Source organism: Lithobates pipiens, unplaced genomic scaffold (assembly GCF_037356315.1).
Source record: "Lithobates pipiens isolate NorthernLeopardFrog02 unplaced genomic scaffold, aLitPip1_a1.2 Scaffold_27, whole genome shotgun sequence".
Lineage (NCBI taxonomy): Eukaryota > Metazoa > Chordata > Amphibia > Anura > Ranidae > Lithobates > Lithobates pipiens.
The window spans coordinates 189,211,873-189,356,051 of record NW_027507788.1 but is presented as its reverse complement, the minus strand read 5'-3'; the positions used below and the strand labels follow the sequence as shown (position 1 = coordinate 189,356,051).

General features: G+C 44.5%; 1 protein-coding gene across 1 annotated transcript; it reads right to left on the bottom strand.

The window, feature by feature from the left end:
• Positions 1 to 52,252: 52,252 nt before the first annotated feature.
• LOC143934432 (tumor necrosis factor receptor superfamily member 14-like) lies at positions 52,253 to 139,622 on the bottom strand. The gene is made up of 7 exons (XM_077458045.1): positions 139,310 to 139,622; positions 106,225 to 106,306; positions 93,388 to 93,516; positions 75,186 to 75,335; positions 66,637 to 66,727; positions 63,338 to 63,489; positions 52,253 to 54,254 (listed from the first exon to the last, which is right to left on the bottom strand). The coding sequence occupies exons 1-7, from the start codon at positions 139,337 to 139,339 to the stop codon at positions 54,136 to 54,138; spliced, it is 753 nt and encodes a 250-aa protein (XP_077314171.1). The 5' UTR covers positions 139,340 to 139,622; the 3' UTR covers positions 52,253 to 54,135.
• Positions 139,623 to 144,179: the final 4,557 nt, after the last annotated feature.

The window sequence follows — 144,179 nt, the reverse complement described above, 5'->3', positions numbered from 1 at the left end:
AACATTACACAGATCTGCTCAACCGCTTCTTTGCTCTGGTTCTAGTGAATGCCTTTTAACCACTTGCTGACCAGCCGCCACAGTTTTACTGTGGCAGAATGGCGCGGCTGGGCGGAACGACGTAATGTTACGTTGTTTCGCACTGTAGCCACTAGGGGCGCGCACGCCTGCTGCTCGCCCCCCGGAGCCGATGCGAGTGACCAGCGGGCGCAATGACAGCTGGGGCTCCCGCGATCACTCGTGACACACCGAGAACCAGGATCTGTGTGTGTGTGTAAACACACAGATCCCGGTTCTTTGAGGGGAGAAGAGACTGATCGTGTGTTCATACAAAGTATGAACAGCGATCTGTCATCTCCCCTAGACAGTCCCCTCCCCCCTTCAGTTAGAACACAGAGAGGGAACACAATTAACCCCTTGATCGCTCCCTAGTGTTAATCCCTTCCCTGCAAGTGACATTTTTACAGAAATCAGTGCATTTTTATAGCGCTGATCGCTGTATAAATGCCAATGGTCCCAAAAATATGTCAAAAATGTCCGATGTGTCCGCCATAATGTTGGCAGTCCGCCATTACTAGTAAAAAAAAAAATAATAAAAAAAATATATAAATCTATCCCCTATTTTGTAGACGCTACTTTTGCGCAAACCAATCAATATACGCTTATTACCAAAAATAACTGAAAAAAAGTGTGCTTTTTTTTTTTTTTTTTAAATGGGGGTATTTATTATAGTAAAAAGTAAAAATGATTGCGTTTTTTTTCAAAATCGTCACTTTTTTTTGTTTATAGTGCAAAAAATAAAAACTGCAGAGGTGATCAAATACCACCAAAAGAAAGCTCTATTTGTGGGAAAAAAAAGGACGTCAATTTTGTTTGGGTACAACATCGTACGACCACTCAATTGTCAGTTAAAGCCACGCAAAAAAGTGCTCTGGTGAGGAAGAGCCCTGACCTCAACCCGATAAAACACCTTTGGGATGAATTAGACCGGAGACTGTGAGCCAGGCCTTCTCGTCCAACATTAGTGCCTGACCTCACAAATGCTCTTCTGGAAGAATGGTCAAATATTCCCATAGACACACTCCTAAACCTTGGGGACAGCCTTCCCAGAAGAGTCTAAGCTGTTATAGCTGCAAAAGGGTGGGCCCACTCAATATTGAACCTTACAGACTAAGACTGGGATGCCATTAAAGATCATGTGCGTGTAAATACTTTTGACAATATAATGTATGTCTACCAGTATTTGCGCTCCCAGATCAGAGACCGGACTCTTGCCAACAATCGCACTGGGACTCCCGATCACCTGATCTCTGTGATAGCCTCTAATTGGCTGTCACAGTGATCAATAACCCCTGTGTTTTTGTGAAAAAGAAAGAAAATTAAGAGGAAAAAGAAAGCTAGATCAAGGTTTGATCTAGGACAGTGTCAAGGTGTTCTTTGGTGGTAAGTTATGGTAGTAGCAAGAAATATACAGCTACATTAAAAAATAATTTTTTTTGTTTTTTCTAATACTATCTTGGGCTAGTTTTCCTTTGATATTAAACAACAATGAGGAGTTATAAGTTACCATTTACCACTAAATGAAAGCCCAATTTGTCCTGAGAAAAAAAACAAGGTATAATCCACCTAGATACACAAAATAGTTGTGATGATATGTACAGTTTTACTAACACTAACATGTTAAAGTTGCAAAATTGGATTCATGCATTAAGATTTGTTTTACCCTCCATCACGAAGGGTGTTAAACATGGGTTGTTACCATTGTTGTCCTTCTTCAAGTGTTGCTTGCCTGGTTGTTTGTACCTTTTTCTAAGCCACATACTAGATAACAACAAGCATGCAGTATGTAAAACTAGAACTTGTAATTGCCATTTTTGTTCTATGTTCATCAACTCAAAGTATAACAGCCGGGTAACTAGCAACAACTGGGTGGCCTCACATAAGTAAATAAAAATTATCAAATTTCAATGTGCACCCTCATCCCAATTAGGTAGGTTGAAAGTTTAATTGAGATCTCTGGTCTCCAATCAGAGATATCGGAGAGATGTGAGCTAGGGGACTATTACGAGGGGCACGTAGGTTTGTTACATCAAAATGAAAAAAAAAAACAATATTACATAAAAATATAATTTATTAAAATGAACAACATTACAACTTCAGATATATATCACAATTTCATAGGGGAAGGTAAAGTATTTCGACTAGTTTCACTTCTCAGCTTCTTCAGGAAATTACCTACATCTAAAAATACATCAATTATTCATAGATATGTAAATATACAAAATCATCATAACATAACAATTCATTTAGCTAATCAATAATTACAATACAACGTGAGAGCAAAGTCTTACCTATAACTAGCAAATTTAGAAAGGATAGTCAGCATTTTGCAATGTTAGCTGTGTATGTAAGCATTGTGTAGATATTATCTGGTATGTATGTAGTAGGGGTAAGGTAGGGGACATGTCCTCTGTGTTTTCCTCCTCGTTGGGAGTCAAGCAAGGGTCACATGAGAGGCCTACCCCTGGGTTGGGTTCTTCTGGGCTTTGCTAGGCACTTTGTACAGGGTTTACTTTCTCTTTAAAGAGGAAGTAAACCCTGATGAGTTTACTTCCTCTTTGATTCCCTGCAAAGGTAAAGCATAATGGATTACTATGCATAGCATAGTAGTCCATTATGTGTCACTTACCTGACACAGGAGCCAGCGAAGTCACCACTGTCCCCCGTAGTCCGGAGCATCCATCTTCTCGGTGGGTCTCGCTGCTCTGCCGCTGTCATTCGACGAAGCCGCGATGACGTCACTCCCGCGCATGCGCACGGGAGCCGCCACTCACGGCATATCGCCATTGACAGCGGCGCACTCAGTGCGCCTGTGTGCCGCTGTCTATGGCGCATGCGCCGTAGACAGCGGTGCCTGTATTTTGGCAAATATCTCCTAAACCGTGTAGGTTTAGGAGATATTTCTTGGACCTACAGGTAAGCCTTAATCTAGGCTTACCTGTAGGTCAAAGTGGTTTGTAAGGGTTTACAACCACTTTAAGGTAAGCAATATTTAGACTTTAGATCCACTTTTATGTGTAGCAATGTGGAGCAATTCCTACTCAAACTTCAAAGCAGAAGCACTGAAGTGTCCAAGTCCTTCTCCCAGGGCCGCTGATAGGCCAGTACAACTGGCCCTGTTGTACCGGGCCCGGGAAACCTGTCCACAGAACTAATTAAAGCGGGATTCCACCCTAAAGTGGAACCTCCGCTGATCGGATCCCTCCCCCCCTCCGGTGTCACAATTGACACCTTTCAGGGGGGAGGGGGTGGAGATACCTGTCAAAGACAGGTATTTACACCCACTTCCGGGCATAGACTCCCGTGGGAGTCTACGCCATTTCCTGCCCTGCCGCGCGGTCTGCTGGGACACACACCGGTCCCAGTGACAGCGCGGAGATTTCCTATTGCGCTGCGCGACTCACGCATGCGCAGTAGGGAACCGGGAAGTGAAGCCGATTCGCTTCACTTCCTGATTCCCTCACCTAGAATGGTGGCGGCAGCGGCCGAGAGCCGAGCGATCGATCGGCCTCGGCTGCCGGCATCGCTGGAACCCGGGACAGGTGAGTGTCCATTTATTAAAAGTCAGCAGCTGTAGTATTTATAGCTGCTGGCTTTTAATATTTTTTTTGTAGGTGGAATCCCTCTTTAATATGAAAAAAAATAAAAAATCCTCCAGCCACCATGACCAAACATCTGTCTGCTTCATCCTCCCCTTCCCCCGTTACCTTTTGAGTTTTTTTTTTTTTTTTTATTTTGAGCTCAGTATCTGCAGGTGGCGACAGGGGGAGGGACTATTTTTTCTATTTCGGGCGTGGAAGAATGTCTCTTCCGCGCCCGCTCCTCATGCTGGCTCAAGTCCCGGCCAGCATGTCGTTTCCTGGCGCCACGGCGTGATTCCTCTCCCTCTGCTCTGAAGCAGTTAAGCGAGCGGGGCCACCAGTGGCAGAAGAAAAAAAGAAGCAGCTGGCATGACTGGAGTAGTTTATGGACACCGGCACTCTAGGCAGCAGCAGGATCAGGGAAAAAGTGACTCCTGGGGCCAGGTGTGTGGATTCGAGATCTACTAATACTACTGCAGCAGCATATATATATATATATATATATATATGTATATATATATATATAAATATATATATGTGTGTGTGTGTGTGTGTGTGTGTGTGTGTGTGTGTGTGTGTGTGTGTGTGTGTATATATATATATATATATATATGTGTGTGTGTTTTTGTTTTTTTTTCAAAATAGTTTTTATTTTTTTTTATTTTTTAAAAGTAAAAACCGCAGAGGTGACCAAATACCACCACAAGAAAATAAATATCACTTGTAGACAAGCCTGCACTTTTTTTCAAGGCGAGGTCTGGGGAGGGGCCAGGGGTGGGGCTAAAGGAGGGACCAGGGGCAGGGCCAAGCGTGGAACTGAAGGGGGCCCCGTCAGGTAGGCTGTACGGGGCCCCATGATTTCTATCAGCGGCCCTGCCTTCTCCTGTGGCCTTTGAGGATGAATAAAGTTATTGGGCGTCAGACACTTCTTGAATGCAAAAGAGATGTTTATTTCCCTTACAAACTTTTTTGGGGGTTAGGGCCAGGACACCCTTGAGCAGTTGCAAGTTCAATTAGCAGACTCTGAGACTTCATTATGAGGCCAGCCATGCAGGAAAAGGCCTCCAGCAAGAAGCCACATCTGCACATGCAGGAATGCTGTGGCCTATGGCAACAGACTTTAACAGTTCCTAACACAAAGCGTAAGGCCGCGTACACACGCGGGGACTGTTCGCCCAACTTTGTCCGCTGAACAGTGTTTCAGCGGACAGTCCGCTCGTGTGTGGGCTTTCAGCGGACAGTTTCAGCGAACAGTCCGCTGAACAAGGTTTTTCGGAAATTCCGAAAAACTGTCCGCTGAAACTTTGTTTCAGCGAACAATCCCCTCGTGTGTAGGCTTGTTCGTCAAACTAAGTTCCGCGCATGCTCAGAAAGGATTTACACGCCGAAAGTTATAATGCAGTGTATAGGACGTCGTATTTTTCGTCCCGTCGTACGTGCCGTTCACGTCATCGCGCACGGTTTCAGCAAACTGTTCGTTCGTCGTGTGTGGCCATGTCCGTCCATGCTCATTTTGAGCGGACTGTTTGCTGAAACTGTTTGACGGACAAAGTTGAGCGAACAGTCCGCGCGTGTGTACGCGGCCTTAGAGTTCTTTCACCTTCACTACAACTTCTCCTTGTAGTTCTTCAGCACACTGAGCTCCCGGTCTCCCTCTAGACCCTCTGATTCACTGCCACTGAATCCCTTGAAAAATATATATAAACTAAATATAAACTCGCGCTGATGATATAAAAACAAAATCAATAATGTGAAAACAATTGCAGCTGCTATACACAAAGTGCTAATCACTTGAAAACCATAAAATATATAAATACAGCGCTTGCAAACATATATGTGAGAAAAAATTATATATAAGGTGAACCAACATAAAGTCCAAAAACAAATCACTGAAAGTGCTCCAATCCAAAGTGAATAAAAACTTCAGGTGCACAACACCCCCTTGAGAGTCCCCAATCACCAGATCCTCATGACCCCCAGCTTTTCAGTCTGGAGCAGCCTTTTTCAACCTTTTCAACACAGAGGAACCCTTGAAATAGTTCTCCGGTCTCGGGGAACCCCTGCTAAATATTAGAACTCTACAACTTATAATACATTAGTGTGATGGTCAGTGAGAGGAATGGTCCTTACACTTGTGGTCATTGGGAATAATTACCTCCTTACAGATAGCTAAAAAGATCAATGGTGTCAGTGGGAACTTATATGAGAGGCAGAAATTGCCCAATGCTGAACCCCTAGCAACCTCTGGAGGAACCCTAGGGTTTCACAGAACCCTGGTTGAGAATCACTGGTCTGGAGGGTCAATTCAATATTCCATGTCTGTTCTCACCAATTTCGGACAGTTCCAATAGTATACCGGAATTGACGTCAATGGTTTCTTTGGAAATTGTTTGATGTGATCAAACCAGAAACATTGCGTTTTTGTCTCTGCTATGTACATTTTTTTATCCATAGGAGCGACATTTTTATCCAACCAACAATATGGCCATCGTGCTCATGTTGATTGGGTATATGGAGGGGCGTTTACTCCTCTGCCCTCTATTTATGCTGGCACAGCCTACGGGAAACGAGGTCCTTGATGATGACCTGTGGGAGGGCGAAACATTGATGCTATTTCCGGGAACACTGACGTCAGTTCCGGCCGCCTGGAACGCACGCTAGCTACTAACAATGGTTTCATACACTCTGTTCCATGCTTGATGCTTGTTAATCCTTTAGTTTTGTAAGTACCCATCTTTTGTTCAAATAAATAGTTTTTTGATGGTACTTCACTATTAGTTCCCCTTTCTTTACTTCTGGGTACATGTCAATTTGGCTTAAATTCTTCATTGAGGAACCCTGGGTCTGCTGACCTGGCTTTCCGCATACCATCATAAAGACATCTATACCAAGTCTGAATTGACCCTCCAGACTGAAAAGCTGGGGGTCATGTGGATCTGGTGATTGGGGACTCTCAAGGGGGTGTTGTGCAACTGAAGTTTTTATTCACTTTGGATTGGAGCACTCTCAGTGATTTGTTTTTGGACTTTATGTTGGTTCACCTTATATATAATTTTTTCTCAAATATATTTATGTTTGTGAGCGCTGTATTTATATATTTTATACTGAATCCCTTGAGCTCCTTCAATCTTGACGGTGGTATCTTCCTCAAGCGTCACCCCCGCTTCTCTGCTGGGTCCCTAGCTTGGCACTCCAAATATGTCTTAACCAGTTCCCGACTGGCGCATGCCGATGTACATCGGCAGAATGGCATGGGCAGGCATATTGGCTTACAGGTACATCCATTTTAATATGCCGCCCTGCCGGTGGTGTGCGCGCCGCTGGCAGCGCGCTCGCGTGGCGGTCGGGACCCCCGTGAGTCCGGTCGTGGGTACGCGGACTCGATTGCCGTGGGGATACCCGCGATCGTCTCACGGGGCGGCTGAACCGTTGTAAACAGCATCTCCCCGTTCTGCCTAGCAACAAGTGACGCTGATCTCTGCTCCATGTGATTGGAGCAGAGATCAGTGTTCACTAACACAAAGCCCAGCCCCCCACAGTTGTTAATACGCCCCTAGGAACACTTAACCCCTACACTGCCACCCCCTGGTTAACCCCTTCACTGTCAGTGTCATTTACACAGGAATCAGTGCATTTGTATAGCACTGATTGCTGTATAATTGACAATGGTCCCAAAAATATGTCAAAAATTTCCGATGTGTCCGCCAAATATTGATAAAAATGCTATAAAACTATCCCCTATTTTGTAAACTCTATAACTTTTGCGCAAAGCAATCAATAATCGCTTATTGCGATTTTTTTACCAAAAATATGTAGAAGAATACATATCGGCCTAAACTGAGGGAAAAACTGTTTTTTATATATTTTTGGGCGAAATTTATTAGAGCAAAAAGTAAAAAATAATGCGTTTTTTTCAAAATTGTCGCTCTATTTTTGTTTATAGCGCAAAAAATAAAAACCGCAGATGTGATCAAATACCACCAAAAGAAATGTCTATTTGTGGGAAAAAAGGACGTCAATTTTGTTTGGGAGCCACGTCACACGACCATGCAATTGTCAGTTAAAGCAACGCAGTGCCGAATCGCAAAAAGTGGTCTGGTCTTAAGCCAGCAAAATGGTCCGGTTTGAAAGTGGTTAAGCTTCACCCCACTGGCCTGCTGGGTCCCCACTGCTCTGCAAGTGTCTCCTCCGCTGGCTGGGTCTCTGACTTGATCACTGCCCGAAGTTTCCAGATTCTCCGCTGTGCCCGTTTGGTGAGAATACTGCTCCGGTACTTGCTTCAGCTACTCACTGTGGTCCCTGGGAATAAGGTGAATGGTCCCTTAGTGGCGACAGCTTCCCTTCTACCCCAACCCTGCGCTGCTCTCATGCTTCTGGATAGGTCCTCAGACAGCCTTGCAGCCAGACACCCCCGGGATAGGCCCAATCTCCAGCCTAGCTGCCTGGGGCACATGACACATATCCATCCAGACAGCCATCCAGGTGGCACAGAACATAGATCACCTGACTCCACCTGACAATTCAGGCTCTCCCAGCAGAACAAGGGATTCAAGAAAACTTCTGCCCATTGGCTGAGATATCCCATATACCCATAACCTGACCTTGGGCTGCCCTTCTCATATCTAATACCTGACTACCTAGTGGTAGAAGAGAAAAGTGCAACAAGGCCAAACTTAGGGTGAAATCAATGGATCTCTAACAATCAACCATTATAACTACTCCTAGCATGTACATTTGTGAAGAGCATCACTATCTAAACTCCAGGGTGCTACATCTATATCAATTAAAGGGCATTTTTCTGAACGCAAGCAGTGTAAGTATGTGCATTTGTATGGACATCGACCTCTTGCTGTATATCAGGGCTCAGACTGGGGGAGGAGGAGGCAGCACAAGGAACCAACCAGTTGCGTTGCAGTTTAAGGAACATGCTGATAAGAGGAGAGGGCAGAGTGGCAGTAATGTAGGCTGACCAGTGTGCTGTTCTTGCTTTCCTATTCCAGGTCTAGGATGGGGGATATGACAACACCTGTAAATTGTATTGAACTGCAGCAGAGAAAAATCAGGTATTATGCCCTGATAGAATGGTCTGTCTGCCAGAACTGTCTAATTTTTTACGACTGGGTGGACAGGTATACAAGTTATTTGGCAGGTAAAACAGCGCTCATATACAGTATGTACTTTATCTGTGTGTTAAGCTGTTTGCCGGGATCTCAGTTTTAACTTGGTTCTAAAGCCTTAAAGGATAACTACACTTTTGTGGGGAAAAAAATAGCAAATAAAAATAATATAGCTTATGCAATTGCGACACAAGTCATATTGCAATTGGATGTTATTAAAAATTACCTTTCCTTTTCAATCTGCAGCCATGGGTGTCCGCAGGTAGGGACAAGGGGAGTCAAGTGTCCCCCCTGGAATCAGGGATCGGATCTTAAATTTAGCACAGTTGCATCGCTATTGGTGTGACACCCGTCAGTGGGGTGACACCATCAAGGTGCTGTCAAGCCCCCCTATCAGTGTAATTTGACTTCGACTCTTTTCCCTGCTCAATCCAGCAGAGAACTCAGTGGTGCTGTGACAGGAGAGAGGTGAGCTACGGGCTGCCAGAGGTTTCCCCCGCTCGCCCCTCCCTTTCTCCAGTCAGGGAGAAGAGACAGCGGCTTTTACCTGGTTCCCCGCCCAGCTTCCTGCCCGCTCCGTTCCTTCCCTATTGGTCATAACTGAGGCCCAATCAAAGGAGACTAGGAGAGGAAAGCATCATGGGACATGTAGTCCCAAAGATTGGTGGCCCTATCTTCCACAGGGAGGAGGCTACAGCTCAATCAAGAGAGAAATTGAGAGACTGCAGCCTGGAAAAAAGCTAAGAGAGAGGGTGCTACAGGACAAAGAATGAGGAGTGTGCTGGGCGTAAGCCAGAGAGACAGCCACGCTGCCAAGCAGCACCAGAAAGAACCACGCTGCCCAGTGCCACCAGAGAGAGCCACGCTGCCCAGCGCCACCAGAGAGAGAAAGACTGAGCCACTGCCAAGGTACAGACATGCTACACTATTGACCACTACTGACCACTGAGTCACCCCGGGAAACCCTAAGTGAGCGATCGTCCAGCCAGAGGGATCACTGCTGTAGTTTCGCTGGGTCTGGTAAGCTGACCACTATCCATTACTTATCCTAGGGAGTGTACTAAGTCTGCAGTCTCTTACCATGATAATGTGATAATGACATTGTGGAAAAGGGGTGGTGCATGGGTGACCCAAAAAAAAGTTCTGCGGATGCCCATGTCTGCAGCCCCTGTACATTTCTGTAAAATACAATGCAATATGGCTACCTGGAGGTGTTCTGTACACAGAATTACCCCATAAACATAATTTCTGCTTGTGTGATTGGTTTACTGATTTTCCCAGTCAGACCTCTTTCACACTAAGGATTTCAGGTGCTTTAGCACTCGTAATAGCCTCTGCTAAGCGCCTGAAACTGCCATTCATTCCAGTGTGACTTTTCACACTGGGGCGGTGCGCTTGTGGGACGTTACCAAAAGTCCTGAAAGCAGCATCTTCGGGGGAAGGCACAGTGCTCCCGCCCATTGGAATGAATAGGCAGCACTTTCAAAGCACCTTAAAAGCATTTTGAACGTGCTGTAAAACTGGATTTTTTATAACCCTTATTTAGGGGTTAAAACAGCCTCACTAGCGGCCAAAATGTGCCACAAAAAGCACAGCTAAAACAGTGCCACTAACATAAGTGGCGCTTTAGCGCTAATGGCGTCGCTCTCTGTGTGAAAGGGATCTAAAATACAATACAATCAACCATCCCCTGTAACAAATATTTAATTTGGTGACATACTCCCAATAGGAAATCGTGTCTAAAGGGATGCAGCCCCAGCAGCTTTCCTTATTTGTGCCCTGCAGGTGAAGCAGCTGGTTGATAATTAGGAAACCACTCCCATTAGATTACCTTACCACATGGATGTAGACAAACACACAGGAATTTCATCAGAATAACAAAAGATAGGAATCAGCAACAAAGTTTATTAAAATCCTTGTAACATACATAGATCACCCAGAGGAGAATGTTTTTTTTGTTATCAACAAAAGTGGAGTTATTCTTATCCTATGCATTAAAGTGAAAAACCTTCTGTGCTGCAGCTGCCCCCCCAGACCGCCCTTTTCCTTACCTGAGCTCTTACGATCCAGTAAAGTGCACAAGCACAGTTGCCCCCGGTGCTGTCTCTCTCCTCAGTGAACAAATTGATAGTAGCTGGAGAAATTGGCTTCCACTGCTGTGAATCCAATCTGGTGATGCAGGGGCAGGGCCGAGTCCTCGCTGTCTGTGTCAATGGATATAGCAGCTGGACTCGGGAGCGAGCATGCACGGGTGCCCCCAGGGAAAGCGGCTTTCCCTGGGAGCACCCGATGAAGAGGAGGAGCCTGGAGCACCAGCGGAGACCCCAGAAGAGAAGGATCTAGGCTGCTCTGTGCAAAACTATTGCACAGAGCAGGTAAGTATAACATGTTTGTTATTTTTATATATAAAAAAAAACCCTGAAGCTTTACAAACACTTTAAATCTCATCTACTACTTAAAGTGACACGAAACTGGATATGGGAATGTAGCCACTCTCTCATGGTCGCTCCTGAGATGGACTAGGACTATGGGATGTGCAGTGTGCATAGAGCAGTGCTCATGACCGTAAATAATGTGAATTGATCTTTCCAAACAAACTTAATTGTGAGGTCACATGCTCTGAGGTGAGCGGCTATTACCTAATGCCACGTACACATGACCAGACTTTTCGACAGCAAAGGTCCGACAAAGCGAATCCGTCAGACAATTCGATCGTGTGTGGGCTTCATCGGACCTTTGCTGTCCAAAAATCTGACGGACTTTAGAAATAGAACATGTTTCAAATTTTTTCGCCGGAACTCTGCCGGACCCAGTTCCTATCGAGAAATCTGCTTGTGTGTATGCTAGTCCGACGGACGAAAACCAACGCTAGGGCAGCTATTGGCTACTGGCTATCAATTACCTTATTCTAGTCCGGTTGTACGTCATCACGTTCGAATCCGTCGGACTTTGGTGTGATTATGTGTGGCCAAGTCCGTTCATTCGGAAAGTCCGTCGGAAAGACCGTTGGACCTAGTCCGTTGAAAAGTCTACTCGTGTGTATGCGGCATAAGAGTGGGGAGCACCTGAGTGAGATCACTGCAACAGATCTTTAGATCACGGTCACCAATCAAGTCACGTCTATTTTATTTTATACATTTATTTTAGATATTTTATATATTCATTAACCACTTGGGATCCGCGCTATTGCCAAATGACGGCATTAGCGCGGATCTACTTTTCCGGGACTACGTCTATTGACGTCGTCCCGGGTACGAGCGGCCTGCGCGCGCCCTGAGGGGCGCGAGCGGCGCGCTCTGTGATCGGCGAGTCCGTGAGACTCGCCTGATCACCGATCCGTGTAAGGGGTCGATCCCGACCCCTTATGACGTGATCAGCTGTCAGCCAATGACAGCTGATCATGTGATAGAACGGAGCCGGTAATCGGCTATTATTCCTCCTCGCGCTGACAGCGCGAGGAGAGAAAAAAAAAGCCGATCACCGGCGGCCGTGATCGGGACATCAGTCCCGATCACGGCCAGCAATACAGCTGACCACCTGCCCCCTGCCAGTGCCCACCTGCCCACCGCAGTGCCATCCTGAATAAAAGTAAGTGCCCCCCAGCAGTGCCACCCAGCAGTGCCCATAGTGCCCACAGTGCCACCCACAGTGCCACCCACAGTGCCATCCAGCAGTGCCACCAACAGTGCCACCCACAGTGCCCACAATGTGCCCACAATGTGCCTCAAAGGTGCTGCACCCCAGTGCCGCCCATCAGTGCCGCCCATCAGTGCCCAGCAGTGCCACCTATCAGAGCCACCTATCAGTGCCACCTATCAGTGCCACCTATCAGTGCCCATCAGTCCCATCTATCAGTGGTACCTATCAGTGCCCATCCGTGCCACCCATCCGTGCCACTTATCCGTGCCACCCATCCATGCCATCTTATCTGTGCCCATCTTTGCCCATCAGTGCCGCCTTATCTGTGCCCATCGGTGCCGCCTTATCTGTGCCTATTAGTGCCGCCTTAACTATGCCTATCAGTGCCCACCAGTGCAGCCTATCAGTGCCCACCAATGCAGCCTATCAGTGCCCACCAATGCAGCCCATCAGTGCCCACCAATGCAGCCATCAGTGCCGCCTAATCAGCGCACTTCAATGAAGGAGAAAAATTACCCGTTTGCAAAATTTTATAACAAACTATTAAAACATGATTTTTTATTTTATTTTTTTGCATCTTTTTTTGTTTGTTTAGCAAAAAATAAAACTCCGAGCTGTAACTAAATACCACCAAAAGAAAGCTCTATTTGTGGGAAAAAAATTATAAAAATTTAATTTGGGTACAGTGTTGTATGCCCGCGCAATTGTCATTCAAAGTGCATCAGCGCTGAAAGCTGAAAATTGGTCTGGGACTGAGGGGGGTTTAAGTGCCCAGTAAGCAAGTGGTTAAGGACTTTACATCACTTCTGAACTGATCCTTATGTGATCAGGTTGTCAAGGAATTATATGCACTTGAGCACTTTACGGATCACGCTTGTGACACAAGTCACTTATGTACCACTACAGCAATTATTTGTATATTATGTTATGTTGGCACTTTTAACCCTACTGCAGTTATAGCAGACCATTAGGGAGAAAGCGCAGCACAATATTTATTATTATTTCGTGTATGTTGACATTTGTGAAGTATACCTGCCACAGGAATGGACTAAGGATTTATATGGCCAACAACTTGCTGCCATCTTGTGATCATATTGTGGTATAACAACTACAGGCATACCACACGCAATTGGGTTTATTTACTAAAGCTAGAAAGTTCAAAATCAGGCTCACTGCTGCATAGAAACCAATGAGCTTCTAACCTCAGCTTGTTCGATTAAGCTTTGGTAATAAAACCTGGAAGCTCATTGGTTTCTATGCAGAAGTGAGCCTGATTTTGCACTTTCTAGCTTTAGTAAATAAACCCCATTGTGTACTTAAAAGTGGGGTATTCCTATACTAGTATCGAAATGACGAGGCTGGTTTACTAAAGGAGTTTATAATAATAAAAAAACAAATGTGGAAATAGTCACTTCAGTTATCCAATCATCCAAGAAAAGCCAATCCCTGTTTACTTGTGCAGATGTACTTCACATGACTGAATAATTGAAGCGAATATTCACACAATTTTATAACTTTAGTAAACCAGTGCAATAGCCTAAGCAGCATATCTGTAAAGAGAATATTCATCATTTTGTCACCAGGTATTTGCCATTCTTTCCATTCAGATCATTTATATTATTCAATTTACCTTAATAAATCCGCACCTTCTTTTTAATTTCAAGGGTTTTTATTATTAACCATGTCTGGAAGAAAACATTCCCCACTATTGAGGGGATACATTGCATTTCTGTACAGCCTGAATAAAAACCAGGGTGCCCCCCTCACTCACTGCTTTTAGGATACATATAAAACAACAAGCAGCATTCCCAGGGTATACACATGCACTTGATGATTTTTCTCAAGAGCAATAGGAACACATCCCATTTAGATGCTTTGCAAATTACATCTATAAAGGTTCACAATAATCAGAAACTGTTACATTATCAAATTCTTCACAATTTAAGTTCAGTGAATACACATTGTAGAAGTATGTATGAAAAAGGGCTTTCCCCCTGTTGCAAGTTTTTTCTTCTTCTTTAGCTTTGGCACAGGTTCTCCATACCATTTATTGACAATAAGACTTGCCTAATAGTCCTGACAATCATTTTTCTGACTCATTGACTCAAAAGGCAGTCTGATGCAAGTTTGGATGCACACAATTTTTTGCTGGATTAGTTGAACTCTGAGCGATTTCTTCCACCCACAGTATATCTTCTTTTTATTTATGTAGTTTATTATTATTATTATTATTATACAGGATTTATATAGCGTCGACAGTTTATGCAGCGCTTTACAACATTGGGGTAGACATTACAATACAATACAATTCAAGACAAGGGGAATCAGAGGGCCCTGCTCGTTAGAGCTTACAATCTAGTTTTATATATGTTTAAATATAGTATTGATATTTAATATGATGTTTGCAATTAGTATTTATTTTGTACCTGTCCCAGGTGCTATGAAACACTAGCAATGTCCACCAGTGTTCTGTATAGGTCATATGTCCTAGAAAGATAAACATCTGGGGTATCTCCATGCATAGCCAATGTGTGAGCCCCGAAGTACCCCTAATCCTCCACTGGGTGGAGGTGTTATTTCACTTCAAACTGAAACATTTAAAAGAAAAGTTTATTTAAAGTGGAGGGCCACCCTAAAAAAAAAAAAAAAAGCATTAATACTCTTCAAAAAATATAAAAAAAAAACATTTGAAAACAATTTTTTTTTTACCTGTCCAGAAATCCCCGTTGCTAGGCAGTCTTCCTAATCTGCCTTCTTGCTGCTCCTCGGTGATCTTCGGTCTTCTCTTCCTCTGCGCTGTCTTCTGGGTAATGGGGCGCACTGTGTTCTGGGAACTGTGTGTTCCCTAACACACTGCGTCACATTCACAAAGCGCTGCATGACTCACGCATGCGCAGTAGGAAACGGGCAGTGATTCCCTTAGTTGGAATGGCAGCGCTGGGACCCGACAGCCGAGGGACATGTCAGCCTCGGTGGCCGACATCGCGGGCGCCCTGGAAAGGTAAGTCTCCATATTAAAAGTCAGCAGCTACTTTTGTTTCAGCTGCTGACTTTTACATTTTTTTTTTTTTTAGGGCTGAAACACCGCTTTAACTTTGTAGTCATAGGCATTGGAGAAATTAAAGTAGAACTATAGGCAAAACTTTTTATTTTTTTAGTTTTGGAGTAAGGGAGGGTTATAACCCTTTCAGTTTATTTATTTTTTACCATCTGTTTCTCATTTGAGAGGTTTCACTTCCCTTCCTGTTCCATAGCCAAACAGGAAATGAGAGGAAATCCTGAAAATGAAAAGGGAATCCCTTGCGGACCCCCGGGTCACCAGAACTAGTGTCCCTATTGGGATATTTATCCTCTATTAATTTTCTGGAGACAATGATAATGGTAAACAGGACAAATAGAGAGGTGCACAGACAGCAATAAAAACTGACAGGACTTCTAATCCATCTGCACTCTGTCCAAAAAAAAAAAAAGTTTGTGTTCAGTTGTACTTTAATTTCAAAGTTCACAAAAGAGGCACTAAAAGGACACATCTTCTCTCCTTTTTTCCTCTATGAATAGCACCCTACAAGCTCTATGGATGAAGTTGCCTAGTGGGGACACAAGCAACAATAAATACCTGACAGAGGTTCTATTCTATTCCACACACCAAGAAGATTCTGGATTTAGGTACACTTCAAGTGTCTTGTAGTTGGCTTTATTAAAGTGACCCTGTCAGAGGGCCTACAAAATAACAAAGGCACTACCCTCTAAGTGAAGCATTATTATACATACCCATTCACCATCGCATTTTCTAAAACTTCACTCTGTAGCAGAGCTAGCAGCAGAAAAGGAGGAGTTAGCCGAGGAAGAGAGGGAGGAGGATGGAGTAGGAGGAGGAGGAGAAGAAGAGCCAGGCCTGCATGCAATCCGTGGTGGTAAAACTAAATCTACACGGGTGCCATGGGTTACATGCTTGACGGCCGTCAGAAGGTTCACCCAGTGGGCAGTAAAAGTGATATACCTTCCCTGCCCGTGTTTGCTAGACCACGTGCCTGTGGTCAGATGTATCTTGGCACCGACACTGTGTGCCAGAGATACATTTACTTGCCGCTGAACATGGCCATATAGCTCTGGGATGCCCTTCTGTGAGAAATACTTCCTTCCTGGGACCTTTCATTGTGGTGTTCCAATGGCCACAAATTTTCGAAAGGCCTCTGAGTCCACCAGTTTATATGGCAGTAGTTGACGGGCTATTAGTTCTGACAAGCCAGCCGTCAATCGTTGGGCAAGAGGGTTATCCGGTGTCATAATTTTTTTAAGCTTGAACATTTGGCCCTCGGAAGCCTGCATTTTTGCAGAAAAACGTGTGCTTGGCAGGATGGAAGGTGGAGTGGAGGACAATTGTATGGAGAGAGGAGAAGGAGAAGTAGAAGGCGAGGCTGGACGGTGAGAGCCTGGAGTGTGGCTTTGTGTGTTCCTTTGCTCCCACTGGGCTCTGTGATGGCAGCTCATGTGCCTTCTTAAGGCGGGCCGTCCCTAGGTGAGTGTTGGGCTTACCGTGACTTATGCGTTGACTGCAAAGATTGCAGATGGCAACGCTATTGTCAGCAGTGGACACGTTAAAAAAAAACCACACTGCGGAGCCATGTGCCGGTCGTCCTGGGAGTGCCAGATGTGACCGTACATGGTTGATGCCTCGCTCCTGATACATTCGCAGTCTGCTTTGTCCCTCCTGTGAAATGTATGTTCTTCCTGCTTCTCCTCCCTATCTGCTGGTCCATATCTCCCTCTGAACTCCCCTCCTCTTCCTCTCTTGTGGGCACCCACGTGCCATCACTAGACACGTCATCATAGACGTCACCTTCCCCACTGCTATAATTAGAGATCTCGGAGTAGGCAGCAACAGCGGGGACCAACCTCCTCCTTGGGCTGATCTGGGTACTGTCGTCAGACTGTTGAGTGGCGGTTGTTGCTACCTCCTCTTCCTGATCCAATGCCAAGAGTGGTTGCGCATTGGAAATGTCTTGATATGGATCGGAAAATAATTCCTGTGACTCAAGTGGAAGGTATATGGTGGTGGTGGTGTTGGTAGTAGTGTCTTTGGGGGGTGCACATAGCAGAGAGTGAAGAAGAGGGTGCAGATCGAGAGGATGAGGAGGGTGCAGAAGAGTAAGGCTGAGTGAGCCACTCAACCAAGTCTGGTGCGTCCTTTGACGTAATTGCACGCACCTTCTGCAGTTTGCCATTTTGGCTCAAGTCTGTTGCTCCTGCACTACCCCTACCACCCCTGCGGAAGGGCCTGCCTCTTCTTCTGCCTGTGATTTTTTAAATGACCCTGTGACAAAAGTCTCTAGAGAAGTGAAGTATGTATGTGGAAGAAGGTATATAACACCCCGCTTCAATCTGTTGTTTTTGGGGGTCACTGGTCTATCACACCAGCTATAATACTTTTTTTTTATTGCATTTGTCACTCTTTGTAGTATCGCTGCAAAACCGCTCAGCAGTCACAATGCTGCACAGGGGAAATGCACTATACTATGCTTTCTATATGTGCAAGTGTTTTATATGTGTGTTACATGTGCTGAAATGTCTCAATTGGCTGTCCTGTACCCCATGATGGATGTGTCATCATGGGTCAAAGTTCTTTCACACTGTAAACACATGTCTGCCGGGCGAACAGCAGCAATAGTCCGCCGATTGGGCGAAACGCGGACATGCAAAATTTGCCGCGAACCGACTGCCGGGCGAACAGTTCGGCCATCCCTAATGATAACTTTGCTTTGTTTTATTATTCCTTCCTCTCTCACAATACCTTCACCAGCTTTATAATTGCACTACCTATTTACTTGGTATTATTATTATTTTTTTTTGTGGTTGAACTGGATGAACTTGTGTCTTTTTTCAACCAGACTAACTATGTAACTATGTAACTTGGTCCCTAGGCATATTATAAAATCAGTGGGGTAAAAATTATAGGTAGGGTCTGATCCTTGTTTTCAGAAGAGATCATGTGACCAATTGCCTAGGCTGCATAGAGGCAGGTTCTTTTAGAAATTCTACATTTAAGACAGTATTGTAGACAGAAGGGTAGGGGCAGTGTTAGATTATAATTCTGGTGACTGGATTGGCTGCTCAGGGGCCACAGCTTCCACTGGGCCCAAGGCAGAGATTGTTTCCTAAAACCACTATATAGCGATCACTGAAAAACTGCAGGTCCAGCTGCCTATGGTTCTCATGGAACTGCTACACAATTGTGTTCTAACATGAGCTACATCTACATGTCTGTTAGACCTCAAGACCAGCATGCCTCTCAGGGAAGTCTGACGTCTGTTCAAACTTCCCTTGTGCAATGAGATGATCCACATGACACAGAGCCTAGTCAAAGTTTGAGAAGCCTTCCCTCTGCTCTGGGGGCTGTAGTAGTCTTGAGTTCTAAAAAGGGACAGCAGCTTCTCTTCCTCCTCAGAGCACTTCACTGACCAAGTAATGAAACACATTTCCATTAACCACCAATGTAAGGGGGGCATGTCTATATTGACCACCAATGTAAGGGGGCCCTTCACTAACCACCAATATGCAAGTAGACCTTTCATTGACTCCCAGTATAATGGTCTTTTTCTTTCTTCTCATCCTACTTTGCCTTCTCTTTTGCTCTCCTTCCATTGTCTCTTTTGCAACCCCTGTTTCTTTGCTTTTTTCCTTCTACATTGGGTCCATGTTTGGTTAACTGGTTCCAGACAGGCAGAGGCGGCTCTCTAATTAGGCAGTTTAAGCGTTTGCCTAAGGCCTCGCAATCCAAGAGGCCTCGCAAAAGCCTAATTTGCCCATAGCTCACGCAATTTGTACCATGTCCCAATCTGGAGTGCTGGCGAATCAGTGTCCCGGAATGCCCGCGGGATGCCTTGGTTCCTATGAGCAGCGCTTTGTATGACAGCCGCAAAGTGCCATCTCTCCCTGGCTGACATTCACATACGGAGCTCTGCGCGCTGACCCCGCCCCCTCCTCCACCTGCTGTGATGTTTTCCTGGACACAGAGGAGGAGGCGGGGAGGAAGGACAGCCACGCAGCTCTGCCGGGACAGCGCTGATCTGAGGTCTTTTTTAATAGACTAAAAGTGAGACTTACGGGGGGTAAACATACATTACACTTGGATTTGTTTGTATATCCACTTGGAGAGGATATATGGGCACTTTAGGATTGTAGAAGACTTGGTGCTACAAGGGGGGATGGATATGAAATCCATTCCCCTCACCCCCCAGCACAAGTCTTTCCCCTTCCCAAGGAACCACCCCCTGTAAGTGTTCGATGGATGCTGCAGCAAAGTGAGAGTTTGCTTGTCATTACCAATCTCTGACCATCTCCTGTTTGTATCTCTGCAACCTCTGACCATCTCCTAATTCTATGTCTGCAACCTCTGACCATCTCCTGATTCTATGTCTACAACCTCTGACCATCTCCTAATTCTATGTCTGCAACCTCTGACCATCTCCTGATTCTATGTCTACAACCTCTAACCATCTCCTGATTCTATGTCTGCAATCTCTGACCATCTCCCGTTTTTATCTCTGCAACCTCTGACCATCTACTGTTTTTATCTCTGCAACCTCTGACCATCTACTGTTGTTATCTATGCAACCTCTGACCATCTACTGTTTTTATCCCTGCAACCTCTGACCATCTACTGTTGTTATCTCTGCAACCTCTGACCATCTACTGTTTTTATCCCTGAAACCTCTGACCATCTCCTGTTTGTATCTCTGCAATCTCTGACCATCTCCCGTTTGTATCTCTGCAATCTCTGACCATCTCCCATTTTTATCTCTGCAATCTTTGACCATCTCCTGTTTGTATCTCTGCAATCTCTGACCATCTCCCGTTTGTATCTCTGCAATCTCTGACTGTCTCCTGTTTGTATCTCTGCAATCTCTGACCATCTCCTAATTCTATGTCTACAACCTCTGACCATCTCCTGATTCTATGTCTACAACCTCTGACCATCTCCTGATTCTATGTCTGCAATCTCTGACCATCTCCTGTTTTTATCTCTGCAACCTCTGACCATCTACTGTTTTTATCTCTGCAACCTCTGACCATCTAATGTTGTTATCTCTGCAACCTCTGACCATCTACTGTTTTTATCCCTGCAACCTCTGACCATCTCCTGTTTTTATCTCTGCTATCTCTGACCATCTCCTGTTTGTATCTCTGCAATCTCTGACCATCTCCCGTTTGTATCTCTGCAATCTCTGACCATCTCCCATTTTTATCTCTGCAATCTCTGACCATCTCCCGTTTTTATCTCTGCAATCTTTGACCATCTCCTGTTTGTAGCTCTGCAATCTCTGACCATCTCCCATTTGTATCTCTGCAATCTCTGACTGTCTCCTGTTTGTATCTCTGCAATCTCTGACCATCTCCTGTTTTTATCTCTGCAACCTTTGACCGTCTCCTGTTTTTATCTCTGCAACCTCTGACCATCTCCTGTTTTTATCTCTGCAATCTCTGACCATCTCCTGATTCTATGTCTGCAACCTCTGACCGTCTCCTGTTTTTACCTCTGCAATCTCTGACCATCTCCTGTTTTTATCTCTGCAATCTCTGACCATCTCCTGATTCTATGTCTGCAATCTCCGACCGTCTCCTGTTTGTATCTCTGCAATCTCTGACCATCTCCCGTTTGTATCTCTGCAATCTCTGACCATCTCCCGTTTGTATCTCTGCAATCTCTGACCCTCTCCCGTTTGTATCTCCTGCAATCTCTGACCATCTCCCGTTTGTATCTCCTGCAATCTCTGACCGTCTCCCGTTTGTATCTCTGCAATCTCTGGCCGTCTCCCGTTTGTATCTCTGCAATCTCTGACCGTCTCCTGTTTGTATCTCTGTGTGCAGTCTCTGACCATCTCTTGTATCATGTGTGCAGTCTCTGACCATCTCTTGTATCATGTCCGTAGTTTCTGACCATCTCTTGTATCATGTCCGCAGTTTCTGACCATCTATTGTATAATTTCTGCAGTCTCTGATCATCTCTTGTATCATGTCTGCAGTCTCTGACCATCTCTTGTATCATGTGTGCAGTCTCTGACCATCTCTTGTATCATGTGTGCAGTCTCTGACCATCTCTTGTATCATGTGTGCAGTCTCTGACCATCTCTTGTATCATGTGTGCAGTCTCTGACCATCTCTTGTATCATTGTGTGCAGTCTCTGACCATCTCTTGTATCATGTCCGCAGTCTCTTACCATCTCTTGTATCATGTCCGCAGTCTCTGACCATCTCTTGTATCATGTCCGCAGTTTCTGACCGTCTCTTGTATCATGTGTGCAGTCTCTGACCATCTCTTGTATCATGTGTGCAGTCTCTGACTGTCTCTTGTATCATGTGTGCAGTCTCTGACCATCTCTTGTATTATGTGTGCAGTCTCTGACCATCTCTTGTATCATGTCCGCAGTTTCTGACCATCTATTGTATCATTTCTGCAGTCTCTAACCATCTTTTGTATCATGTCTGCAGTCTCTGACCATCTCTTGTATCTTGTCCACAGTTTCTGAGCAACTATTGTATAATTTCCGCAGTCTCTGACCATCTCTTGTATCTTGTCCACAGTTTCTGAGCAACTATTGTATAATTTCCGCAGTCTCTGACCATCTCTTGAATCATGTCTGCACAGTCTCTGACCATCTTCTTTATTGTGCATTCTGCAGAGGAGTCAAGAGCTGGAGCGCTGCTAGGATGGGGGTCACAAGAGGAGTTTGACTTGTGTAGACTGTGTAGAGCATAATAGAGGATGAAACTAGAGCCACCAAGCCGGAGCCCAGAGAGGACCGTCTGGCTGAGCCCTGCATCGGTCAACCTGAGAGGACGTCAGTGACAGGATAGTCTGATGAGGCTCAGTGATGTAAAGTGGAGTGAATACAGTAAGGTAAGGAGGCACTGATATAAAGGTTCCCCCTTATATTAGTAACCCCCCCCTTCACCTTAGTGTATTAACTCTGTGGTCTGTGGTCACCAGCGTATCCCCCACATTGGCGTTCTCATTTTAAATGCAAGTTGGAACTCCAGGGACCCTGATAAAAAGGGGAACTCTGATGTAAATGGGAATGCTGTTCACTCTGATATAAGGTGATCTCTGGTCACCAGAGCCCACCGTACTTTAAAGTTCCCCCTTACTCCAGTCTGCAGCATTCCCCTTACATCAAATTTCCCCTTGCACTGTAAGGGGGAATCCCTTTGCAGACTCTGGTGTAAGGCGGAACTCTGTGCTGGGTTATATTAACCTGAGCTTCATGTGAATGAAGAAATATGATTTTTGACTTTTATTTTACTACTACACATTACTAGTAGCAGCTGCGCAAATTGTATTTATATTTGTGTGCATGTTTAATGATTTTGCTAGAGAAAATTCTAGAAACTGCGAAATTATAGTTCATAGTGTTTAAGGCTCTTATTATATACAATTTATACAGTTAATTTTTATTGCTTGAATTATTTTTCCCATTATGGGCGTGAGTGGGGCCTCAAGTCTAGGTTTTGCCTAAGGCCTCACAAAGCATAGAGCCGCTTCTGCAGACAGGTTATACCATAAAATACAAAAGAAACCACATCAATTCTCTTGTAGATGTCTTTATGAGACCAGCCAGTTACATAATATTGTTAAGCAGATGATTTGCCATTTTTTGCTCCATGGCAGTAATGCATAAGTTACATCGCTTTCCCTGTTCATGTTTTTTTAATATTAGTGCCATAGATTCTATACATGTCCAGCACCATGTACTGGAGAAAGAATGATTCACGTCTGTGGGGAAGCAAGGAATGCCAAGTGTCATCTATTTTGTATAGCCTAGAGCTACCTATATTAACTTGTAGAGGGGGGCAAACTCACAATGATACTGCATGTTTGCATCTCAAGGACTGTTAGTGCTACATAAACCCTAAAAACAAGATTTACAGAGTATTATTTCTATAAAAAAATACTTTCTCGCGTTGACTTGGGTACACACTATGAGAAAATTTGGCAAACGATCATCTGGTTTTCCTCAATATTTCATAGCAAGTTGGTAAATCATATGTGTAGGTTTTTCAACTCATTCGCCAATGGGTGCCCGATCCCACCCGAGGCCTTGTTGGCTCACATCATGGTGCTTCCAAAAGGAGGGTAAAGACCCTGCCCTCCCCCAAAGTTACCGTCCGATATCGCTACTCAGTGTAGATATTAAAATCTTTTCAAAATTTTGGTGAACCGTTTAAAACACCTTCTACCCGTCCATTATTCATCATGACCAGACAGGCTTCATATCAGGTCGGGAAGCTAGGGATAACATATTGGACACAGAGTATTCATTGGGCAAGTACTCGCTAAGACTCCCTACCCTACTTCATTATGTCTACCGATGCAAAAGGCATTTGACCGGGTTGACTGGTCATACCTCAGAGCGGTCTTAGATGCCCTGGGCTTAGACCTTCACATGCTAAAGTGGATCGTGGCCCTCTATACGACTCCAAGTGCGATAGTTCGGGTAAACGGCCTCTTCTCCACTTATGCTGATGACATTCTCTTCCACCTTACGAATCTCGTTGTCTCATTGCCAAACCTTATGCGGGAACTCCAAATTTTCGAGCAAATATTGAACTTTACCTTACCTGAAATGCTAGCTTCTAATTTGCGTGAATCTTTCCAGTTTAATTGGGCTAAATCCTCCATCAAGTATCTCGGGGTCCAACTCACTGACCATTTTGAAATGTTATACTCCACCAACTATCCTACACTTTTGGGCATGTTGTGTAGAGACTTGCAAAGCTGGACAAAGATAACCTTCACATGGCAAGGTCGGGTTAATATATTTAAAATTAATATCCTCCCTAGGGTACTTTTCCTGTTGCAGATGTTTCCTATCCCTCTTCCTAAAAGCTTCTTTACCCAACTTCAGAGTTTACTGGTTGGGTTCGTAGGGCACAATAAAAAAAACGTGGCTGGCCATGTCTCTACTTCAAAGATCTAAAGGGATGGGGAGGTCTAAGCAGACATATGCCACTACTATAGGGCCATAGTACTCCAATATATTCTAAATTGGTGCTTTCATACTCATTCCAATATGTGCGTTTCTCTGGAGAAGAGCCTGGCAGGCTGTAACCTATCGTATGCCCCCTGGCTGTCCTGGAAACGCAGAGAGTTCCCAGAGTCAGTCTCCCCGCTGACTATCCATGTCTTACGAGTTTGGGGCTGCACTAATGCCTAGTATTCCCTGGTCCTCTCTGGGTCCCCGCTGACACCACTGGGTGTATTCTTGTGGTTCCCTCCTGGGGAACACATGGCCTTTTTTGCGTCTTGGGTCGATGATGGTAACTCCAGTTGCATCAAGTTCTTGTAAAATGGCAGGCTGATCCCCCTAGGGACTCCCAGGGATATATTTTGGAGCTTCCCAATGGATTGGTGGAAATATAAACAGTTACACTATTTTTCTGAGACCCATAGAAGTTCTATTGGGGAGCTCACTACTCTTATTACATATGAACGGCTGTTCATTGAGAAGGAGCCTACCCCTCATATGATCTCTGAACTCTACCAGCTTCTAGGCTCTGCCCCCATCATGCCAAAGTCGGCCTTTATTCGTAAATGGGAGCGTGACTTGGAGCTGGAATTCTCAGCTGAACAAATAACACAGATGCTTAAACACACACACACACACTAGCTCTATATACTTCAAGACACAGGAGACCAAATACAAACTCCTGACATGCTGGTACCGGGTGCCTGCGGTCCTGTCACGTATTTACCCCTCGGTCACTGACCTTTGCTGGCGTGGATGCGGTCAGAGAGGCACACTGTGCCCTGTGATCTATCCATTCTGGCTCAACATCCAAACCCATATAAAAGATGGTCTTGGGGTTGACATCACGCTTTCCCCAACTCGCTTCCTCTTGAACATCCCTGCCCTCCCGCTGAGCCACTACAAGAGAAGTGTGCTACCGCACCTACTGAATGAAGCCAAACTACTTATACCTCTCTAGTTTCCCACTATAGCTGAGTGGCTTACGAAAGTAGATGAGATTAAGGAGGCAGAGAAGTGGGTGGCAACGTGTAAAGATAGATGCGAGTGGTTTACCAGTATCTGGGCACCTTGGCAGAAGTACACCACTGACCCAGACCCAGTGCCATCCAGCCTGGAGGTTGCATTGTTTGAGTTGGCAGAACCCTTACTGAGAGTTCCTTCTAACTGTGAATTGAACCCAATTTTTACAGCCCTTTTCCGCTGTTGGCGTTTTCTTTCCGTTTTCTGGTCCATGGGGCAACTAAACTAGACTAAATGATATTATTATATAAATTTTTCTCTTTTACGCTCATCCCCCTTTCTTTGTATACTATATGATGTGTTTTTCTTACAGTTCCTGTTCTTGTAATATATTATATGTTGCACTGGGTGAGGTATTTGATTTATAATCCTATTGCATTGGCAAGGCTCCCGCCCTGGGTGGTCCTGTAGGTGGCCTGGGTGGCTGTACCCCTGGATGGAGGCTTGTGGCCCCTTCCTCTGGGGGTGGAGCTGGTTGGGTCCTCTGCGACTGCCTCATGGGGGGGGGCTGGGGTGGTTTCGCCCTGGAGTCTATGGAGTTTAGCACGGATCTCGTAATTACTCAGGGGCACTTAGGGGATGCTCCCCTTAGAAATGTTGCTTTGTGTGCTTCCCCCCTTCCCAAGTTTCCTTACCCATTCCCCTTTGTGTTTTATGTTATTGCAGTCAGACATGCTGATGCATTTATTTCTGCTTCCCTATTTGCAAAACCTTATAAATTTGTTTAAAAAAAAACAAAAAACTCTTGGCCATGCATCTTGGTGAACACAACATAAAGGGATATGGGAAATGATTATCAACATTGACACACATACACCTACACAGGTTAAACTGGATGGACTAGCATCTTTATTCAATCTTACCAACTATGAAACTCTATACAGTATCTAGGGAGTGGGCTTTAATTCTGGGCACCACATATATGTGTTCCTGTGTTTGTGCTAGAAGTCAGATCCCAGCATCAAGACTGAGCCGTCAGTGCCAGCTACCAGTCTCTGCTAATTGTTGGTAAACTGCAAAACTGGATACTGATCATGTGATCACAGTGAGAAGAAATCCATACATAAAAGGTCTGTTGTAAAAAAAAATATATATAAAGATGAACTAGTTCAGTTCTTGATATAATTTAGCGAGTGCTAGTGCAGAGGCAGCTCTCTAATTAGGCAAATTAGGCGGTTGCCTTAGGCCCCGCAATCAGAGGGGCCTCGCTGCCGCGTAGTTTACCTTATAACAGAGTCGCCCCTCATAGCAGCAGAGATCCCTGACAACAGCACAGCGCCGAGTCCTCCCAGTGGCACAGAGAAAACTGGCCACGAGCGGGACAGATCAGCGGGTGATCGGAGCTCACTGAGAGCTCCAGATAGAGAGCTGGGCGTATCACAGCCAGCTCTGACACTCCTCCCCCTGCTGCCCGCCCAGCCAGTCAGAGGAGAGAGCTGCTTCTACTCCTTCCCCTGCTCCGTCCTCTCCTCCTCTGTCTGCCCCGTCCACTCTCTCCAACAGACACTGTTCTGCTGCCTAAGAGAAGGGGATGTGGGCGGGAAGATCAGGGGCATAACTAGAAATCACAGGGCCCCATAGCAAAATGTTGTATGGGCCCCCCCCCACAAAAAAATAATTAAAGTGGTTGTAAACCCTTACAAACCACTTTGACCTACAGGTAAGCCTAGATTAAGGCTTACCTGTAGGTCCAAGCAATATCTCCTAAACCTATATGGTTTAGGAGATATCTGCCCGAAAACGGGCACCGCTGTCTACGGCGCATGCGCCGTAGACAGCAGCGCGCAGGCGCACTGAGCGCGGCATTCTCAGCGACGGAGCTGCCGCGCGTGTCGGCTCCCATGCGCAGGCTTTGCCGAATGACAACGGCGGAGCTGCGAGACCTCACCAACAAGGTGGATGCGGCGGACTACAGGGGACAGCGGCGACTTCGCTGGCTCCTGTGTCAGGTAAGTGACACATAATGGGCTACTATGTGATGCATAGTAGTCCATTATGCTTTGCCTTTGCAGGGAATGAAAGAGGAAGTAAACTCATCAGGGTTTACTTCCTCTTTAACTAATGCCATTGAACAACAGACTACCACATCCATGTGGCACAGTACCCAGGCAACGGCTTATATTATTTTTTAACAACAAAGTATGCAGTATACTGTATGCAGCCCCTGAAGGGAACACATTGCTGACCTCCATGCCTTCTAACCAATTTCTGTTCTGTTATATAAAACAAAATAGTTCAACTCACCATAATGCAAAATCAGTGGGATCCCTGAGCGTGTCACTTGCCATCATCGCCTGCCACCAGATGCAGATTTTAACTTGTCACACGTTGCAGAATGTCACCTGCCACATGTTGCGGATTGTCCTCTTGCCACATCCCAGATTGTCACTTGCCACGTCACTTGCCACGCATTATGGATTGTCACTTGCCACGTCCTGGATTGTCACTTGCCACACATTAAGGATTGTCACTTGTCACATCACCTGCCACACGTTGCGGATTGTCCACATGCCACGTCGCCTGCCACCAGGTGCAGATTGTCACTTGTCACACGTTGCAGAATGTCACCTGCCACATGTTGCGGATTATCCACTTGCCACGTCCCGGATTTTCACTCGCTACACATTACGGATTGTCCCTTGCCACGTCCTAGATTGCCACTTGCCACGTCCTAGATTGCCACTCGCCACACATTATGGATTGTCACTTGCCACGTCCTAGATTGTCACTTGCCACACATTATGGATTGTCACTTGCCACATCCCGGGTTGTCACTTGCCACGTCACCTGCCACACATTACGGATTGTCACTTGCCACATCACCTGCCACACATTACGGATTGCCACTTGCCACGTCACCTGCCACACATTACGGATTGTTACTTGCCATGTCACGGACTTTCACTTGCCACGTCACCTGCCGCATATTACGGATTGTCACTTGCCACATCCAGGTTGTCACTTACCACATCACCTGCCACACATTACGGATTGTCACTTGCCATGTCCCAGGTTGTCACTTGCCACGTCACCTGCCACACATTATGGATTGTCACTTGCCACGTCACCTGCCACACATTACGGATTGTCACTTGCCACGTCACGGATTTTTACTTGCCACATCACCTGCCACACGTTACGGATTGTCACTTGCCATGTCATGGATTTTCACTTGCCACGTCACCTGCCACATATTACGGATTGTCACTTGCCACATCCAGGTTGTCACTTACCACATCACCTGCCACACATTACGGATTGTCACTTGCCATGTCCCAGGTTGTCACTTGCCACGTCACCTGCCACACATTATGGATTGTCACTTGCCACGTCACCTGCCACACATTACGGATTGTCACTTGCCACGTCACGGATTTTCACTTGCCACGTCACCTGCCACACGTTATGGATTGTCACTTGCCACGTCCTGGATTGTCACTTGCCACACATTAAGGATTGTCACTTGTCACATCACCTGCCACACATTGCGGATTGTCCACTTGCCACGTCGCCTGCCACCAGGTGCAGATTGTCACTTGTCACACGTTGCAGAATGTCACCTGCCACATGTTGCGGATTATCCACTTGCCACGTCCCGGATCGTCACTCGCCACACATTACGGATTGTCCCTTGCCATGTCCTAGATTGCCACTTGCCACACATTACAGATTGTCACTTGCCACGTCCTAGATTGCCACTCCCCACACATTATGGATTGTCACTTGCCACGTCCTAGATTGTCACTTGCCACACATTATGGATTGTCACTTGCCACGTCCTAGATTGTCACTTGCCACACATTATGGATTGTCACTTGCCACATCCCGGGTTGTCACTTGCCACGTCACCTGCCACACATTACGGATTGTCACTTGCCACGTCACCTGCCACACATTACGGATTGTCACTTGCCACGTCACCTGCCACACATTACGGATTGTCACTTGCCACACATTACGGATTGTCACTTGCCACATATTACGGATTGTCACTTGCCACATCCAGGTTGTCACTTACCACATCACCTGCCACACATTGCGGATTGTCACTTGCCATGTCCCAGGTTGTCACTTGCCACGTCACCTGCCACACATTATGGATTGTCACTTGCCACGTCACCTTGATTGCATTGATTGCTGTGTAAATGACCCTGGCAGTGAAGGGGTTAACCACTAGGGGACAGTGAAGGGGTTAAGTGTGTCCTAGGTAGTGATTCTAACTGTTAGGGGGCTGGGCTTTAACACAATGGACAGTGATCCCCGCTCTCGATGACAGAGAGCTGTGATCTCTGTCCTGTCACTAGGCATAACGGGGAATGCTTTGCTTACAAAAGCATCTCCCCCGTTATTCCTCTCCGTGACACGATCGCGGGCACCTGGCGGACATTGAGTCCGCAGGACCCACGGTAATGGTCACAGAGACAGCAGCGGGTGCATGCCAGTACCATCGATTCTTAAAGGGGAAGTACCTGTATACCCTTTTGCCTACCAGCGCCATTCTGCCGATGTACATCGGCGCGCACTGGTCGCCAAGCGGTTAAAGACCAAACCTTTTCTGAAATGTATTGCTTACAAGTAAAAATCATTATTTTTTTGCTCGAAAATTACTTGTAGCACCCAAACATGATATATATATTTTAGCAGAGACCCTAGAGAATAAAATGGTGGTTGTTGCAATATTTTATGTCACGCCGTATTTGCGCAGTGGTTTGTTCTAACGCAATTAAAAAAAAAAAATACACTTTAACTAATTTAAAAAAAACCTAAACAGTAAAGTTAGCCCAAATTTTTGTACAATGTGAAAGATGTTACACCGCGAGAGAATTGTGATCTTTATTCTAAGAAAAAAAGAGTGGGCTGCGCTACAAAAAATAAATGAACTAAAAAAATATACCCATGTGAAAACTCACAAAAAAGTTTGAACTTAGTGGTGTGTTTGTCGCAAACTAAAAGAAAAATTAGAATGCGACAAAAAAAAAATCTACAGATTTTAAGATTTCTAAAGATAGAAAATGCTATGTCAGTAAAAATAGCAAATACTTCATAGTGTAGTTATACAAAGAGTACACTTAATAGAAGTGAATAATCAAATGAATGTGAACAAATGCAAGCAAAGCTCTGCTAGCAAAGCCCAAACATATAAAAATAAATAGAACAAATATATTGCACCTAATGGTATCTGAAGATTAAAATTAGGTATCGGAAAATATGTGTAAAAACACCTTAAGTGATATTCATAATATAGAGTGAACCTGCAAAAAAGATCAAATAAAATAACAAAAAAAATTCTCTTATTTTAGAACAATCGTGAAACAATGTAACAACCAATAGTCCGTTAACTTATAACATTAGTGAAACGTGAATATGGGGATTGTTTAAGAATACAATGAGAATGGAGCAATGTTCAGAAAGTCCATATACAGTCTCTGTTTGTAAGGTTTCCCACAGTGAAGTAGTGACAGTAGAACTATCCAACACGAACGTGACTTGTGCTCAGCCTCCACCAATGATATTAATGCCGCTTACCAGAAACAGATGGTTCCTTATTACAGAGAACCATGTATAGCAGTTGACTGATTCCCCCAGTCCAGGGTCTACACGAATGAAATATAAGGGACTTCGGAGCCCGCTCGTCTCTCGATACAATCCCGTTCGTGGGTTTACATAAAAGGCAATGAGACTCACAATAGTGTAAAACCCAAATATAACTTTTAATCAAACGAAAAAGACAAATGCGCACTTACAGAAATGAAGATAAAAACGATCGTTACAGCAAAACCGAGCCGGCCGGTCTCAGTTAGCGCCCGTTACACCGAAAACATACAACACGAGATGGTGGCGTCAGGACGTCGCTCCTCCTCCCTACGCGTTTCGTCACTATAGGACGTGGTCACGGGGTACGGGCGGCGTCCTGACGCACCGCTTAAATAGAACAAATAATAAACCAAGCCTCGGTTTGACCCCGAGATCGAAACGAAAAATGCCATATTGGTTTAGGGAAATTGGCAATACTACTGCCAGAAAACAGCCTTCATATTGATTGAATAAGCCCAGCATATATAAACCTTAGAAAAATTATTAAAATATGAATGTAAATATCTATATACATCCACAGAGAATATACATTCAATAGAAAGGATAAATAAAAATAAAACAAAATTTATACTATTTGCCCATAGAGGTAAAAATAATATAAAACAAAAATAATATGGTTACCAATGTGGCCATCTTAAAGGGCCCCCCGGAAAAAATTCTGTTTTTTATTATAGGAAGATCAAACAGTGGGCACCATTTAAAACTGGGTGAGTAGAATAAACAATCTAAAAAGATTGACCACATGTATGATCCGCTCGGTTCCAGGGGTCAAACCATGCATGCATAGCACATATAGGGCAACTTTAAACTAAGAAAATATATCCATAATAAACATTTAAAACAATATATATAAGCATAATGCGACCTTCGTTTTAACCTAATGGTAGAACCGTAAATGTATATGCGGAAAATAAAAATATAAAAACATACACAACCTCCAAAGATTATGGAGACCTAAATGTACTCCTTAAACTGAATATAGCCACATATATATCCCTAACATTAAGTTCGAACTATAAATGTTCTGTTCAATAAATGACCACAGCAAAGTTAAGATGAAGTAACACTATAACGATAATTACATCGAGGGTCACAAAAAATGCCATACTGTGCCCAAAGGTTTGAACATGTATAGAGCATGAGGGCATAGGTGACTAAAAAACTATTACTAAATATAGAAAAAAATCTTTTTTAAAAGTGTAATACAAATATCGTATTAATATAAGAATATACAATAATCATGAGTTATCAATGAAACAATTGACGTCAACGTCAATATTCAACCCGAAAGGGGTGTAGCTTTTTAATTTGTGTACCCAGGCCATCTCCAACCTGGAGATACTACGGACCAAGCAACTACCTCTCCAGTTTGGCCTATATTTGTCTATGCCGAGAAAAAGGGTGTCCGAAGGGTCCCTATCGTGAACCGATAAGTAATGCTTGGAAACGGAATGTTTGGTAAAACCTTTCCTGATGTTGCTTATGTGCTCGTTGATCCGGACCTGAAGAGGTCTTTTTGTCCGGCCCACATATTGCAGGCCGCACGGACATTGGAGTAAATAAACAACACCTGTGGTGGAGCAAGTGATAAAAGAATCGATAGGAAAGGTTTTGGAAGTGCAGGTAGACGAAAAACTAGTAGTTCTTCTCGTAGTGCAACGATTAAGCTGGCACACCTGACATCTTCTACATTGATAATATCCCTTTAGTTCCGAGAACAGATTTGTTATCTCCCTAGGGGGATTCACAACATTGGGAGCCAATTTATCTCTGAGGTTGGGTACACCTTTAAAGACTACCTTAGGTTTGTCAGGTAGAATGGCACCTAAAACTCTATCATTCTTTAAGATGTGCCAATATTTATTCATAATGTTCTTCACATTAAAATGTTGGCGCGAAAAGGTGGTAGTAAAAGTGCATCTATAAGAACTGACCTCCCCCTCATTCTTCACTCTGGCCTTCAATAGATCCTCTCGATTGGTGCCAATAACCTGATCTAGGGCATCCTTAAGGAATTCAGGACTGTACCCCTTATCTAGGAACCTCTTGGTGAGGACATCCGCCTGTGTCAGGAAGGTACCATCCTCTGAACAATTGCGTTTAATCCTAAGGTATTGGCTCTTAGGAATTGAGTTCAGCCATGATTTGTGATGGCAGCTGTCTCGAGGTATGTAGGCGTTTTTATCTGTAGGTTTGAAGTAGGTGGAAGTAATAAACCTATCTTCCCTAACAGAAATAGCCAAGTCCAAAAAATGTATTTGTTCTAAACTCGCTTCATAACTAAAATGTATCCCTCTGTCATTAGTATTCAAAAAGTTCATATACTCAGAAAGAGCCGGTAGGTCGCCATCCCAAAGGAGGAAGACGTCATCTATATAACGGACCCAGAGGATGACCTCTGACCTGGGTTCCGCATAGATGACGTCCTCCTCCCACTTGGCCATGAAAAGATTGGCCAGGCTGGGGGCATATTTAGCCCCCATGGCGACCCCCCTATCCTGGCGGTAAAAAAGGCCGTCAAACCAAAAAAAATTATGTGTTGCTGCATAATTTAAAAGAACCATAATAAAGTCAATCTGCTCTTGTGGGAGATTAGACCCCCTCTCAAGAAAACAGCGAACGGCCTCCAGGCCCAAATTGTGAGGAATCACAGTATAGAGTGAGGTGACGTCGGCTGTTACCAGCCACATCCCGGTTTTTGGTTTATACTGGGACAGAAGGTTAATGACATCCCTTGTGTCTTTTAAATAGGAAGGAATAGAACGTACCAAAGGTTGAAGATAAAAATCAATGTACTTACCCACCCGGGACGTGACTGAATCTATTCCACTCACAATAGGACGACCCGGGGGGCAAGAAACATTTTTATGTATCTTTGGTAGGTAATACATAATCGGTACTCTAGGTGCTCGAGGTACCAAAAACGCTTTTTCCTTTCTATTCAAAATTGAATTAGCAAAGCCGATACTGACAATGTGTTCCAACTCCTTCTTGTATTTATCATTAGGATTGTAAAGTAGTGGAGTATAAGTGGAGGTATCAGCTAAGATACGGCGCATCTCCTTCATGTAATCGTCCTTGTTCAAAACAACGATCCCCCCTCCCTTGTCCGCTGGACGAATAACCAAATTATGATTGGTGCAGAGGGACTCTATGCCCTTATCTATGTTCTCTTTATTTTTCACCTGTCGGACCTGCATGGCCTCTAGGTCCTTAAGCGCCAATTCCCTAAACACTTTTAGGGATGGAGCTAATTGTCCTGGCGGGTTGAATAAAGAAGCGTTGGCTAAGCCAGAATGTGTGAAGGTAGATGACAAGGCTCTAGGTGGATTATACGAATTAGAGACCATGTACCGCTGTACATTGAGTTTGCGTACATATTTTTGCAAGTCCATGTAAGTTTGGAATTTGTTAATGTTATGAACAGGGGCAAATTTAAGGCCCCTATCCAGAACATCCACTTCCAAATCCGTTAGCACATGGGAGCTCAGATTAAAAATACCTGTGCCTGCTAAGTCCTTGCTCTTTTTGGACTTCCTACGCCTCCCCCCTCTAGTTCCTCTCGGAGCTCGACTATTCTTTTTATTCCTTGACCGGTTTTGGGAAAACCCCAATTTTGTTGTGGGTATACCATGGTGTTTCTTGGGTCCTGATGACCCATCTGTTCAAGGCTGGAATGACCACTATTCATATGGGCATTATTTTGTGGTCCCAGAGGAGGGTCACAGAAACTCTCATTGAGATCCATATGATCTCTCAATGGAAAGTACTGGTTGTATACTGGAATATTATAGTCCGGTGTCACATTACTATCATAATGCATCACCCGTTGGTCATTAAAGTGACCGGATGGGCCATAATTATAAGCAAAAGGCTGTGTTGGACCATAGCTTTGACTAAAGGGATAATTATACCCTGATGGAAAGTTATCCGCATGTCTCAGATTCGGGTTAGAGACCTGTCCTCTAGGGGTACCTTGACTACGCCCTCGACCTCGATTGTGCTGGGGACCTCTCGGTTGGCCCTGTCCAGAAGGTTTACCCTTCGAAGTCCCATTATGGGGGCCTGCTAATCCCCTATTCTGATTGTGATAAGGCAGGGGACCACCCCCTCCCCTACCAGCATTTGGAAAAGGAGGAGGGCGAGCACCCCTTCCCCTCTGATTGAATGGTCGTGTGGCACCGTTAGGGGAATGATTCAAACCCCCCCCCCGAAACGATTGGAAGGTAAGGTGGACCCAAATATTGATTAACTCCAAAATTGGAACCAGATGGTGCCACTTCCATGGCAACGTTGGTTCCATCCTCCTTTTCTGCCAATAGTTTCTTTTGCCATTCGAAAACCAATGAAGACTCGTAATCACCCAAATCTCTATTATATTTCTTTTTCTTTTTGATTTTTTGATCTTTTTCTTCCTTTTCTAAAATTTTGAGTAAATTTTTAGATCTCTCTAAATATTCATCTCCAGCACTAAATGGAGTCAGTTTGTCCTTAATAGACTTGATCTCATCGTCCAATCTAGTTAGTTTGAATTGTTTCCTATCCACCAGGAATTTGAGTAAGTTGATCCCTGCTTCATTAAAATATTTGTACCAACCCTCAAGGTCTACTTCCCCTTTTTGGGGGCTTACTTCCCAACGTAAACTACGTGGTACCATATGATTTTTTATATATGTCTCCAGAAAGACTATATCCCATTTGGTGTGTATTTCTGAGACAATCAGATTTTTTAGTCTCATAAATAAGCCACCTAAATCATTGTCACCATTTTTAAAAGGTTCAAAAACACCATCGGAGTCAAAGACTCTCGTGGCTCTAAATTCAAAAACATCCATGTGATCCCTTAGGGAAAACTCAGTCAGCAGCAGCTATCAGTATAAGAACAATAACGGAAAATAGAGGAACGCCGCGCTTGACAGAGAGAGTTAAACAAAAACCTGAAGAGAAAAGCAGCAACCCAAATGTTATACTACATTTGGCATAAAAGAAAAAAAGAGTGGGCTGCGCTACAAAAAATAAATGAACTAAAAAAATATACCCATGTGAAAACTCACAAAAAAGTTTGAACTTAGTGGTGTGTTTGTCGCAAACTAAAAGAAAAATTAGAATGCGACAAAAAAAAAATCTACAGATTTTAAGATTTCTAAAGATAGAAAATGCTATGTCAGTAAAAATAGCAAATACTTCATAGTGTAGTTATACAAAGAGTACACTTAATAGAAGTGAATAATCAAATGAATGTGAACAAATGCAAGCAAAGCTCTGCTAGCAAAGCCCAAACATATAAAAATAAATAGAACAAATATATTGCACCTAATGGTATCTGAAGATTAAAATTAGGTATCGGAAAATATGTGTAAAAACACCTTAAGTGATATTCATAATATAGAGTGAACCTGCAAAAAAGATCAAATAAAATAACAAAAAAAATTCTCTTATTTTAGAACAATCGTGAAACAATGTAACAACCAATAGTCTGTTAACTTATAACATTAGTGAAACGTGAATATGGGGATTGTTTAAGAATACAATGAGAATGGAGCAATGTTCAGAAAGTCCATATACAGTCTCTGTTTGTAAGGTTTCCCACAGTGAAGTAGTGACAGTAGAACTATCCAACACGAACGTGACTTGTGCTCAGCCTCCACCAATGATATTAATGCCGCTTACCAGAAACAGAAACAGATGGTTCCTTATTACAGAGACATCTTTATTCTAAGCAAACAAATCGTGATTCTCGTTTTAGCCAGAATCGTGCCGCTCTACTATTTACTGGAAGGGCCACGTTCCTTTCCTATAAGCAGTCAAGTTATTCTGAAACAGACCAGTTCTGTGAAATGTCATGTGGAAAGTAACAAATTAGAAACAGGAACAATATGTTTGTACACACTGTTGCTAAACTTTAATTTCTCTAATCATCGCATCGTTTTTCAGTGTTTTGTCAAAGAAATTGGTGATTGATTATACATAACATTATCAGAGTTATGTTTGCCTCAGAAAAGCCACAAACACTGCCAATGAAAGGATATTTTGCCCAATATGTGGAATTCTGCCTGATGTTTTATGAAAACTAGGCCAAAAAAAAAAAGAGAACTGGTGCTTGTTGATTTGACTTAAGAGAACTAGTATTACGAAATCACAAATCTTTCATTGGCTAGAAGCTTAGATTTGGGTACAATGTACTGTAAAACAGCTAAATACACAGGATATGTTTTACCTGCCAAAGCATGTGTATTTCCATCCATTTAGCCCTTTATGCAGGTCTGCCGCACAGTGAGCCCCTGTACACACGGTCGGAGATTTCCACAACCAAATCCGTCGGATTCTGCCCGTCGGATTTTGTCCGTTGGATCTTGTCCGAAACTGTTGCATACACACGGTCGGACAAAGTTGGCGAAAAATCTGATCTTTCAGAACGTGATGACGTAATTTCGTTACGATGGGACTACATTCAGGCTAGTAGCCAATAGCTTTGATGTAGGAATTTGATCTGAGCATGCGTGGCACTTGGTCCGAACAAAATTCTCTACACATGATCGGAGTATGTCCGACCGGCCCAATTGGTCGGGAAATATTTCCAACATGTTGGAAAATTGGGTCCGACGGAGATTCGGACGGAATCAGTCCAATGCATACCACACACAGTCGGATTATCAGACGACACAGTCCGATAGGACACATTCCGACGGATTCTCCGACCGTGTGTACAAGGCTTTAGAGGAGCAGCAGACTGATGAGGTCATCTCCCTGTCACTCTGCTGTCTCCTTCCATGAGAATGTTCCTTGTTAGCATACAAGCACTGCAGCACAACTGATTGGCTCCTTGTGTTGCTTCTACCTTTCCCAATCTGAGCTAATACATTTAATAATGTGCTAATACAAATCTACATGAATGTGTGCCTTTTATAATTGCCTAATTTTCAGCTTTAAAATAATGGTGAACTTAGTGCCAAAAACTTACCAGTGGCCCTCACTAGGGGAAGATGGTGTAAATATTAGATTGCAGATTTATGTAAACCAGAATTTCATCTAAAAATGATTATTCCATTATTTGTATTTATAATTTGACCCATTCCCTGCTAGGTCTTGTTAAATGTTGTATGAAAACCGATTCATAGACATGGATGTAGAGAGCAGCTCTCTTTCTTTATTTTGTTTCATTTTCTCATTCTTAATTCTAGTTTATTTCATTTTCTATTTTACTCTTTTCCTGTTTTATTTTTATTATGTCCCCCCTACTGAAGCAATCTCTCATATGCATATGCAATATATGTCTGGGGTATTGGTATTTGCTTCTTATAATATCATATCGGCCTTGAAATATTGCATAACTGTATAACTGATTACATTATGAATACTTAGCCAAATAAAACACTATAACACCGTTTTTTATTTTATTTTTTTTAAAGTTATTGTTTCACTTGAAAGAGGATACTTTCCCGTTTAGGCAAGGTTCACATTTGTGCAGACTTTTCGAGGGTCTAGGTCCGACGGTCTTTCCGACGGACTTTCGGCAGAGTTCCGACTGACTTTCTGAATGAATGGACTTGGCCACACACAATCACACCAAAGTCTGACGGATTCGTACATGATAACATACGACCGGACTAGAATAAGGAAGTTCATAGCCAGTAGCCAATAGCTGCCCTAGCGTCGGTTTTTGTCCGTCGGACTAGCATACACACGAACGGATTTCTCGGTCCGGCGGAGTTACGGTTGAAAAATGTAAAACATGTTCTATTTCTAAAGTCCCCTGGATTTTTGGCAAGCAAAGGTCCAATGGAGCCCACACACGATCAAATTGCTGTCAAAAAGTCCGGTCGTGTGTAGCCGGCATTGGAGTACTTCCTAAAGTTTGTATTTTTATTGCAGGGGATGACTGCCAACTTTTGGCCCACGAGGCAAGTACAATCCAGAGGCCCATGGGGCAGCGACTCAGCCCCCCTCCCACTTTACCTTTTCCCTGTCTCCTTCTGCAACAATCCCAAGCTGAAGCTCTAATCCAGTTGGCCTGCTGCACCAAGTCTGGGTGTTTATAATGGCCAGCAGGGGCAGTGGGGGTTGGCAGGGGGGAGCCGAGGAGGCTCAGTTGGGGCTGGCCAGGGAAGGAGAGCCTCCAGTGGTGTACAGAGCCAACCTCTATTCATACACAGCATACACCATGCATGGCAGAGGGCGGCTTGGGCTTTGTCCTCGTCCTCATCTCGCACCCAGTAGGACATCGGTGGAGACTTTTTACTCCTCTTCACCAGGAAGCTTTGAGGCATGGCTGTGGCAGAAGCGGTACAGCCTTTTTACGGGATATAAGAGCAGGACAACTGCCCCCGGCCCAGTCCACCCCTGATTTATTGCCAGTAGTCTTTAATTTCTATACCTATTTTCTGGAGACTTCTATGCCTATACAGTGGAACCTTGGATTACGAGCATAATCCGTTCCAGGAGAATGCTTGTAATCCAAAGGACTCGCATATCAATGGGAGTTTCCGAATAGAAGTCAATGGAAACAAAGATCATTTGTTCTATGCAATACCACATGTGGCCAGAGGTGGGGGAGGTGCCGGGGTGACTCGGAAATACTCGGAGACAGCTCGGATGCACTCAGAAACCCTCAGAAAGGCTTAAAAACACAGGAACAAAGTATTTCCGAGTGTTTCCGTGTGAATCCGAACAGCTCTGAGTGTCGCCGGCACCCCCACACCTCTGGCACACTGCACACCGCAGAGGCTTGAATCTTGCTCATTTTGCGAGACAACACTCGCAAACTGAAACAGGATTTAAAAAAAATAGCTTGTATTGCGAAACGCTCCTTAACTTAACGTGTTACTCGCAATCCGAGGTACTGTATTACTGTATAATGTAACAATATATTAATTGATTATTTTTGTTTGTTTTATATTTGTTTTATATTTGTCAGTTGTCAAACTGTCACAATTACTCCCTGAAATAATCTTAAAGGTACACTGAGAAATAGTTTTTTTTATTTATTTATTTATTTATATCAGGAAATGAGTCCACATAGACCAACAGGTTACAAACTTTCCACATACCGTAGCTTACAGATAGCGAGGCAGTACATGAAATACAACATCAATACCCTGCTAGCAGTATCGCCAAGAAAAATAAACAGCAGTATGTGGAGTTGGGAATTCACATCATCCTGTGGTCTCACTTCCCAGTTTCTTTTTAACTAACTAGGTATCTACATTCAGGGCCGGTGCTACCACTAGGCAAACTAGGCAGCCGCCTAGGGCGCCCGGCCACTGGTTTTCCTACTCTCTTCTCTCTGCAGCAAGCAACTAAGTCTCAGCATCAGCAGGCAGCTGCCGCTCCCTTCACACATAGTGTCAGAGGCGCAGCAGTGGTGGAGGACTGTGTCTGTGTCCCGACTCCCGCAGCAAGCAAACATTCATTGAGGGGCACTGGTAGGCTGCATTGAAGGGTGCTGGTGAGGCTGCACTGAAGGGCGCTGGTAGCCTGCATTTGATGAGCGCTGGTGAGGCTACATTTGATGGGCGCTGGTGAGGCTGCATTTGATGGGCGCTGGTGAGGCTGCATTTGATGGGCGCTGGTGAGGCTGCATTTGATGGGCGCTGGTGAGGCTGCCTTTGTTGGGCGCTGGTGAGGCTGCATTTGATGGGTGCTGTTAAGGCTGCATTTGATGCGCGCTTTATTAAAAAGGTGGGATTTACATGGGCAGGGAAAAGGGGACGGAGTCAGCCAAGGGGGGGTGGCAAAATGAGGTTTCGCCTAGGGTGTCAAAAATCCTTGCACCAGCCCTGTCTACATTGATACCACTTCCAGTGTATGGGGGGAGAGGTGAAGCAATGGAGGAGGAAGAACAGAGGGGCGAAGAGAAGAAAGGGGGTATATCAAGTATGAGGGATAAAGGGGGAGGGATGGAGGGGAAAAAAAGAGAGAGAGAGAGAGGGGGGGGGTTGAAGGGGGGAGCAAGGTGTGTTACCCAATCATGGAGTGCGCTGATGACCAATCGGAATTACAGATGCGGGGCCTCTATATATGGCCCCCAGGCTCAACACATCCTTGACACTGCATGCGGTATCACACGTCTGTGTCAGACCTTCTCAGGGCCTGGCCCTCAGCCGAGTATATAAACACATTCCAGCCCTGCCAGGTTTTAGTGAAGGTCTCCTTTCTATTTTGCGCTGTGAGGATAAGATCCTCCATTTTCCTGATGTCCTCCACTTTACGAAGCCAGAGGTCAAGGGTCGGCGGGAGGGACAATTTCCAATGGAGTGGTATGCAGGCCTTAGCAGTTTTTTTTTTAAACACTCCAAATGTCCTGATGTGTGAATTTCAGATTAGCTACAAAGTTGCAGTTCTGCTTCCTCTTTCTTTTGGATAGTTGTGTTATTTTCAGATGCAGTTTTCCTGCTATTCCAAAAATGGCCTAGGCAGCAAAACTCACATGAAGGAATCTGTTTCTAGTTAAAGGGGTAGTAAACCCTTGCAGTTTTTCACCTCAATGCAGGTCTCAGGTCCTGATTGGATAGATTGATAGCAGTGCAGCCATTGGCTCCAGCTGCTGTCAATCAAATCCAATGATGTGGGAGCCGGGGGAGGATCCGAGTCCTGCTGTCTGTGTCACCGTTTCTGTGCAGTGCGCTCTGCAGCTGCCTAGGAGATATGTGAACTGGCTCCATAGAGAGCCAGTCAAATTCTCATGCTATGCGATTTGGATGCCGGGAAAAGCCGCATCCAATTTGCACAGATGTGAACCCAGCCTTAAGGTAAAAACTTTGTGACCTTAGAACCACTCTAAAGTCAAACTGCTGGAAATGTAAAATGCTTTATTGCAGTAGGGATGCCCCTGTGTTGCAAGGGTTAAATGCTCATTTAGGTCTGGAGGACAGAAATGCTTTTTACTTAACCGATCCTCCTCTCTGCCACCACAAATTTTAACAGTGTTCAGCATGTACCCTGGAATCACATTCTCTTATACTACAGTGAAGGCACAGAGGGCACACATATTACAACCAACATCAGCACTTTTAATCCTGACAGGTGTACTTTAATCCCTTCCAACAGAGGTGATATGATAGTTTCTCAATCTAGAATTCCTGGTTTAAGGCTTGGTTCACACTAGCCTGAGTCCAAAGTCACGCAACTTTGAGCACAACTTTGGAGTCTCACTTTGATCTTTACACTTTGTGGCATTGAAGTCGTCTCAATGTTGGACCGAAGTAGTAGCCCCGGTTCACACTGCCGTGACTTGTCATGCGACATTAGAGTTCAGAGTCGCATGACAAGTCGCACTCCATTAATTGCAATGGAACTGCTCTAATTGGTGCGACCCAAGTCACCCTGACTTAGGAAAAGGTTCCTGCACTACTTTGGTGCGACTTCAACATGACTTGCATTGACTTCTGTTAAAGAAGTCGTATACAAGCCACGATGTAGTTGCGCAGGGATATCGGATTCAAAGTCGCATTACTTTGAAGCCACCGCAGTGTGAACAATGGTGTACAGGAACCTTTTCTTAAGTCAGACAGACTGTAGTATCAGTTAAGGCCAGGGATGTGCTTTATGTTGCAGTCAAACTCATGTTCGACTCGAACATTGGCTATTTGCCAGTTCGCCAAACAGCAAACAATTTTGGGTGTTCGTGGCAAATTTTAAAGCCCCGGGAACACCCTTTAAAAGTCTATGGGAGAAATCAAAAGTGCTAATTTTAAAGGCTCATATGCATAGTATTGTCATAAAAAGTGTTTGGGTTCTAAGATGAAGGACGGGCCCTTTTGGAGAATGACCCATCAGATTAGAACATCTCTTTTGAGACAGTTTGTTGCTGGGACTGGAGGGTGATCGACGGCAGGAGGTGCTGGCCTGCGCCCACGACTAGAACTGGATGCGTTGGCTGCGCCCCTGGTCCCCCCCCTTTTCTTCCTCCCCCCCTCCCTTATTCTCCCTCTGATGTCCCCTTCCCCCTCTTTCATGCTCCCCCCCCCCCTTTCTTTCTTTTTCTCTCTGCTTCTTCTATCTGTGGCACGTGGCTTGGGTGTGGGGGATTCTATTGAGAACTCCATAGCCTATGCTGCTCCGCTTTTACACGAAAATGAGAAATGAGGAACGAGATTGGCTGAACCATCCAGTGGTACAGGAATCCCCTAGGCAGAAGGATACCTCCCACTACAGCCTGGTTGGGACCCATAGAAATTGGTACATTTTCTCACTCTGGTGAAACTCAAGGCTCCAGGTGAGCTTGGGTGATGCCTTAGAGAGTAACTGTTCTTTAATGATATTTGTACACCTCATATATGTTACGTGGGTTTTCTCAGTTCATTGCATACCATGATGCCCTGAGTTTCTATTTTTTATGGATGTTGTATTTCATGTGTCTTTGCCCTTGATACAAATAAAAGATTTGAAAAAAAAAAAGTGTTTGGGGACCCGGGTCCTGCCCCAGGGGACATGTATCAATGCAAAAAAAAGTTTTAAAAAGGGCAGTTTTTACGGGAGCAGTGATTTTAATAATGCTTAAAGTGAAACAATAAAAGTGTAATATTCCTTTAAATTTCGTACCTGGGGGGTGTCTTAAAGACAAAAAACTGTTTTTGACTAGCCCTTTATTAAATTCTTCTTTGTGCTTCTTCTTTCATCTTCTTTCTTCTGGTCTTCCTTCAGTGTTGTTCTTCTTCTCCATCTTCTTATTCTCCATCTTCTCTTTCTTCATTTTCCTCTTCCTCTGCTCTTCTGACGTTCTTAAATAACGGAGGGCAGAACCCCCCCTCTGACAACACAGGGAAAGCCATAGGTAAGTCCCCGTGCGCTAGAGGAGGGTGGGGTCACCGGGCGCCCCGCCCTCCATTATTTAAGAAATGTCAGAAGAAGCAGAGCGTTACACCGCTGAAGACTCCCACAAAGGCGGATCGTGCGGACGGCGCAGAGAAGAAGCCGGAGCAAGATGTGGGACGAGAAGAACGGAGGAAGAGGAAAATCAAGAAGAAGAAGATGGAGAATAAGAAGATGGAGAAGAAGAACAACACCGAAGAAAGACCAGAAGAAAGAAGATGAAAGAAGAAGCGCAAAGAAGAATTTAATAAAGAGCTTGTCAAAAACTTTTGTCTTTTTTAACTTTTTTGTCACTTTTTTTTGTGAAATGGTAGGGGTACATTTGTACCCCATTAACAATGCACACAAGGTGGGGGGAGCGGGATCTGAGAGTCCCCTTTTTAAGTGTAACGTCACTGCAGCCACCTTATCCACCTATGTATACCGTCTATACCACATGCCATTCATCCTAGCACTGGGGTGACAGTGTTTTGTATGTGAGTACTTGATTTTTATGAATAAAAAGAAAGCATTTTAGCCACAGTGTGCTCTATACATTTTTTCATTGTTTTTTTTCATGATACTATGGTCGGAATTTAAGAGTGACAGCGTGCGGTTGTTAAAAGCAGTTGGACATCGTATCTTATTCATCTGTACATTCAAGCTTCCATCTGTGACCACTTTCAGTGGCGAACGCCTGTTTGACCCATCTGTTAGCTCAGGGGTCCAGTGATTGAGGTGAATGGTTTGGCTAGCTGTTGGAGGAATCACTGATTAGGAGATATCACCCTTATCACTGCTAAGGAGATCTTATCTGTCAACTTATATCCATCTTTTATACCAAAAGGGACTTTTTAACATTTTATGCTATGAGCAAACTGTTATTTTGCTTCTGTATATAGTCTTAGTCCTGCACTGTTATTTACCTATTACATGTTTAGAAGGATTTTCATATATTGACCTTTTAGTGTACAGCTGCTTTCATTTTGTGAGTTTATGTATATCATCTTGCGCTGATTGAACCCCCATATTTTACAGTGGTGTGATTCAAACCTGATGTTTCAGGTACGTACGCTTCATTCTGAGTAGTTGTTATGCGTTTTGTTTCTTTCTGTGGTGGTGGTTTTGCTACATTGCTACAGGATTTTAGGGAGTCTGCTGTTTGATCCCCTGGCGGTTTCAGGTACGTATTTCAGTATGTGTCATGTTTCCACACAGCAGGGCTGTCTACATTTTTTCCACTGCAGATTACTCATCACGTCTATGGGTTTTTAACAAATTGAGGTGATCGTTTCTAATTGGCTTGTTCAGTGGCAAGTCTCCTCATCTGTTCTTACACAGCTTACGTATCTTGTGCAATTTTACGTTTCTCGTGCAATTTTATGTTTTTCATGCGATTTTAAGTTTCTCGTTCGATTTTAAGTTTCTCATGCAATTTTACGTTTCTCATGCAGTTTACGTTTTCATGCTTTTTTCATTTCTCACACATCTTTAGTTTCTCAGGCATGTTACTCACTATTCACGTTTCCCTGGTTACTCACTTTTTTCTTGTTACTCATGTTTTCCCTTGTTACTCACATATTACTTTGTTACTCACGTTTTCCTATGTTACTCACGTTTTCCCATGACTCTCACATTGCTCATTCAGTTTTCATTCCCATGAAACCTGCATTTCCTGTGCAGGTTTGTGTTTTTCATGCAGCCTCGGTTCTCATGCTGCTCACGTTTTGTCAGCTCACGCTACTCACAGTTCTCGTTCAGTTACGTTCCTTTACGCAGCTTACAATCCTGCCACAAGTTACTTTCTCAGTCTGTTCACGTTCTCACGCAGTTTTGTTTCTCACCCATTGACGTGTGGTTGCACTCAGTTCATGGTTGTTATTTTTTATGTTTGTTTCTGGGTACTGTTCATATGTTTCATCAATTTAAGTTTACATCTTCTCGGTTAATTCATGGCATCTCCACTGCAGTTACCTGTCTCGTTTCAGGTTCGCACGGATTGAGTTGGTAGTTTTTAATTGGCTTGTGCAGTGGCAAGTCTCCTCATCGGTGTTACATACATTACATCTCGGTTTCTGTTTCATAATTATATATTACCATACCATTCTCTTCAGTAGCCTGACACATTTTTAGGTTTCAAGGCCTGAGTTTACATTTTTAATTTTCCTGTTACGCCTCAGGTAACTCGGCCTGGTAATTATACAAGACTGGCATGTGTCGGTCCCGTTCTTACTTTGTGTTTTTCATCAGGGAGGGGCTGGTTGGTCGCAGGTAAGTCATGGGGGCGGCTTGTTACATTCTTGTTTATGTCAAGTTTTATTTTGTTTTCGGTTGATGCAGATCACGTTTCAAGCATCGGATATTGGGGACTTCGCGTCTATCCTGCCTTCTCCAGCTAGGGGGTCGGAGCTCAGTAGCTCACCCTCTATCAGAACCTGGACCTTTCCAAGACTGATGCCAGAACTACAACGCAGGGGGATTGCTTTCCTGGCTTTGGCTCGGAAAGCCCAGTTATTTAGGTTGCTGTTTCCTCGTGGGTTGGATGCAAGTTACCCTGCGGACTGTGGTTTCTTCTCTGTCCCAAATCCACACTATTCTAAATTCCTTGGCTACGTCCTGCCAAGAGTTGTGTACTTGAGTGGAGTTGTTGAAAAGTCAGCCTAATGCAGCTCCAGGAGCTTCTACTGGCCTAGGGGCTTTAGTGGATTCCGTAACCCCCTCTGTGCTTAGGCCAGTACAGGTAGGCCCAGGTAATAATTTGTGTGCTCCGTCCATTACTCCAGCACATTTTGTCCCCATGAACATACAAAAGGGCATCCTGGAAGGCAAGGATGTTAACCTTGCGTCCCTGTTAATTGCTGCTATTGATGTGGCGGATAACAGGTCTTACACTTGCGGGGATGTTTCGGTGGTGGTTAAGACCAGGGATCACAGGCTCAATCATAAGTTGTCCATCCCTGAGTTTGTCCTGGCTTTTAGTCTTTACAGAAACATCATTTGCTCGGTAAGTCCGCTTAGAAGGGAAGAGTTGGACCTTTACCTATATATGGTGGTCGAGTTAACTTCCTCGCGCCCGCCCTATGGCAGAATGACGGCTGTAGAGCAGGCGCGTTCGTCCGGGCGGTCGTCCCCGGACGGCCTGGTGTTTACTTCCGCAATGCGCGCCGCCGCGGGCACGCATTGCGGAAGTTCTGTGTTCGCCGTGTCCCCCGGGGACAGGCAAACACAGATCGCTGTAAACGGCCAATCACAGCGCCCGTTTACAGCGTGATCGGCGTGTCCAATGGGAGATGATCTCATATGTAAACATATGAGATCATCTCTCAGCGCCGCTCTCCCTCCTCGCACAGACAGTGTGAGAGGGGAGAGATGAACGGCTGCAGCGGCATTTGTCATCAGTGCCACCTGTCAGTGTCACGTGCCATCTGTTGTCAGTGTCACGTGTCATCAATGCCACTTATCAGTGCCATCTGTCATCAGTGTCACGCATCATCGGTGCCATGTATTAGTGCCATCTGTCATAGGTGGCACGTATTAGTGCCATCTGTCATCAGTGTCACGTTTCAGTGCCACGTGTCTTCAGTGCCACGTATCAGTGCCACGTATAAGTGCCATGTGTCATCAGTGCCACATATTAGTGCCATCTGTCATCAGTGCCACATATTAGTGCCATCTGTCATCAGTGCCACCTGTCATCAGTGCCACGTATCAGTGCCATCTGTCATCAGTGTCACGTGTCATTGTCCTGGTGCTTCAAAAGTGTAATAAATAGTCAACAAGCTAGATGTGTAATTTATGTTCCTAGAACACACGATGGCGCTACCTGCATGTTGGGCCTCTCTATGTGGCCAGGCTGTGAAAAAGTCCCACACATGTGGTATTGTAATACTCAGGAGGAGTAGCAGAATTTTTTGGGGGGTGTCATTTGTGGTATACACATGCCACGTGAGAGAAATAACCTATTACAATGACAATTTTGTGGAGAAAAAAAAAATGAAAAATCTTAATTTTGCAAAGAATTGTGGGAAAAAAATGACAACATCAAAAAGCTCACTATGCCTCTTACTAAATACCTTGGAATGTCTACTTTCCAAAAAGGGGTCATTTGGGGGGTATTTGTACTTTCCTGGCTTGTTCGGGTCACAAGAAGCGAGATAGGCCACCAGTACATCAGATGTGATCAATTTTGTGCGATTCGCACCACAGCTTGTAGACTCTCTAACTTTCACAAAGACCAAATAATATCCACTAATTTGGGTTATTTTTACCAAAGATATGTAGCAGTATAAATTGTGGCCAAAATTTATGAAGAAAAATTTATAATTTGCATAATTCTGTCACAGAAACAAAGAAATATGCGTTTTTTTTCAAAATTTTCAGTCTTTTTTCATTTATAGCGCAAAAAATAAAAACCCCAGAGGTGATCAAATACCACCAAAAGAAAGCTCTATTTGTGGGAAAAAAAGGACAAAAAATTCATTTGGGTACAGTGTTGCATGACTTGCATTGCAGGAGTGTTTAGCCACCCATCCGTCACCTTCTTTGAGTAACTTTTTGGTAAGGGGTTTCTCAGAAGGGTTCCATATGGGGTTTGTCTCTTTGCTGTCAGATAGTTTTGAATGTCCTAATCTCAGGTCGTCTTCCATAGATATGGAAGCGTTGGATCTGTTGCTACAATCCAAACTGGAGAAAGGCTTCATCATCAGGCTGTTTACTGCACCACCTTTCTGGGTTTGGAGGGTCAACCACCTGGGGCTTGTTATGCACGAGTGGACTTTTTGACAGCAAAGGTCCGATGGAACGAATCCGTCAGACAATTCGATCGTGTGTGGGCTCCATCGGACCTTTGCTGTCAAAAAATCTGACGGACTTTAGAAATAGAACATTTCAAATTTTTTTCATCAGACCCAGTTCCTATCGAGAAATCCACTTGTGTGTATGCTAGTCCGACACAGACAAAAAACAACGCTAGGGCAGCTATTGGCTACTGACTATGAACTTCCTTATTTTAGTCCGGTCGTACATCATCACGTTCAAATCCGTCAGACTTTGGTGTGATTGTGTGCGGCCAAGTCTGTTCATTCAGAAAGTCCGTCAGTACTCAGCTGAAAGTCTGTCGGGAAGACCGTCGGACCTAGTCAGTTGAAAAGTCCAATCGTGTGTACGCGAGGGAAGTTTTTCAATAAACTGAGTTTAATCTATGACTTGTCTGCCCCTCATTGTTCACACAGCTAGTCTCAACTCTTTGATTTCTTCAGAAGAATTTTCTCTCAAATATGCTTCAGTAGATCAGGCAATTCAGTCTCTCATCAGGGTGGGTTCAGGCGCCTGGTTGTCCAAAGTAGACATTGCGGATGCTTTTAAGCTCCTGACAATTCTGCTGTCTCTCTGGCAGTGGAATTCTATCAGGTGGAAAGAAGGTTACTATTTTGCCACCAAACTTATTTTTGGGTCAAAAAGTAGCCCTTGGTTGTTCAATTAATTTGCCCAGGCCTCTAGCTGGATCCTCAATCACAGGGAAAATTGTCACAAGGTGATTCATTATTTAGATGATTTTCTCCTCATTGAAGGTTGTGATCAGGACCCCACCAACCTTCTGAAGCTCATTTCAGTTTTTTCAGCTCTCAACATCCCGCTAGCGGTCAAAAAAAATAGAAGGTCCTGTTACTAGACACACGTTCCTGGGTGTCACACTTGATTCGCAATCCATGCAAGCTAGTTTTCCTACAGGCAAGCTTGTGAGGATCAGAGATCACATTCATGCCTCTTCGGTCTCCCGAGTCTGTACTAGGGTGGAGTTACAGTCCCTGGTCATGTTAAATTTTGCAATGAGGATCATTCCCCAGGGGAGGGCTTTCATATCCAGGTTGTTATCATTATTGCCTTCAGCCCCTAGATCAGATTCTCAGGATGAGTTCCCCCAGCATTGGAATGGGGTCACCATGTTTATCCCTGCAGTGTCCAGTTTTTCCCCTCAAGTGTTCACAGATGCAGCGGCCACCAAAGGCTATGTGGCAATTTTTGGCTCGCATTGGCTGACAGGGTCTTGGTCTGATGAGGTCTTGGCAGCGATGTTTATCCCATAGTGGCAGCGGCTCAGGTGTGGGGCATTTATGGGCGGGACAGACAGTGTTTTTTCCACTGATAACCAGGCAACCTCTGAATTATCAACAATTGCAGATCTAAGTCTTTGCAGATCATGGGTTTTGTGTGTAGGCTCGTTTGGTTGTCCCTCCCTTTCCCACTATTTTTCCAGCAGGTCCCAGGCGCAGATGGCTGTGCCACGCCTTCTCCGTGGTTCCAGCAATTAGTGGTGGATTAGATTCCCATTGGGCTGACGCAGCAGCTTTGATCAACAAGTCTTTATCTTTGAGTAGTAGGAAGGCTTATGACTCTTCTTGGAATGTTTTTCAGGCTTTCCAGGGAAGGTTTCCTAGTCCTGACTATTATGACATCAAGTACCTACCAGCTTTTACTGCTTTTTGCCACCCCCAACTCAAATTGACCCACAGCACCATCAGGAGGTATCTGGCTGGGATTCAGCATTTCATGTTTTTGGAAGATATCAATAGGCCTTCTATTTTTTCTGCGCACCCTATTAAAGCAATTCTCAAAGGAATCCTAAAGAGTATCCCTCCTGCTGTGGTCAGCAGACTTCCCATCATGGGTAATGTTTATCGTGACATGTCTGACATGCTCTCAAAGTCTCCTTTTTGGCTGTTGCCCAGCTTGGTGCTCAAGGCAGCAATATATCTGGCCTTTTTACGTTTTTTTGAAGCCAGGGGAATTTATTGTTTTCTGGCCCAGGGTCTCCCATACTTTTGGTCAATCAACTGGTTAGACACCCTGGCCACATCTGCATGCTTGCAAAACACAGCAAACGGGAGTCGGCACGGACATCAGGTTTTTTGAGACAGGCAAAGCGTGGTGCCCGGTGTTAGTTTTAGACCAGCTCGTCAGTGCTATGTCTGATAAGCCCAGGGATGGCCTTTTCCTAGTACTCCCCTCTCCACAGTTCATACTTCAGTGCCGTACCCTATTGGTCAATCTGGGTCTGGACCCTAAAGTGTACTCTGGCCATTCATTCAGGATAGGCGCTGCTTCCGCTGCCTCGCACCAAGGGATCCCTACTCATATAATTAAGGAATTGGGTAGGTGGAGGTCGTCTTGTTTTTTTAGGTATATCCCAGAGCCACTTTTTGAGATGTCACAAGCGTTTGTCAATTTGGCTGATTGAATGTTAATTCAGTGTGTAATAAATCTGTGTTAAACTTTCATCCACTGACCACCAATGTAAGGTGTCTATACTACACTATCCACTAATGTAAGAGGTCTATTCTACACAGTACTCCACTAATGTAAACCAAGCGTTTCCATTGATTAGCAATGTAAGGGAGTAGCTCTTGGTTGTGAGTATTCAACCACTGACCAAATATATGTATGTCCCCATTTACCATCAATGTAAAGGGGCATTTCAACACTGACTACCAGTGTATGAGGACATTAGTCCAATGACCATTAGTGTAAAGATACAGTACAATATTTGATGTCTGCTTTGCTTTTCGTCCAATAATAGTATTGGTTTCATTTCATGATTGTAATTAAAATTATTTTGACAAGCAGGGATACGGTAATAAAAAAACTCTGCCCTGGATGTGAACTACTCTCTTTAAAACTTTCTACAACTGACTGTTCATGCTAAGCTATCATCTGCTGTAGGTACATACATTTTTAGCAGCGCTTTTCTGAGACCTGGACTCAAAATCTGCTAGGACAAAAAGGAAGGCTCTACACAGATATTGATCAATGTAATAAAGATTGTACCAAGACTATACATTCAGATTCATAAGGTGGGAGAGCTTACAATTTTTAAAGCTGTATACAATCAGATTATTTAGTCTTCTTTAGATTTTCCATTCTGGACATGCACATTGCAACTTTCTAGCAATTTCAATCACAACTGAACAGATCAATTCAAACATGTCTGATTCGCCAAAACGGAAATAACACCAAAAGCAGTGGATAAACATTTGATGTACTGATTCACCAAGGAGTTAGGGCACGAGTAGGTGTTGGTGTTTGGAACGTTGCTACTTCCTATGGGAAGAAAATTTGGACAACACAATTATTTACTGTGTTACATTTACCAAGGAAGTGTGTTTTTCTTTATGCATATTAAGGGCTCATTTACATATGTTCGTTCTAGAGTGTTGCACTAACGCAAGTGCATTATGCTGCCCATTGACGTGCATTGCTGTAAAGCAGCTAATTTATGTGAGTGTAAAGCCAGCCTAATAGGGGGGAAGAAACACTCAGTCCATTTATTTCAACAGGCCTGCTTAGTGTGCATAAGCATAAAAAATGCTATGTCCTATTTTTTAAGAATACGTTAGGCTGCAGCATATGGATGTGAACTGACCACACATTAATAAATCTGTTTTTTATTATAAATTCATTTTTGTATAAGGACACGTGTGTTCAGTCCTAACAAGACAGACAACTGTAGTAAACACATACATATACATCTATACATAGGCATCTGCAGAACTTTTTTCAGGAGGGGCATCATTGTAGGGTCACCCATGCGCTGCCCCTTTTTGACAATGTCATTACCACATTATCATGGTCAGAGACTGCAGATGTAGTACAGTTCTTAGGATAAGTAATGGATAATGGCTGACAGGCCCTCTTACCAGACCCAGTGAAACTATAGCATTCTGGCGGGATGATCGCTCACTCTGGGTTCCCCGGGAGCGACTCTGGTCCGTAGTGTAGCATGTCTGTACCCTGGCATGGGCTTAGTCTTTCTCTCTGGTGGCGCTGGGCAGCATGGCTCACTCTCTCTGGTGGCACTGGGCAGCGTGGCTCTCTCTCTGGGGGCGCTGAGCAGCGTGGCTCTCTCTTTGGGAGAGCTGGGCAGAGTGACTCTCTCTTTGGGAGAGCTGGGCAGAGTGACTCTCTCTGGCTTCCACCCAGCACACTCCTCATTCTTTGTCCTGTAGCACTCTCTCCCTCAGCTTTTTTCCAGGATACAGTCTCTCAATCTCTCTCTTGATTGAGCTGTAGCCTCCTCCGTGTGGAAAATGGGGCCGCCAATCTTTGGGACTACATGTCCCATGATGCTCTCTTCTCCTAGTCTCCTTTGATTGGCCCTCGGTTATGGCCAATGGGGAAGGAACGGAGCTGTCAGGAAGCTGGGTGGGGAACCTAGTGAGAGCCGCTGTCTCTTCTCCTTGACAGGAGAAAGGGAGTGAGTGGGGGAAACCTCTGACAGTTCTGCTGGACTGAGCACTAAAAAAGAGCCCGCAGTCACACTAAACTGACGGGGGATCTATGTATCCTTGATGTCCATGTTAGATTGGCACATATGTGTGTGTGAATATATATGAAATTATATTTTTATACTTTTTATTTGTCTTCCATTATTGAGATGTATTTTTTTTACATCTTTCTATGTTCAATAAATATGTCCTTTTACCTCCACAATGTCAATACCTCATTCAAAGTTTCAGTTTTCCTTCTCTATCTACTTGAACCAGGGATGGAGGCACACCACATATGTGCTTCATCTAAAGTCCCACAATCCCCCCTTTCTTGACATGTCTGTACCCTGGCAGTGGCTCCAGCTTTCTCCCCCTTTGGTGGTGAGGGTATACAGTGTGGCTCCCTCTCTGGTGGTGCAGGTACAGCATGGCTCCCTCTCTGGTGGTGCGAGTACAGCATGGTTCCCTCTCTGGTGGTGCAGGTTCAGCATGTTCCCTCTCTGGTGGTGCAGGTTCAGCATGGTTCTCTTACTGATAGGTCAGGTACAGGGGTACCATGTGGCTCCCTCTCTGGCTTCCCCAAACACAGTACACCGTACTTTTTCTCTTCCTGTAACACTCAATTCCTCTGCTTTTTCTGGGTTCCAGGCTCTTCCCCCCCATCAGAGTGCATGCATGCTGGGTGGCTGTAGCATGGTGTCTGGAAACACTGGGGTCGCCAATCTTCAGGGGCTACATTTCCCATGATGCCCCCCTCAGTGTCTTCTGATTGGCCCTCTGCTGCGGCGAACCCAATTAAAGCCACTCTCTCTCTCCTCCCTTCGGCTGACAGGAGAAAGGGGGGGGGGGGTCGAGTGGAGGGAGACACACAGACAGCCTGCCTCTCCCATTTATAGCAATCCTGCCAAGTTCTCTGGCAAATGGAGCAGCAGCACTATGACAGGGAGAGCTGCGGGCTGTCTGTGTCTGTCTCCCTCACTCGACCCCTCCTCTTTCTCCTGTAAGCCGAAGGGAGAAGAGAGAGAGCACATGTTTTCACAGATGCTCATGCACTATTCGTCCAGTCCTCCGATTCCACAATACTTGGAATACCTTTCTCTTGTTCTGGTTGTTTACTCGGTTCATCTTGCTGTTCATGTACATTATTCCGCTCCGTTGTCCTTTCTAAATGAAAGAAAAAATAAGCAGGTCACGATTATTTGTATGTGGAGCTGGTCACACACCTGACAACTTTCAGCCACATTAATGAAACTTCTTCATTGATTGTATCTGGAAGAGTACTTAAAGTCATTCCAATAAAATACATTTCTGGTTCACTGCAGAGATCTTGTCCCTAAGGGCTTCCTTAAGATCCTCTATTTTCTGGATATCATTTACTCTGGCAAACCACTGTCCCACAGTTGGAGATGAGTTACTTTTCTCTACCCCTACCAATGCAGGCCTTAGCCGAATTTTAGTAGCTGCAGAAGCAAAGATTCCCTGTAACGTTTACTCGACATAGGGTTCAGTTGAAGAAAGATAGTCGCCAGATCATCTACCAGGGAGAAACCTTTGGGGTGATTTATAATAATATACTAAGACCAGTCGCCAGAAGGTATGCAAAGCCGGACAATCCCAAAAGACATGCAAGAATGTTCCACATCACTGGCAAGTGCATGCATTGTTGGTGCAGAATAAAACGCACTGGACTGCATCTGGTGTGAACCAGTCCTAAGACGTTACAGACTTTTGTTTTGATGCACCTGGAATGTATTTAGCCAAATTAAACTGGGCTTCAAATATGCTTTATATCCACTAGCAGTATTTTATTTTAAAGAGAACAGGACCATTCGGAAGCCTATACTGTATAATATCCACATTACAACCAACTCTATTAATTTATTCATCTACAGTATAACCTTGGATTGCGAGTAACTTGGTGTGCGAGTGATTTACAAGATGAACACATTTAAAAAAAAAAAAAAAAATGTTTAACTTGATAAACAAGCAAGGTCTTATGCCCTGTACACACGGTTGGACTTTCCAACAGAAAATGTGCGATCGGAGCTTGTTGTCGGAAATTCAGACCATGTGTAGGCTCCATCAGACTTTTTCCATCGGGATTTCTGACACACAAAGTTTGAGAGCTGGATCTAAAATTTTCCGAAAAATCCGTTTACGTAAATTACGAACGTGTGTAGACAATTCCGACGCACAAAGTGCCATGCATCCTCAGAATCAAGCAGAAGAGCAGCACTGGCTATTGAACTTCATTTTTCTCAGCTCGTCGTATGGAATTTCCGACCAACTTTATGTGACCGTGTGTATGTATGGCAAGTTTGAGATAACATTAGTCGGAAAAAATCAGATGGATTTTGTTGTTGGAATGTCCAATCGTGTGTACAGGGCATTACTATGTGAGCTGAGACTTGGGATCCGAGTCTCCAAGTTGCGTGACATGTGAAATTCCATTTTAGTCAATGAGAGCGGTCTTAATTAGCACAACTGAAGTTGCTCAGACTTTAGAAAAGTTTCTTGTACTGCTTGAAGGCGACTTCTATCTGACTTGTGCCCATAGACTTTTAACGACTTCACCCCCGGAAGATTTTACCCCCTTCCTCACCAGAGCACTTTTTACAATTTGGAACTGTGTCGAATTAACTCACAATTGCATGGTCATGCAATGCTGTACCCAAACGAAATATGCGTCCCCTTTTCCCCACATATAGAGCTTTCTTTTGGTGGTATTTAATCACCACTACATTTTTTTATTTTTTACACTATAAACAAAAAGAAGAGTGTCAATTTTGAAAAAAACAACAATATTTTTACCTTGTGCTATAATTAATATCCCCTAAATGTAAAAAAACAAAAAACAAATTTCTTCATCAGTTTAGGCCGATATATATTCTTCTACATATTTTTGGTAAAAAAATAAATAAATAATAATAAAAAAAAATCGCAATTAGCGTATATTGATTTATTTTCGCAAAAGTTATGGCATCTACAAACTATCGGAAAGATATATGCCATTTTTATTTATTTATTCATCTTTTTACTAGTAATGGCAGTTTAGTGCTAATGCGAAATTGCGACGGACAGAGTGGACATTTTTGATACATTTATTTGACCAATGAGATCTATACCTCAATCAGTGCTATAAAAATGCACTGAATACTGTGTAAATGTCACTGGCAGGGAAGGGGTTAACACTAGGGAAAGATCAAGGGGTTACATGTGCATTCCCTCAGATTGGTCTAACTGTTTAGGGATGTGACTTACTAGGGGAGGAGACAGATTGTTGTTCCTACTTAGTAGGAACAAACGATCTGTCTCCTTTGCCCTGACAGAACAGGGATTTGTGTGTTTACACACACAAATCCCCACGCTGGCACTCGTGCATGCGATCACCCAGTTTATCTGAGCCGGTTGTGCTCTTGTGCACATTTTTATTGAGCTTCTTTGAGCTTTTTTGAGCATAAGCGTTTTTTTCCACGATCCCTCCTTAACTTGGGGTGCAGTGTTTGAAAGGCAGAACCTACTCTCAAACTCACCCAATGAGTTCAATGGGGCTGCAGAGCAACCACGTGCTGAATGCTCTGCTCTTGGTTGCGGCAGGTTCCCACAATGTAAAATTTCTGTTCTGCAATTTAAAAATAAGAGTGAAGGCCCATTCCCACTGGACAGCTGTGGCACACTAAACAGCAGCAGTTATTAGTGTGCAGCAGCTGTTGGTTCCAGTTGCAGTAAGTTGGTGGTATGGGCTGTGTGATGTGCGTTTCAGTGCATTACTCAGTTCCCCCTTTTTTTGTGTCAAAGTCATGTCAATGTAAAGCAGCGCGTTGCGTGTCACTATCATACATGCATGGTTTTGCACAGAGCAGCCCGGCTACTCCTCTTCTCGGGTCCCTCTTCGTTGGTCTTGGCCTCTCCCTCCTGACGAGTGCCCCCATAGACCAGCAGCTTGCTATGGGGGCACCCGAGCCAAGTCAGAGCTCAGTGTATTCATTCAAACACGGAGCCCCGACCTGGCCCGACCCTGTCCCCTCTCTCCCCTGATTGGCTAATTTGGAAGTAAGAAGTGGAAGTAAAGGAGCCCCTGTTATCCAGTAAATGCAGGTATTAAAGATGTTTTATTTGAAGTTTTTAGCAATAAAATGAGGCCAACGCATTTAGGGAGACTAAGGACTCCCCATTCATTGGGGCTGCTAATAAAAATTGTTAAAGAATGATCTTGTTGGGGGTGCCTTTGGCAGATAGATCGGACCGACAGATGTTTAAACACTGACTATGTGTTCAGACTGAGGCATAGTCAGCACACATAGTCAGCGTTTGGACATATATCGGTCCGATCTATGTGTTATTGGCAGCCCTGATAAAGGGGAAGTCCTTAGACCTGCTAAACATGTTGGCCTAATTTTATTACTGAAACTTCAAATAAAACATCTTGGATAGCGGGCGCTCCTTTACTTTCACTTCTTTTCAAGCAAACGTGGAGTCGACCACAAGGCCGTACCCCGAGGTAGCAGCCCAGGCCCCAACAAGGCTCAGCACCACCTTTTCCTCCAGCCGGGCATGAACCTCTGGAAACCAACTCTTCCCATCTACCCACAGCCTACATAAACTACAACAGTGACTGATCGAGTCAGTCCAGCGTGATCTACACCTCCTCTCCTAAGCTACTGACTTTGATTGACAGCTGTGGGAGCCAATGGTGGCGCAGCTGTGCTCCAGCTAATCAGGAGGAGAGTCCCGGACGGCCAAGGGAATCATGAACATCGCTGGATAGAGATAAGGCTCAGGGTAAGTATTAGGGTGTGCTGGGGGGCCTGCTACACACAAAAGGTTTTTATCCTAATACATAGAATGCATTAATATAAAAAACCTTCTGCCTTTACAACTCCTTTCACCACTTTAATACCAGGCACTGTTTGGAGCGGAGAGAGCCAAATTCAAATGAATGGTGCTGCTCCAAAAATGTTCCACAAAGAAACCAAATTAAAAACACGGTGCAGCAGCCATCACTGCGCTATGCTTAAGTGTGAATTGAGCCTACAACTCCGCTCCTACAACTCCGCTCCTACAACTCCGCTCTGTGCAGCCTATGGCAACAAGATTGCACTATGGGCTTAATTTACTAAAGGATTTCCCATGTGATATACAGGTCACGTGACTAATTTTTAAGAAATAATGAGATAATGAGAGTCAATTAATCAATAGTAAAAAATAAAATGTGATTTAAATACCACAAAAAATAAGATGCATTCTATGCATTAAGATAAAAAAAACTTCTGTGTGCAGCAGTCCCCATAATACTTACCTGAGATCCATCTAGATCCAGCAATGTTGCACACGAGACTTGGCTGTCCAGGATTCCCCTCCTCATTGGCTGAGACACATAGCGGGTGCTATTGGCACCCGCTGCTGTCAATCAATGTCATTGAGCCAATGAGGAGAGAAAAGGGGCTCCATGGACACAGGGCAGTGGTTTGGCTCCAGTGCCCCCATAGCAAGCTGCTTGCGGGGAGGGGGGGGGGGTCGCAATCAACAAGAGGGAGGGGCCAGGAGTGCACACACACACACACACACACATATTCGATATTTATCACCTGCTGTGGGCAGCCAGTATTTTAGTAATGCAAAAGATAACAATGAGGGGAACTCTGTATTGACCAGTAAGTTAACCACTTGCCGACCGCCGAACATAGATGTACGTTTGCAGAATGGCACAGGCAGGCAAATGGGCGTACCTGTACGTCCCTTTGAATTTGCCGCCTATCGGGCACGCCCGCCACACACCATGGGAGCGTGCCTGTGGGTCCCGCGAACACAATGTTCGCCGGTGGCCTGCGATTGCGGTGAATGAAGGCAGAACGGGGAGATGCCTTTGTAAACAAGGCATTTCCCTGTTCTGCCTAGCAACATGACAGAGATCCACCGCTCCCCGTCATCGAGAGCAGTGATCTCTGTCATGTTGTAGTGAGCCCACCCCCCCTACAGTTAGAACACCTCCCTAGAACACACTTAACCTCTTGATTGCCCCCTAGTGTTTAACCCTTTCCCTGTCAGTGTCATTTTTACAGTAATCATGTTCCCATATAGTGTCAAAAGTGTCCGATTCACCATAATGTCGCAGTCACTATAAAAATCGCAGCTCACCGCCATTACTAGTAAAAAAAAAATATATATATATAAAAATGCCATAAATCTATCCCCTATTCTGTAGATGCTATAACTGACCTGAGCTCATATTTTAAACATTTATGTGTTTATGTCTTGTTGCTACATTTTCAATAAAAATCTTTTCTAAACAAATTTAAATGACTGTAATTTTGCCGCGGAAAAGCCCCACTGGGGGAGACTTTCCCATATTGTAGACACTATAACTTTTGCGCAAAACAATCAAAATACACTTATTGCGATTTTATTTTTACCAAAAATATGTAGAAGAATATGTATCGTCCTAAACTGTGGAAGAAATTTGTTTTTTTTTATACATTTTTTGGTGATATTTATTTATAGCAAAAAGTAAAAAATTTTTGTTTTTTTTTCAAAATTGACGGCTTTTTTTTGTTTATAGCGAAAAAAAAAAAAACAGAGGTGATCAAATACCAACAAAAGAAAGCTCTATTTGTGGGGAAAAAAAGGATGTCAATTTTGTTTGGGTACAGCATTGCATGACCGCGCAATTGTCAGTTAAAGTGGCACAGTGCCGAATCGCAAAAAATGCTCTGGTCGAGAAGGGGGTAAAATCTTCCAGGTGGTTATACACTATACACTATATCAGTGTGGAAATATTCTGCCTTGAGCTCAGGAATGAAAATAAATTGTAACATTTCACCAGAGGAAGATTAGTTTTGTGATTGACAGCACACTAGAATGTTTTCATAGTTTCACAATGTCTCTGTGTGCATTCATTTAGGCCAGGGGGGGCCAACCACATGTGGCCCGCTGCGCCCTCTGATGTGGCCCGCCACCTCCTGCTCTGGGATGGCGGGTCGGCAAGCTCAGATCACAGCGTTCCCGACCCGCCATCCCCGACCATCAATGTGAAGAACGGAGCAGGCACTAGAAGAAGCAGAGTCGATGCTTCCTGTATACAGGCAGAGTGATATCAAATGTACTGCACCTGTGAAACAAGCCAGAGCGATACAGGAAGCATCGGCTCTGCTCTCTACTGCAGCCATATACTTCCTCCAGCACCGGCTCCTGTCACACTGATGATCGTGGATGGGGGGTCAGGAACCCACAATCTGGGACAGCAGCCACCAGCAGTACCCACCAGCAGTACCAGCCAGTAGTACCCCCTAACAGTACCCAACCAGCAGTACCCCCCAACAGTATCCACCAGCAGTACCCCCCCCAGCAGTACCAGCCAACAATACCCACCAGCAGTACCGGCCAGCAATACCCACCAGCAGTAGCACCCGCCAGCAGAACCCCCCAGCAGTACCCTCCAGCAATACCAGTCAGCAGTACCAGCCAGCAGTACCCGCCAGCAGAAACCCCCAGCAGTACCTGACAGTATAATGCCCCAGCAGTAACAGCCAGCAGTACCCCCCAGCAGTACCAGCCAGCAATACCTGCCAGCAGTACTAGCCAACAGTACCTGACAATAGTGCCCCCCCCCCCAGCAGTACCAGCTATTAGTACCAGCCAGCAGTGCCAGCCAGCTTTACCTGCAAGAAGTAAAAGCCAGTAGTACCCACCCGAAGTACCTGCCCTGGAGGACGGCCAGCAGCAACCTCCAGCCATACGTGCCCTAGGGACAGCAGCAGCCACCAGCAATAACCACCTGGGGGACAGCAGCAGCCAGCAGTACCTGCAGGAATTCTGAGGAAAAAGTGAAGCTTAAGGTCAGTTGAGGTGCAGGTAAACTGCAGTGCTTCATGTGATCGGTCCAAATCATGTCCGCCTGTCCGTTTTTCATGCGGACCCAAACTAACTCTCCATTCACCTTTATAGAGCGGCAGATGTAAACTGACTTGTGTTCGTTTACACCTGCTTATCTCCAATCCGATCTGCTTAAAAAAAGGGGGATATGTCTCCTTCTTTCTGGGCGAATCAGGTCAGAGGGCCCATAGAGTAGAGCAGGCTGTGTCTGTGTCCGTAGAGCTGACACAGACCTATCATCTGCCTGCTCTACTCATTGTGGCTCGGGACTGGTTACCAAGTTGCTAAAGTGGCCTTCACTCTTCAAAAGGTTGGAAACCCCTGATTTAGGCCCTAAATTTTGGGGCCTGCTCACACTAGAATGCAGTAAGCTGGGTAAGCTGCATTCACGTGCGGCTTTCCACACTGCATTGCAATCACACTGCCCTTGTGATATGCTGCAAGGGGCAGTGAAAAGTTAATGACACCAAAAATGCAGGTCACAGTGTGTTTGCCCGCACCGGGCTGCCCTGGATCACATGGTACAAAAGTACCATACAATGCGGTTCAAAAAGTTGTGCATGCACTACTTTTGGTGCGGTGCAGTGCGATTTCAGCATGAATGGGGCTGAAACTGCACTGCACAGAACTGCATGTGAATCATGTTCCAGTGCGATTTACATGCAGTTCCTAGTCTGAATGGGCCTTTACAGAACTATCTTCCTCTGGTGCAGTGTTAGCCTGTAACAAAAAAAATAATAAAAAATTGTGAAAAAACAAATGTAAAAATAAAAAGACACATTTAAGTATCAAGTATAGTAAATATTTGAAACATTTGTTAAATAATGCTTGTTTTTTAGTGAACTGACTACTTTTAATTGACTATTTTGAAATGAGTGAAATTAAGTTAATTTAACTTAAACATTAATGTGGTATTTATCTCTTAGTGAATTGAACCCCTATATCTGATATCTGTAATTGTAAAAGGTAAGATATTCTCTAATGCCGTGTACACACAGCCGGACTTTTCGACAGCAAAAATCCGACGGAACAAATCCGTCCGACAATTCAACCGTGTGGGCTTCATCGGACCTTTGCTGTTGAAAAATCAGACCAACTTTAGATTTAGAACATGTTTCAAATCTTTCTGATGGACTCAATTCTGGTCAAAAAAAATCAGTTCGTTTGTATGCTAATCCGAAGGATGAAAACCGACGCTAGGGCAGCTATTGGCTACTGGCTATGAACTTCCTTATTTTAGTCCGGTCGTACGTCATCACAGTCAAATCCGTTGGACTTTGGTGTGATTGTGTATAGATAAGTCCGATTCGACAGAAGTCCTTCAAAAGTCCGTCGAAAAGTCCTGTGTACACGGCATAAGTTTTTTACTAACGTCTGTATTTCCAATGGAGCAAGTCATTTCTCTCCCTGTCCCGGTGACCACCAATGTTTTTTTTCTTCTTCATGTGGCTATGTGTGTTTGCATTTACTCTACCTGAATAATTATTGTTAAGACAAAATCCCAGCCACGTGAGAAGGTATTGTTTTCAGGCAGTTGGATTTGACAGGTGCCTGCTACTTCTCCTCTCCCTCCAAAATAGGGAGAAAAATGCAAGCCCAGGTGACCTAAACAAGATGATCTGATCTGACATGCATATTTCTAAAAAAAGATTTTATTGGCAGTTTTTTCACTCATGCAATGCCAATGGCCATACTGTGTCTATGTGTAACTTGCATTGTCAAAAGCAACTGAGCAAAAAATCCCTCTGCAGCATTACTAAGCAGGAGGCACAGCCTGCGTATGGTATACCATAGGCCAGTCTTTTTCAACCAGGGTGCCTTCAGGTTTCCGCAGGAGTGCCTTGGCAAATTTCCTAAACATTGCCCAAAAACTGTATACAGACCAGTGGGTGGATGAAGCCTGCATTATAGTTACAAAAAAGCAACACGTTTTCATTGTTCACCATTATAACCTTCCAGTCATTGGCATCCTAGTAACCAATGTTAGCATCGGTTGATAAGGGGGGGGGGGGGCGTCAGGCGCCTGCACAGCATCCTTGTTTGCCTCTCCCCTGCCACTCTCCATTAGCACTGGAATCACAGTAGCTGAATGAGGGAGAGAAACCTTGCAATACTAGTCAGTACCAAAGTGAAAAGGTGTGCTTGCCTAGAAAGAATAAATCACCTCTAAAGTTGGGTGCCCTACATGTGTGGATGTTGATGCATTATATAAAACTATTAGTTTCGTTTTTTACATTTTAGAATGGGATACCTCGAGGTTGTACATAGTTTTTAAGGGTACTTTGACTGAAAAAAGGCTGAGAAACACTGCTATAGGCAAACAGGGTCAACCCCAGAGTACATATGTAACTAATAATTTGCAATTGCCAACATACCTTTTATACAGACGTGTCGATAAAGAAACAATGAAGTAATTGAGAAAAATACAACTGAAACGATGGTTAAATAATAAGACCTCCCATCTACACAAACTGAATCCGAGGTGGATGTTCCTTGACTAGACTCCTGGCGACCCTGTTTAATGCACCTACAGGAGACATGCATATTATTTACATATAAGTGTATAGAAATATATTTCTGATAGGGTAAATAGCTGTAAATGATTATTGTAGCAGAAAGCTATATTTGAACATCAGTATAAAAGAAAATTCTACATTTTACAGTTATTTCAACCTACATATATATCACATAAGTGGCAAAATGATCAGGGTCTTAGCAGTCACACTTGTGACTGGGCCCTGGAGTTCCACCACTTTAGGGGGACCCACCCGCCCATCTGTCAGTGTAAGCTGCCCCCCTTGGCCCATCTGCCAGTATAAAGGGCACCCCTGCCCGTCTCCCAGTGTGAGGAGCGCCACTACCACGCTGTTATGAGGGATTTGCCCGCTGAGGGGAGAGAAGGCAGAGCTGAGACTCTGGACCGCCCCGCCTAACCAGAGAGAATGTAGGGAGGCGAGGGCAGACATTGAAAAAGAAAGTCAGCTGAAACCAATGAAGTGAAGGGTGAGGAGCTCTCCCCTCTGCGACTGCGAGGAGTCTCCATGAGGCAAAGGCATTCCTGGAGGCACGGTGACAGAATTCTGAGGAGGAATTGATTGATTCAAGTAAGTGACAAATTGCCAGTGCAATAGATCCCAACCTTCAGCAGGTGATGGGAGGATAGGGATGAGATCAGTGGTGGTGGTGGGGGGATGGGATCAGTAAGAGGCAGAGGTGGTGGTGGGACAGGATGGCACCACTGCTGCCACTGATGCCACCCCTCCTCATCACCACCGCTACCATAAACCCCCCCACAGAAATGTTTTACTTTGTTGTACAGTGAAAAAAAAAAGTATCAGTTATTCTTTTTCAGGAGGCCCTTCATGATTTCTTGCACCGGGGCCCCTGAAGTTTCTAGTTACACCTTTGTATTACCAAGCAGTACCACCCAGGGCTGCCGGTAGGGAGGTACTAGCAGCCCTCCTATAGAGTGTTGCTGGTAATTACTGGCACTTTTTTCCTGCCAGTAATTACCAGTGAAAGAAAAAGGTTGCCAGTGAAAAATATGGCTGTGAGGCTTGGCCAAAACTTTACGAGTGCTTGCTACAGTGTGTTCAGATGGTGCCGGCAGTGTGTCATGTGAAGTTACGATGCAAGGGAATCAGCCGAAGCTGAAGCAGCCGAAGCCTTGTGTGCAGGTCTGTGGAACAGGAGGAAGTAGACGGGAGTGGACTGAAAGGATCACCTGGCATTGAAAGAGAGGGTTGCTGTGACTCTCCATGCCAGGAGGGAACGTGTCATGTTGGTGAGGTGCCATCACCTGCTGTCAGTGTCACTGTGAGAGTCAATTTCATGTGTGTGTGCTGCCCATTCTAATTTCTTGCCCTCTCGATTCCTGTCTCTGAGCTACTTATTTACTGTATCGTGAATAAAATAAGAAATATGTTTTTGCCCTAATATCTACCTTAAATCACTTTGCTGATTGCATATTGTACTTGTTTGTAGCCTAAATACAGAAATTTGCACTTAAAACTGTCATTTTGTAACTTTTAGATATGCCAGTAAAAACTTGACAGTGGCAGTAAATTTTGGGTGTCGTGTCAGTAAATTTCAATCTGGTAGGTTGGCACTACTGCTCCCATACTGGGCCCCATCTGGTCAGAAAGTGGACCCAGCAGTGATTTGTCTACAGCCAAGCAGACAGCACACATTTGCTAGTATATGGTAGTGAACTTAGCCCCGCCCTCCCATGAATGCCCAGACATTAGAGTACTGATAGGGTAGGGTAGATGTGGCTATGATACAGGGGTTCCTCTCTTATGTTATTATTGGCTTTATTGCTATTGGGCAGTGTGGGTATCCTCCCTACCCACTTGTTTATGGAGATTGTGCTGTATATATTGTGCATATATCGGTGCACTGTGCTATAATACACCCCTGAGCACTGCGGTGTAATATCATTATAACATCGCAGTGTGCTATAATACACCCATGTGCTGTAATACTATTTCAGTGCATTGTACTGCAATATTCCACTTTCTGTACACTGTGCTATAATGCCATTACATCAGTAATACGTCAGCTGTAATACAAATATATTAGTGAACTGTGCTCCAGGCTGCTGATATTGGGGTACAGGTAGTACTCTTGGACCCAAGTAAATCCACAACAGGTAAGCAGAGGGGCATGAGCATTATGGCAGGGGCTACCTGTAGGCCTCATTAGTGCAACATCATGCCAGCGGAGTGGAAGAAAATAGTGCAGCCTCAGTCTAAATCTCTCCCCTGCCCTACTTCTCCTTCCCTGCCCCGCAAGGAGCGCCTTGTCAGGTAGGCTGTAGCAGGTTCCATAATGTCACATGACAACCCTGGGCACTCCCAATAAAGACTGCCTGTAGAAAACTACAGTAGGGGGAAAGAGACCATACCAGTGGCGGTGTGTCCATAAGGGTGCACGGGCGCCGCCCCCTCTCTCCTGCCACCCCCTCTAGCACCAATAGATAGATTCATGCATTGCATGAATCTACCTATGGCCACCTCTGCCACCCCCTAATCACCCCCTAATCAGGCACCCGGCCCCTTTTTCAGGTGCCGGGCACCTGAATTACAGCCGTGGGGTGTGTTTTTGAAGCACCTGATTAGAGCCATAGGCTCTAATAGGCATCAAAAAAGGTGACCTGTGAGCGCCATGCTGTGCTGTGTTAGAAAAGCAAATGAATATTCAATTTCCTAACATTAAACCACCTCTCCGTCAATCAGGTGCTCGGATCTGTTACCTATCATCTGATTGGCTGAAACGATAGGTGCTGTGATTGGACGCCTATCAGGCATCCAATCATAGCAGAGGATGGGACGAGAGGACAGGAGAAAACATCGAGGAGCTGTCCCATGAGACAGGGTAAGTGCAGACACTGACAGCATTTGATATGGCACAGTGGGAGCATTTAATGGGGCACAGTGGGAGCATTTGATATGGCACAGTGACTGCGTTTGATGGGCACAGTGGCTCCCTTTGATGGCACAGGGGCTGGGTTTGATGGGCACAGTGGCTGCGTTTGATGGCACATAATTACATACTAGTCACCCTTCCCAGATCTGAAGGAAATACATAAAAATTTCAGTAAGAATACAAATGTCTCTTGTGTTTAGAAATATTTTCTTAGACATGGTTTGAGATTTAAGGAAACATAACATACTTTGTCCACGCAGTGCAGGCGTTTGACATATTTGCAGTACTGAACTGACCAGGCGGACAAGCTTCACATACATTATCTGTTTTTGAGGTTCCTATTTAAAATAAAAATGTAAAAACATAGTGTAAGCTATAGTAACAGTCTCTGTAGATAAATATTACCTTTACTTTTAGACATTACATTACACTTGTACGTTATCGTTTTGACCAGTTTTGGTTCACCCCTCCCACCTTTGCAATTTTAAAAAAAGCGTGTTTTCTATGATGTGCTCATTCAAGTATCTGTATGCTTAAATGCATGGCTACACGCATCAACATACATTAGAAATGCACAATAACAAACATAAACATGCATGTGTAAATGCAAAGACAAGATGGAACTGAAATACCAGAGCGAAAAATGCCAAATCAGAATTTCATCTTTGAAATAAAAAATGCATTTGATTGCTTGCTACAGGAAATTGTGGAAACATTGCTGTAGTAATTTAAACAGATCAACACAGCAAAAATCATGTTTTTTTTGTTTGTTTGTTTTTTGGCTGACATGTTTGAAAAGTTAGAATCACATTCCCTGCCAGGATAGATATGTAGAAGATTCCATAGCTAAGTCAATCAGAGGTCACCTGAAATTTGACAGTGATGTCCTGTCAATTGCCTGACCTTGCACAGAGACTACCAGTTTCTTTATACACAATGTAAACCGTTGTGTGTAAAAAAATTAGAATCTGACTGACTGCAAATCCATATGTTCCATGAGGAAAACCAGCTGTAAAATCTTAAAGTAGAACTTTACCCAATATGTTTTTCATTTTGGATAGAGTAGGGGAGGGTTATAACCCCTGTAAGCTTTATTTTTTGCCATATGTGTCCCATTGGGTTGATTTTCCTTCACTTCCTGTCCCATAGCTAAAACCAGAAGCATGAGGAAATCCCTGCAAATTAAGAGAATTCTTTGGGGACAACCAAAAATGTGAGATTTTCTTTTACTTTCACTTTCAATGATAATGGGAAACAGGACAAATAGAGAGAATGAAACATCTTAAAGGAGAAGTATAGCCAAAGCTATTTGGTTATACTTCTCCTGCAGATCACAGGAGTGCAGTTAGTTCTGCACTCCTTTGGCCCAGTTTCAGCTGACAATGGGCTAAAGTCTGCTATCCACTGATTTAGATAAAAACAAGCAATGCGATATAACAGCGTAACAGGGTCTTAAAGCATCCAGATCAAGTAATGATACATGCCACCTGGCTCTGCTTTGAGGAACCAGGTGGTGTGTACCATTACTTGATCTGGATGTTGTGAGACCCTGTTACTCTGTTATATCATATTGCTTGTTTTTAAATGAACAAATGTGAGTGAATTTCGTTAAGCTTGGCTGGTATTCTCTTATGCGTTTTAACCACCATACTGCACTATTGGAGATTGTTTCCTTTATTCTTAGAGTTCTGTGGATTCATCCAAGCTGGAGAAGATTCTATCATTAGAGGAAAATGTTAGCAGAGGAACCACTATCAGGATTTATTACCATTATGCTGTGTTGGCCCTTTTAAGGGTCTTGTCCTGAGGTGAGTGAGTATTTTACCTGGTGACATAGCACTCTGTAGCACTCTATAGCAATTTTATATCACATGAGTTTATTATGGAATGATTGATTGATTGTTCGCTATTGGGCAGCGCTATCACAACTTTTTTCTTTACCTATGCTCACACTGCCGCCATAGAAGAACTACAACACCACAACCAGAGACTCTCAGGTAGGGGAGAGGATGCAGAGAACCGTCTTCACAGAAATAATGTTTGGGTGGTGGGTCTCCCTGAAGGTGCAAAGGGAAACCATCCTGAAATTTCTGCTCAATCATTCTCTAAAGGAGCCTACTGTATGTAGTGTAATTGGCAGACCGGGTCCCTACGGCACTAGATACCTTCCCTGATATGGTTCCTAAATTACAGAGTCCAGTAACCAGATCGAGTAGTCAGCCAGTCAAGAGTTCAATAACCAGATCAGGTAATCAGCCAGGCCAGAAGTTAGGGATCCAAGTAGAGCAACAGCAAGCAGGATAAGGAGCCAGAATGGATGTCAGCAAGCCAGTCTTTAAACAGAACCGCAGGAGATGGTTTCTTGTGATGTGACCAAGGCGAAGGCAGAGATGAAGTGAGCTGGACAGCTTTAAGTAGGCAGGTCAGACGAGCAGGATCAGGAACAGCTGGTAACTGTGGAGAGAGATGAGAGCTGGCAATTAGCCGACAGCTGAGCAGCCAGCCCAGAGAAGGAAGAGTTAAGCCAGCCCTGACAGTACCCCCTCCTCAATGACCCCTCTTCCTCAGAGGGCCACCGGGCTTGAGGGGAAAACGTCTATGGAACTCAAGGAGGAGGACAGGGGCATGTACGTCCAAGGATGAAACCCAGGAGCGTTCCTCCGGACCATACCCCTTCCAATGAACCAGGTACTGTATGTGCCCACGGAACCTACGAGAGTCAACAATGGATTGTACGCCATACTCCTCATGGTTCTCAACCTGAACAGGGTGAGGACGTGGCACCGAGGTGGTAAATTGGTTGTAGGCCAACGGTTTCAATAAGGAGACATGAAACACATTTGAGATGCGCAGGAGGAAGGTCAATTGCACAATCATAAGAATGGTGTGGAGGCAAACTACCGGCTTGACCTTTGTCAAAGACAATGCTAAAATCGTGGGACTCTTCCAGCAGGGAGGAGAGTGAAGAGGTGCACAGGACCTTGGATACCTTCAGGAAGCATGCCTCACTGCATTGTGGTGACCAAGAGAGAACCTTAGCATGGAGCCAATCAAAAGAGGGGTTGTGCCTCTGTAACCAAGGATAACTAATAACCAGCGGAAACCTGGGTGAGGAAATAACTTGGAATTGGATTATCTCATGGTGAAGAGCCCCTACAGCCATGGATAATGGAACCGTCTCATGAGTCACATGGGCAGGCTGTAAAGGTCTCCCGTCAAGAGCCTCAATAGCAAGTTGAATGTTGTGCAGCTGCAGTGGAATCGAGTGCTGCAAAACAAATGCAGCATCAATGAACAGGCATGCAGCCCCAGAGTCGATTAGAGCCTGTATCTCTATGAACGACTCAGCCTAAGAAAGGGTGACTGAAACCAGGGGCTTATCCTTCTGGATAACTGGGGACGAAACAACGCCACCTAAAGTCTGTCCATGACAGGACCTCAATGTTCGGGCGTTCCCTGGATGGGTAGGACAAGACTTAAGAAAATGACCTAAGCAATAAAAAAAGGGGGGGGGGGTTTAAGGTGCGCTATGGACGTTTAAATTTTTTTTTTGAAATCCAAAAACCAAAATGTGAGAACTTATAAACAAAAAGCGATTAATGATGAAAGGAGGGGCTGCCACTACCTTAAATATTCAACCCAAAAGGTTGAAAAACGTAGACGAATATTAAAAGAGGTAGTTGTGGCACTCACCTGCTATTAATTATACCTAGTAACTGCAGGGAACTCACCTCTCAGGAGATCTTCTGTCCTGAGCAGTGTTGGTTGGATGACGTGAGACAGAGAGTCAGGGGTCCGCATCCTCATAGGACAGTCAGTGGGGAATGAAAATTACACCTACAAGCTTTAACCAGACACTGATTGAAGTCACAAGACTGCTATATACTTCTGATGAGAAAAGGAAAACCACCGGATTGTAACCAGAGCAGCTCCATATAGCAACACAGGGACTTACACTGTGGAGGTGCATTAACCCCTTAAGGGGTAGGGAAGCTGGTGAGTGCAGAATATTGTCTTTATGCATGGGAATCGCACCTGTTGCAATCCAGGAAGCCACTGAGCACTGAAGGACACTGTCACTTTTGTTCCAGAAAGGAATTTTTTGATATAAACTCTCTGCTGCTGGACTTGTGTATTAACTTATATTTGCATTCTTCTATTTAGCGATTTTTATTTAGCGATTTTACTAAATGTAAAGTACCATATTTACATATTGTGGCACTTACAGAAGCACATAACACTTTTTTTCAGTATATATTGAAACTGTGGCATTTTATAAGCACTTAGCACTTTTCATCATGTGATTTGTAAAAACGCACATATGCACTTTTTTCTATAGAAAGTATATTGAATTTTTTGCACTAATATATAGTAACTTAGTGACTATTTTAAACAGCATTTCTGTAACACTTTCATGCACGATTCATACTGTTATCTGTATATTGCAGATATGGAATTTTTATTTTTAATTTCCAATTTTATGTTTTAATTTCATTCATGTGTAGAATTACCAGCAAGTAATAATAAGGTATAATTAGTAGCAGGTGAGTTCCCTGCAGATACTAGGTATAATTAACCACTTGACCACTGGGCACTTAAACACCCTTAATAACCAGACCAATTTTCAGCTTTCGGTGCTCTCACATTTTGAATGACAATTACTCAGTCATGCAACACTGGACCTATATGAAATGTTTGCCCTTTTTTTTCACACAAATGGAGCTTTCTTTTGGTGGTATTTAATCACCGCTGGGTTTTTTATTTTTTGTGCTATAAAAGAAAAAAATACATAAAATTCTGTAAAAAAATGAATATTTCTTTGTTTCTGTTATAAAATTTTGCAGATTAGTAATTTTTTCTTCATAAATTTTGGCCAAAATTTATACTACTACATATCTTTGGTAAAAATAAGTACAAATTGGTGGATATCATTTGGTCTTTGTGAAAGTTATAGAGTCCACAAGCTATGGTGCCAATATCTGAAAATTGATCACACCTGAAGGACTGACGGCCTATTTCAATTCTTGAGACCCTAACATGCCAGAAAAGTACAAATACCCCCCAAATGACCCCTTTTTGGAAAGAAGACATTCCAAGGTATTTAGTAAGAGGCATGATTAGTTTTTTGAAGTTGTCATTTTTTCCCACAATTCTTTGCAAAATCAAGATTATTTTTACTTTTTTTTTTCTTCACAAAATTGTCATATTATCAGTTTATTTCTCACACACAGCATATGCATACCACAAATTACACCCCAAAACACATTCTGCTATTACTCCCGAGTACGGCGATACCACATGTGTGAGACTTTTACACAGTGTGGCCACATACAGAGGCCCAACATGCAGGGAGCGCCATCAGGCGTTCTGGAGCACCCAGGACAATTCTGACATTTCTCTCCTACATGTAAAAATCATCATTTATTTGCTAGAAAATTACATAGAATCCCAAAACATTATATATGTTTTTTTAGCAAACACCCTGGAGAATACAATGGTGGTCGTTGCAACTTTTTATCTCGCACGGTACTTGCGCAGCAATTTTTCGAATGCTTTTTTTTGCTTAAAAAAAAAAAAAAACACAGTAAACTTAGCCTATTTTTTGCATAATGTGAAAGATGAAGTTACGCAGAGTAAATAGATACCCAACATGTCACTCTTCAAAATTGCAAACGCTCGTGGAATGGTGCCAAACGTCGCTACTTAAAAATCCCCAAAGGTGACGATTTAATTTTTTTTACTGGTTATATGTTTTGAGTTACAGAGGTCTAGGGCTAGAATTATTGCTCTCGCTCTAACATTCGCAGCGATACCTCACATGTGTGGTTTGAACACCGTTTTTATATGTGGGCGGGACTTCTGCATGCGAGCACATGGGGACAGGGGCGCTTTAAAAAATTTTATTTTTTTTATTGTTCATTTTACTTTATTTATTTTAGTTTGACATTTTTTTACCCAAAAATACATTTTTTGATCACTTTGAAGCACCGGAGGGCGGCGGGAGGGGGGGGGGGGTGTCTATGGCTGGGTATTGCAGGGTATCACCAACTATGGCTGGGTATCTCAGAGTATGGCTGGGTATCTCAGAGTATGGCGTTGCAGAGTATTGCGTTGCAGAGCATTGCAGGGTATTGGCGGGTGTTGCAGAGCAATGCAGAGTGTTGCAGGGTATTGGTGGGTGTTGCAGAGCATTGCAGAGTGTTTCAGGGTATTGCAGAGTGTTGCAGGTCATTGCAGAGTGTTGCAGGGTATTGGCGGGTGTTGCAGGGTACTGCAGAGTGTTGCAGAGCATTGCAGAGTGTTGCAGGGTATTGCAGAGCATTGCAGAGTGTTGCAGGGTATTGCAGAGTGTTGCAGAGTGTTGCAGAGTGTTGCAGAGTATTGCAGAGTATTGGCAGGGTATTGCAGAGTAATGGCAGGGTATTGCAGAGTGTTGCAGGGTATTGCAGAGTAATGGCAGGGTATTGCAGAGTATTAGCTGGCATTGCAGAGTATTGCAGGGTATTGCAGAGTATTGGCAGGGAATTGAGGGGTTAATTTTCAGTGAGCAGCGATGTGGGCACTGCAGATGCAGCCCACATCGCTGCTGACACCAATCTCTTCCCCCTCCGCTGTACCGATCGGTACAGAGAGGGGGAGGGAGGAACCGGCGTCATAACATGACGCCGGTTTGTTTACAAGTGATCACTCCGTCATTTGACAGAGCGATCACGTGGTAAACGGCCGCGATGAGCGGCCGTTTACCGTGATCCGGATGCTCTCGAGTGCGCGCCCCAGGGGGTGTGCGAAAGCGGAATTCTGGGAGGACGTCATATGACATCCTCCCAGAGTTAAACATCCGCCCTGTAGCCCTCATTCGGCTATGGGCCGGTTGTTAAGCGGTTAATAGCAGGTGAGCGCCACAACTACCTCTTTTAATATTCGTCAAAAAATGACCTGCCTGGCCACAATAAAGGCACAATCTCTCCCTCCTCCTAAAGGCCCTCTCATCCACAGAGAGACGCGTGAAGCCCAGGTGCATGGGTTCATCTTCACTGACCTACTTGGTACCAGGAGGCATGGGAGGTGAGGGAGGCAGGGGTGGGACTGCAAAGCTCGGAGGCAAGCGTACAGGAGGCTTCTGCAAGCGCTCCTTAAAAGAAAGTCTTTCTCTGAGTCTGGAGTCAATGAGGATGGTAAACAAGATCAAGCTCTCCAGCTCAGTAGGTATATCTCGGGCTGCTATCTCATCCTTGATGGAATCCGAGAGACCATGAGAAAAAGCAGTCATGAGGGCCTCATTGTTCCAAGTAACCTCTACTGCCAGAGTATGAAATTCAATGGCGTAGTCGGCAACAGTTCTCGTACGGGGGTCTCTTCCAACTTCTCAGCTCTCTCCGGCCTCTTCTCCACGCTCTCCCGTGTCTTCTGCTGGGCTCCTCCACTATCTTCTGCTCTTTTGCTAGAGCAGAAGTTAGCGGAGGAGCCCGGCAGAAGACACCGGAGACCGGGAGAAGAGGCCGGAGAAGTCGGGAGAGCCCTCCCCTAGTCAGAAGAGACCCCCCGGAGCTGTCTAATAAATTACTTTAAAAAACGGTCTAGTGTGTTTTTTTTATTGACACTTTTTCCCCCCCAGGGGAATGGGTAGGGGTACGATGTACCCCATACTCATTCACATAGGATGGGGGGCTGGTATCTGGGGGCCTCATTATTAAAGGGGGCTCCCGGATTCCGATAAGCCCCCCGCCCACAGACCCTGACAATCAATGGCCAGGGTTGTCGGGAAGAGGCCCTTTTTCCTCATCAACATGACAAGGTGCTTTGGAGTGGGTGGGCCGCAGGGTGCCCCCGCCCCAAAGCACCCACCCTCCATGTGGAGGGAATGCGGCCTGGTACAGTTCAGGAGGGGGCACTTGCTCGTCCCTACCCCCTTTCCTGACCGGCCGAGCTGTGTGCTCGGATAAGGGTCTGGTATGGATCTTGGGGGGACCCCCACGCCGTATTTTCAGTGTAAGGGGTACCCCTTAAAATCCATAAAAGACTGAATGACCTGGTATGCCCTTGGAGGGGGAACCCATGCCGTTTTTTATTTAAAATTTGGCGTGGTCCTCCCCCTCAAGATTCGTACCAAACACAGTGCCTAGTATTGGCGGGGATCCAAGTCAGATCCCTGTTAACTGAAGTCGGATGCGTCTCTGACTTCAGGTCGCAGGGCAAAGTCGGATCCAAAGTAGGATGAGTGTCGTGTCGCACCTCCTTTCCTGGAAGCATCCTAACACTCATTTTAATGAAAAAGAAACAGCTGATTAACCACATGGAAAGTCCCTACATGTTCCCTGAATCCTTCTGTTTCACTTTCAACAAACTTTGGTTTCTTTTTTTCCCTTCAGTTTAAAACAGAAGAAAAAGAATATGTAGTAACTAGAAGCCTAAACCAGCTTTTGAAGCATTTCCTTTTTATTTCAGTCCAGTGTACGTTCTTTTCTCCAGAATCTACCAAGCTCCAATGAAGGGGGGCCCATTGAGCCTCCAAAACAAGTTGGGATCAATTGAATGTGACTTTTAATAAAAACAACTTATGGATTTTACATATTGTGTCTGCCACTTTACTCAATACATGTATCATGACTGTCATTTAATGGAGAGCCACCTGAAAGGAAAATGTATCCCATACTAGATCTAAGATCAAATTTTAATATTTACTTCAGGGGAGATCAGCAGAGCAAGCGGAGTCCACCAAACAGAGGCGCCCATGTAAAAGGGCCCTTATGCTGCAGCACAAATTTAAATGAATATTAACAAACACTATATTCTTACCATGTACTTTGATGTACTGCCCAGCTTTACAGATACTGTGTGGTTGGCATAAGTCACATGAACCTTTTTCAGAACAGTAATATCCAGGTTTACAATCACAAACTGCATTTGAAGTATACGAACATTCCTTTATTTCCAACAGCCCACCTCCTGGAGAGAAAAAAAATCTGTTAAATGTAATTACTCAAAACTGCATTTAATAAAGCATCACTGAACAACATTGAGAAATGTTACTACGCTGGCAAATGTGTGCCCATTACTTGAATGGGAAATTTGGAATACTGGCATTAAATTATATTGCATTTAGATATGAATTGGTAAAGTCTGAAGTGTGAAGTCAAAGAGAACTGTCCTTTTAAGCCCCTGTACACACGGTCGGAGATTTCCACAACCAAATCCGTCGGATTTTGTCCGTCGGATCTTGTCCGAAACTGTTGCATACACACGGTCGGGCCAAGTTGGCGAAAAAGCCGATCTTTCAGAACGTGATGACATAATTTCGTTACGATGGGACTACGTTCAGGCTAGTAGCCAATCGCTTTGATGTAGGAATTTGATCTGAGCATGCGTGGCACTTGGTCCGATGAAAATGCTCTACACATGATCGGATTAGGTCCGTCTGGCCCAGTTGGTCGGGAAATATTTCCAACATGTTGGAAAATTGGGTCGGACGGAGATTCGGACGGAATCAGTCCGATGCATACCACACACAGTCGGATTATCCGACGACACGGTCCGATAAGACGCAATCCGACAGATTATACGACCGTGTGTACAAGGGCTAAGTCTGGATCTCTCACATGTCGGTGCCAGTGCCCACCATACTGTATTGCAAGCATTTTTGTGCATTGAGGCGCATTGTGATGCACAGTGTTAGGAAGTCCTTTCACAACAAATGAGCTGCAATGCACAAAAAATAGTGCAGTTTACTTTTTTTTGCAGTGAAGGGCATATCTTGTTAAGAAGTGATGTGGTGCATTGGGGTGTCATTCAAAATGAATCGCACCATAGTGCACCAATGCTCTTACTCTGCATTACCACACATTGAATTGAATGGACCCTAAAACCTCATTCACATGGGTTTGTTTAGTCCAGTTGTGGATTCTTATAGCAAGAATCTGCAGACTCTTGCAACTAAAATCACTGGTGGTTCTGGGCAGCTGCTGCCAGTAAGCCTTTACAAAGCCATGATAGGCTGACAGGAGTTGCAGCTCTCTGTTGCTGTTTGCATGTAATGACACAGACAGAAATTACCAGAGCATAGAGATAGATGATCATCACAGGATGATCACAGTCTCCTATGCTCCTTGATTTAGAATAAAGGAGGGGACTAAGTGGGTCCTGTAATAGATTTAGGAAACAAAGTAGAGAAAAGAGGGATCAAAGTCTAGATGCCAATACATCAGTAACTTTTTTAGAGACATCCCCAGATGGGCCAGACAGAAAGGAACCCAGAGGGCCATATAGGAAAAACGAAACGAAAAAGGAAAGAGAACCCAAATACAGAAACAGGGGCGATCCAGGATGGGGAACTCTACTTCCCGGGAGAGCAGGGTAACCACACAAAATCAGAAAAAAAAAAAAGACTTAAACATTCATTTTCAATATATTTTTTATTCAAAAATTTGTCAGGATACAAATAGAATATCATTGCATAAAGATCTTTACACTCTTAAGAGGTTATCAAATATCTAATCCATATGTCTTCCACGTAAAATTATAACATTAATTATAGTTAAGTAAGGCTACCGCCCACTCGAACCTGAGCGGAGTACTTATAACTTCTTGGTAATGTTGGATCAAGTTGTACCACCTTTAGTATATCTCCAGATCAGAGTCCTTGACACCAAAGAAGGTTAGGTATTTAGAGTTCGTTAACATTGCTCCTCCATCAGAGTCGAGAAGAGAGAGGCTCTAGGACTCTCCATTTGTATCCATAAATTGAATCATTGAACATAAAAAGAGAAATAAGGAGGAGAAGAAGAGAAGTAAATTAGAGTAAAATTAATTATAATAAAATGAGGAAGAGGAGGGGGGAAGGATGGGAAGGGGAGGAAAAGGAAAAAAGTAAAGGTCAGGAATCCAAAGTAGGAGTCATTTCCCTCGGGCTGGGCCCCCAAATGTCTAGTTCTAGAAACTATGGGGCCTGATGGTACTTAATCCAGGGGGTCCACACCCTGTCAAATCTGGCCTGTCTGTCTTTAAGAATGCTGGTCAATTTTTAATTGACCATGATCCAAGAAATTTTAAACATTATTAATTTATTTTAAAACATTAAAAGTGTTTGTTAACACCAAAAATATATAAATAGATTCGGGTCCCTTAAAGTAGATTACACCGCACAGTGCTTGTGCTGTGTAATCTGTCCCCATCTAAACTGTAAAAAATACCTCCCTGAACCTGCCACTTCCTGTATGCCCTCTCCATACTGACCACGAAAATCAGGGCTACTGAGCCCTGACCACCGTGGTTAGAGTGTCATACGCTGCCCTGCTCTCAGCTTTTCTCTCTCTCCCTCACCCCCTCCTTCCTGCCTGTCATCTCCTTCTCTGTGTCTGTCTCTGGCCTGGCCCCCTCACCGCTATTCTTGTAAAAGAAAAAGCTAAAATTGTCACTGCCAACCCCTCTAACGAGTGTTCTAAATACCCATTTTGAGCTCTCTTCAAGCCGATCACATGACTCGTGGGGGCTTTACAGCTCCAATGGATGGTTTCTGCAGGAGGAGACAAGTGGTCATGTGATCTCCCCTGCTGACGTCAGAGGGAGATCATGGCCCCTCCCACAGAAACCATCCATCGGAGCTGTAAAGCGGCCACAAATTACGTTTCAAAATGATTTACATCAGACGGGGCTGGCATAGTCTTATATAAATGCCTTAACAAACACTTTAATGGAACATGTACTGGAGCAAGTTCACCTATCTCTATTAAGTAAAAGTCTTGGATTGTCCCCATGTAATAGAGGTAATTTATTTGATAGCATGAAGACATTTTTCTGTTTCCAAGACATATTAACCACTTGCTTACTGGGCACTTAAACACCCTTCCTGACCAGACCAATTTTCAGCTTTTGGTGCTCTCACACTTTGAATGACAATTACTCAGTCATGCAACACTGTACCCAAAAGAATTTTGTGTCCTTTTTTTCCCACAAATAGAGCTTTCTTTTGGTGGTATTTGATCACCTCTGGGGTTTTTATTTTTTGCGCTATAAATGAAAAAAGACCGAAAATTTTGAAAAAAAGCGCATATTTCTTTGTTTCTGTGATAAAATTTTGCAAATTATAAATTTTTTTTCATAAATTTTGGCCACAATTTATACTGCTACATATCTTTGGTAAAAATAACCCAAATTAGTGGATATTATTTGGTTTTTGTGAAAGTTAGAGAGTCTACAAGCTGTGGTGCGAATCATAAAAAATTGATCACACCTGATGTACTGGTGGCCTATCTCATTTCTTGCGACCCGAACAAGTCAGGAAAGTACAAATACCCCCCAAATGACCCCTTTTTTGAAAGTAGACATTCCAAGGTATTTACTAAGATGCATGGTGAGGTTTTTGATGTTGTCATCTTTTTCCCACAATTCTTTGCAAAATTAAGATTTTTTTTTTCTCACAAAATTTTCAATGTAATAGGTTATTTCTCTCACATGGCATGTGTATACCACAAATGACACCCCAAAATACGTTCTGCTACTCTTTCTGAGTATTACGATACCAAATGTGTGAGACTTTTACACAGCCTGGCCACATACAGAGGCCCAATATTGAAATAGCACCATCAGGCGTTCTAGGAGCATAAATTACACATCTTATTTCTCAACCACCTATTACAGTTTTGAAGGCCCTGGAGCACCAGGACAATGGAAATGCCTACAAAGTAACCCCACGTGGCACTGATGACATGTGGCACTGATGACACGTGGCACTGACAAATGGCACTGGAGGCAGATGGCACTGGAGGCAGATGGGGCTGACAGATGGGGCTGACAGTTGTCGCTGGCAGATGTCGCTGACAGATGGCACTGGGGCTGGCACTGTCAGATGGCACTGGCACTGGCAGATGGTGCTGGCTATTTGCTCTGGCTAATTGCTCTGGCAAATGGGGCTGGCAGATGGCACTGGCGCTGGCAGGTGGCACTGGCAGGTGGCACTGGCGGCACTGGCGCTGACGGCACTGGGGCTGACGGATGGCACTGGCGCTGGCAGGTGGCACTGCCACTGGCAGGTGGCACTGGCAGGTGGCACTGGCACTGGCAGCACTGGGGCTGACGGCACTGGGGCTGACGGATGGCACTGGCACTGGCAGGTGGCACTGGTGCTGGCACTGGCACTGGCAGGTGGCACTGGCGGCACTGGGGCTGACAGCACTGGGGCTGACGGATGGCACTGGCAGGTGGCACTGGCAGGTGGCGGCACTGGCACTGGCAGCACTGGGGCTGACGGCACTGGGGCTGGCACTGGTAGGTGGCACTGGCACTGGCAGGTGGCACTGGCACTACTGGCAGATGGCACTGGGCTGACAGATGGCACTGGGCTGACAGATGGCACTGGCACTGGGGCTGACAGATGGCACTGGGGCTGACAGTGTTAGTCACAGCATACAATTTATGACTCACAGATCCTCTCTCTCCTCACACGCTGTCTCTGTGTGAGGAGGGAGAGACACGGCAATGGGAGATGATCTCATATGTTTACATTTGAGATCATCTCCCATTGGCAGCTGCAATCGCGCTGTGAACGGCCGCTTTGATTGGCCGTTCACGGCGATCTATGTTTGCCTGTCTCCAGGAGACACGGCGAATACAAAACTTCCGCGATGCGCGCCCCCGGCGGCGCGCATTGCGGAAGTAAACACAAGGACGTCCAGGGACGACCAGTCGAAGGAACCCGCCTGCTCTACGGCCGTCATTCGGCTATAGGGCGGGCGGGAGGTGGTTAATTTCAAATGTATGTACTTTGGGAAAGAAACACGTAAACTTGAGATGACGGATTTTTCCCAAGCTTTGGAACCAATAGGTATCTCCAGATGTTTATGGAAGTGATCATATATGACTTACATTCCATTGAATGGGAACAAACCCTACCTAGTAGTGACAAATTCACTCAAGGTGAACGTATAGCTCTATCAGAACCTAAAGCCGAGCTCCACCAAAAAGGGGAAGCTCCGCTTGTTTGCTTCCTTCCCCCTTCTGCTGCCACATTTGACACCTTTTGGAGGGGAACAGGTACCTGGTTTTGACAGGTGCCTGCTCCCACTTCCTGGTGTTTTTGCAGTGGCAAAGTCACCTAGAAGTTGCCCCCCTCCTCCTTCCCCCGCCGCTAGGCCATTCACAAAGCGTGCCTCGTGCATGTGCAGTAGGGAACCGGCTGTGAAGCCGCAAGGCTTAATTGCCGGTATCCCTTACAACAAATGACGGTGGCAGTTGCAGTAGGGATTTCCCTATAGCAACCTGCATGGCTATTGCCAATAGCAACTGGAAATAGCTACTAAATAAAGGACTGTAAAGTTTGTCAAGCAGCTAGGAGAATAGATTTTGCTCTGTGCTGCCTGTCATTTGTGCTTAATGAACTGTGTTACCCTGCTCAAAAATCCAATGCTATTGCCCAAAACAAATAGCATGGGCCACCGCACCTGGGAATTACAAGTACCTCCCAGTTGCCCAACAGTGGCTGGGACTAATAACTGTTCTGTTATGCATCCTGTTCATCTCAGTGAGAACTATGCTGTTTTCCATGCCGTTGCCTTTAGCAACCACAGTGGGCCATCACATCTGTGTGAATTACTAATGTCTCCCAAAGACTGTCCTATTACAAATCCTGCTCATATCAATGAGAACTGTGCTGCTTTCCATGCTGTTGCCCATAGCAACCACAGCGGGCCATCACATCTGTGTCTGGATGCAAGTTGGAAAAATGCGTGTTGCCTGGCTGTGCAGGAATAGGGGGACCCAAAATCCAGTGACTCTCTAGGGCAGGGCTCGACAAAACCCAGGCGCCAGGTCACCAGAAATCGCACCCTGGCACCTAGGCTGCCATCAGCTCACTCACTATAACTCCTGATGCCCCAGACATGCAGTGAATTAACATTGACCGCCCTCCTCCTCCCTTCTCCACACTCAGTGTGGCACTTGATGCTTGCCAGAAACGCTGAGTGTGTGAAACTGACAAGTAACAGAGAGGAGGATCTGTCAGATTTGAGCTTGATGTCAGGGTGGGCGGGACCCGGCCAGCATGGGCGTGACCCAGCAGCTATCAAACACCAGCCAATGGGATCTGAGCGGGCCGCTATGTGTATGTGGCCCTGCCCCTTCTCTTAAGCAGCCCAATCATTGGCTGGTGTTTGATAGCTGCCCACCCCGGCCGGGTCCCGTCTACCCCCGACATTAAGCTCAATTCTGACAGCTCCTCTCTCCTCTGTTACTTGTACTTGTCAGTTTCACACAGTTACTGAGTGCTCAGTGTGAAATCTGCCAGTGCCAATCAGTGCCATCTGCCACCGCCAATCAGTGTCACCTGCTAATGCCAACCAGTGCCTGCCAGTGCTACCTGCCACCACCAACCAGTGCCACCGCCAATCAGTGCCACCTACCAGTGCCACCTGCCACCGCCAACCAGTGCCACCACCAATCAGTGCCATCTGCCAGTGCCAACCAGTGCCACCGACCAATCAGTGCCACCTGCCAGTGCCACCGCCAATCAGTGCCATGTGCCACCTCCAATCAGTGCCACCTGCCGTCGCCAACCAGTGCCACCTGCCAGTGCCACTGCCAATCAGTGCCATGTGCCAGTGCCAACCAGTGCCACCTGCCATCACCAACTAGTGCCAACTGCCAGTGCCAATAGTGTCACCTGCCAGTTCTAAACCAGTGCCACCTGCCAATGCCTGCCAGTGCCACTGCCAATCAGTGGCACCTGCCAGTGCCATCTATCAGTGCCACCTGCCACTGCCAATCAGTGTCACGTGCAAGCGCCACCTGCCAGTGCCAACTATTGCCACCGCCAATCAGTGCCACCTGCCAGTGCCAATAGTGCCACCTGCCAATGCCTGCCAGTGCCACCTGCCAGTGCCAACCAGTGCCACTGCCAATCAGTGCCACCTGCCAGCACCACCTGCCAGTGCCAACCAAAGCCACCTGCCAGTGCCATCTGTCAGTTCCACGTGCCAATCAGTGCCACCTGCCAGTGGCAACCAGTACCATCTGTCAATCCCAAACCGATGACACCTGCCACTTCCACCTGCCAGTGCCAGCCAGTGCCACCTGCCAGTGCCAGCCAGTTCCTCCTACCTAAGCCAACCAGTGCCACTTGCCAGAGCCAACCAGTTCCATCTGTTGCCAGCCTTACTCTTTCTGGGCAGCCCATAACCCTGATGTAACAGCGTTACATTGGAGTTATTGACTGGGTGCTCCATTGTGAGTTAGGGTTAGGGGGTGAAAATTACTGGCCTTACCCCGGGAGCTGACAATCCACACCACTCCTAACTTTTTTAACTGGCTCCTAGATTCAAAGCAAATTTTTCAAGCCCTGCTCTAGGGGGTATCGCTACATGTAAATTACCTCAGGCCTACTCTATCTAAAGAAACCACAAGTTCCACAAGCCAAGTTCTGCACTTAGGCTACTTTCACACTGAGGTATTTTACAGGTGTTTTTGCTCTCTTCTGCAGCCCTAGTGTAAAAGCCCGGGTGCTTTCACACTAGGGCGGTGTGTTGCTGGACATGCCCAGTGTCTTCTACAGAAACAAGCCAGGAACTTTCATGCAGGCTATGCTGCAGGTAGATATTTAAATGTCCCATCTATATAGCTGAGCTGCAATAACCAAATGATCAGCCTCACGGAGGTTCTTGGAGTCATGGTTGGGAAGCCGCTGGGCACCTGACAGGTTCTCAGGTGGCCACCACCTTTTAATCATTTGGGTATTTGGTTCCTTCCCAGAAATGGCAATGGGAGTTTCCTTGAGCCTAAGCTGCAGACAAGAATTGGACATTGGCCCATTCCTGAACTTTAGGGCCCAACAGCTTCCCCAGTTTGCGGAGACCACCGCCTGTGGAAGGGAATTCCATGGATATGATGCTGAGCATGTGCACTCAACTTCTTTGGTCAACCATGGCGAAGCCTGTTTTGAATGGATCCTGTCCTGTTTAACCACTGTATGGTCTTGGCCACTGTGCTGCAGCTCAGTTTCAGGGTCTTGGCAATCTTATTATAGCCTAGGTCATCTTTATGTAGAGCAACAGTTCTTTTTTTTTTCAGATCCTCAGAGAGTTCTTTGCCATGAGGTGCCATGTTGAACTTCTAGTGACCAGTATTAAAGAGTGAGAGTGATAACACCAAATTTAACACACCTGCTCCCCATTCACACCTGAGACCTTGTAACACTAGCAAGTCACATGATACCGGGAAGGGAAAATGGCTAATTGGGCCCAATTTGGAAATCTTCACTTAGGGGTGTACTCACTTTTGTTGCCAGCAGTTTAGACATTAATGGCTGTGTGTTGAGTTATTTTGAGGGGACAACAAATGCACACTGTTATACAAGCTGTACACTCACTACTTTACATTGTAGCAAAGTGTCATTTCTTCAGTGTTGTCATATGAAAAGATATAGTAAAATGTTTACAAAAATGTGAGGGGTGTGAGACACTGAACAAGTGGACATGATGCCGCTTGGATGAGTACCCCCCCTGAATCATTAATTTGTGTAAATTTCAGGCCTGATGTCTGTAAACAACTGTGTTTTTTTTGTTTTTGTTTTTTAACAAGAGGCAATGAGAAAATGGTGCCAAAAAGCTTCATCTGCTGTCTGGGTGTAAGAATACAAAACATTCAAATGTATATTTACTTAAATAAAATATGTTTATCTGAGGGCTGAACAAATCCATTGACAACTAGAAAATGTGTCTTGGCGCCTGAGGTTTTTGTCAGCCTATTCCCAGGAATTCCTGTAGTCCGATGCACTGGACATGCAGTTCCGAGCACCGGGCAACTAGTTGCTGCCCGCGTAGTCCACTAGTTCTGCGAGGGAGTCCATTGATGTCCTCCCTTTGGACACAGCTAATCACAGATCAAGGTAAAGGGCCAATCGCATTGGCTTTTTACCATGTGATCAGCTATGTCCAATCACAGGTAATTACACTGTAAGCAGAGTTGCTGGTTTTCATCAGTCCTTTCTTCACACGCTGTCACAATGTGAGGAATGGAGAGTCGGTGACTGGCACATTTACACTGATAATCAGTGCCCTGATTATCAGTGCCGCCTCATCAGTACTGCCTCGTCAGTGCACATCAGGCAAGAAGAAAAGTTACTTATTTTGCAAAATTTTTTAACAGAAATTAACCACTTAAGGACCGCTGTATTGCCATTGTACGTCATTACAATGGCACAGGCAGGCACAAGCACGTACATGTACGTGCCTACCTTCCAGCGGGTGGGGGGTCCGATCGGACCCCCTCCCGCTGGATACGGTGGTCCGGTTCGCTGCAGAAGCGATCCGTGATGAGGGGATGGCCGTTGGTTTCTGGCCATCCCCTCTGGATCGCTCCTGGCCAATGACGAACTTCCTCCCACTGTGTATTGTTTACACAGGAAGGAGGAAGTGATGTCATTCTCCTCGGGGCGGTCTTTTTGACCGGACTACGAGGAGAAGACTAAAAGTAAGTGTGCACCAACACTACACTGACATGTAGGTACACACAGGCACACAAACCCCCCCCCCCGATCCCCCCACAGTCACAGTGTCACTGATTGCATTGATCATTTCTTTACTGATCACTGCATTCAGTGTCAGTTGTAACAGTAAAAACTGTCAGGGCAGTTAGTGTTAGGTCCAGGGTAGCCCCCTATCACCCCCCAATAAAGATTTAACCCCCTGATTGCCCCTAGAGTTAACCCTTTCACCCCCTTTTGCCAGTGTCACCAAGCGATCATTTTTCTGATCGCTGCATTAGTGTCGCTACTGTCGCTAGGTAGCTAGTTATTTTTTTAGGTTCACCGCCAGGTTTTTATAGCGCTAGGTACCCCGATATACTACCCAATAATGGTTTTAACCCCCTGATTGCCGCTAGTTAACCCTTTCACCCCCTTTTGCCAGTGTCACTAAGCGATCATTTTTCTGATCGCTGCATTAGTGTCGCTAGTGTCGCTAGGTAGCTAGTTATTTTTTTAGGTTCACTGCCAGGCTTTTATAGCGTTAGGTACCCCCATATACTACCCGATAATGGTTTTAACCCCCTGATTCCCCCTAGTTAACCCTTTCACCAGCGATCACAGTATAAGTGTCAGTATAGCGCCAGGGACCCCCATATACTACCTAATAAAAATTTGAACCCCCCGATTGCCCCTAGTTAACCCTTTCACCACAACAAAAAGAAGAAAATATCTTTTTTTTTCTAAATTTTTGCTCTTTTTCCATTTATATCGCAAAAAATAAAAATCGCAGAGGCAATCAAATACCATCAAAAGAAAGCTCTATTTGTGGGAAGAAAAGGACGCAAATTTCGTTTGGGTGCAATATTGCATGACCGCGCAATTACCAGTTAAAGCAGCGCAGTGCGAAATTGGAAAAAGACCTCTGGTCCTTAAGGTGTTTATTGGTCCGGGGCTGTAGTGGTTAAGAAAATAAATTCTTTAGAAAATTTTTGGTCTTTTTTTTTGTATGCTTAGGAAAAGATAAAAACCACAGTGGTGATTAAATACCACCAAAAGAAAATTCTATCTTCAACTGATACAATTGTCATTTAAAGTGTGACAGTGCTGAAAGCTGAAAATTGGCCTGGGCAGAAAGGGGGTGAAAGTGCCCAGTAGGAAAGTGGTTAACATGTTAAAAAAAAAAAAAAAATTCAGCTCTGCTGCTTACCCACAGCAGAGCTAAAGTTTTTTTTTCTTCTTCACGTCTTCACATTCTGGCACTACCGTGTATTCTCCATGGCTACATAGGAAAAGGGGTTTTGTTTGTTGAAAGCAAAGCTTTTTTAGTTAAAAAAAAAAACTGTCTCCTAACTTTTTTAGTAAGAATTTTAGTGTCTAAAAAGGCCTCATTGCACTGCTTAGTGCTCAAGAAAAATGAAGTTCCCAAAACATATATGTAGAAAGTATATATTGTAGACATGTCACTGGAGAAGTGATCGAGGGGGTGTACATCTCACCTAGGTTGCTACACAGTGTGAGATGGTAAATCCAGGATGGTTCAGTTTCTCAGCAGCGATATGCTGCTGAATTGTTATTTAATTTTGCCGGGCCTGGGTTTATATGGAATGGCAGGTAGGTTTGGTAGAGGGACCTGTCATTCCACATCCCCCGATCCAGTTCTGGGTTTGGGATCAGGTGAGCTTTGATCCTAATTAGCCTGGGAAGCTAAAGGCTCTGTAGGGTCTGCAGGTGTTCGCTCTCAGCCAGGGAATGAACAATCTGTGTGTTGAAGGAAGCTGCAAGCACAGCCACTGCTGGAGCTAAAACTCACCCTGCGACATCCAGGCGAAAGACGCTGTGTTTGTAAGTGTCAGATAGGTGAGCAGAACCTGTTAGTAAGCGCCCAGCCGGGCTAGGACTTTTATTTTTGTTGTACTTAGAAAGCACGGTGTTGCTGTATATTTTGTTTGCTGGACTGTTTGTACCACGAATAAACGCCAAGATCTGCTTTATAAATTCCAAGTCTGCTGTGAACTGTGTCCAAACACACCCTACCCCGGGAAGATCCCTTACAATTGGTGTTCGAATGCGGGCAAAGTCGGTTGCTAGGGGCAACGGTGTGGACAGACTTGGCTACAGCTGCTTATGTCTTGGGTGAAAGCTGCAATGACACTCCAGGAACAGTCCAGCAACATGGAGGAGATGCTGAAGCAGTTTATGCAAGTGAGTTTGCAACAACAGCAACGACATGAACAGTCCATGGCGGCACAACAGCAGATGCATAAGGAAGAGTTGCAAGCTTTGCGCCAAAGCCAACAACAACTTATCGAGCACCTGATAGTAAATCGTGAGGCGCCTGTGGTTACTAATCCACCCATAGTGATGGGAGCCGCTCCAGAGATTTTTTTTGGGAGAAGGACTGTGCAGAAAGCGCTGCAAAAGATGACTGCTGAGGACGATGTTGAGGCCTTTCTAACAGTATTTGAGCGCGTGGCTGAGCGAGAGAAGTTACCAGCCGCTGAGTGGGCAGAGGTAATTGCGCCCTATTTAACAGGTGAACCCCAAAAGGCCTACTATGACCTCAGTGAGCAAGAGGTTAAGGACTATACTCGGCTAAAAGAGGAGATACTTGCCCGACTAGGAGTTACTACTGCAGTCCGTGCCCGGAGGGTACGCAACTGGAGCTACAGTCTGGACAAATCAGCGAGGTCCCAGATGTATGACCTAATCCATTTGGCAAGAAAGTGGTTGGAGCCAGACACTTCTACTCCTGCACAAATCCTAGAGAAGGTCGTGATGGATCGCTACCTCCGAGCGACTTAGAGGTGTCTAGAGATAATTTTGGGGCTGCACAATTACAGGACCCCACTCTCAAAAATGCGAGAGAGCAGGTTGCTGTAATGAATGGGGTACCTCAGGAACCAGATGCTGAAAAAAGATTTCCACATTTTTCGGTGACTAATGATCTTTTCTATAGGGTTAATAAGGTTAAGGATGAGATTGTGGAACAGCTTCTGGTACCTAAGCCGTACCGGCGTCAGGTGCTTGACATGGCACATAACCATGTTCTTGGGGGTCACTTGGGGACTGACAAAACGCGAGAGAGGGTTCTCCAGAGGTTTTTTTGGCCGGCCATATATGATGACATTAAAAAATACTGCGAGTCGTGCCCCACATGTCAGGTTAGTGCCCCAGTGTCACATTTTCGCAGTCCTTTGGTTTCGCTCCCTATTATAGAGGTGCCTTTTGAGCGTATTGCCATGGATTTAGTGGGTCCCATTGTAAAGTCAGCTAGAGGACACCAGTATATTTTGGTAGTCCTAGATTATGCGACCCGCTATCCTGAGGCTGTACCCTTAAGAAACACTGCATCTAAAACAATTGCACGTGAGTTGTTTTATATGTTCTCTAGGACTGGGATCCCCAAAGAAATCCTAACTGACCAAGGTACGCCATTTATGTCAAAAGTAATGAAGGAGTTATGCAAACTATTTAAAATCTCACACATCCGTACCTCTGTATACCACCCCCAGACGGACGGATTGGTGGAGAGATTTAATAAAACTTTGAAACATATGTTGAAGAAAGTGGTGGCAAAAGATGGTCGTGACTGGGATCATTTATTACCCTACCTCATGTTTGCTATTAGGGAGGTGCCCCAAGCGTCCACAGGGTTCTCACCATTCGAGTTGGTCTATGGTCGTCACCCTAGGGGTCTACTGGACATTGCAAAAGAGACATGGGAGAATGAGTCCACCCCATACAAGAGTGTTATTGAGCATGTAGCACAAATGCAGGACCGTATAGCCACTGTAATGCCCCTGGTAAGGGAACACCTCCAGAGGGCTCAAGAGGCCCAAAGTAGAATTTACAACCGGTCCGCAAGAATCAGGACATTCAACCCAGGCGATAGGGTCCTTATACTAGTCCCCACTGTTGAGAGTAAATTCTTGGCGAAGTGGCAAGGTCCCTATGAAATTGTTGAAAAGATCAGTGAGGTGAACTACAAGGTGCACCAACCAGGTAGAAGGAAGCCTTTCCAAGTTTATCACATAAACTTGATCAAGCCCTGGAAAGACAGGGAATCCTTGGTGGCGACAAATACTGTTAATAATTTGTCATCACCAATCCCTCCAGTCAAGGTAGGTGATACTCTATCAGTGTCACAGAAACAGGAGGCTCAGGAATTTTTACAGAAAAACAAAAACAAGTTCTCTGACCTCCCAGGGCGTACACACCTCATCCATCATCACATTGAAACTGAGCCTAGAAGCAGAGTAAACCTTAAGCCCTATAGGATACCCGAGGCACGTAGGGAAGCCGTATCTGCCGAGGTAAAACGTATGCTTGCTCTGGGGGTAATTGAGGTGTCACAGAGTGAATGGTCCAGCCCAATTGTGCTAATCCCAAAGCCCAATGGAACTTGGAGGTTCTGTAACGATTTCAGAAAGTTGAATGAGATCTCCAAGTTCGATGCGTATCCTATGCCCAGGGTAGATGAGTTGATTGAGAAGTTGGGTAACGCCAGGTACATAACCACCCTCGATCTCACAAAGGGCTACTGGCAGATTCCACTTTCTGGTGAGGCTAAAGAGAAAACTGCATTCTCCACCCCTGATGGGCTATTCCAGTATGTAGTGATGCCATTCGGGTTACATGGAGCGCCTGCAACTTTCCAGAGGTTGATGGACTTGATTCTGCGACCACATCGTGATTACTCAGCTGCCTACCTCGATGATGTGGTCATTTTTAGCCCTGATTGGGAAAGTCACCTCTGTAAGGTACAGGCCGTGTTGGATGCCATAAGTGATGCGGGGTTGACCATAAATGCCGAGAAGTGTGCTCTAGCCCTAGAAGAGGCCAAATATCTAGGCTACATTATTGGGAGAGGGTTGATTAAGCCACAGCTAAATAAAATTGAGGCAATACAGAATTGGCCTAGACCCCTGACAAGGAAACAGGTTAGAGCTTTCCTGGGTATTACGGGGTATTACCGTAGATTTGTGCCGAACTTTGCCTCAGTTGCTGCTCCACTAACTGACTTGACAAAGGGCGGAAAGACAGCAATGGTCACGTGGACCCCAGAGGCCGAGAAGGCTTTCCAAAGCCTTAAGTCTGCCTTGTGCCAACCACCTGTCTTAGTTACCCCCGATTTCAAATGAGAATTTCTGGTCCAGACAGATGCCTCTAACACAGGCTTAGGTGCAGTACTCTCACAAGTAGTGAATGGTGAGGAGCATCCGGTGACGTACTTGAGTAGAAAATTAACCCCGGCCGAGAAAAATTATGCCATTGTGGAGCGAGAGTGTTTGGCAGTAAAGTGGGCCCTAGAATCGTTAAAGTATTACTTGCTAGGTAGGAAATTCAAGTTGGTGACAGACCATGCCCCCCTAACATGGATGAAGTTAAACAAGGAGAGAAATGCAAGAGTGACTAGATGGTTTCTCTCCCTACAAAACTTTAATTTCACTGTGGAACACAGGCCAGGGAAATTACAGGCAAATGCTGACGCATTGTCAAGGGTAAGTTGTCTGTGGGGACAAAAGGCTCAGCCCTCCGGTCTGAAAAAGAGGGGGGGGATATGTAGACATGTCACTGGAGAAGTGATCGAGGGGGTGTACATCTCACCTAGGTTGCTACACAGTGTGAGATGGTAAATCCAGGATGGTTCAGTTTCTCAGCAGCGATATGCTGCTGAATTGTTATTTAATTTTGCCGGGCCTGGGTTTATATGGAATGGCAGGTAGGTTTGGTAGAGGGACCTGTCATTCCACATCCCCCGATCCAGTTCTGGGTTTGGGATCAGGTGAGCTTTGATCCTAATTAGCCTGGGAAGCTAAAGGCTCTGTAGGGTCTGCAGGTGATCGCTCTCAGCCAGGGAATGAACAATCTGTGTGTTGAAGGAAGCTGCAAGCACAGCCACTGCTGGAGCTAAAACTCACCCTGCGACATCCAGGCGAAAGACGCTGTGTTTGTAAGTGTCAGATAGGTGAGCAGAACCTGTTAGTAAGCGCCCAGCCGGGCTAGGACTTTTATTTTTGTTGTACTTAGAAAGCACGGTGTTGCTGTATATTTTGTTTGCTGGACTGTTTGTACCACGAATAAACGCCAAGATCTGCTTTATAAATTCCAAGTCTGCTGTGAACTGTGTCCAAACACACCCTACCCCGGGAAGATCCCTTACAATATATATATATATATATATATATATATATATATACACACACATACACACACACACACATATGTATATATATATATATATATATATATATATATATATATATATATATATATATAACGTAAGTCTATGTACATAAAAGCAGCCGGGAGAGCCTATTTATTTGGGTGGAGTCAGGTGATCGGGGGTTCTGTGCCACCTGGACGGCTCTCTGGGTGAACGTGCGTTATGCTGCCTGGGCTGGTAGGCCAGAAGACTGAGGCCTATCCCGGAGACATCTGGCTGTTAGGCTGTCTGAGGACCTATCCCGAGGCAGGAGAAGCAGTGCAGGGTTGGGACTGCGGGATTGGAGTCCAACCGAGAGTAACAGTTCAGCCAGACGGGGAACCAGTTATGGTCGGAGGTAGAGGGGATGTTGTCGCCAAGCTAGGGACCCAGCGGGGCAGCAGAGGTGACATTTGAGGAGCATTAGTGAGTACCAAGCCAGGGAGCTCAGGGGATCCAGGGGAGATTGGTATGAGAGTCTCAGAGACTGGGAGCTTATTGAGTGAAGACCAACAGTGAGAGACTGTAGAGTGCGAGGAGAACTATTTGTGTTACCAATAGTTAAATACAACTACCGTTAGAGACTTACAAGATTTGTTGCCATAGGAGACAGCAGTCCTACCAATACAGAAGTGGTGTCCGGCTGGAGGCCTTCCACTGTATAGCTGTCTACCTTTAGAAGTCTCAGAGTCTGCCAGTTGTCATTGCATCTACTTAAAGCGGAGTTACGCCCCAAAAAATAAAATAAAAAATAAAGTCAGCAGCTATAAATACTGCAGCTGCTGACTTTTAATATAAGGACACTTACCTGCCCAGGGTGCCCGTGATATCCTCACCCAAAGCCAACCTGTTCCCCGACTCCCAGATGGAGGCGTCGGCATCTTCAGTTAAATAATCAGCTGCGAAGCCTGGTTCCCTACTGTGCATGCGCAAGTCACGCTGCGCATTCTGAGTGGTCCCTGCTGTCTTCTGGGACCTGTGTGTCTCTCAGAAGACAGCGGGAGGGGGGAAGGGCCAGACATGGTGTAGATCACTGCTGTGGCGATCTTTCAAAGGAAGTGGGAGCAAATACCTGTATTAGACAGGTATCTGCTGCCCTTTGCCCCTGAAAGGTTCCAAATGTGACACCGGGGGGGGGGGGGGGGGAGCAATCCAGACAGCGGAAGTTGGGTAAAACTTCCCTTTAAGGGAGTCCTGGCCCTAACCCTCTCCTCCACAGTTCTTGTTTAAAAGACAAATAAATCTCTTTGTTTTTAAAAAGTGTCTTGCGCCCATCACTTCAGCTTGTATTACACCCACCATGCCTTATAACCCACTCTACCAAAGAGGATGTCAGCTCTACCTGACTCTGGAGGTCACCATTAGGCCTCTAGAGGTCTGGGGCCTTGCTACTACACACTTACACAACATAAATATTACTCCCCTCTCCCCCAGCTGCTGAGGATGTTTCAGGAAGGAGAGCAGGGGAAGGGGCTAGTCAATATGCCATTTACTGACCCCTTTCTTTTCTAAATGAATATAGTGAACACACTCACTCTCACTGTGTTTGATCATAGCTGAAGCATAGTAAAGTGTCTTATTTACTAAGCAAATAAGTGTTTACTATGCTTCAGTTTGTGAATGAACAGAAAGCCATTCAGCACAGAGAACTTCCCATTCATTCATTGTCCTGTGCAGGTGAGGCTGCAGAGAAAGGCATGTGTGTTTGAGTTTTGGGGGGCACACCCTAATACAATAGGCTACGCACACCTATGCCTAGAGCCCTGTGCAGACAATCAACACAGAGCTCTGTACAGAGGGAATGATCTCTCTGTTTCTTATATCTCTTATAAGGAATAAAGAGATCTTTAGCAAAAAGCAACACACATTGCACACATTATACATAGTTAGGCACACATTTAACCCTTTGATTGCCCAAGATGTAAACCCCTTCCCAGTCAGTGTCATTAGTACAGTGACTGTGTAGTATTAGCACTGATTGCTGTAATAGTGTCACTGGTGGTGTCTGTGTCAGTTAGTCAGTTCTCAGCCAGCATCAGTTAGTGTCAAATTGTTTGTTTGTGTAGTTTTGCATGACTGCACAATTACCAGTTAAAGTAGTGCAGTGCTGAATAGCACAAAATGGCGAGGTCATGAATGGGGTAAAACCTTCAGGAGCAAAAGTGGTTAAAAAGTATTCAGTAGTCCATATTAAATGAAATAAATGTAAAACTGTTATACAATAATTTGCCACTTAGTTATAAGCTGGTGGTAAGTGAGATTTTGTCACCCTTTTAAAAAGCAAACATACAGGAGAAATACACCAAAGAGACACAAAGGTTAAGAAAAAAAAAAGTATCACTTGCCAGTATCACACTCTGTACATTTGCGACATTTAGTGACTCCATTTGGATGATCCATGTATGTTCCTTTAACACATGGTATGCACACATTACTGCTAGATGCTGACGTGCAATGGGTTTTTACAACTGTACCTAGGAGGAAAAAAGACAGGCAAATGCTGTTACAGACTACATATCTGGCCAGTATCAGATTTTTTGACATTTGTCTTTGCTAATAATCGACATTGGAAATAATACTGAATTGAAAGTTGTCAGTGTTTAAACCCTTGGTGATTATCCATCGATTTAAAACCCGATTTTCTATGACTGTTCTCAAATATGGGGACACAGCTCATTGCTGACTTATTTGTACTGTTTAAAGCCCAACTCTAATCATTTTTTTTTTTTTTTTTCAATTTTTAAGTAGAATGGGAAGGATAACTATTTAAAACAAAGGAATACTGTCTGTGAGCTACTGTACCTTCACTTTACTTTCTATAATTTTAGACAAGAAATTGGGGAATGGGCAGAGCGGGATTTATCATAAGGCACATGTTAATAAACCACTTTAAGGCCAGGCCTTCTCTAGTACTTTTTGTATACATGTAACACTAACAATCAATATTTCTTGCTAGAAAATTTCTTAGAACACCCAAACATTATATATTTTTTTTAAAGTGGAGGTCCTAGAGAATAAATTTTGTTTTGCAATTTTTTACAATCACATGGTATTTGCGCAGTTGTTTTTCAAACGCAGTTTTTTTAAATGTTAATGCAAAAAAACACAATACATAACCCATTTTTTGGTAAAATATAAAAAATAACGTTATGCCTAGTAAATAGATACCAAACGAGTCATGCTTTAAAATTGTGCATGCCCACACAATGGTGCCAAAATATATATATTTAACTATCCATAGGCAATGCTTTAAAAGCCTTTACAGGTTACCACTTTAGATTTACACAGAAGGTCTGGTGCTAAGATTACTGCCCATGATCTGACATTCACTGTGATACCTCACACGTGAGGGACGATCGCTGTTTGCATGCGGTCGCCTTTGCATGTGAGCATGGGAAATGGGGACATTTACATTTATACCTTTATACCATCGCTTTAATTTTTTTTCTTTTATAACTTTTATTGCTGTCACAAGGAATGTAAACATCCCATGGAACACAATAGGCATGTGACAGTTATTCTTTATGGAGAGATCTGGGGTCTATACGACCCCAGATCCATCCTCTGCCTCTAAAAGCATTTAATCACACCTAGATTGAATGCTTTTGATTTTTAAAAATGGCACCATTTACATCTGGATAAACTGGAAGTGATAACAGGTCGTCGCCTCTGGGTTACTATATCACAGAGCCAAACCAAGCCGATCTAGGCTTTGTTCGGCTCTGATCAGCCGGCAGCAGCATCGGCAGGTCGAATGGAACTCCCAGTAGGAGATCCCGATGAAAGCTGTGGAAGGCGGCGGGAGGGGGAAACCTCCCCTTTCGAGTCTTGTAAAAACAATCCAGCAGCTAGTTAGCCATTAGGATTGCTTTTACAAAAAGCCAACTGCTCTTAAAAATAGTACAGTTACAGGCCTTATCCTGGTATAACCACTTGAGGTTCAGTGACGTGTCAGGTATGTGACTGGTCGTCCAATTTAAAGTGTATTTCCACCTTTGCTGTAAAATTTGAGAAAACCCTCAGTATGTGTTTATTGCGTGTCCCCAATCACACCTAAAAATAATAATTAAAGATTCTCCTACCTTTTAAAAATTTGTTTGGAAAAGGTCATTGGACAGACTGCAGGCCACTCTGAACAATTTCACAGTGACTCTGTCTCTAATGACATAGAGACACACTGAGCTTTCTCTCAACATACAATGCAAAAGCCCAGCTTCTAGATCTTTAACCCGTTGTTAGCTCATATAGGGGTCAAATCTAGTTTACAACTTGTCAAAAAATGTGGGTATATGGGACTCTTTAGGTGCCAATCCTTTTATCCTTAGAAAAAAAGCATAATATACCAATATTATAAAAACATTTCTTTATTATAAATTAGCAAACACTTTTGGACCTTTAAGTTCTCCTAAAAACATATTAGATGCATATAGAAGTATACATCTACCCCATACACCTTTTTAGTTAGATTCAATTCTAATTGTCACAATGCAATCAATAGTAGATTTAGGTAGAAAAGAGAACAATGGAAGGTACAATGTTCCAACACGTTTGCGTTTTCTTTTTATAATCCTTAATGTTGAGGATGTGGTGCTAGTTATCAAATATACCCAAATATACCCGTTAAACTAGTTTACAATTGATAATGAGGTCTGCCAGCACAGTGCAGACAGGGTTAATTATGGTAAACATTATCAGTCCAATCACAAACATTGGAAAAAGGAAAGCTAAGCAGGATCTTTCAGTCCTGGAGGTTTCAGAAATAAGAATTAAAAAAGGTAAGCAGCAATTTTTAAACATTATTTTTAGGTAATGCTGTGTGAATAGGAACATGTAATAAATATAAAGTAGGGGGACTATTTATAAAACCATTTGCTGTGCAAATGTCTCGGTATTTGCATGGCCATTGCAAATAATCCTCTAAATGTGTATAATATGTTTAGTTCCTAAGATTGTCAGCTCCATTTTAGTGGCAATAATGCAGTATTTTCATGAAACACCTAAATCAGGTCAAAACACATTGTGGTCACTAGTAGGAACTAACTGTCAGAGGGACTAAATATATGATACACATAATAAGGGGTTATTTACAAAAGTTGTGCAAATGCTGAGACGCTTACATTTTTTTTCTTATAAATAATCCCCTAGGCATTATCCTAATTAGGCTGGAAAAGTGAAAATACACTATATGAAGGGAGCCTGAAATTACTGAGACTAAGCTGTAGGCAGCTGTAGTGCAGGGCAGTCTAGCTGGCTGCAAAAGGTAGTGGGTTAGCAAGTGTATATACTCACTTTCTATGTTCAGAGTTGTCTGGCCTCTATCATTGTCTCCAGCACCATTTTGGAGAAGCCTGCTGTCCTGATAGGGCAGCAAATCTGGGGAGATTTGATCCACCATTTTTGGGTGGATACCTTATATAAGAAAGCCCAGCCATGTTTAGTGCAGTTCACATGTGTGCATTGACAGGGGTAGAGAACCCGCTTGTCAGGAAGAGAGATAGGAGAAGATAGGGAGAGTGTTCCGGCTTGTGAGAGATAGCCCAGGGTTCCTATGGAGTCCATCATCACCAATCCTGGTCAGATGAAATACTCCCCATTGCGGATAATAAAAATGGTGCCCTAGCTGTAAGGGCGGGACAAGTGTATCAGATGCCTATATCCATCTGCTGAAGGAGTACCGTTGTTACCGGATAACATGTGTGAATAGCAGCCTCTACCGATACGCATTGTGTGCTTGGGTTTATACTGTGTTAGTTAGTGGAAAGTGCCTATAGTGCTGACGAATACAATTATCGCTTACATCAGAAGTAACTGCGCAGTGTATCTGTGCCTCCATGCTTGGGGTGAAACGACGTGCCTTACTGCTATAAATACTCTTTCTACTACCGTCTCTCCGGTAATATATGTTGCCAGGTTTATAAAGTCAGTAGCTGCGATTCCCTCTGTGAAAACGCTACACTCTACCCCCACTTACAAAGCTGTCAAAATTATAACTTTGATGGGAAAAAAAAATACCTGACAGTAATTTTCCTTTCCTGATGCTTAAAGTGGGATTCCGCTCTTTTTTTTTTTTTTTTTATTACCTGTCTCACAGGTGGGCGAGTGCTACCTTCGATTGGCATCCACGTCCGGCGTTTATTTGACCCCCGGCGCGACTAATCTTTTCCTCAGGATGACTTATAAAAACCTGCTCTGGCGTTTTCCATTTTAACTGTGGGCGTCTGAAGCCCACAGGCATTTACTTCCTGGTATATGATGACGTCTGGCTCCCAGCATGCTCCGCTCCATCTTGCACATGCTCAGTGAGAGCAGTGTAATGGCAGATACAGCTGCCTGCCCACTTTAAAAATGGCAAATTCGTACACGTCCTCGTCACATGACCGGCGTCCTAACGAAATCTCGCGAGATTTCGCAATTTCATTGTCCCCCATGGATTCTTGGGAAATAGCTTACAAATTTCCCAGGGACCATTGCGAGGACGATAGCCACGCCTACTCCCACGGGAGGACAACCCGGAAGTCAGCTGAAACATCAGAAATAAAAGGTAAGTAAATAATATTTTTTTTTTTCAGGGTTCGTTTAGGTAAGTATGCTATCTGTTGATTTTAATAACATGTACTTTCATTTTTAGGTACCAAACCACTTTAAGCATGACAGCATACACGTATGATTAGGCTCCGCCTTCTGCCCAATTAAAGGACTGATTTTACTATATAAATGACTCATCTCCCACAAGGCAGCATTCTTGTAAGTATACTCAATGCAAAGCCCTAGGGCTTGACTTGTCACAGCGTAATACTAGAGGAACAGCATATAGCATCTATAATGTCTACACTCCATCACTGGCCACTTTAATTTCACTCAGGGACCAAACACCACAGTGACTTCATTACTGGTCAAGTTTTTGAGAGTCCAAAAAAGCTGTGGATTTGCCCTATTTCGAAACTTAATCAACCTCTATGACTTTTTTGGAGAGGGGAACAAGGTATTTTTTCTTTTCTTTTCAAATGTTTTTATTGAGATTTTTAGCAGAGTTAGTTACAACAAGGGTTACAAAACAAAAAAAAATAATATATAGTAATAAAAGTAACATAAACACAGTATAATGTAGTGATAGGGTTTTCTCAGCACAATATAGCATATAAACAAATAATCCACAATAAAGAATAAAGTAGTATTCCCAAGTATCTAATATTCATAGTCATAAAGGGACTCGAACAAGAGTAAGTCTCTTAGAATTTGTATAATAAAGTCCGTAATATAATTATTGTAAGATTTATAAATAGCGATATGGATAATGGCCACTTCTGGACCCCAAGACACCCCTCACAGGGATCTATCTGTGTCTTGGAGTACCTAGTCCAACATCCTAAAGGAAATTCAAACACAGCAGTTATCTTTTATGAAGGAAAATAAAGATCTATTCTTACTCCGCAGCTCAATTCAGATAAACAAACATGTGATATATTTGTCACTTTGTTATGAAATTATTTTTAAAGCCATCCAAAAAAAAATATTAAAACGCACAGGAGTTCTTTCTTCTATATGATTAAAGAATCAGCATTATCTAAATTGTGGAAGTATAATTTTTGTACCGTGTACTCCAAGGTTCCCATAGTTGTTGTTCCTTAATATATAGGGATTTGTCATTAGGAAATAACAATTCGTAGGAGTGGTGGAGTTGGGTTAATTCTATAACTTCTGTCATAGTAGGAAGAGAGTCAGTTTTCCATTTTCTAGTTATGGATAGTCTCGCAGCTAAAAGTATATGTGTTACTACTTTACGATATTGTTTGGGAATCGTATGTAAATTCATATTCAGAATGGCTAGTTCTGGTGAAAGTTGAAGGACAATACCTGTTACGGAAGTGAGTAAATGGGAGATTGCCTGCCAGTAGTTATGTAAGCTTGGGCAGTCCCACATAATATGAAATAGGGTCCCCAATTGGGTACAATTTCTCCAGCAAGTAGGTGACGAGTTCCCCTTGAATTTTGCTAGGATATGTGGAGTCAGGTATTGTCTTTGAACAATTTTTTGTGCCAGTTCCCATAGTGTAACACATGCAGTGGCCCTATATATGCTTCGTAGGGAAGCCATCCATTGTTTAATTGAAAAGTCTTGCCCCAAATCTTGTTCCCATTTAAGGAAGGAAGGTAGTTTGCTGGGTATGTTTTTTTCCCCTAGAATTGGGTATATTGTAGCTACTCCTTTCTGTGAGGTGGCATGGTTATTGAGGAAAGACCATATTTTAACCGGGATTGAAGCTCTGAGTTGTGGATTGTGTAGCAGACACTTTTCTATTTGAATATATGTAGATCGTTCAGAATTCGGAAGCTGTAATTCATTACTTAACTGAGAAAAAGACTTTAATGAGCCCTGTTGGAAGAAGGAACCAAGTTTGATATCCCGACCCAAATTCCAGTCGTGTATTTGTACGCCAGGAATTAATGTTGGTATAATTGTTAGAGGAGGGTTTAACACCGTTATTGGAGTTTTATCCCATTTGTATGTGATGATTCTCTGCCAAGAGTGTAGCGTCGCTTTCACCGTTGGTGGGTATTGAGCTGTAATTGTGGACTTAATTTTCCTACTAAGTAACCAGAATTGCATATTAGGCTGTCGTGTGATGTCTTTCTCAATTTGTCCCCATAAAGTTTTAGGAGTAGGCAAGAACCATTCTTGCAATTGGGTCAAAAGAGTTGCGTCATAATAATCCTGTAGATCAGGTACGGTCGCACCACCTATATTTCTATGTTTAATTAGTATATGGTATGCGCAACGGGATTTTTTGCCATTCCATAGATATTTTCCCAAACTGCTTTGTAAGGATTTAAAGTAGTATTTAGGGATACATATTGGAAGGGACCTGAGTTGATATAATAATTTTGGTAAGGTCATCATTTTGAAAGCTGCCAGGCGACCAGCCCATGTAAATTCGAATTTACTAAGTGTTGTCAGATCTGTTTCAAAATGTTTCTTAAATGGTAAAAAGTTTGTTTTAAATAACTGTTTTGTTTTGTTAGTGAGAGTGATTCCTAAGTAAGAAATCCCCTCGTCTTTCCAGTGGTAGGGGTATTTATTAGACAATAGCTGCCTGGTTGTGTTATCTAATCCTAGGTCTAAAATATTGGACTTAGTTTCATTGATTTTATAATATGATGCTGCTCCAAATGTCGTTAGTATATTTTGGAGATTGGGGAGAGATGAAATAGGATCAGACACTATAAGCACTATGTCATCTCCGAACAGACTTATTTTATTATCTATTTGCCCAATTTTTATACCAGATAGTTTTGTGTCAGATCGTATACGTTCTGCTAGAGGTTCGATGGCTAAATTAAATATTAAAGGAGATAAGGGGCAACCTTGTCGTGTTCCATTCGAGATGCCAAAGGGCCTAGACATCATATCATTTGTGTATACTCTCGCTGAGGGGCCCTTATACAGTGCAAAAATTGACGATAAAATATTTCCATGAAAGCCGAATTTTAAAAGCACTGACTGTAAATAGCCCCAATGGACCCTATCAAACGCCTTCTCTGCATCCAAAGAAAGGAGCAGAGAAGGCGTTTGATGTCTCTCAGTGAAGTGTATAATATCAATCAGACGTCTTGTTGCATCTGAAGATTGTCGACCTTTAGTAAAGCCAGATTGATCTTTGTGAATGAGGTCTGGTATGTAGTTCATCAGTCGATTCGCTATTGCTTTGGCGTATATTTTGATGTCAATGTTCAATAATGAAATCGGTCTGAAATTTTGGGGAGCACTGGGATCTTTGCCTGGTTTGGGCAGTGTTATGATCAAGGCCTGAAGCATCTCAGCCGGAAATTCTGATTTGGATGCCGCTTCGTTAAAAAGTGAGCATAAGTGGGGAGCCAGTATATCTCGAAGTAATTTATAGTATTCTCCTATCATTCCGTCTGGGCCCGGAGATTTATTGTTGGGCAGGGAGTCTATAGTTCTAGCAATTTCTTCCACTGAAAATGGGACGTTAAGATCAGAGATTTGATTAGTAGTTAATGATGGGAGATTAATAGTATCTAAGAAATCACTTATTATCTTTGGGGTAGGTGTGGGAGTTTGAGAATCATCTTTAAGATTGTAAAGGGAGCTATAATAACAGCTAAATGCATTCGCTATGTCTTGGGGGTCTTGCAATTTTTCTCTAGTAATAGGGTGGTATAGATATGGAATCTTTGATTTGGAATATCTGCCTTTGATCCGAAGTGCCATGTTTTTTCCTGCTTTGTTGCTAGTATGGTAATATTTAGCTTTAAGTTTTCTAGTATGTTTTTCAAATGTATCCAATAAAGTCGTTCTGAGTTCCTGTCGTAATATTTGTAGTATAGTTTTCAGTTGTGATGGGTGAGATTGGTTTTGGGAATCTAATGTTTTAATGTCAGCAGTAAGTTTCTCAATAAGTTTCATTTTATTTTTCCTGAATTGAGCATTCAGTTGCATTAGGATTCCCCTACTAAATGCTTTATGAGCACCCCATAGGGTGGCGGAGTCTGACACCGATCCCACATTATATTTAAAGAATTCAGTTATCTGGTTTTGTATAGCTGTAGCATAGGTAGGCATTTTGATAAGATATGCATTTGTTCTCCATAGAAAATGGGTCGTTTGAGAGTGTTTAGGTAGAATAGTCATACTAATTGGGGCATGATCAGTCCAAGTGATGAGTGCAATGTCAGACTCCAACAAGGTATTTTTTGAATGATTGGTCATACAGTATTTCACAGAAGTGAATACACCCCGCACATTTTTGTAAATCTTTTCTTCTATCTTTTCATGTGACAACACTAAAGAAATTACAGTTTGCTACAATGTAAAGTAGTGAGTGTACAGCTTGTATAAGTGTACATTTGCTGTCCCCTCAAAATATCTCAACACACAGCCATTAATGTCTAAACCGCTGGCAACAAAAGTGAGTACACCCCTAAGTGAAAAAGTCAAAATTCTGCCCAAGTTGTCAATATTTTGTGTGGCCACCATTAATTTTCCAGCACTGCCTTAACCCTCTTGGGCATGGCATTCACCAGAGCTTCACAGGTTGTCACTGGAGTCCTCTTCCACTCCTCCATGATGACATCACGGAGCTGGTGGATGTTAGGGACCTTGCGCTCTTCCACCTTCCATTTGAGGATGCCCCACAGATGCTCAATAGGGTTTAGGTCCAGAGACATGCTTGGCCAGTCCGTCACCTTTACCTCAGCTTCTTTTGCAAGGCAATGTTCATCTTGGAGTTGTGTTTGGGGTCATTATCATATGGGAATACTGCCCTGTGGCCCAGTCTCTGAAGGGAGGGGACCATGCTCTGCTCCAGTATGTCACAGTACATGTTGGCATTCATGGTTCCCTCAATGAACTCTAGCTCCCCAGTGCTGGCAGCACTCAGACCATGACACTCCCACCACCATGCTTGACTGTAGGCAAAACACACTTGTCTTTGTACTCCTCACCTGGTTTCCTCCACACATGCTGGACACCATCTGAACCAAATATGTTTATCTTGGTCTCATCAGACCACAGGACATGGTTCTAGTAATCTATGTTCTTAGTCTGCTTGTCTTCAGCAAACAGTTTGCGGGCTTTCTTGTGCATCATCTTTAGAAGAGGCTTCCTTCTGGGATGGCAGCCATGCAGACCAATTTGATGCAGTGTGCGGCGTATGGTCTGAGCACTGACAGGCTGACCCCCCCATCCCTTCAACCTCTGCAGCAATGCTGGCAGCACTAATGCCATGTGCACACTTTTTGACAGAAAAGGTCAGATGGAACGAATCCGCTGGACAATTTGATCGTGTGTGGGCTTCATCGGACCTTTGCTGTCAAAAAATCAGACAGACTTTAGATTTAGAACATGTGTTAAATATTTCTGACGGACTCGAGTCCAGTCGAAAAATCTGATCGTCTGTATGGTAGTGCGATGGACGAAAACCGAAGCTAGGGCAGCTATTGGCTACTAGCTATGAACATCCTTATTCTAGTCCGGTCGTACGTCATGTTCAAATCCGTCAGACTTTGGTGTGATAGTGTGTGGCCAAGTCCGTTAGTTTCGGAAAGTCAGTCGGAACTTCGCTGAAAAGTCAGTCGGGAAGACCGTCGGACCTAGTCTGCCGGAAAGTCCGGTTGTGTGTACATGGCATCATATGTCTATTTCCCAAAGACAACCTCTGGATTTGAGCATGTGCACTCAACCTCTTTGGTCGACCATGGCGAGGACTGTTCTAAATGGAACCTGTCCTGTTAAACCGATGTATGGTCTTGGCCACCATGCTGCAGCTCAGTTTCAGGGTCTTGGCAATCTTCTTATAGGCCATCTTTATGTAGAGTTCTTTGCCATGACGTGCCATGTTGAACTTGCAGTGACCAGTATGAGAGAATGAGAGTGATAACACCAAATTTAAAATGCCTGCTCCCCATTCTCACCTGAGACCTCATAACACTAACGAGTCACATGACACGGGGAGGAAAAATGGCTAATTGGACCCAATTTGGACATTTTCACTTAGGGGTGTACTCACTTTTGTTGCCAGCGGTTTAGACATTACTGGTTGTGTGTTGAGTTATTTTGAGGGGACAGCAAATTTACACTGTTATATAAGCTGAACACTCACTACTTTACATTGAATCACAGTGTCATTTCGTCAGTGTTGTCAAATGAAAAGATATAATAAAATATTTACAAAAATGTGAGGGGTGTACTCAGAATGTTTCTAAACAGTTTCTTAACCACATTTATAGCAGGCGGCAGGCTGGAGGATGTACATTTACGTCAACCATCCTGTGTTAGTTGTGCACAGAATGCCACTCCTGTGGATTGTGGTATTCTTTCATTTTCGTTATTTTTTCATTTATATAGCAAAAAAATAAAAAAACCTGTGGTGATCAAATACCACCAAAAGCAAGCTCTAGTTGTGTGGAAAAAAAATTATATAACGTATTTATTGGCATATAACATGCACTTTTTAACCCTGAAAATAGGGGGCAAATCACGGGTGCGTGTTATATGCTGATAGTGTATCTCAGAGGGGAAGGAGGGTCGACGGAATTCACGAGCCAGCATCTGTTTACTCTGCACTAACTCAGCTCTCACGTTACACACACAGTCCCACCTCCACCACTGGCATTGGTTCAGTGTTCTGTCTATCACAGGAGCTGGTCCAATGCCAATGGCGGAGGCGGGACTCTGTGTGTGTGACTGCTGAGTGAGAGCCGAGTAAACAGGAGATGACGGCTCAGTGATTTCCTGCACTGGTCAGGCTGCATTGATAAAAGATTGTGAGGCTGCAGATGAGCATTGAGGCTAAAAACGGGCATTAATCAGGCTGCAGTGATGAGATGGGCTGCAGATGGGCATTGATCAGGCTGCACTGAGGCTGCAGATGAGCATTGTTCAGGCTTCATTGATGAGATGGGCTGCAGACAGGCATTGATCGAGCTGCATTGAGGCTGCAGATGGGTATTGTTCAGGCTGCAGTGATATGAGGAGGCTGCAGATGGGCACCAATCAGGCTGCATTGATGGGCACTGACCCTTACTTGAATTCAAAGTTGTTTTTCCTGAAACTTCCCTCTTAAAATTAAGGTGCGTGTTATACTCCTGTGCATGTTATACGCCGACAAATACGGTAATTGTAAATTGGTTACAGTGTTTGAAATAAAATCTAAAATATTATCTGAGGGTGGTTACAGATTCCCTCTATTTATTCCATATATGTATTAATTTGTCTATTCCTAGGGTTAGCTAGTCTATTAAAATTCTGATAATATTACTATTGATAGCAAAATAATATAAGGTTAGTTATGAAAACAAACACACTGCTTAATAAACCAATGTCTTACTTGTTTCTCAATAAAATAAGAAAATGCAAACATGAAAATACTATAGAGCAAATAACACAAGAACATCAAAGATACTTATCGCAAGGCTGTCTCATCAGCTAGGCTCAAGATGGTAACAGAGAGAGTCATGAGGCTCAGAGAGCCATCAGGCAAGAGCCAAGGGGGAAAATTGGCAAATTTTCCTTCTGTGTGCACTTTTTACACATTCATTCAGACCCACTCCTAACCACACCCCACTAGCCTCCTGTCCAATGAGATATTGCAACAGGTAGTCCTTTTAATATATTATATTTCTGTCCATCCTGCTGTATTGGCCTCTAGGGGCAGTTCTTAGCTTTCCCTTTGATCTTCTGTAGCAGGGCATTCATCAATCATCTTGTCAGCCATGGTCCTTTTTGAAGCTTGCTTGCAGAGCGTTATCACACCAGTTGGTCAGGAACCAAGCTGTTGTTCAGCCTTGATAGAGGGCCCGACTTCTTCTTTCAGATGAAGATTCTGATATGCTACAAAGCTTTGATGTGCAACTTGTTACATTCCAGACAGCCCCCAAGAATGCGGAGGCTTGGTATAGCCATAGTTAATATTTCAAACACCTCTTGTATTAAAGCGGAGGTCCACCCTAAAATGGACCTCCGCTCATCGGAATCCCCCCCCCCCCTCCGGCGCCACAATCGGCACCTTTCAGGGGGGAGGGGGGTGCAGTTACCTGGATAATCCAGGTAACTGCACTCACTTCCGGGCTAGCTCTCTGCGTAACGGGGCGTACGTTCCGCAAGCGCCCGCCCCCTTCAGCAAGTGCCCCGCTGCCTGCTGGGAAACACACAGCTCCCAGAGGCAGCGGGGACCGTCCGGATTGCGCCGCGCGGCTCGCGCATGCGCAGTAGGGAACCGGGAAATGAAGCCGAAAGGCTCCATTTCCTGATTTCCATATCCAAGATGGCGGCGGGACCCGGCAGCCGAGCGAGCGATCGGCTTCGGGTGCCGACATCGCGGGCGCGCTGGACAGGTAAGTGCCACTATTTAAAAGTCAGCAGCTGCAGTATTTGTAGCTGCTGGCTTTTAAAAAAAAAAAAAAAAAAAACGCGGAGTCCCGGTGGACTCCCGCTTTAAGAAATAAAATATGTTGCCTTTCAACAGTGTTGCGTGAGGATGCAATTGCAAAAGGAGCACATTGCTAAATAGCAAATAATGGCCTGGTCATGAAGGGGGTAAAACCTTCCAGTAAGTGGTTAAACTTTACATGTTGAGTAAAAATGAAGAACTCGTGATTGTGAAGACAACTCTAAATTTTAACAATAAAGCAGTTGGGAACATGGAATTTTACATCTCACTTACCTATATGACACATTGGACAGCATAAATCATTAATCTCATATTCTCCAGGAGGGCATTTTGCAGCTAGTGAAGTAGAGATTACCTGTTAGGAAAATAATAGAAATTATGTAAAAAATAAAGACAGTAAAGTATATATGAAAGATGATGTGGCACATATGGGAGTGTAAGGGGGAAAGTAGCATATGTAACACCTCATACTCAATATGCTTGTAAGCCATTTAAAACAAAACAGGGTTATATTTACCTGTTTTATGCAAAGGAATTTCACAGACCAGCCCTGAACCCTTTCTTCTTGAATTCCCTGCTGACGCTCCCGGCTCCTCCCCTCCCCTCCACTTTCTATAGGGGTACCTGTGTGGGCTTGCTTCCAATCCTCACTGTCTGCATCTATAGACACAGACAGCGGAACTCAGCCCCACCCCCAAATCCCTTGCCACTGGTTTTGTTTGACAGCAGCAAATCCAGCAAGACCATGAATTGAGGGGAAAGAAGAGCTACAGATGTGCACAGCGCTGGGTCAAATGAGGGTTCAGGTAAAAAGAGGGGGGGGGGTCTGGGGGTAAGGAGGAGATACTGGTGCCTAAATATTTTTTACCTTAATGCAAGGAAAATATTAAGGTAAACAAAATTAGGATTTAGAACCACTTTAAGTAACCATAACTCTAAGGTCAAATAAGGAGAAATAGGTTTGTGTCACTATATCTTTGTGTGAGGGCAGCCACAGTGCTAATGGAGCCTCTCCTGCGTCAGAGGGGGCGGGGTCAGGTGACGGGTGGCTCCACCCTCCTCATATAAGAAATGTCAGGCTGCCGGGATCCCCGCAGTGTCTCCGCCAGTGGAATCAGAGGATGGATGGATTTGCTACACTGGAGGAAGAGATCACCCGTCGCTGGATCAGATCAGCCATCGCTGGACCCCGGAGAGATGATCATCCGTCGCTGGATAGCAAGAGTGGATTACCACTGCTGGAATCTTTTTTTTTTTTTTTAATATTTTTAATAAAGGACTTTTTCAACGGTGTGTGTGTCTTTTTTAACATTATTTTACACTTTCTTTGTGAAATGGTAGGGGTACTTTTGTACCCCCTTTACCATTTCAAACTGGGGAGCTGTAAACTGGGGGTCCCCTTGTTAAAGGGGGCTTCCAGATTCTGATAAGTCCCCCACCCGCAGACCCCCACAACCACAGGCCAGGGTTGTAGGGATGAGGCCCTTGTCCTCATCAACATAGGGACAAGGTGCTTTGAGGGGTCACAGACCCCCAAAGCATCCTCCCAATGTTGAGGGCATGTGGCCTGGTACGGTTCAGGAGGGGGGGCACTCTCTCACCCCCCTCTTTTCCTGCGGCCTGCCAGGTTGCGTGATCAGATAAAGGGTCTGGTATGGATTTTTAGGGGGAACTCCACACCATTTTTTATTTTAATTTGGCGTGGAGTTCCCCTTAAAATCCATCCATATTTAGGGGGAACCCCACGTCATTTTTTTTTTTTATCAATGACTTTCAATGACTGTTCTCTGTATTACGGGGAGCCGACAATTCATTATAGCCGCAAGTGATTTTAAATGACTTTTTTTCCTGCAGAAATTACACTTTGTGCAGGGACAGTTCTAAGCACGGGAAACCTGCGCCCCTTTATAGGCATACTATAGACACCCCCCAGGTATGAAATTTGAAGGAATATTACACTTTTATTGTTTCACTTTAAGCATTATTAAAATCACTGCTCCTGAAAAAACTTTTAAAACTTTTTTTGCATTGATACATGTCCCTTGGGGCAGGACCCAGGTCCCCAAAAACTTTTTAGGACAATAACTTGCATATTAGCCTTTAAAATTAGCACTTTAGTTTTTGAACGTTCAAGTCCCATAGACTTTAATAGGATTCTAAAGTTCACACGAAGTTTAGGTCTGTTCGCAGGTTCCGGTGCGAACCCAACCGGAGGGTGTTTGGCTCATCCTTACTGTGGGACAATAACTTGCATATTAGCCTTTAAAATTAGCACTTTAGATTTCTCCCATAGACTTGTACACGGTGTTCCACGGCTTTTCGAATTTGCCGCGAACACCCCAAATTGTTCACTGTTCGCCAAACAGGCGAACAGGCAATGTTCGAGTCGAACATGAGTTCAACTCGAACTCGAAGCTCATCCTTAGCCCACAGATATTTATTTGCCCCAAGCACCAGTACAGAGAGTGATAGACTATTCAGTCTAGCATCTCATATTCTTGATGAGAAGAGGAACCGCCTCTCCTGTGAGAAAGACACTTTTTTTGTCACTTTTACTGAAATAGATTTAGAAAGCACAATCCAATTCATTTTCTATGTTGAACATAGTAAATTAATTGGTATATTTAGACTGTGCTATTGGACACAATTTGAACATAGTATGTTCCAGTTGTCTAGTTGTGCCATTGGTTGTTCATTGTAGTTCTTCTACAGTTTTTTTTTTTTGCACTTCTTCAATTTAAGAGAGAACTTCAGCTCCAGCTTCCAACTACTGTACAAAGAGGGGGTTGTTTACGAAAGGCAAATCCACTTTGCACAGAAAGTGCACTTGGAAGTGCAGTCACTCTAAATTTAAGGGATTTTTCCTTTAGTAAATAACCACCATTGTTTGTTGTTGGGACAAACTATGTCTCTCCCTAAGCTGTCAGCCCACTACATGTGCAAAATTGTATGTATATCTGTTATGTATCTTTCGATGGCTACATGCATACAGTATACCGCACTGTGTTCTGGGTAAGGGCGGAGACTTCCAGAAACAAAGACTAGTCTACATTGCTTGCTGCGATTGGCTGAGCGCCACTGTTTAGTCTACAGTCTGGTCTATAACAGTGGCGCTCAGCCAATCGCAGCAAGCAATGTAGACTAGTCTGTGTTTTGGGAAGTCTCTGCCCGTACCTAGAACACAGTGAGGTATACTGTATGATTATGTATGTAACCCGCAGCTACATACTACATATTACATATAGTTTTATTGCACATGCAGCTGCTGACACCTTAGGCACTAGAACTTAGGGAAACTAAATTAGTTCTCATTTAAGTTGAAAAAAATAAAAATAAAATAAAAATATCATATGTTAATATATTTTTTACAGAACAACTGTGAAATAGAATAATGGCCTTCTGCCATATTTATGTTATGCTTAGTTGTTCTTTCATTTTATAACAGTTTGTTTTGCACAGTAACTTTGCCATTAAAGGAATATGAAACTGAATAGGAAAACACACAGAGGTTGATTGATTTACTATTACTAAAACTGGAGAGTGCAAAATCTAGTGAAGCTCTGCATAGAAGGTTAGGTTAACCAATCACCTTAAAGCGGGAGTCCGCCGGGACTCCGCGTTTTTTTTTTTTTTTTTTAAAAGCCAGCAGCTACAAATACTGCAGCTGCTGACTTTTAAAATAGTGACACTTACCTGTCCAGCGCGCCCGCGATGTCAGCACCCGAAGCCGATCTCTCGATCGTCTCTCGGGTGCTGCCGCCGCCATCTTGGGTATGGGAATCAGGAAATGGAGCCTTTCGGGTTCATTTCCCGGTTCCCTACTGCGCATGCGCGAGTCGCGCTGCGCAATAAGGATGGACCCGCTGCCTCTGGGATCTGTGTGTTTCCCAGCAGGCAGCGGGGGACTTTCGGAAAGGGGCGTAATCTAGGGGGCTATCCCCTCCCCCCTGAAAGGTGCCAATTATAGCGCCCGAGTGGGGGAGGGTTCCGATGAGCGGAAGGTCCACTTTAGGGTGGAACCCCGCTTTAACCTGTTGTTGGGTTTTCCAGGTGTCCTACTCCCATTACGTGATGTGAATGATGATGTATCATGGACTGGAAGCTGATGTTTTACTTTGACAGCAAGCTTAGCTTTGATACAGAACTGACCTGACGGCTTAGTAGTATGATGTGTATAATAGTCCGTGTGCCCTCTGTCTTGTTTTATGGTTCTTCTATTTTTGAACAACATAAAGGTATTGTACGTCTACTCAAACATAAAGGCTCTTAGTCTTTGGCATTGTTATATTATGCATGTTTTTTGTTTATATAATATTTTATTTTTGTTTTTTATATAAATTATTGTGCAATGTGCAGCAGCATATGTACTGTTACTGTAAGTTACTTTCTTTATTTGATTTTGTATTTTATTTTCTGTTTCCAATTTATGTGGGTTACTTTTTTATTAAAGTTATTTTTACATTACTGGATTGTACTATTTTTTTACTCATAAAATTCATGATAATTAAAGGGGTGTTCCAGCGGGGAATTTTTTTTTTTAAAAGTCAGCAGCTAAAAAAAAAAAAAAAAAAAAAAAAGTAGCTGCTGACTTTTAATAGGAACACTCACCTTTCCATGGCGCCCACGATGTTGGCCGCCCGAGGCCGACCCGTCCATCGGCTTTCGGGTTCCAGTGCCACCACCCTCACTAAGGGAAACAGGCAGTGGAGCCTTGTGGCTTCACTACCCGTTTCCTACTGTGCATGCGCCAGTCACACAGCACTTTGTGAATGGGACGCGCTGTGTTAGGAAAAACACAGTTCCCAGAAGACAACGCGACAAGGAGAGAATACCGAAGATCACCGCCGAGTAGGAAGAGGCAGATTAGGAAGACTGCCTAGCAACAGGGATTTCTGGTAAGGTAAAAAAAAAAAAAAAAAAATTCACATTTTTTTTACATTTTTCTAAGATTATTAATGCTGTTTTTTTTTTTTTTTTTTTTTTTAGGGTGGCCTTCCACTTTAAAAGCCGAATATGAATAACGAATATAACACAATTTAGAATTTTATATATCAAATACATTTAATTATTTAAAAAAAAATTCATTTTCAGTTTTCGGCCTAGTGTATCCTTCATTTTCGGTTTTGCCACCAAAATTTCCATTTGGGCACCCCAACAAACAATATTAACCCCCCTGGCAGTATTCCAGAGTCTGGCTCGGGGTGAAAATGTTGTACCAAAAGCGGTAAACCCCCGATCCAGACTCGAGATCGCATCGCTGAATCCAGGAAGATGTTACTTACCTTGTCCCCTGGATCCAGCGATTTCCCCCCGCTGTACGAGTGAGCTGTCCTCTGCTCGATGTATCAGATCACTGGGCTCCGTTCCCTGCGAGCGGTGCGACGCACAGGGACGGAGAACGGCGCCAAATTCAAAAAGTAAAACACACACTATACATACAGTATAATGTAATCTTGCATGCAGTTTTATAATATAAAAACTGTTCTTTATGCCAGGAAACTGGAGATTGTCCATAGCAACCAAAACTGTCCCTTTACATCAAAAGTGATTTTAGATAGCCAGCTAGAAAACAGTGATAAAAAATTAGAATCACTTGCAGAATTGAGCGATAGCGATTTGTGGGGAGATCCATCAAATACTGAAAAGTAATGACAGTGACAATTCTGCAGCTGAGCAAATTTCAGTGTTTTGGATTTGATTACATTATTGAATAATTTTTATTATTGTTATATTATTATTTGGTATAATTATTTATAGTTATTTATTATATTATAATTTATGATTTCATTTTTCAAACTTTATCATACCCGGGATGTCTACTAGACTCTGGTTTGTACAGATTTAAGTGAGTTATTCCTAAGAATTACAGGACTACAATATAAAACGTCAAATTTTCATGCAAAATAATTGTACCGCTTTCAGCACCTAAAATCTGAAATAATCGTACCGCCAGGGAGGTTAAAAAAAGATACAATTTATTGATACAAAGCTTGATAATGATATAGGCGTGCACAATGTATGTTCGTAAGTAAGGATGAGCCGAACACCCCCCTGTTCGGATCGCACCAGAACCTGCGAACAGACCTAAACCTTGATTCCCTTCACTGGAATTAAGGGGCCAAGCCCAACCCCTGAAAAATAACCCCACACCATAACTCCCCCTCTACCAAATGATTTGGACCAGTGCACAAAGCAAGGTCCATAAAGACATGGATGAGAGAGTTTGGGGTGGAAGAACTTGACTGGCCTGCACAGAGTCCTGACCTCAACCCCATAGAACACTTTGGGATGAATTAGAGTGGAGACTGCGAGCCAGGCCTCTCCATCAGTGCCTGACCTTACAAATGCGCTTCTGGAAAAACGGTCAAATATTCCCATAGTGGTCAGTCTTCCCAGAAGAGTTGAAGCTGTGCAAAGTGTGGGCCAACTCAATATTGAACCCTACGGACTGGGATGCCATTAAAGTTCATGTGCGTGTAATACTTTTGGTAATAAAGTATATATATATATATATATATATATATATATATATATATATTATAATTTATTTATTTTTTTGCTTCAAACTTTTGAGTAACTCTAACATAAAAACTTGAATTACAAATGTTCATTTGCAAAATAACACTTTTCAAAATGGAGCAATTTTTGGGGCTTTCAAAGTATTTTTAAAGATAAGGCATTTGATATCATGCAATATTTTGAGAAAAAAGCTAAATAATATCTAATATATGGACCGGCTTCTACACCATATATTGGGATTGTTCTACAGCTTGGAAAAAAACAGGCAGATTTGGTGTTGTTTGATTCCGCCCGATCATGCCCCGGGCGGTGAGGTCACAAGGGAGCGCGGCCTCTGGATGATGTCACTGGGTGGCCTCACCCCATGGCTATATACGTAAATGGCACACGGCGGCCCGGTGCATGGTTCAGGAAGTATTCACACTTCATGGAGCCGGTGATGTCACCGGTGCATGCGCCCAGAACAGAAACAGGTTTTTTTTTAATCCTTGCAATGTGCGTAGATCCCCCAGATTGGATTTGTTTTTTTTGTTTTGTTTTTTAAGTGAAGTCACACTTTCATTTCTTTCTCACTAGAAAGCATTAATTATGCTTAGCAGATGTCTAAGTCAAGCAAAGTACATTTTTTTTTTGCCATTATGAAAAGCATAAACCAAATATGGTACAAAAGCTCTGAAAACTGGAAGGCGAGAAAAACATATTATCAATTTTCTATAAGAATGTCAAAAACTAAGCAAAAATTACCAGACTTTTTTTTTCCCTTACATTAAAGATGTCACCTCACCTCTGCTCACGTCTATTACCTTCATTCTGTTCAAGTGCTACAGTCTCCATCAGACACTTCAGCAGCCAACAATTCTGGGAGTATCACGTACGTTTGTGCACCTCAGTACACTGTAGTTACTTTCTCTGAACCCTTACGTCACCTCTGTGTCCTGTAGTAAAGTGGGGGTTGGAGGATGAGACCACAGCACATAACTGGGGACACAGACATCTGACACTCCCAGAAGTGTCAATTGCTAAAGAGTCTGCTGGAGGCTGCATGAAACATGAGACGTGGCATAGGGAAGTATAGTAGCTCTTCTTTTGTAAGGGACTGGCACTTACCTATTTTTTTTATGCAACTGACAGGGTCGCTGTAAGAGCAGTCTGCCATTGTTGTTTTCGGCTATAATAGTGGTTCCCAAAGTGTCAGATATGTAACATTGGTAAAAAAAATAGTCTCAGGCCCCTTATACACGTGCGCATCCCGGGAGGATCCGTATCCAGCCATCCGCTTGCTCAGCGGGGATCGCTCCGTTGATCGGCACTGAGCCGGAGGATGACTAGTCCGTCTCTGCACACTGTGCAGAGAAGGACCAGTCAGATCTCTGCTTTCCTCTATGGGGGGATTGGATGAAAACAGACCGTCTGTCCGTTTTCATCCGAACCGATCTTGCAGACGGATGGAAAAAAAAAAGAGGGTTTTCCTCCATCATCAGTTTTGGATAATAGCGGAGACTGATGTCATCAGATGTTAGCGCATGTTCATCCGCTATCCCATAGGGATACATGTATGTCCGTTTTTCATCCAAAAATGGATGGATGAATAACAGACATACAGTTCGCCCATGTGAAAGGGGTCTCACTGTAAGTGGTACAAATATGTATAAATACAGCTTACCTTCAGTAAGGAAAAGATGTCCGAGCCTGCACCTTGCTGACTGCATCCAGGCTCAGACATCAATCCCTAACTGCAGGTAACTGCTTTGTGTGCAGCTACATGCGAACAGCCGCAGCCACTGCCAGCCTTTCATTCATTTATATAGGCTGAGCGGTTGCTGCTATTAGCATTAGCCCCTGTACACACGGTCGGAGATTCCGACAACCAAATCCGTTGGATTTTGTCCGTCGGATTTTGTCCGTCGGATCTTGTCCGAAACTGTTGCATACACACGGTCGGACAAAGTTGTCCAAAAATCCGATCTTTCAGAACGTGATGACGTAATTTCGTTATGACGGCACTACGTTCACGCTAGTAGCCAATAGTTTTGGTGTAGGAATTTGATCTGAGCATGCGTGGCACTTTGTCCGATCGGAATTCTCTACACATGATCGGAGTATGTCCGATCGGACCAGTTTGTCGGAAAATATTTCCAGCAAGTTTGAAAATTTGGTCCGACGGATATTCCGACGGAAACAGTCCGATACATACCACACACAGTCGGATTATCCGACAACACGGTCCGATAGGACACATTCTGACGGATTCTCCGACCGTGTGTACAAGGGCTTAGTGATGTCCAGTTCATGAACGAATCGTTCTTTTGAATCGATTCTTTTCAGTGAACTGGATGAATCGATTCATGTGAGTGAACTGATTCGTTTGAAACATTTCACTATGGACTCAATACTAGCATAGCAAGGCAGGCCTGGTAATATGATCCTAGAGTGAGAGAGCTCCGCCCCTGCCTGCAACCAATCAGCTGACTCAAAGCACAGTGACACTCAGGAACTGGATACAAACTTAAAACAAGAGTCAGGAGTACACAGTACACCGAGTTAAAGAATCATATCAGTTTTTAGAACACAGTACACTGAAAGAACCACGAGTCGCCACCAGTAAAACAATACACTAAACCAATGAGGTAGCAGCAGTGATCAGGTGGTACGGACAGCCTAAGGCCCTTTCACACTCGTGTGACTTGTCCTGTGACTTGAGACTGCAAAGTCACATGACAAGTCACACCCCGTGATTTCCAACGAGTTCAGTTCATATCTGTGCAACTTCAAAGTAGTTTTTGTACTACTTTTGTCCGACTTTGATGCGACTTGTGGCAGAGACCTCAAGATTACACAGACATTGCTTCAAGTCATGGCAAAAGCACTTGACTTTAAAGTCGCACAAGTGTGAAAATAGACTTAAGGATTGAATTTTACTACCAGGGGTACTTCGCCCATGGTAGTGGTAGTAAAATCTGAACATCATTCCTGCGCATGCGCTGTAAAAGGTTACAGGCAAATCTGATGGCTAGCAATGTTAACTGTGAAGTTGGCCCATCAGAATGCAGTTCACATGCACAAAAACCCACTTTTTATTTAGGCTCCATTTCCACTTGTGCAACTTGTCCTGCGACTTTGTACTCTATGATTTCCAATGAGTATTAGTCGTATCTGTGCGACTTCAAAGTAGTCCCTGCACTACTTTGGTCCCACTTTGATGCAACTTGAGATCCATAGACCTCCGGAATATACAGGCATTGCTTTAAAGTCACATCAAATTTGCGGCAGAATTGTGCAACTTTCAGGCTGCGTTAGCCTGAAAGTTGCACGATTCTGCCGCGACTTGAAGCAATGCCTGTGTATTCTGGAGGTTTATGGACCTCAAGTCACATTAAAATGGGACCAAAGTAGTGCAGGGACTACTTTGAAGTAACTGTGACTTGAAGTCGCACAGATATGAATGGGACTCATTGGAAATCGGGTACTTCTTGTCATGCAACTTTGCAGTCCCAAGTCGCAGGACAAGTTGCACAAGAGCAAACAGAGCCTAAATGAAAAGCGGGGTTTGTGTGCATGTGAACTGCATTCTGGGGCAACTTCACAGTTAACATTGCTATCCATCAAATTTGCGGAAACCTAGGCTCAGGGCCAGTTCACACTGCTGCATAGTGCAAAATCGCATGCAATTTGCACTGCAGTGCAAATCACAGGCGATGTCCGTGCAATGCGATTTCAGCCATACAGATAGTATGGCTGAAATTGTATCGCATTCGGACTAAACTCGCATTTGGTCCGCACCAGAATCGGATCGCATGGCACCCATGTGATCCGATTCATGTCCAAACTGACACTTTGCAGTGCGACATGCGAGCTGAAATGGGGGTGTCATTAACATTGTATGACACTCCCCAGCAGTTCGCATATGTCCTTGTGAACTGTTGTGTGAGTCTGGTGCGATGCATGAACCCGTAGTGGAATCGCAGGGTTCCCGCATCGCACAAGTGTGAACCCAGCCTAACACAGCTGTTTGTGTATCACCAAAATTCATGACACTGAGCTAATCTGACAACAATAGGCTTGTGCTCTGCGCCAATGAACTAAATCGAAGTAAACGTCCCCAGGACCTGCCAACATTCTGTGTGAATCAGTCTTCTGATTCTAATCATTTAATATGGTTGAATCAGAGCTTCGCTTCACTTGCTTGTCAGTAGACTCAGCAAGTGAACCAAAGAATCGTTTCATTGAATTGGTTCATTTCAGTGAGCAGTTCGAAATGAACCGGTTCACTTTAAAGATCTGGACTTCCCATCACTAATTAGCATGTGATGGTCAATTTAGCTGAAAAAATCTGACTGCATCTAAACAGTCATGTGAGGGAGGCCTAACAGTAAACAATTCAGGGTCATCAGAACTAGTGTTCCCATTGAAAGATTTACCCTCCATCTCTGTTCTGGGCATAATCCCACATTTTTGATTTTTTTTTCACTTTAACTTATTGTGATAACAAAGGGATTTAAGAGTATAGCCTCAAATAGATAAAATTTTGTTAAGGAATGTACCATCATCCATAATTAGGTTTGGTATAATGAGGCTAGCATGTACAGCTCTCTTATTATTCCCATAACCCAAAAGATCTATTCTCGAATTTTATTGTGATAACAGTTAAAGCGGAGCTCCAGCCCCCTCCAAAAATGAAATATTTGTAGCTTCTGACTTTTAATATTAGGACACTTACCTGTGCAGGGATCCCGCAATGTCAGCACCCCAGCCGATTTTCCAATCTGCTCTCGGGTGCTGCCAATGCCCTTTCTTGTAAGGGAAACAGGCAGTGAAGCCTTGAGGCTTTACAGCCGGTTCCCTACTGTGCATGAACGAAGCACGCTGTGCTTTCTGAATGGCCCGTCAGCCATGGAAGGAGGAGAGGGTACCGAACTTCAGGGGGACCTCGCCGTGGCGAGGTCTTCCAGAAGTGGGGATGGGTACTTGTCAAAATCAGGTACCCACTCCCCCCTGAAAGGTGCTAAATATGGCAGTAGAGGCAAACAAGCAGAGCTTCCCCTTTTGGGTGGAGCTCCATTACAACAAGACAAACACAGAGGGTAGATTTTACTAACTGGGCACAGGCAGCACTAAAAACCTGACACGTGTTCAAATATATTGCAATCCTAAACATCTATGCTCTTTTATAATGCGGTATCCAAAACTGGATATTTGGCCTTAGACATCATTTATATATGTGCAATGCTATCATTGTATTATTATTATTTTTTTTTAATCTCTCTGTATTGCAAGTTTTGTGTACCAACCACATGATTTATGAGACATTTGCATAGACTGATGTACCATACATTTTTTTTTTATTTTACTGTGTGAAACTCCTCAGAGGAGCAGTAAAAACAGACAACAGCAAACAAAATCCAATAGTGGTTCTATCCTTTCCCCTATCAACCTAAAACTAAATTGGGCTTTAGATACTTTTACATCAGTTTTGCAAAACAAAATAAAAATTTTGATTACATTATCTGTACATTAAAGTGAAAAATTTACCCTTAGAAGTGTATCTAAAGTCAAAACATTATGGATAGAGTAGGAAATAGTTAACACCCCGCCAGTTTTGTTTGCCATTGAGGAGATTTCCCTGCACTTCCTGGCCTGTAAACATAGCAGGAAGGGATAGAAAATCTTTCAAAAGTAAGGGAAATAGGGCAAGGGTCCCAATGGAAGATTACCTCTCTATTAGTGTTATGGTGATAACTCAGCATTATTGGCTTTTTTCCTTTTGGTCAAGTGACAATCGGGACAAATTAAGAGGGTGACAATGTCCCATTATCCCCAGTAGGGACACATACAGCAGTAAAATTCTAACCACTAACCTCACTACTATATCCAATTTATAAAAAAATATTATTAGGGGTCACATTAACCATTATCCCAATAAAACCTATGCCCGTTTGGAACAGGGTGAATAATAACTATGTCAAAGTATTTGCACATTATTCTATGTAGAGAAAAAAAAATTGTTATAAGAAGTGTATGAATCTGGCCATGATAGATCTTGCAGAGCATATTGTGCTGGAACTGTTACAACTAGTGGAATGTACATGCATAGCGTTTTCTGCTTTAGCATAAACAGTGTTGTATAAGCACTCTGCTGGACAGTGTTGTACAACTGCCATGAATGGCACAATACTGTAGAATGGCAGTCTGTAAATGTATAGGGGTGTTTTTGACAATGGAATATGTGTTATGTCATTGGTGTGATAACATATACGTTATATAAACCTGATCTCGATAAGATTTGATATATCATAATGGAGAGAGAAAAAAACTTTAACAGTGAGTTCTTATTGATCGATAAGAATTGGTTGTAAATCATGCGCAATAATTGAAAATGTATTGTAACTAATAATTCCTAGTCAGAATAAATGAGATCCAGTTTACCAGTAAATGGGACGTCGGGAGAGGCGCACATGGACATGTGTGGGACCCCCCATGGAACGAAGGTCTGCTGGCATTTTAAATGTACTTCTCTAGCCCTAAACTTGGAGCGGTCACATATGCTGGAGGTTATTTCTGGGGATTTTCACACAATACCTATGAATATGCTGATCTGGTGGGAACAACTGGACATTAACATACCTCCCAACTTTAGAACTTGAGAAAGAGAGATACTTAAGGGTTCTGTCACCTTGTGGCATGCTACACACACCTCGTCAAAAGGTTGATGTGGCCAAACTTTTAACAGTGGAAGGAGCTTACGGGGTGTGTTTACACAAATGACAGGCTCTCTTGTACCTACAAAATATGCTTTGATTCCTTTGCTACAAGTCTCACAGACACATATAAACCTCAGCACAATCAGCGCGGTTTTTACAAAAACAAAAAATAACTTCCGCTACACTTGGTTTTGCATACAAAGAAAATATACAAATAGCTAACACTTTGTCTGAGCCAACCTTAAAAAAAGAACTTCATTAAAATAGTCAGGGGCTGCTTGGCAACCAGCAACTGTTGAGACAATGAACACTTTGGTGAGAAGTATGTAGTGTACAATATAGTGCATATAGAGCAGGAGTAAGGCAGAGAGCAGGGGTCAAAGGGTGTGTAATGCAATTTGTTCAAAGGACAGAAGTATTTAATGCACAGAATGCTGCAGTCAGTTTCAGGCTTAGGAATACATAATACAGAGTGCAGGAGTCCAGGATGTGTCATGTATGTAGTGGAGGGGTCTGGAGTTTGTAATGCTGAAGTCAGTAATATGTAATGCAGAGATTGCATGGGGGCAAGCGTGTGTAACACACAGTAGGGTCGGGACAACAAAATTAAAAAAGAGTGCAGGAGTATGTAATGAGGTACAGTGAGGGGTTAGGAGACTGCATAATTCCCCCCACAAGCAATACTGCCCCCCACTTAATCTGCACAAATCCAGCCTTAATCTGCACATCCACCCTTCCCAGGACAAATCCCTTGTCCCCTCCAATTACCCCTCCCAGCACAACCCCCCCAATTCCCCTTCCCATCACATATCTCCCCCTCCAAATACCCCTCCCCAGCATAAATCCTCTCCCCCTTCCAGTACAAATACCTTTCCTTACCAAATTACCAAATCCCCCCCCCCCCCCCACATCCTTAGTGCAAATGCTCCTACAAGTATCCCCCCAGCACAAATCCTCTTACTCCCTCCCCCCATCCCTCCTTCCACCATGGACCTCAGAAGCAGGGATCACAACACAGGAATAACTCCTTCTTCCTAGGCTCATTCCCCTGTGATTTCACAAGCCTAGGGGAAGCTTTCCTCGGCCCTCTGAGTGTTGCTATTAAATACAGCCGGTGTGCAGAGATGCTGGTTATGTCTGTGCTGGTGACCCAAGGGCACTCTGCAGTAGATGTTAGTAAGTGCCATGGGTGCTTTCTATTAAAAAAAATGTATCTGGTAGTCCCCCTACTGGGCAGGAGATGCTGGGAGGCAAAAAGCAAGAGCCGGAGTTGCGGGGTGGAGCTGAAATGCCTGCAAAGTTTGTAATCGGTCGCTAGGATGCCGGTGGTCCTAGCAACCAATGACTGAGAAGAAGAATAAAATGAGGCCAGGGGGAGAGAAGAGGAGAGCACAAGCATGCAGGAATCCTCACTGGGTACAGCGTGTGAAAGCACACATTGCATTTATTGAGGATATGAAAAATAAATAAATCAAGTGAAAATGCTAATCTACAAACCAAATAAATAATAAACTAAGCAGCTGCCGACATGAATGATGTTCCCACACAGTGCTAATAATGTAATAAATAATGTGGCGCTTACTCAATATGTAATGTGATAAATCTTCAAATACAAATGAACAAATGTGATAATACTTGATGTGTAATCTCTAACAAGCAGGGCCCTCGGATTCCTCTTGGACCAAATTGTAATGTAACTGTAATGTCTGCCCTCATGTTGTAAAGCGCTGAGCAAACTGTTGGCGCTATATAAAACCTGTATAATAATAATGTGTAACTGTACACAAAAATAAATGAATAAACAACGTTTTCTTCACACAACATAAAGTGCAAGAATATCAAAGTGACAATGCAGTGAATAAATGTGATAAGTTCATGAAAGTTCATAAATAAAGTGCTTGTGCAAAAAAGGAATCCAGTGTATCCAAATGCTTCCACCATCTGTATTGCACCAGTGGTTTGGCCCAGCCTCTCACCTTAGACAAAGACCCCCTACAGGTCTAGTAAAGCCTTTGTATAAATGTGACTCTAAGCTCCAAGGCAATGAAATCCTTTCTCCAGGGACATCCAGCCAAATAGACAATAAGGCTTCCACTAGAGCTCATAATCTATTTACAGGTCCTCACCAAAAACCTTGAGGGTTTACACAACCCCTTTGTACCTGTGGCTTAGTGTCTGAGCAATGTGTCTCCACGCTTAAGCCGGACCCCCTGTTCCTCTGGGGTTTGCGGCTCCTGAGTATTCCCTTATATGCCCACAGTCCCACAGTCTCTGTATGTACCCCATGTCCTTCCAGCATGCCATTTGGTTATACTGTGCCCTCACAAGTGTGCTACAGAGCCGCAACCTGGGGGCTGCCTCACAGAGCAACATCCACACCTCCGGTGGCTCTGATGAAGACCGGGTGGCTCCTTAGCCCTGCGACTCTGGCACACCTCCGTTTGTGTGTGGTCACACTGCTCCTGCAGCTGTGAGGATCCATTCCCGGGTACACCTGACCCATGAATTGTTAATTGGTCCGCTAGATCTTGAGTTAGAGTGCCAGGTGGTCTTACCCTCAGATCTTGACAGTGGCCCTATTGAATTTAAATTGATATTAACCACTTCAGGACCGCCGTATTGCCACTGTACGTCAGCACAATGGCACAGGCAGGCACAATCACGTACATCTACGTGATTGCCTTCCAGCGGGTGGGGGGTCCGATCGGACCCCCTCCCGCTGTTTACGGCGGTCCGATTCGGTCCAGGAGCGCTCCGTGATGAGGGGATGGCCGTTGGTTTTCGGCCACCCCCTCTGGATCGCTCCTGGCCAATGAGAAGCTTCCTCCCCTGTGTATTGTTTACACAGGAAGGAGGAAGTGATGTCATTCTCCTCGGGGCGGTCTTTTTGACCGGACTACGAGGAGAAGACTAAAAGTAAGTGTGCACCAACACTACACTGACATGTAGGTACACACAGGCACACAAACCCCCCCCCCCGATCCCCCCCCGCCCCCCCTCCCCCCCCAGTCACAGTGTCACTGATTGCATTGATCATTTCTTTACTGATCAATGCATTCAGTGTCAGTTGTGACAGTAAAAACTGTCAGGACAGTTAGTGTTAGGTCCAGGGTAGCCCCCTATCACCCCCCAATAAAGATTTAACCCCCTGATTGCCCCTAGAGTTAACCCTTTCACCCCCTTTTGCCAGTGTCACTAAGCGATCATTTTTCTGATCGCTGCATGTGTCGCTAGGTAGCTAGTTATTTTTTTAGGTTCACCGCCAGGTTTTTATATCGCTAGGTACCCCGATATACTACCCAATAATGGTTTTAACCCCCTGATTGCCGCTAGTTAACCCTTTCACCCCCTTTTGCCAGTGTCACTAAGCGATCGTTTTTCTGATCGCTGCATTAGTGTCGCTACAGTCGCTAGGTAGCTAGTTATTTTTTTAGGTTCACCGCCAGGTTTTTATAGCGCTAGGTACCCCCATATACTACCCAATAATGGTTTTAACCCCCGGATTGCTGCTAGTTAACCCTTTCACCCCCTTTCACCAGCGATCACAGTATAAATGTCACTGGTGACGCTGGTTAGCCAGTTAGTTATTTAGGTTCCCCGTCAGGTTTTTATATAGCGCCAGGGACCCCCATATACTACCTAATAAAAATTTGAACCCCCTGATTGCCCCTAGTTAACCCTTTCACCACTGATCACCGTATAAGTGTTACGGGTGACTCTGGTTAGTTTGTTTTTTATAGCATTTTATATTCAAATCCGGAAGGCAGTGCTTGGTTTTCGGGGTCCCGTACGTGGCTAGGCTCCCAAAAAGTCCCCCACATGTGGTATCCCCGTACTCGGGAGAAGCAGCAGAATTTATTTTGGGGTGTAATTTGACTTCTGCCCATAGCATGTGTGAGCAATATATCATTTAGTGACAACTTTGTGCAAAAAAAAAAAAAGTTTGTAATATTCCCGCAACTTTTGGCAAAATATAAAATATTCCATGGACTCAACATGCCTCTCAGTAAATAGCTTGGGGTGTCTACTTTCCAAAATGGGGTCATTTGGGGGGGTTTTGTGCTATTTTGGCATTTTATGGCCTTCGAAACTGTGATAGGTAGTGAGGAGTTAAATCAAAAATTTGCACCCTTAGAAATCCTGAAGGTGGTGATTGGTTTTCGGGGTGCCGTGCGCGACTAGACTCCCAAAAAGTCCCACACATGTGGTATCCCCGTACTCGGGAGAAGCAGCAGAATGTATTTTGGGGTGTCATTTCACATATGCCCATAGCATGTGTGAGCAATATATCATTTAGTGACAACTTGGTGCAAAAAAAAAAAAGTTTGTAATATTCCCGCAACTTGTGGCAAAATATAAAATATTCCATGGACTCAACATGCCTCTCAGTAAATAGCTTGGGGTGTCTACTTTCCAAAATGGGGTCATTTTGGGGGGTTTTGTGCTATTTTGGCATTTTATGGCCTTCGAAACTGTGATAGGTAGTGAGGAGTTAAATCAAAAATTTGCAAATCCTGAAGGTGGTGATTGGTTTTCGGGGTGCCGTGCGTGGCTAGACTCCCAAAAAGTCCCACACATGTGGTATCCCCATACTCGGGAGAAGTAGCGGAATATATTTTGGGGTGCAATTCCACATATAACCATGGCATGTGTGAGCAATATATCATTTAGTGACAACTTTTTGTAAAAAAAATTTTTTTTTTTTTTTTTTGTCATTATTCAATCCCTTAGGACAAAAAAAATAAATATTCAATGGGCTCAACATACCCATCAGCAATTTCCTTGGGGTGTCTACTTTCCAAAATGGGGTCATTTGGGGGGGATTTGTACTGCCCTGCCATTTTAGCACCTCAAGAAATGAGATCGGCAGTCATAAATTAAAAGCTGTGTAAATTCCAGAAAATGTACTCTAGTTTGTAGACGCTATAACTTTTGCGCAAACCAAAAAATATACGCTTATTGACATTTTTTTTACTAAAGACATGTGGCTGAATAAATTTTGCCCTCAATGTATGACTAAAATTTAGTTCATTCGATTTTTCTTATAACAAAAAGAAGAAAATATCTTTTTTTTTCAAAATTTTCGCTCTTTTTCCATTTATATCGCAAAAAAAAAAAATCGCAGAGGCAATCAAATACCATCAAAAGAAAGCTCTATTTGTGGGAAGAAAAGGACGCAAATTTCGTTTGGGTGCAATATTGCATGACCGCGCAATTACCAGTTAAAGCAGCGCAGTGCGAAATTGCAAAAAGACCTCTGGTCCTTAAGGTGTTTATTGGTCCGGAGCTGAAGTGGTTAAAGGCAGAAAAATAAATAAAATAACAAGCATATCATACTCAGGGGAAGAGCCAGAGTCTAGTCTCGGGAGGTGCAGTGCCAGAAAATAAGGTGTTGCTTACGGAACTGAATTTAATGTATAATACAGTGTACAGAGGTCAGTAGGATGTAGGGTGGTGTACAGAGGTCAGTGGGATGTAGGGCAGTGCGCAGGGAACAGTAGGGCACACGCTGGGGGGGGGGGGATCAGGAGGGCATACACTGGGGGGAAGATCAGGGGGCATACATTGGGAGGATCGGGAGGGCATACAGTGGGGGGGATCAGGAGGGCATACACTGATAACCTGGGGGAGGGGGGGGAATCAGGAGGGCATACACTGATACACAGGGGGGTCAGGAGGGCATACACGGGGGGGATTCAGGAGGGCATACACTGATACACAGGGAGGATGCAGGAGGGCATGCACTGATACACTGGGGGGAGGTCAGGAGGGCATACACGGGGGGATTCAGGAGGGCATACACTGATACACTGGGGGGGATTTAGGAGGGCATACACTGATACCCTGGGGGTGGGGGATCAGGAGGGCATACACTGATACACTGGTGGGGGGGATTCAGGAGGGCATACACTGATACACTGGGGTGGGGGGGGATCCAGGAGGGCATACACTGATACACTGGGGGGGGGATTCAGGAGGGTATACACTGATAAATTTGAGGGGGGTGGATTCAGGAGGGCATTCACTGATACACTGGGGGGGGGGGGAATTCAGGAGGGCATACACTGGGGGAGGGGAATTCAGGAGGGCATACACTGGGGGGGAGGGGAATTCAGGAGGGCATACACTGGGGGAGGGGAATTCAGGAGGGCATACACTGGGGGGGCTGGAATTCAGGAGGGCATGCACTAGGGTGACCAGATGTCCCCGGTTTCAGGGGACAGTCCCCAGATTGAGGACACTGTCCCCGGACCAAGTCTGTCCCCGGTTCTGTCCCCGGATTTGACTTCAACGGGAGCTGGGGCAATTTTCAAAGACAGTCAGTGCAGAATAAAAAAAATAAAAAAATCTGAACTACACACCACCGCTCCTACTAGCTTAGGGGGGTGTACTTTTTTCCATTATCTGTGTCCCTTTCTGATGATGATGTGCTGGTCAGAGTGGATGGACTATTTCTTCATTTTCCGGCACACGCACATTCAGCTCACATGTTCTTCCTTGGCTCAAATCCTGGCCAGCCGTCTGCCTGCTTATCTCCTTGCCTTCTCCGGCAGAGTCATTTTCCTCCCCTCCCCAACCCAGAACTAGCCGGGGCCCAGAGAGTGAGACCTGAGAGGCTGTGAGGCAGGCGGAGGCGGTGACGGGCAGAGAGAGGCAGCTGAGCTGATGATGTCCGGCAGCAGAAATAGAGGAGAAGCAGATCTAATAGTGGGGCTGACAGTGCCTTCAACACAGGTGTGCTTTGGGGGTGTCTGTGAATAGACTACATTGTCTCTCAATCTGCCAGATTTACTGCTACAGGGCGGCCGCGCTGCACAGGATCACCTATATACATGGTCCTGCATTTCTGGGTATCAGAGCCAATCAGCGGATCCGGCGGACTCGACTAGTGGTCTGCCTATGTAAACAAGGCAGTTCGCCATTCTGTCAGTGTGGAAGACATTGATCCTGTGTCCCTGCAAAGCAGGTACAGGGATCTATGTCTTCCCTTAGTAAAAGCACCTTGCCCACAGTGAGAAAACACTTGTTAGGCACACATTTAGCTCATTGATTGCCCTAGATCAGATGGTGAACCTTGGCACCCCAGATGTTTTGGAACTACATTTCCCATGATGCTCATGCGCTCTGCAGTATAGTTGAGCATCATGGGAAATGTAGTTTCAAAACATCTGGAGTGCCAAGGTTCGCCATCACTGCCCTAGATGTTATCCGCTTCCCAGCCAGCATCATTAGTACAGTGACAGTACATATTTTTAGCACTGATCACTGTATTAATGTCACTGGTTTCCACAGTGTCAAAAGTGTCACTTAGTGTCCGATTTGTCTACCGCAATATCGCAGTCCCGATACGAGTCGCTGATTGCTGCCATTAGTTAAAAAAAATAGAAATATGTCCCCTGATTTCATTTTAAAAATCTGGTCACTTTAGCATACACTGGGGAGGGGGGGGGGGGGGGAATTCAGGAGGACGTACAATGGGGGGGGGGGGGGGATTCAGGAGGGAATACACTGGGGGAGGATGCAGGAGGGCATGCACTGATACACCGGGGGGGGGGGGGGGGGGAATTCAGCAGGGCATACACCAGGGGGCAGTCATAGTCTTTTAATTAGTTAAATTTCTCACTTGTCATGAAAAGAAGATGAAGATCTAATTTGTCATCTAACAGCACCTCTATGCTAAACTGCAGTAACTCAGCAGACTCAGCATAGAGGTGCCTGAAACAAATCCACAATGTAGTGCTAGCAGCAGAGCAGACCTCACCTCCAGAAACTTTCACACGGCTCTCTCTGCTCAGCAGCTGCACACATCTCCCTCTTCCAGATGAGTGTGGTCTTGGGGAAAAGGCACCTCCCCATCCCGCCCACTCAAGCAGAAGCCTGCAGGAGAGAGGCTGTAAAACTGCCAGGGGAGGTACAGGCAGCGGAGAGTGCAGTCTCGAGGTCTCTGAGCAGTAATTCTTGCTTAGAATGGCTGCAAGTTGTCCCAACCGCAGATCTGGTTACCCAAAGCATGCTCAGCCTCAGTCTTTAATAACTTCTCGTTGCCCCCCCCCCCCCGATTCGCCCCCTGATCATACTTTCCTGCTCTGTGTAGTGGTTTTGCACAGAGCAGACCCAATCCTCCTCTTCTTGGTTCCCTTGCAGGCGTTCCTGCCCCCTTTCTCATGCTGAGTGCCCCTATAGCAAACAGCTTGCTATGGGGGCACCCAAGTATGCTTGCTACCGAGCCGTTGCTCTGTGTGGCAACCAGGCCACTGCAGGCGCCAATGCAGATCCAGGAGGGGCTCCCTGGAGTTATGTTCCCTTTTTGGGGACTGGCTCTGCTCGCTGGCCTCCACTGTCTAATCATCTTGGGTGGGGGGGTGGAGGCTTCCGACTAGTGTCGAAGTTGCACTATGTTGTGCCCTTTGGGCCTTTTTTTTTTTTTTTCTATGTTTTTGTTCTCAATGTTTTCCATGTTCTATGTTTTTCACATCTGTTCTAATTATAGGCTTTTTTTTAGGCTCCTGCTCATGCTCAATGTGCTCCTTGCTGCGGGCTTGGACGTGCTGTGGGTCCCATCTCCCTCCTGCTACCGATCTGGTGGCTCTGCTCAGACCTCCTACCATGGAAGCCTTGAAAGTCATAACCTATAACGTGCGTGGCCTGGGATCCCTATCAAAATGCAGTAAGTTGTGGCTTGAGATGAAACGCAGGGGGCACACATTTTTTTTGCAGAAAACGCACTTCTGCACTGACTCAGTCCCCCGCCTTCCTACGCATCTGTACACATTGTGGTACCTCAGCAATTCCCCTTGTTCTAAATCAGGGGGGTTTGCCATAGTGGTCCACAAGCACTGTCCCCTGGTTATAACGGATCAATTGCTTGACCCAGAGGGCCGGTTTGTGTTTTTTAAGGGCGCCATTTATAACCGTAAGTTCACTTTTGCAGCTGTGTACGCCCCGAATAGCAAACAGCTTACCTTCCTAGACTCTACCTCTCTCTGTCTGCCTTCCGAGAGGGCCAGCTCATCCTAGGGGGAGACTTTAATGTTAGCCCTGACCCACACATAGACATGTCCTCGGGCCGCTCAACTCACTAATTTGCCTTTCTGAAGCATTTTAGGAAGTCCCTGCAGGCGCACCATTTGGTTGCTCTCTGCTTTACGAGTGCAACTACGCACCACTATTCTACGCTAATTAGAGTGGACCTGAAAAGATGGGACAGGGTCGCATTTTCGTGGATGGGCCGAGTCAGTGTTCTTAAAATGAATGTGCTACCTTGTATATTGTTTTTCCTGCAGATGGTGCCAATCACTTTGCCTAGGACTTTCTTCTCAACCCTCAATAGCCTGTTTATACAGTATATATGGAGTGGGAAATGCCCCCGGCTAGCCCTCTGCATGTAACAGGGCCCTAAGATGAAGGGAGGTATGGGGGTCTCATTAGTCCGCAGATACTATGAGGCTGTAGCTATACAACGCATTTTGAACTGGTACTATAATGTCCCTTACAAACTCTGGGTACGCTTGGACAAATTCTTGGCAGGTTGTAACCTATCAAATGCCCCATGGGTTCCCTGGGAGCATAGGGGTCTCTCAGTGCTAGTCTCTCCACTGGCCTCCCATGCTTTGGCAACTTTCGTTTGGGTGCAATATTGCATGACCGTGCAATTACCAGTTAAAGCAGCGCAGTGCGAAATTGCAAAAAGACCTCTGGTCCTTAAGGTGTTTATTGGTCCGGAGCTGAAGTGGTTAAAGGCAGAAAAATAAATAAAATAACAAGCATATCATACTCAGGGGAAGAGCCAGAGTCTAGTCTCGGGAGGTGCAGTGCCAGAAAATAAGGTGTTGCTTACGGAACTGAATTTAATGTATAATACAGTGTACAGAGGTCAGTAGGATGTAGGGTGGTGTACAGAGGTCAGTGGGATGTAGGGCAGTGCGCAGGGAACAGTAGGGCACACGCTGGGGGGGGGGGGGGATCAGGAGGGCATACACTGGGGGGAAGATCAGGGGGCATACATTGGGAGGATCGGGAGGGCATACAGTGGGGGGGATCAGGAGGGCATACACTGATAACCTGGGGGAGGGGGGGGAATCAGGAGGGCATACACTGATACACAGGGGGGTCAGGAGGGCATACACGGGGGGGATTCAGGAGGGCATACACTGATACACAGGGAGGATGCAGGAGGGCATGCACTGATACACTGGGGGGAGGTCAGGAGGGCATACACGGGGGGATTCAGGAGGGCATACACTGATACACTGGGGGGGATTTAGGAGGGCATACACTGATACCCTGGGGGTGGGGGATCAGGAGGGCATACACTGATACACTGGTGGGGGGGATTCAGGAGGGCATACACTGATACACTGGGGTGGGGGGGGATCCAGGAGGGCATACACTGATACACTGGGGGGGGGATTCAGGAGGGTATACACTGATAAATTTGAGGGGGGTGGATTCAGGAGGGCATTCACTGATACACTGGGGGGGGGGGGAATTCAGGAGGGCATACACTGGGGGAGGGGAATTCAGGAGGGCATACACTGGGGGGGAGGGGAATTCAGGAGGGCATACACTGGGGGAGACCAGATGTCCCCGGTTTCAGGGGACAGTCCCCAGATTGAGGACACTGTCCCCGGACCAAGTCTGTCCCCGGTTCTGTCCCCGGATTTGACTTCAACGGGAGCTGGGGCAATTTTCAAAGACAGTCAGTGCAGAATAAAAAAAATAAAAAAATCTGAACTACACACCACCGCTCCTACTACCGTGTTTCCCCGAAAGTAAGACAGTGTCTTACTTTCTTTTTATCCCCAAAAGCCCCACTATGTCTTACTTTCGGGGTATGTCTTATATTGGAATAAAAATTGTCGAATTGGACCTGATGGACCACGGAAAACATTACTGCTGCTCCCGCGGCCTCCACATCCCTCCGCTCATCCCGCTCTAACCGTCCGCATCCCGCAGTTAAAGGGGCACTGACAGCTAAAAAAACTGTGTAAAATGTGTTTTTTAGTGTATATGCATTTTATGCGCTACAGAAGAGGACTACAAGTCCCAGCAAGCAAGGCTGCACTGCATTACAGAGGAGGCCTACAAGTCCCAGCATGCAAGGCTGCACTATGGAGGACTACAAGTCCAAGCATACAAAGCTGCTATGCTCAGCAGAGGAGAACTGTAAGCACACACAGCCCGGTATGTTGGGACTTGTAGTCCTCCTCAGCTGCATTTTGCGGTTACAAGAGCTGCAGAGAATCTCTTCACACCCCCCCTCCCCCTCCCCCTCCTTGGTCTCTCTCTGTATGCACTGACCTTTTTCCGGGAGGGCACAGAGCCAGTGACACCTGTAAGCAGTGATCCGGGACTTGGCACAATAATCCCCTTCTCTGTGGTTGCGTCGCGCCGTTCTGATCAGTCTCGGGCAGCGGCTGTCACTCACAGCCGAGCAGAGTGAAGCCGCCTCCCCCTCCTCTTGTATGGCTACACAGTGCTGTCCATGAAGGAGAAGGAGGGGGAGGCGGCTTCACTGAAGCCGCCTCCCCCTCCTCCTCCTCCATACACAGCACTGTGTAGCCATACAAGAGGAGGGGGAGGCGGCTTCACTCTGCTCGGCCGAGACTGATCAAAACGGCGCTGTCTCTTCAGTCGGAGGGGGAGGGCGCTGGCCTGGCACCCCCCCAGGGTGCGGCCCGCACCCCCCGCCCCACTCTTAGTACCGTACGTCACTGGAGGCGGCAATACCCCCGTGTTTCCCCGAAAGTAAGACATACGTCTTACTTTCGGGGTACGGCTTATATTAGCCGACCCCTCTGAAACTCCCGATACGTCTTACAATCGGGGGTGTCTTACTATCGGGGAAACACGGTAGCTTAGGGGGGTGTACTTTTTTCCATTATCTGTGTCCCTTTCTGATGATGATGTGCTGGTCAGAGTGGATGGACTATTTCTTCATTTTCCGGCACACGCACATTCAGCTCACATGTTCTTCCTTGGCTCAAATCCTGGCCAGCCGTCTGCCTGCTTATCTCCTTGCCTTCTCCGGCAGAGTCATTTTCCTCCCCTCCCCAACCCAGAACTAGCCGGGGCCCAGAGAGTGAGACCTGAGAGGCTGTGAGGCAGGCGGAGGCGGTGACGGGCAGAGAGAGGCAGCTGAGCTGATGATGTCCGGCAGCAGAAATAGAGGAGAAGCAGATCTAATAGTGGGGCTGACAGTGCCTTCAACACAGGTGTGCTTTGGGGGTGTCTGTGAATAGACTACATTGTCTCTCAATCTGCCAGATTTACTGCTACAGGGCGGCCGCGCTGCACAGGATCACCTATATACATGGTCCTGCATTTCTGGGTATCAGAGCCAATCAGCGGATCCGGCGGACTCGACTAGTGGTCTGCCTATGTAAACAAGGCAGTTCGCCATTCTGTCAGTGTGGAAGACATTGATCCTGTGTCCCTGCAAAGCAGGTACAGGGATCTATGTCTTCCCTTAGTAAAAGCACCTTGCCCACAGTGAGAAAACACTTGTTAGGCACACATTTAGCTCATTGATTGCCCTAGATCAGATGGTGAACCTTGGCACCCCAGATGTTTTGGAACTACATTTCCCATGATGCTCATGCGCTCTGCAGTATAGTTGAGCATCATGGGAAATGTAGTTTCAAAACATCTGGAGTGCCAAGGTTCGCCATCACTGCCCTAGATGTTATCCGCTTCCCAGCCAGCATCATTAGTACAGTGACAGTACATATTTTTAGCACTGATCACTGTATTAATGTCACTGGTTTCCACAGTGTCAAAAGTGTCACTTAGTGTCCGATTTGTCTACCGCAATATCGCAGTCCCGATACGAGTCGCTGATTGCTGCCATTAGTTAAAAAAAATAGAAATATGTCCCCTGATTTCATTTTAAAAATCTGGTCACTTTAGCATACACTGGGGAGGGGGGGGGGGGAATTCAGGAGGACGTACAATGGGGGGGGGGGGGATTCAGGAGGGAATACACTGGGGGAGGATGCAGGAGGGCATGCACTGATACACCGGGGGGGGGGGGGGGGGGGGGGAATTCAGCAGGGCATACACCAGGGGGCAGTCATAATCTTTTAATTAGTTAAATTTCTCACTTGTCATGAAAAGAAGATGAAGATCTAATTTGTCATCTAACAGCACCTCTATGCTAAACTGCAGTAACTCAGCAGACTCAGCATAGAGGTGCCTGAAACAAATCCACAATGTAGTGCTAGCAGCAGAGCAGACCTCACCTCCAGAAACTTTCACACGGCTCTCTCTGCTCAGCAGCTGCACACATCTCCCTCTTCCAGATGAGTGTGGTCTTGGGGAAAAGGCACCTCCCCATCCCGCCCACTCAAGCAGAAGCCTGCAGGAGAGAGGCTGTAAAACTGCCAGGGGAGGTACAGGCAGCGGAGAGTGCAGTCTCGAGGTCTCTGAGCAGTAATTCTTGCTTAGAATGGCTGCAAGTTGTCCCAACCGCAGATCTGGTTACCCAAAGCATGCTCAGCCTCAGTCTTTAATAACTTCTCGTTGCCCCCCCCCCCCGATTCGCCCCCTGATCATACTTTCCTGCTCTGTGTAGTGGTTTTGCACAGAGCAGACCCAATCCTCCTCTTCTTGGTTCCCTTGCAGGCGTTCCTGCCCCCTTTCTCATGCTGAGTGCCCCTATAGCAAACAGCTTGCTATGGGGGCACCCAAGTATGCTTGCTACCGAGCCGTTGCTCTGTGTGGCAACCAGGCCACTGCAGGCGCCAATGCAGATCCAGGAGGGGCTCCCTGGAGTTATGTTCCCTTTTTGGGGACTGGCTCTGCTCGCTGGCCTCCACTGTCTAATCATCTTGGGTGGGGGGGTGGAGGCTTCCGACTAGTGTCGAAGTTGCACTATGTTGTGCCCTTTGGGCCTTTTTTTTTTTTTTCTATGTTTTTGTTCTCAATGTTTTCCATGTTCTATGTTTTTCACATCTGTTCTAATTATAGGCTTTTTTTTAGGCTCCTGCTCATGCTCAATGTGCTCCTTGCTGCGGGCTTGGACGTGCTGTGGGTCCCATCTCCCTCCTGCTACCGATCTGGTGGCTCTGCTCAGACCTCCTACCATGGAAGCCTTGAAAGTCATAACCTATAACGTGCGTGGCCTGGGATCCCTATCAAAATGCAGTAAGTTGTGGCTTGAGATGAAACGCAGGGGGCACACATTTTTTTTGCAGAAAACGCACTTCTGCACTGACTCAGTCCCCCGCCTCCCTACGCATCTGTACACATTGTGGTACCTCAGCAATTCCCCTTGTTCTAAATCAGGGGGGTTTGCCATAGTGGTCCACAAGCACTGTCCCCTGGTTATAACGGATCAATTGCTTGACCCAGAGGGCCGGTTTGTGTTTTTTAAGGGCGCCATTTATAACCGTAAGTTCACTTTTGCAGCTGTGTACGCCCCGAATAGCAAACAGCTTACCTTCCTAGACTCTACCTCTCTCTGTCTGCCTTCCGAGAGGGCCAGCTCATCCTAGGGGGAGACTTTAATGTTAGCCCTGACCCACACATAGACATGTCCTCGGGCCGCTCAACTCACTAATTTGCCTTTCTGAAGCATTTTAGGAAGTCCCTGCAGGCGCACCATTTGGTTGCTCTCTGCTTTACGAGTGCAACTACGCACCACTATTCTACGCTAATTAGAGTGGACCTGAAAAGATGGGACAGGGTCGCATTTTCGTGGATGGGCCGAGTCAGTGTTCTTAAAATGAATGTGCTACCTTGTATATTGTTTTTCCTGCAGATGGTGCCAATCACTTTGCCTAGGACTTTCTTCTCAACCCTCAATAGCCTGTTTATACAGTATATATGGAGTGGGAAATGCCCCCGGCTAGCCCTCTGCATGTAACAGGGCCCTAAGATGAAGGGAGGTATGGGGGTCTCATTAGTCCGCAGATACTATGAGGCTGTAGCTATACAACGCATTTTGAACTGGTACTATAATGTCCCTTACAAACTCTGGGTACGCTTGGACAAATTCTTGGCAGGTTGTAACCTATCAAATGCCCCATGGGTTCCCTGGGAGCATAGGGGTCTCTCAGTGCTAGTCTCTCCACTGGCCTCCCATGCTTTGGCAACTTGGGACACCCTGAACAAAGGGGGGAAGCCCGCACTTCTGACTTCCCCTTTGGTGCCCCTAGGTGGCTCCCCCCCTGGTTCACTCCTTTGTCCAAGACCAAGGCCTGTTACCGCTGGCCACACTGAGGGAACAGTACGACCCCTTCCTAATGGATGAGAGGGCTATAGGCAGCTTCAGCACTTCATCACTAGCCTACACCAGGGGGTTCGGTCACCTATCCTGGCCTCGCCAGTCGAACGATTATGTATGTCGACCTCGGCTATTCCCCACGCCATTTCAGTGTTGTATGACTTATTGCAATCCCTACATACTGAAAGGAAACCCTAAAGGGTTCATTAGGGAGGGGGAGAGGGACCTTCAGCGTGTCTTTACTGAGCCTCAGCTGGACAATCTGTATAGACTCACACATTTGAGCACAGTCGATATGAAAATGCAGGAGAATAGTTATAAGGTTCTGACCAGGTGGTATAAAGTACCTTCCAAGCTTACCAAAATATACCCTTCTCTCTCAGATGCATATTGGAGAGAATGTGGCCTCGGAGGCTTATTCCTTCACATCTGGTGGGAATGCCCCAAGCTGTGGCCCTTCTGGCTAGATATCCATGCACAGATCAAGATCATATTTTACTTGAAGCTCCCAGACTCCCCGTTGGAATCCTTGCTGCACTTCCCCACCACTCCTCTTAACCAGTACCGTAAATCCATACTGCCCCATCTGCTCAATGCAGCCCGGCGGCTAATTACAATCCACTGGAAGACACCTCAAGTGCCTACCTGCACCGAATGGATGACTTTAGTTAATAATATTATGGCTGCTGAGGAGTGGATGGCACATTATAAAGATAGATATGAGAAGCTCCACTCCATGTGGGCTACTTGGATAAACTATGCAAGTCCAGCTGGGCTGTTTGCCCCAGGGCCCTCACCAGCTGTAATCCCCTCTGTTTGATGGGGCTGGGTCGGGGGGAGCTCGGGACACTGAGGGTCTGAAAATGTGGGGGGGGGGGGGGGGGGGGCAGAACCTCGGCAGGGCTGCCACAGTTTAAATTAGTTCAGTTTCCTTTTTATCCTCAGTTTATTGTTACTGTATTACTTTATTTTTTATCTTTAATTTATTTCCCTTATTCTATTTCTTTCATGTTTATGGGCCTGCTGCCTAGAAGTGCGGTCTGATCCTTATCTCTGATTGGAGGCCTACACCCTCCACAGAGATGTACCAGATGGGGACGATAGGGGTGACCCACTGCTGTTTGAATTCATATCATGGTTGTAATATGTTGATTACTACTCCCCCATGTGTGATCCCCAAAATGTGTGCATCCCTGAGTAACAGGGCCCTTCATATAATGTATTTTTCTGCCTATGTGCTTTGTTCAATGTCTATTGGTCTGTTGTCCTCAAAATTTTCAAAATTAAGATTACATAAAAAAAAAAGAAGAGGTAAACTTTATTAATTCACCTAAAAGGATATATCAAATGTAATCACTCGAACGAAAAAAATACATTCATCACCACCTTAAGGAAGACAGTACCGGTAAGTTGTCTTATCCACAAAACCCCATCTCTCTAAAGACATCAATTAATAGTCACACTAAAAACAGATGGGTTGGCCAAGGACAGATAAGCTCCTTACCATCAACGTGGCTTAAATATTGCACTGGATTCAATTTTAATGTTGTCGGTATATTGTCTGTCACAGTCCATAGTACCAGAGAAAAAACTCTTTGGGAGCTCAACCAGTACAGTGTCCCCATACGCTATTTACAATGTGATCCAGTACAGAAATCACTGCTGAATGGACATGGATCTGTCAGTATATACAGCAGAGATTCAAAATATACCCAAGACCAGGCTTAGATGACACCTAAACGGATTGTCCTGCAGTGTGCAATATGTACAGTGCCTTGGAAAAGTATTCATACCCCTTGAAATTTTCCACATTTTGTCATGTTACAACTAAAAACATAAATGTATTATATTGGGATTTTATATGAAGTGGAAGGCAAATGATACATGGTTTTCAACCTTTTTTTACAAATGAATATGTGAAAAAAGTGTGGTGTGCATTTGTATTCAGCCCATACTTTGTAGAGCCTCCTTTCACTGCAATTACAGCTGAAAGTCTTTTTGGGGATGTCTCTATCAGCTTTGCACATCTAGTGAGTGACATTTTTGCCCATTCTTCTTTGCAAACTAGCTCAAGTCTGTCAGATTGGATGGAGAGCGTCTGTGAACAGCAATTCTCAAATCTTGCCACAGATTCTCAATTGGATTTAGGTCTGGACTTTGACTGAGCCATTCTAAGCCCCTGTACACACGGTCGGACATTCTGCCAACCAAATCCGTCGGATTTTGTCCGTCGGATTGTGTCCAAAACTGTTGCATACACACGGTCGGGCAAAGTTGTCGAAAAATCCGATCTTTCAGAACGTGATGACGTAATTTCGTTACGATGGGACTACGTTCAGGCTAGTAGCCAATAGCTTTGATGTAGGAATTTGATCTGAGCATGCGTGGCACTTTGTCCGATCGAAATTCTGTACACATGATCGGAGTATGTTCTATCGACCAGTTTGTCGGAAAATATTTCCAGCAAGTTGGAAAATTTGGTCAGACGGATATTCCGACGGAAACAGTCCGATGCATACCACACACAGTCGGATTATTGGACAACACGGTCCGATAGGACACATTCCGACGGATTCTCCAACCGTGTGTATGGGGGCTAAGACATGAATATTCTTTGATCCAAACCATTTAATTGTAGCTCTGGTTGTATGTTTAGGATTGTTGTCCTGCTGGAAGGTGAACCTTCGCTCCAGTCTGAAGTCTTTTGCAGACTCTAGCAGCTTTTCTTCTAAGATTGCCCTGTATTTGGCTCCATCCATCTTCCCATCAAGTCTGACCAGATTCCATGTCCCTGCTAAAGAAAAGCATCCCCACTACATGGTGCAGCCACCACCATGTTTCACAGTGTTCACTGTTCACTGTGATGTGCAGTGTTTGTTTTCTGCCACACATAGCGTTTTGCTTTTAGGCCAAAAAGTTAAAGAGGAACTGCACCTTTTTAAAAAAAAATATTAAAAGCCAGCAGCTACAAATATTGCAGCTGCTGACTTTTAATAAATTGACACTTACCTGTCCCAGGGTCCAGCGATGTCGGCGGCAGATGACAAGCAATCATTCGTCTCTCTGCTGCCCCCTCCGCCATCCTCTGTCAGGGAATCGGGAAGTGAAGCACTGGGGCTAGAGCTTAGAGCTAGGGCCCTGCTCGTTAAAGCTTACAATCTAGGAGATCCACGCTTGTGAAATGGCGACAAAGTTTGACCCTTAAAAATCTCCATGTATGTAAACATCCCTTGTAAAAGAAAAGAAAAAACATGACAGGACCTCTTTAATGTGAGATTTGGGGTCAAAAAGACCTCAGATCTCACATTTACACTTGAATGCAATATAAATAAATAAATGTAAAAAAAAAAAAAAAAATCCCCTTTAAGACTATTGGGGCGGAAGTGATGTTTGATGTTGCTTCCGTCATGCAATGTTATGATGCCGAATGGAGGGCCATCTTTCCCTCACTTGGCTCCATGCTACTGAGAGTAAAGGATCGAATCGGATCGTCTCTGCCGCTACTGCTGGTGTTGTGTCAAATACTGTTCCCCGTCGGATAGTGTCCGCCCTGTACTGCGCTTGCGCAGTACGGAGGACAAGAAGACGCCGAAAGTCTCCGAAGATGAATGGCGCCCAGGTTCAAGCCCCACCGTCCAAGTGGACATAGAGTTAGAATAAAAAATAGCAGAGCAAAGTGAGGCCGTGCCCAAAGCGTGGTAAGTGAAGCGTGGCAAGCGAAGCGAGCCCGCCAGGGGCCCTCTTACTAAGTGCTACCATATGTCCACTCGGATGGTGGGGCTTCAACCTGGACTCTGTGTGCAGGCAGCGTTCACCTTCGGAGACTTTCGGAGTCTCCTTGTCCTCCGTACTGCTCAAGCACTGCGTCTGCACAGTACGGGCCGGACACTATCCAATGGGGGGACAGTTTTTGGCAGAACACTGGCTCAGCGGGGGGGGGGGGGGGTCACCTCTCCCATCACCAATAAAAGTGATCGTGCTGCAAATCTGCTGTGGAGACCACTTTTATCCGAAAGAGGATCGCCCGCTGTTGAAGAAAATATAGGGGTTATGGCAGCAATCTACTGCCATAACCTCAGTATTCTTTGTCAAAGTACCGATGTGTAACGATGGCGGCTGGTCTGCAAGTGGTTAAAAAAAAAATTTTAACGTTTGCTTTAATTATTATTATTATTCATTTATTTTACTTATTTATCAAAACTTTCAGTTATTTGTGTATCTTACATTTATTCATACAGTATTACTATTTTTTATTTGAGCAGAAAATAAACGCGCGACAGCGCATATATCGCACAGTTCCATTCAATTCTATGCAACAAAAACAAACAAATCTGCCCGATTTGAGCTACAAAAAAAGCTTCAGGTGACTTGGAGTGAAGATGTGAACCAACGTCATAGAGAATAATTGATTTTTTTTTTTTTTTCTCCTCTTTTGGAGCTTCGAACTTCAAGCTACAAAACAGTTAACAGGGCCTAAGTAGTAGATGTGTAAAAAAATAAATAAATAAGGCTATTGTTTAGGGTCCCTTTATCTCAGGAAGAAAGTTTAATTTCCACTACTCATTACTCGGCACAGCAAAATCAAAGTTTTAAAATGTGTGTCGCTTGATCCCTCTGTCTACACATAGGCCTCAGTCACAGCTTGCAGCCTGCAAACTTATGATCCCTGTACTGACCGTTTCCTCGTATCAAGTCTGGAGTTTAGAAGAAAGGTGAGGCCTTGTGCCTTCAACATCTAGTAATTTGTCATTCAGGCCTAACACAAAGACTAAGCTGGAACGTGGGGGGGAAATTGAGCAACACCTTCCACAGAAATGCTTGCGGCCTCCTCGTCTAACATGCAAATATGGTTGTTGGCAATAGGGAGATTCCAAGAGGACGTGTTTACAGTAAACTTCGAACTCAGAACACTTACCAGAATGACGGTCACTAAAAATAAACACATCTTGCTTTTCTGTCGCGGTGTGTCTGTAGCTTGAAGACTTCATGGCAACGATGGCGACGACAATAGTGATCCTGTGCAGTCCATGAGCATTATTCATTTACATAAATAACCACAAAAAAAAAACAGAATACTCCGGAACACAGGAACTGCAGTTAATTCATTGTGGGGCCCTTCCAAAGGGTGCCAGGCACAAAAGTCTACATTCAGGACCCGTCAGAATGTGTAAACAAGGCAGCTTCCTTCTCAGTATGTAATTGTTGAGTGTGTGCGCAGTAGGGCGCTGCCTTTTTTTTTTTTCAGTTTCACTTTTACATTTTCACGCCTGTTTAACCACTTGCTTACTGGGCACTTAAACCCCCCTCAGTCCCAGACCAATTTTCAGCTTTCAGCGCTGATGCACTTTGAATGACAATTGCGCGGGCATACAACACTGTACCCAAATGAAATTTTTATCATTTTTTTCCCACAAATAGAGCTTTCTTTTGGTGGTATTTAGTTACAGCTCGGAGTTTTATTTTTTGCTAAACAAACAAAAAAAGATGCAAAAAAATAAAAAATAAAATCATGTTTTAATAGTTTGTTATAAAATTTTGCAAACGGGTCATTTTTCTCCTTCATTGAAGTGCGCTGATTAGGCGGCACTGATAGGCTGCACTGGTGGGCACTGATGGGCTGCATTGGTGGGCACTGATAGGCTGCACTGGTGGGCACTGATAGGCATAGTTAAGGCGGCACTAATAGGCACAGATAAGGCGGCACTGATGGGCAAAGATGGGCACAGATAAGATGGCACGGATGGGTGGCACGGATGGGTGGCACGGATGGGTGGCACGGATGGGCACTGATAGGTACCACTGATAGATGGGACTGATGGGCACTGATAGGTGGCACTAATAGGTGGCTCTGATAGGTGGCACTGCTGGGCACTGATGGGCGGCACTGCTGGGCACTGATGGGCGGCACTGGGGTGCAGCACCTTTGAGGCAGATTGTGGGCACTGCTGGGTGGCACTGAGGGTGGCACTGTGGGTGGCACTGTGGGCATTGCTGGGTGGCACTGTGGGCACTGCTGGGTGGCACTATGGGCACTGCTGGGTGGCACTGACGGGGGGCACTTACTTTTAATAAGTGGGGCACTGCAGGGGGCAGGTGGGCACTGGCAGGGGGCAGGTGGGCGCTAGCAGGGCTGGCCGTAATCGGGACTGATGTCCCGATCACGGCCGCCGGTGATCGGCTTTTTTTTTTTTCTCCTCGCGCTGACAGCAGGAATAATAGCCGATTACCGGCTCCATTATATCACATGATCAGCTGTCATTGGCTGACAGCTGATCACGTGATAAGGGGTCGGGATCGACCCCTTGCATGGATCAGTGATCAGGCGAGTCTCATGGACTCGCCGATCACAGGCCGCTCGTACACGGGACTACGTCTATTGACGTCGTCCCGGAAAAGGAGATCTGCGCTGTAGGCGTCATTTGGCTATAGCGCGGATCTCAAGTGGTTAAAACTTTAAATATTTTGGTAACAATTTAATATATCCAGCTAAATTATACATTGTTTTGTTCAGGGGAAACTGAGCTTTAATTTGATGATTAATATTAATAGAAATCTCCAGACTTTTTTTTTTTTATCTAAAGAAAACAACGTCCTAAAACACACACACACACAAAAAAAAGTAATTAACCCCTTCAGCTCCGGAAGGTTTTACCCACTTCTCACAGCTCCCAACTGTCTCTGATTTTGAGGGACTGTCCCAAATTTGGAGAAATGTCCCTCTGTCCCTCTTTTCTCCTCATTTGTCCCTCATTTTGGTCTGATCTATATAGCTGTATATAAAATGCACGATTAATCTTTCAAAAAGTGTTTCCCAGCGCTAAACCTTTTATCCAATTTATAAAATTGCTGCATTTGTAAATTTCCAAAGCCAGTGTAAAGGGATAGCAGTGGTAAAAAAAAAAGAACTTAGAGGTTTTTTATTTTTATTTCAGTTACTTATATAGCGCCATCAATTTACACAGCGCTTTACATATACATTGTACATTCACATCAGTCCCTACCCTCAAGGAGCTTACAATCTAAGGTCCCTAACTCACATTCATACATACTAGGGACAATTTAGACAAGATCCAATTAACCTACCAGCATGTCTTTGGAGTGTGGGAGGAAACCGGAGTACCCGGAGGAAACCCACGCAGGCACAGGGAGAACATGCAAACTCTAGGCAGGTAGTGTCATGGTTGGGATCCAAACCAGCAACCCTTCTTATTGCTAGGTGAAAGTGCTACCCACTACACCACTGTTAAACCAATATTTTTTTGTATAATTCTCCTTAAACTGCTTGTCGCCCACCCACAGTCAAATTATGCCGCTGTGCTGTGTTTTTACCGCCCATACGTTTTACCGCTCATACGTTTTACTGCCCATATTGTTCCATATGGTATTGTGCACACCCAGGATAGTTGGTTGTTCAAATCATATATTGAGCACGAGTCCCCCCTATAGATCGCAGAAGGCATAGGATCAATGTAAAATTTGGGCTGTGTGTTTTTTGGTCAATTTTGTCTCGTTCTATACTCTTCCTTTTTCCATATCCAGGGCCGTCTTTAGTATAGATTGGACCCTGGGCAAACATTTTCTTGGGCCCCCCCCCCCATGCAATTTCCCTCTCCACCTACTCTGAGACATGCAATAAATAGCAGCTATACGTAAAATCAGTTTTCTGTATCAGATCAGGCAGCAATTGAGATTGGTTGCCAGCAGTTACAGCATATCATTATTGCTTACAGACTAGTTGCTAGAGGTTACAGCACACATTACGGCTCACTGATTAGTTGCTAGAGGTTACAGCACATCATCTCCTCACAGCAGGGGAGCATGATATACATAGGAATGCCTCCTTTATTTGCATACCAATGCCGCTGGCCGCAGCTATTTACTTAGTATTGTCGCCGCTATTTTCATACGAATGCAGGTTATTTACATGTAAACATAAGATCTTCAGGTGAGTCATCTACACACAACAATAGGGCAGAGCTGGGCAGCATTAGTACCAGCACTTCACACTGAGATATTGGGACACAGCACAGGAATAAAACTTCAAGGGACAAGGGAATTTAAACCTGGATAGTTGGCAAGTATGAGGCAGCTGTTTAGGGCCCCACAACAATGACAGGGCCCAGGGCAGCTGCCCCTTTTGCCCTGCCTTAAAGACGGCCCTGACCATATCTATACCTTGATTGCTTCCCCATGCTTTTGATTGATGTTTTTATTATGGGGTTCAGCTAAATGTATATGTATTTACATATAAATTTATTCAGGTTAATGGAGTATAGCAAACATACATTCATCTTTAATCATTGGGATATAAATAGGTTGTAATCTTTTTACATTTTGATGTTTATTTCATATATATATATATATATATATATATATATATATATATATATATATATATATATATATATATTACACATTCTTTATATGTAAAAAAAATTTCCATAGCACATGAAATGTCTATATTGGTATATCCTCACTACTACCATTTATTTCTGAATGGATATCCAAATATGTGCAAGTGCATATGTCTGTTTTTTCTTTCTCATTTAATGTTTATGTGAATCACATGTGGCTAGATGCTGACTTATCTTTGTAATGAATAAGCACACCTGTTAGTGTGTGAAACGCGTCTACCATCTGTACTGTCTGTAACACTTGTTCTTTATTAACCCAAATTAAAATGGATATCCTTTTTTTCCCACAAATAGAGCTTTCTTTTGGTGGTATTTGATCGCCTCTGCCCTTTTTATTTTTTGTGCTATAAACAAAAAAAGACCGACATTTTTTAATAAAAAACAATATTTTTTACTTTCTGCTTTCTGCTATAAAACATTCCCAATAAAAAAAAAAGATAAAAAATATAATTTCTTCATAAATTTAGGCCAATTTTTATTCTGCTACTTTTTTTTGGTAAAAAAAATCTCAATAAGCGTACATTGATTGGTCTGCGCAAAAGTTATAGCATCTACAAAATAGGGGATAGAGTTAGAGACTTTTATTTTTATTATTGTTTTTGCTGGTAATGGCAGCAATCTGCAATTTTTAGCAGGACTGCGACATTGCGGCAAACAAATATGACACTGAACCTGAACTCAGTAATAACAGCCCTAATTCACCCTGACCAGTCCGGGTTCATGCTGGGCAGGGGGATGGACATAAACATACGCAGACTTCTGATGCATATAGCCAGTGCTCCGGAGGACAGCCTCGGGGTTGTGGTGTCCTTGGATGCCGTAAAAAGCATATGATTCGGTTGAATGGGCGTACCTATGGGCTGTCCTCCGGAAATTCGGTTTTGGACCAATATTTATAAGGTGGTTACAGATGATGTATGCCTCTCCAAGAGCTAAAGTGCGTACCAATAACTCTCTCTTGGGGGATTTCTTGCTAGGCAGGGGTGCCAGGCAGGGGTGTCCACTATTACCCGGGCTGTTTGCTCTGGTGGTGGAGCCCCTTGCATCGAGGATTCGGGCAGAGTCCTCAATCCGGGGAATCCAGAAGGGGGTGGTGGAGGAGAAAATATCCTTATATGCGGATGATACACTCCTGTACTTGAATGATGTCTCCTCCTCACTCCCAAATGCCTTGCAACTGGTTAATGAGTTTGGGTCATACTCAGGAGTCAGGGTGAACTGGGGGAAATCTCTGATCTACCCCTTGAACCCTGCTAGGCCAAGACCGCCTATTCAGAGTCAGTTGGTATGGGTTGATAACTTTAAATACTTGGGGATTCATATGAGAGGACCGGTGACCAAATAAATGGAACTTAATCTAAATCCCTTATT

Excerpts from the sequence above, each read along its gene's own strand:
- LOC143934432 (XM_077458045.1), bottom strand. The coding sequence starts at position 139,339 with ATGTGTTTATTTTTAGTGACCGTCATTCTG. Across the intron at positions 93,517-106,224 it reads CTGTCCAATGTGTCATATAG|GTACAGTTGTAAAAACCCAT; the intron begins GTAAGTGAGATG and ends TTTTCCTCCTAG. Across the intron at positions 63,490-66,636 it reads GCCTGCACTGCGTGGACAAA|GTGCATTAAACAGGGTCGCC; the intron begins GTATGTTATGTT and ends TGTCTCCTGTAG.